The sequence below is a fragment of the Pinus tabuliformis genome, chromosome 5_1 (assembly GCF_031772625.1).
Source record: "Pinus tabuliformis cultivar Carrire ecotype Pingquan chromosome 5_1, CPIR1, whole genome shotgun sequence".
Lineage (NCBI taxonomy): Eukaryota > Viridiplantae > Streptophyta > Pinopsida > Pinales > Pinaceae > Pinus > Pinus tabuliformis.
In genome coordinates, this window is record NC_142305.1 from 37,047,871 (window position 1) to 37,192,049 (window position 144,179).

The 144,179-nt window shown below is 38.1% G+C and overlaps 1 protein-coding gene across 1 annotated transcript; it reads left to right on the top strand.

The window, feature by feature from the left end:
• Nucleotides 1-43,047: 43,047 nt before the first annotated feature.
• Nucleotides 43,048-44,639, top strand: LOC149163364 (uncharacterized). The gene is made up of 3 exons (XM_089430724.1): nt 43,048-43,346; nt 43,421-43,711; nt 44,188-44,639. Exons 1-3 carry the CDS (start codon nt 43,284-43,286, stop codon nt 44,410-44,412), a joined length of 579 nt encoding a protein of 192 aa, XP_089286850.1. The 5' UTR covers nt 43,048-43,283; the 3' UTR covers nt 44,413-44,639.
• Nucleotides 44,640-144,179: the final 99,540 nt, after the last annotated feature.

Sequence of the window (144,179 nt, forward strand, 5' to 3'; positions counted from 1 at the left end):
TTTGACACACGCTTCAGATCTTTGGACAACCTGGTTTCACTATTCTTTGTATCCTATATGGTTTTCAGACTTTGTTGTACCAACAATCAAGGTTAATCCTGTTGACTTTTATGTTCTTGGCCCAGTCTATAATCATATGCAAAGTAATGATCTCTTATATTAGAAAAGATGAATTGATCAATTTTTAGGATTATCATGTGAGGAGGAAGGTTCTCTAATTTGAGGTGCATGTAGAATCTCTCAAATTAACCCATCTTTATCTTGATAATGGAACACCTTATGCATTAACCGTTAGATTCAATCAAACACTAGCCTTAATAATTATCATCCCTCTAATTATTTTCCCACTAGTGTATTTGATGATATTTGTTGGTTTTTATTCAATTTATATCCTCATTGCTTAGATGCTTTTTAAGAAGTTCAGGAACTTTAGCGTTTGTCAATGGTTATGTCAGGTTCTCACAGTCTTGACGAAGAGTCTAAGAAATTTTGGCTTATGTTTTATTTTCCTAATCTTTCTTATAATATGGATATGATGATTGAAGACTTATCTTTGCACAAATTTCAATCTCTTTGAGCTAGTTGTTTTTATGATCCAATTGTTGACTGGTTAGAGGAATCATACCTGACGAGTTTGGTTGCTAATAATAAATTCCAACTCTATCTTGAGCCTAACACGTATGGATGTATGTTTGAGAAATTTCTTCAAGGTATTCAGGTTTATCATCTTATCTATTGTGATAAGTTTGTAGGTTGGATAGAGAAATATTTCGAAGCACACCTTTCTGCTTACAACCTTGACCTTCACCCTCGTGTGTAGGTAATTCAAGTAAATATCTGTATTTCTACACATTGTTTTATATGGCTATTAATTGTTCATATCTTTCAGATTAATGGTTGGGAATAACTTATGTGGTTTCATTGGAAATTTCACTTGACTTGGCCTTAACATTCTACCCGATTAGGTTAGGTTTAGGCTTAGGTGCATTTTAGTCTTCCTTTTGCATCGCACCGAATTATGTTTTTCATTTTAGCCTTTACATTTGTTATGTTTTATTTTTTTTTATATCTTTATTGTTATGTCCTGTCTCTTTTGTTTTTTATTTCTTTAGTAAGATTGTGCATGAAAACTGCTTTATTTGGCTCAAAGAGAACCATGTGGCGAAGCTTGGAAAGGGAAATTGTGATGATAAAAAACTATTGGCTAGCTTGTGATCCCCTTTTTTCTTGGGTTTACATATTTTAAAAATTCAATTATGTCTAGATGGAATATATGATTCATTCTGGATGGAAATCCTTTATTGGAACTATGAATCCCGTATATATTTTAGGATCTTCATTCCTAACTCTGCCTTGTAATTGAATGTTAATGAAAAAACGGATACCACAACATATAATGATTCAAGTGGATAGTGGTGGCCACCCGCCTATTCCACTTGGACCCCCACCATTGTTTCTTTTATTTTTTTAGTTTCCTTAATTGTAGCACAATTTATGATTTTTGGCAGTTTTTCGGGTCTTGAACTTCTGGAGCCGTTTTGAGGCCCTAAAGACGTTTTTTTGGAAAACCACTAGTGGCTAACATGAGTTTTCGACTTGATATTCAATGTTAGTTGTTTTAGTCCTTGAATATATCTTTCTAATGAGGTATCGTGTGCATAAAATGGAGATCATATGCCAAAATTACGACCCCGGGAAGTTGATGTACCAATTTACCCCAATGATGCCCATAGTTTGGCGTTTCATCTTCTAGGGTTATGTTTTTGGATGTTTGGGGTTTTCCATTATTTCTCAATAATAAATATGCCCACAAGCCTCATTGCAACAAAATTTTGAGGCATGTAGCCGACACATCTCTTCTCAGAGTTAAGATACCATCCCCCGAGCTAGTCTTATTTCCATTCTATTTGTAAGCATATCTCAGTATCTGATATTAATGAAATGAAGTGTTATTTCTACTACATCTCTATATTTATGGTTATATCTATAATTTGTTGCATTCCTGTTTAAATTTGGATCATATAATGAAATAGGGGTTTTTAAATTGGGAAGGTGTATTGGATTCATATTGGTAGGGGGTTAAATAATGTGATTTTTAGAGGTAATTTCCAATATGTAGTCAAATTAGGGGTATTGCTTAGTATTCCATGAACACACATGATATGTTAAAGGTTAATTGAGTGAAGACCCCATGGACGAAGCAAGAAAATTCATCGGGGTACTGAACAAGCTTGTTGGAAGCAAAGTAATGCTTGTGATTCCTTGAGTTGACTCTACCAAGGTACTAAACATGCCTACTAGCAGCGAAGAAACACCAAGGAAAATGTTTAACTCTAAACATCAAAAGCTCAACATATTCATTATATTTCTCCCCTATCGAAACAATTGGATATGACAAGTCTTGTAAATGTGTTTAAAGGCAAGGAGGGGATAGGAGAGATTATATCTTTAATCAGGATAAATGGTGAAGCCAAGGTAATTGACATGATGAATAAATAGTTACTAAAAGATTGAGACGTCATACTTAAAAATAGACCTAAAAAAGAAGTTGGATTTCTTCTAATGAATCACTAAGTTTTGCCATTGTGAAAAAAACACTCCAAAATTTTTCCTACATCCATATTTTGGAGCCTCCTTATGGTCATCCAATCTTTCAATTCAAGCCATTTTGTTCAAGTGTTCAAGTCTCCCTTTAAGAATTCTAAGTTTCGAAGTGACCTTCTTTTACATGCTTATCTTGTGACGCCTACATAGAAAATTTCTTCTAAGCAATCCTAACAGACAGTGTGTATCCTTGGAAGTCAAGCATTGTATAGTCCTTGATGACAACCATTGCGAAGTGCCTAATGAAAGTGACTATGCAGTGCGTAATGACAATGACTACAAAGTTTCCAGGTTGGTGATTGCACAATTCTTGTGGACAGTACTTGCACAGTCCATGACACTAGTGCTTGCACAATCCTTATGGACAGTGATAGTGTGAGGGCATCCTCTGCAAAGAGTGATTGCACACTCTTTTTCGAGAGTGAGAGTGTATTTATTAAATTCAGTCAATTCACTCTCTTCTCCTAGTTTTACAACATGCACTAAGCAGACTCACTAATATTAAACCTACTTGCATGTTTGTTCTCCCTATATAAAGAGACCATTCTAGAGCTCATAATTAAATTCATATTTCACTTTTGAGCTCTATGCATTGTTAGAACATAAGGATAATTCTCTCACTTGTGGTTCAAATTCCCTATCTTCTCGGTGAGTTTCCCAACTGTCACTTTTGCTTTGCAAGTGTTGATTTTTCTTTATTTTTCTCTTACATGCGTTGTTTTTGCTTGCTCTTTCTGTTACAAGTCTCTCTTTTTCTTTTTTTTCACTCTTAATGTGATGCTAGTGTTTTCTTTGTGTTTTCATGTGTCGCTTTCACTCTTACATGTGTCGCTTTCGCTTTTTTTCACACATCTTAAAGAGCACCATGGTAGACCTCCTAGAGGCAGATCCAACACACTCTCTTACACTAGTTTATGCTGTTTATTAGTATAACATATGTTGGACACATTCCCATGGTGTAGCGCACATTTGGTTACAGTCGAAACTTGTGTCGTTAGGATATATCTAAAGTGTCACACTTGGAGATAAGTTTCGCTTTACTGTCGTTTAACTATAGACATGTTGATTTTGGGTATTGTACATCTTTTGGTCATATGTTTGATTATATAAGTGTGCGTGATCATGTCATGGACTTGTGGTATGATATTAATCTTACTCTCTTGTTTCACTAATCCCACACTCAATCAATTTTGGAGTTCAACCCTGTCTTGAAATCTTGCGCAATGCATGAGCACATTTAACTTCTAGTTAACTGATGAGAACACTACACATTACTAAGACCCAATGATGAGAAACTTACCTTCTGGACCTGTGAACTGTGCCCACCTAGAGGAAAACCTCCTTCAACTGCGTAATAGGCAGATGGTCTGATAGTTTCGACCCCGGAGTTAGTGTGGAGATTGGGAGCCTTTGAAGATAAGATTGCATGCACTGTCGATCACTGGCTTGATTTTATCATAGGAGGATTTGTGATAGAGTTCGCAGTTGATACTTTGGTCAGCTACAATGAAGCAGAGCGACGCTTCTTCAAAGGATCGCGAGGTAAGTATTTAAGATCTTTGAAAACTTGGATTAAAATTCTCTTGTGTGAAAATTTGGTTATGCAATTACCTTGATGCTTGGAGCTATGTGAAGTGTAAATTTATTCATGGATACAAGGGGAACAAGACCTGAATATAACTCGCTGATTGAGCCTCCTCTGAGTGATGAGGAAGAAGTAGCATAGGATTCTCCGTAGAGTGTTGTCTAGTTAATAAGGTGAGGGTTCCCATGAATACAACATCCAACCACACCACCTCCACTGCATACACCTTCACCCACACTGCCACCACCTCCACCACCGTTTAATATGGCGAATTCAGTAAAATTTCTTGTTTTCAAGGGCTTGGGGAATGAGGACCCAAACCAATTTTGGTTCATTGTGTAGGCTGTGTGGGAAGCCCAGGTGTTGGCTTAGTGGGGCCTAAACTAGGTTCAGAAGTGCTTTAGCCAATAAAATCCCAGTACTACTGGCCCTTTCGGCAACAGTCCGTAGAGCGCGGAATGAGGTCTCACCCGAAGTAGTATGGGAGGGTGCTAGAACCAGGTTTTTGCACCCTAGGGATGTCTGATATGAGGTGATTGGAACATGGTCCAACCTCTGCACTTACTGTGCTATGCACATCTATGGGCACCCCGCGCCCTGTGATACTGTCTTTGCAGGTCTAGCCGCAACGCGACCCGTGTTATTTACCCAAGTATTCCTTAATTAGTCTTTGTTAGCTGATTACTTAGATTAAATTCACATATAAGCATTCATACGAGTATTCATCAAGTGTGCGCAGTAAATAAATAGAGTAAAATTAATGTATAACATCAAAGTAAGGATTCAAGAACAGATGCACAGGATAAACTTCTCTTTATTAACTTCCAATTCCAAGTACAGACCCAACTATGCCCTACGCACTCAGCTGTAGGGGTCTGTGCACTTAGTTGCAGACTCTACTAGGCCTCTGCACACTCAGCTACAAAGCCTCTTCCTATACTACGACCCAGTACACTTCAGATTCCACTCTAGGTTCTAACCATGCCTTCACTCTTCTATCTATTGTCTATGAAGCTTCGCTATCTTTCCACTTAGAGCCTCACTCTATTTATACAATCCCATGGTCCGCCGACCATGGGTAGGCCGACATAGCTTTACATTAATTTACAATATTTAGGGCAGACAACCTTATGACTCGATTATACAATTCGCGGTTCGCGCCTACACTTCATGGAGTTCTACACCATCTTTGACCAAAACTTAGGCTTTAAGCCCCAAAACCTACTGTGGGGGATCCCATGCCCAACAGGCCCCCAACACAATCATCGTGACTCGTCTTGAGTCACTCTGTTGGTGCAGCGATCTTTGCGTGGAGTCCCTCCAACTATGCCTATGCTGCGCGAAGGTCCGCAACGCACTATTCTACTGTCTGCTGGATCTGCTTCTAGTGCTTGTGTTTATAGTCCCATGCCCCTATCCGGTTCCTTGGGTCGCGAAGACTGTGCTTCGATCGGTTAGTCAGATAGCCAGCACACTTGTGTAGGACTTCAGGAAACTGTTGTTTACTTTTCCTAGGAAGGGTTCTCCATTAAGTTTGACTAGCTGGACCGCGCCTCCATCTGTGACCTCTTTTACCACATATGGACCAAACTAGTGCATTTTGAATTTTCCAGGAAATTTTTCGAACTTGCTGTCATACAATAGCACTAAATAATTTACCTTGAAGGTGCATAACTTGATATGGAGGTCGTGCCAGGCTTTTTCACGCTGCTTTTGTACCTGCTGGTGAAATCCGACCAGAAATCGTTCTTCCTTGAGTTCTTCTAATTGCGCAAGCCTTTCTTCTAGAGCTTCACGGTCCGTCATGCCTGTGAGCGCTGCTATTCGCAGACTTGATACGATGTATTCCATCAGCATGATTGCTTCCGTACCATAGACCAACCGAAATGGTGTCTGTCCTGTCAATTTCTTGCATGTTGTCCTGTACGCCCATAACACAGCGGGTACGCACAGGTCCTAGTCGTCTCACTGTGCGTTACATATTTTGGTCAACACAGTCTCCAGTATTTTATTGAATGCTTCTACTGTTCCATTAGCCTGTGGATGGTATGGTGTACTTTTCTGGTGATAAACCTGGAACTCTTATGTGAGTGTGCTAATGGTTTCATTCAAGAAATGTATTCCACGATCGCTTATTAAGATTTTAGGGCAGCCAAATCATGTCAACATGTTTTCGAAAAAAAACTTTGCAGTCGTGGCAGCCGTGCAGTCTTTGATTGGTTGTGATTCTAGCCATCGTGTCAGGTACTCCATCGCGGTGATGATGTAGCATGTACCCGTCTTTACCTGAGGTTTGATTGGGCCCACAACGTCAATTTCCCATTTCTCAAATGGCTGCAGTGTCATTTGGGGATTTAGTGGCATCTCGTCCCTTCATGATGGTTTTACCGTCCTTTGACATATATCGCATGCCTTACAATGTGATTTCGAATCCTGGTGCAAGGTCGGCCCCCATAACCCTACGCAAAGAATATTTTGTGCGGTCGCGCGTCCTACATAGTGTCCTCCTACAACACCCCCATCTGCTTCTATGAGGATCTGACCTCGTTCAAATTCAGGTACGTATCTTCACAATATCTCATCATTGCCCATCTTGTAGAGGTGCGCTGCGATTGCAGAAAAATCTGCCACGCCCACCACCAATTACTTCTTCTGTTAGATTGAGTACTCCTCCGGTGTAGTCCCTGTTGTTAGAAAATGGATTATATCTTCGAAGTGTCCATCCGTGACGTGTACGGCAAAGAGCTGTGCATAAGGTAGTCCCTCCTCCAAATTTGTTGGTTCCTCGCCCATCTCAATTCGTGACAAGTGGTATGGTCCTGCGTTTAAGTGTCCTGGCTTGACTATGACCTTAAAATCATATTCTTGAAATAGTAAGAGCCATCTGCATATGCGCCCCCCCAACACATGCTTGTTCACCAAGTATTTCAACACGGATTGGTTGGTATACATCTTAAAATGTCCTCCAAGTAAATAGTGTCGGTATTTCTGGAACATGTACACCATTGCCAACCTGTCGCGTTCGGTGGTAGAGTAGTTCTTTGCTGCTTTGGACAATCTTCGACTCGCAAACGTGATTAGGTGATCCACACCCTTTGTGCCCTCCTGTGTGAGTACGGCTCCCAATGCGATACGCGATGCATCAACATGTACATGAAATTCCATGTCCCATTTCAGGAAGACCAAAATTGGCGCGGAGGCCAGTTTCCCCTTTAGGACATCCAAAATCTTCATGCAATCATCATTCCAGCAATATGTCACATCTTTTTTCAATAGCTTTTCCATTGGCACGGTTATTTGGGCATAACTCTTGATAAACTTCCTATAGTAGCCGGCGTGCCCCAAAGTAGCGCGTAATCGTTTGATGCTGTGCAGTGCCTCCAGATTCAGAATAACAGAAATCTTCGCAGGGTCCACTATCAGGCCTTGTTTACAGAACACATGGCCTAACAAGTTGCCAAAGGGAATGAGGAAGGTGCAATTTTTAACGTTCAACGCAATCTGGTGTCGGCGGCAAGTATCCAACATCAAATGTAAGCTCGTTACATGGTGCTTAACTAATCCAAAGACATTCCAATCGTCCAGATAGACCTCCAAGAACTTGTGGATGTATTCTTTGAACACTGCCACCACTATGCACAAAAATATTGTTGGCGCGTTCTTCAGTCCAAAGGGCATAACAGTGTATTGAAAGCAGCCCCATTCTGTTGTGAAGGTTGTCTTGCTCCTATCTTCTGGAATGATCTTGATCTGATGGTATCCCAAGAACCCATCCATGAATGAGTATGCTTCCTGGCCACCAAAATTCTCTAGTACTTCATCTGTGAATGGTGTTGGGAATGGATCATGTACACAGGCGTCATTCAGCTTCCTTAGGTCTACGCATATTCTGATTTCACCCTTCTGTTTTTTCTCCTGCACTACCATAGGACTCACCCAATTGGATTCTTCCATTGTTTCAAGAATTCTGGCTGCGAGCATCTTCTCTAATTCGTCGCGAAACTTTTCTTTATACATTGGGTTCAAGCGGTAAGGCTACTGCTTAACTGGCTTCACGTCTAGTTTCAGAATGATCTTCATCATCCCGAAGCAGCCAATGATCCCTTTTAAGTCTGTGATTTTGGTCAGGAACAAGTCTTGGTATTCACGGAGTAACTCAGTGACCTTATCTACCGTAGCATCATCCCAATAGTCCCCAAGTGTTGCATACTTCGGCTCTGCTTCTGTGCCAATGTTTACCTGCTTTGTTTTTAGTGGCACGGTGATGTCGAGGTCTTCAAGTGGTGGTCCACGAACTTCGTGCGAGCCTTCTGTTTTGGCAATGTTAATGTTCCATGGTTCCTCATCGTCTTCCTCAACATTCACGTTATAACACTCCAGTGCGCTACTTAACTGCATCACCCATTTTGGTTGAAGCACTTCCATTGGTTCTTGTTGTATTTTAAAGATAACGGCTTTCACCGCTTGTAGCACATCATCCACAGTATCTGACCAACGATCTTCAAATGTGAATGTTAACAAGAAACCCTCACGCAACACATCCCATTCGCCTGTACCATGGCGAAGCTCTGTCTCCATATACCAATTCATGGGTATGACGTCCAAGGTATGGTAGAATAGGTGCACCCATTCAGGTTGGGGTTCTTCTCCATAGACCTTGGTCCATTTCATGAGGTGTGTGCATGGGTCATCTCATCCATCGTATTTATCTTCTAACCGTAGTTGTGGGTTCCCAAATTGTAGATGCATCATCCTTCTACGTCCGCGCTAGTCCTCAAAGTTTCCTTGATGTGTACCACTTCAACGCATCAAACCACTGCTGTTTGGGTACCGCGCTTTCGAATTTGCTCAGGAATTCATCCACCACTGTTAATCTATCATATGTTGGCAACTCTCTTGCCTATGTTGTCACGCAGCGCAATGATCTAACCATCATGTTGCAGTTCAGCGTTGTCACTTCGTGCAATCGATTCTGCCATCGCTCTACTTCTTTGTCTGAATCCGAAGTGTAGGAGCTTTCGCGTTCCCACAAGATCCTCCCATCTGTAGTCGGATTCACCCAATCCTAGTCTCACACCGTTATCTTGTAAATAGAATCAAGTTCATTGTCGCTCTCATCGTCGCGTACTGGTTCAGTGTAGCGCGCTTCTTCGGCCGGGTCCAGTGGGACTACTACGCATAGTGACTTTTTCTCGAAGATCATTTTGCACTTCTTCAGGTTGATAACTCTGTTCATATCGGTGGCTCAGTCTATTCCTAACAATGCGGGATAGGGATTGCTGTCATCGACAATCTCTATTACTTCAAAATCTGCCTGCGCGCTCGCACCTTCAATATCAACTGTTACCCCTTGTAACCTTCCCATGGGAAAAATATTCTGTTGGTTTGCCATTCATAATTGAATAGGGGACCATTGTAGCATGGGCCTGCCCATGCGTTCCCATGTCTGCCTCAGTAATACATTCGCGTCCGAACCCAGATCTAGAATTACCTGATCCATTTCATACTCACCAATCTGTGCAGTCAATTTCATTTCCCTTCCAGTGTGCAATGCATGCTTCCCCAATTTCTGGACTACGCGCAATTCTCCTAACCCTGTGCACCTGGTGATCAGCTCCTGTAGTCCTTTAACTGCCTTGTTGTCACGCAACAGTTTCATGCATGTCTCTAGAAAGGTAGTGAGCATTGAAGGATCCATTCCTGGCTCTAGTTGATCCTTACTACCTGAAGTGGAGGCCTCCACGAAGCTCTTCTTAGCTTCCATGAATGTCTCCTTTGTGCATTCTACGTCGAATTCGGGTTCTTTTGCAGGAGCCTTGCAAACCCATGTACTTTCCTCTGGCTGATTCCCCACATCAGACCTCATCATTTGTATATTCTGAGTCGGGGGAGGCTGGAATACCCCTTTTTCACGCATCTTTGTGATCAATGTAGGATAGTCTATTGTTTCATGATCAAACTGAGCATAATACATACAGGATATCCTCATCAGGTTGGTACAATCGCGGGCATAGTGCCCTGGCCCTCCGCAATTGTAACAAATAAACTGTTCATGACCTCTTCCTGGTCCCATTCCCCCTCGTCCTCGACCTCACCCCTGAAATCTAGCATGCAACATCCTTGGATCTGGGTCAAGGGCTCGCGTTTCAGTTTGCATCCTATAGGCTGGGGTTCGATCCATCATTAGCTCGTAACTATGGCAAGTGCACTCATCGTGGCCTACCGACCTGCAGAAATTACAAAACAATTGCTAGGGTGTCTGTGTATATTTCTGCAGCAAATGACAATTGTTTGTAATGTGTTTCCCTCCTATCTGACAGATTGCACACCATAAAGCGGGTACCGTGCTTGGCCCTGCCTGTGCCTCTGGTCTCAACGGCATTGGCCCTCCTCCTACCAAGTAGTTTGTGAACACTGGACAATGATCCTTGTCATGGCCCTGGCCTTTGCACTTTATGCACCATACCTCCTCGTGTGCCTCTGGCTACAGTGCCCTATCCTGTTTCAAGCTTTGCATTTCCAAACACAGATTCTATAGTTGCATGTGGATTTGTTGAACTCCCAACCCAGGGTCCTGTATCAAGGTCTCATGTAATCTCATTGCCATTTCCAATGCTTCGGCTTAGGTGGAAATTTTCTGCTGTGACAACACTATCCTCAAGTGCGGTGCTAGAGATGTTACAAACCATGCACGATGCTGTCCATCTGTCAATGTCATATTGGCTTCGTGAATTGTACTCTTTAGTCGTTGATCCAGATCCTAGGGAGTCTCACCCGAGAGCATCGTGATCTCTTTAAACCCGATGATTGATTGCATCTTTGATTTTGGCCTGCTAAATTCCCTGCTCAATGTGTTATGGATCTCTGTTATCCCTACATTTGGGTGGTCGTTAGAATGCTTGATATACTGCACATTCAAGTGGGGGCAACCAAGCGTTTTCCTCTTGCACTAGTTCTTTCCCCTTTGGAATGTCTACCAACGCAATTCCTCTAGTTCCATTAAGTTTTCCATCAACTGCCTCCATGTCTATGACTTCCATGGCAAGTGGGTCAGCTTCTTTTCAGGGTTTCCCTTTTGGGAGTGGTCATATACTACATTCTAACCCATCTTTAGGATCAATACCTTTTCCCTCCACGAGTCAAAGTTATAATCCTTTCTAAGGATGGACTAACCCTACTGTTAGCAGATTTGGAGTCGGGAATCAATTCTCTTTCGGCCAACAAGGGAATATGTTGTATTCCTTCGTGACTTCATTCCAGAGTTTTTCTCCCTATGCTCATGCATGGAACCCTTACCAAGGGCTCTCTACTTTGTTCAACACCTCTCTAGGGGGAACTTTCACTAGATATGGAAATTTTTTGACAGGAGTTGGAACAACTCTAATTTTTTCTGGGCCACAGGGTTCTCCTTATGGTTCAGGTTTTTCTACGAATTACTTCAGGCAACTTGGTGCCTTCACAAATCCAGGGTATTCTTTTCAGAACGTTGGAAATTTTGCCCAGATCAGGTGGAATCCTCAAGGTCCTCCATGCTTACCTTTCATAGCAACATTAAACTTGTCAGATCTATCTAAATTGACTAATGATCTGATTAGATATAACCTGGCCTAGCCTCCAGTTCCAACCAAACTTCGGTCGGATATACCCAAATTCGAAGGGAAGACTGGTGAATATCTGGGCGACCATATAACCAGTTTCCACTTATGGTGTTCTTCAAACTCACTGATAGATGATTCAATCAGGTTGAGATTATTCCAGTGTACCTGTTGTGCCCTACAACAACCCCCCATTTCATATCATTCCTATTTTTCAAAAATTAACATATGGAATGGGTCCCTTTTAAAATTTTGGCATCAATGCTTGCATGTTCAAAAAAGGCCGCATAATCAAATGAGCTTTCATGTACTTAAGCCTTTTTGGGACATTAATGTTTCAAATAATAAATAATCTTTTATTATTGCGATAAAGCGATCGCAAGATCGCATATCGCAACAACATGAGAGATGCATTCAAAAGGCATTTTGGTTTCCGCCGATGCGATATCGCTATCGGCGATCGGAAATGTTACATACACACCAAGTAAAGGCACATAACTCATGCCCCGACGCGACACTATATCGGCGATACCTCATGTGAAACCGCTTTGTGATTTAAATCCCGACCCGATGCGATATCGCTATCGGCCGTCGTGCACTTCGGTAAGGCACTCGGTTCCTACCCCCGATGCGATGTGATATCGCAATCGGTAACCCCAAACCATTGCATATGCGCCTACTTCTGTTTCCATGCGCTAGCCCGATGCGATATCGCTTATCGGCTGTCGGCACGATCTTTTGGTAATAATTGTGCAGCACCTATTCCCCGAAGCGATGCGATATCGCTCATCGGTGGTCGGCAGTCTTAAAAGCCATCACTTAAAAGCTTTAATTTTATATTCATATCCGGTGGACAAAGTGCGAATCCCAAAATGTCGTTAATACAAGGGATAAGGTAATGAGTGTGTATTTAAAAGATTTTGCCCCTTCGATTAATGAACACCTGCGTTTAACCGCCAGAATATCTGTTGCACGCTTAAGTGAGTCATTCACCCGGATAATGGTATAATTATCACATTTAATGGGTAGTAGGCCTCAAATCACCATTAATGCATCTGCAATATACTCTTAGCGATTGGATCCGCAACCACTTTTGAAAATTAATCTTGGCACGCTTCAAATGATATATCTATCTCACTGTGTAGCGTCATTGTTATTATGTTGTTACGATTTCTCTTGCAATTGTGTAGAATTCGTCTTTTGAGAGAAGCTTAAGCATGATGGGGAAAAGATCCAAGAGGGCTACGGGCTCTACTGTTACACCTGTAGCAGGTCAAGCTGCTGCAAATAGCAAGAAAGGCCTCGTTTCAGACACTACATGCACTGGTCTTAACAAGACTACATGGCAGGGCACATATAATTTACTAGAGGCCGAACAACCGCAAGTTTCAGTGACAGTGGCTACTGCGGACCCACTCAAAAAGTCCGACGCAACTCTCAAGGAGTTGGCCGATTCCTTTCTTCACAGAATAGCTGCTAGAGAGCAAGTCCTTCCCTACACTGATGTAGTGCGATGGGCAATTGAGGAAATTCCAATCACTGACAGAACGTTCCACACAAGAGACGGACGGATTTTCAGGTCGTTCAAGCCAGAGCACCTGAGGGAAATGTATCATTTGCCTGAGCCAGAGAAAATCTACAACAAAGACTTCGTGGAGAAGTTTGCAGCTGAAAACGATGTACCATCTGAGCCCATTCGGGATTGGAGGCAGAACCCGGCCAAACACAAGCACGAAAGCTCGGGTAAGTATTCCGTCGATTCCTTGGCTTCTCCCTATTGCTATGCGGGAATTATGATGTGTAGGCTATGGGGATTACATGATTCTGCCAATTTCGATATAGAAATGGTTCCCCTAATGGAAGCAGCTGTTAATAGTTTTATCATGGATTGGGCCACCATTCTTTCTGATAAACTAACTGTAGCTATTCGGGATTTTAGAGCTAAATCTGTAGTCACCGAAAGGAAAATCCCCCCATTTTATTATAGCGCCTACATTATGGACACATTGTGTTTTAACTCTGAGTTTCCCATCCTCGGTTGGAGATGGACCACCCAAGACCCTTCGCCCATTCATTTGTATCATCGGAAATTATGGAAGTCCTCTTACAAGGACCATTTGTATCAAATTTGCAATGGTTTTATGGTTCCCATTCATTATTCCATTTTTGATCGGCCTATTCCAAAAATCTCCTATCTCGCTTCCTTCGACTTACCAGATATCGCAGGATGGTTTGGAGAAGAGCACTTTACCTATATTAGGGTTTATGGAAGCCAAGCCAAACCGCATGTTCTCCCTCTATATGTTCCAGACAAACTGTTAGCCCGAGAGATATCCTACCAAATTATGGTCGAGACTGTAACCCAAACACTCAAGAAAGAGAAGAAGAGGGGCTGGCCCTCTTTTCCCTTAAGGATGGGTGTTTTTACTCTGCATAATCTCCAACATGCAGAAAAAGAGGCTATAAAGATGCAAGCTTTATCCCTGCCCACTATGCCAGCCAGACTCTATGATCCACATAAAACTGCTTACAATGCCCTAGAACAGGCCAAACTGACTAAGATTGACCATCAAGAGGATGAGTTTGATGACCTGTTCAGAGCTGCCGATTCAATAGGCCAAACCAAGCAGCTTGCCAAGATGAGATACAATGATGAGAGTTTAACTGAGTTCAATAAACTTAGAGAGCAGAGGTTGCAAACTCTGCCTCTAGATTTATTGTCATTAACCTCAGCGTCCTCCTCAAGCGAGCCTGGTCAGAAGCAGACAACCCAATCTCCTGTTGTAAATAAAGAACAAAATAAACAACAGGAGGAAAGACAAGAGAAGCAGCAGGCAGAGAAGCAGAAAAAGGAGCAAATGGCTAAGCAGCAGAAAGAGCAGAAGGAACAAGAGCAGAGAAAGCAGAAGAAGATAGAGGAACAGCGGAAGAAGGAAGAGGAAGAAAAACAAAGGAAAGAACTGGCAGATAGGCAGAAAAAGGAATTAGCGGATAAGCAAAGAAGAGAGCAAGAAGAGAAACAGAGAAAGGAGTTAGAAGAACAGCGGCAGAAAGATTTGGAGGAGCAAAAGAGGCTGGAACAAGAAAAGGAGAAGAGTAAATCACAGACCTCCATAGATCCTGAATTGCTGAAACAATGGAATCAATTCGATTCCATTATCAGTGGAAAGGAAGGCTCCAAAGATGCACCAGACACCACTTCTTCTCAGGTTCTAAGCGGAACCAGCGGCCCACCCATTTCAAAGGATCTCGAGGTAATCACCAAAGACCCTTCCGATCAGATTGTACTCCAGGTGGAAGATATTCCTCCCCTGGACGTTTTCTACAGCCCGAGGCTCAAAGCAGTTGTTAAGCGCTCAAGGAAGAGATGAAGGCTTGATCAACCTTCCATCTTTCCTGAGCAGACAGTCACAGGGAATGTAGTATGGAAGGAAGAATTGGACCCCTCTGATGATCTTACCAAGCTATCGCAGTATGCGGGAGCTTATTCTGCAGCAACTATTGATAAAGCATCAGAGGTAAGTCTTTTGTTAAAGACTAAGGACCACGAAATTTATGCATTGCAAGCAGAAGTAGCCGAAGCACGAAACAAGACAGCACAGGTAGAAGAGCAGTTGCTGGCGCAACAACAAGCAAACAATGTATTAACCCAGCAACTGCAGACTGAAAAACAGAGGATTGATCAGAGTGCAATCCAAAAGCAAAAAGAATTAACGGAGGCATTGGCACAATTGAAAGCAACAAACGAGCTAATGACAAAGTCAAAGGATGAGCAAATTGCTCAACTATTAGCACAGCTCGAAGATATCAAGGGCACTAAGAAAGTCGAGAATTTCAGAGCAGAGGCAGCTCAAATAAATAATGCATTAATCTCTCAGGTTAGACTCTTGTGCCAACAATTAACTGAGGCTGAGCCATTATGTGAAGTATCTACAACAGTATGTCAGCAGATTGAAAAAGCCAGAAATGAGCTAGATCAGACCGAAGAAACCATAACTTCATATCTTGATTGGCAAGATACTGATATGGGGAAAGAAGCAAAATTGCCTAGGATCTATGAGCCATTCAAAGACATACTCTTCACGGAATGGAACACTCAGATGATGAAAGCGGAAAGGGCAGCTTCAAGGTGTAAAATGATTGCCAACAATATGATTGATTTGGTCAACAATACACTCTATTGGGCCAACATGATCTCTCAGTGTACACCTGGAAGCATAACCACGGCGAACATAATTGAACAAACAAATTATCATGGACTGGAAGAAAGGAGAAAGTTAATCGCTGGAGTAAATACTTTAACCTCCAACGCATATTGGCACTTTCTAATCAAGCCGCACACTCAAAGGTCGGCTCTTAAGTGTTTAACAGATGCTCTCAAGTGCCTAATCCCCGACTTTCAAGATGCCACATATGATGCCCAGCTCACGTCGCGTCTCAACACTCCACCGGAAGTACAGCTGATGCTTACGATATGTCAGTTGAGGTTTAAAGGCAAAGAGCCCACCGAATGAAGCATTGCTGCCGACTGCCAGATCGCCAAGAAAGATGGAGAAACATTTATTGATGCCAATTTCATAGTTGTTCAGTTTTTCTTAGATATTTAGATTAGATTAGTATTTATAGACCCTTTCATTGTTTTGGAAAGGGTCGTAAAATTTTGTAATAGACTTAAAGGCTGAAGTTTGCACTACTGTGCTTCAGCCTATATTCTTTTGTGAAACTCGACCAATAGTCCTTTATTTGACGAGAAGGCTGTTTTATGCATTTGTGCACTATTGTCTCTTGTTTGGAATGCTTTCTGGTTTGAAGGAAGGACTGCGACATAGCGATTTATATAATGGATTGTTGAGCAGCTTACATGGTACTTTTATCTGCATCTGTCCTCTTTCCTTTCATATGAATTGCTGTGTTATTATCTTTTGCTATTGTTGAATACATGTATGCACTGTAACAACAAATCTTCATTTCATTCCACTATTGGATGTTTTGTGATATGCCTTTCTTTTAAATCATGCATGTAGCAATGATATGAATGACAATGTGTAGTAATTCGCTATTATCGCTCTGCATAACTAATTATGCAGAGCAATCTTAAATGGTTTAAACATCTATGCTTTAGTGTTAGAGTCATCTATATGCCTGCCTTAAAGCACAGATTATCAAACGCTACGCTTTGAAAGATTGATAAGTCCCGGGATTAGATTATAGTTAATATATATTTCGCTGATAGTTTTAGTTGTTTATTCATCACTATCATACCTCACAAGTTATTCATCCATCCCACTTTTATCTATTATTGGGAAACTGGTCCCATTATCCCCAGTCGGAGCCACTATCCCAAACGGAAAAGGAGCTGCTTTCAAGGTCCGGACCGGGTGGTTTCCCCTTTGTTGTGGCAGCGATTTTCGAGGCCTCAACAAAATTGGCGCTAGAAGGAGGGCCTCAGCTGTGAATGGAACATAAGTCCAAACCTATAAGCCATTCTAAGAGTACTTCGCCCTCCGAATCTCCTCGATCTTCCCATTTGTATACTGGTTCGCCGGTACCCGAACAAGAAGAAGAGGAATCAACTACCACTGCTCAAACCCATCATACCACAGAACAATTAAGTCTTGAATCACCTGAAGTTCAGTCTCTAATCCATAAACTTCAGAGCTTCTCGATTTCACCACAGAAATCTGAGGTATCAGAAAGCAGTGCGACTTCGCAGTTCAACCTCACTCACCCTCTCACCAGACTTCAGAGCGAAAAACTCGGTATTGAACCCACTGAGTTCCCTTTACCTAAAAGGAAAAAGGCAAAGAAAATTACTGAAGGATCTGATAGTGAAGGGCTTTCATCCACGTCCTCCATTTCATTTTCTCCACTGCAAAGTCGACCATCCATTCCCCCATTACAAATTGTTGTTCACCAGGGATCAGAAGCCTCAATATCTCAATCCACTCACTCCTCATCTTTAATCCCTTCCCATACATCCGGAATCCCAGCAGTAGTCTCAACCACTGTTGCTATCATAATGGCAGATCCATGGACTAGGCCAGGAGCAGTCAATATGCCTGCACCCTTGCATGATCTACCCGATTATCCCGAAAAATGGCTGCCTAAATTCAATCCAGATGATGGGACCCAGGCTGAAGAACACATCAACAACTTTATGTTAGCAGTTAACCTAAAAGGAGTGACATAGCAAGATGTTGTTGTAAGACTTTTCCCTTACACTTTACAAGGATCAGCAGGATCCTGGTATTTTTCCTTACCTTCTGGTTCAATTACCAGTTGGAACACATGCCAAGAGCAGTGTCTCACCAAATATGGAGATGATAGGTCTCTAGCAACTTTAATAAACGACCTCTCCAATTTGAGAATAGAGCACAGGGAACCAATAAAAGAGTTTAATGCCAGATTTAATAAACTACTGAATAAAATCCCTACTGCTTCTAAACCAAGTGAACAAATCCAAAGCGAATGGTATATCACTGCCCTACCTGCCAACATAGCCATTTTTGTAGACGGGGCTGGCAAACCTACCGTAGCTGAAAACATGAGAGAGGCACTTGCTGTTGAAAAGTGCATTAACGCTCTAGAAAAGAAAGCTGCTCTAGAGGATAGAAAAGCTAAAAAAGTCTCGTTTAAAGAATATTCCAAGAAGAAAACCCCGAAGGACCCGTATGACATGGAAGGTTTACAAAAGGTCCTTAAAAAAATGTCTAACGAAATGGTTGAGATAAAGAAGCAGGTGGCCGAAACTTCAAGCAAAAGACCATTTAGAACTTTTAAGAAAACCGAATCAAAGCCGCCCAATGTTATATCCAACGCCGATTCAGACCAAGAAGAAGAGGAAGAGGAAACATCTTCACAGACCGATGATGAAGAAGAAGTAGCTGAATGCCACGGAATGTGGGATTTTATACTCCCAAACTCTGATACGGAGAATGAAGAAGAAGCCTTCCCGGTTACTACAAGAAGTAAAAGCACTCTTGAACCCGCCCAGGCAATTTCAAAGAAGAGGAGCGCAGGCGCTACTACAGCAAAGGAAAAAGTTCCCCCAAAGAAGTCACCTGTAGTAGTTCCTCAAAACCAGCCTTCAACTTCTAGTTCTCCTTCAACATCTAAGACTCTAGTGGTATCCGATTCAATGGAATATAACATTGTTGATGACATGAAGAAAACTAAGGCAAATATAACCATGTTTGAACTTAGTAAACTGAAACATCAACAAAAGCTACTTCTCAAAGAATTAAATGCTGTTCCCTCTACTCCCCTTCCCAGTGCAAGAGCTGCCAACGATTCAGGCCAGCCTCCTGCAGGTATGGTTGAAATTACCGATTCAGTTTTAATCGGAGATAAATCAAATTCTCACACTCCACCCTTCCTGCTCACTTATGAGATTTATAATAGAAACTTGCACAACTGTTTAATTGATTCAGGGGCCTCATCTAATATAATGCCAGCTTCAGTTTGCTCTAAGCTGAACATTGAACCCCAGAAGTCTGCCATTCATATAGTGCAATTGGATAGGACTAAGGTGCAGGTTGTGGGAGAAATTAATTCTGTAACCATCAGGTTGTCAGCCGACCCCAGAATAGTTCAGAGGATTGACATCTTAATTGCCGACATACCTGAATTTTATGGTTTGATTTTAAGCAGAGATTGGTCCGAAAAACTGCATGGGTATATTTCCACAGATTGGTCACATATGTGGCTTCCCTATAAAGGAAAGCTGAATCAAATAAGGATCGATCGGGAGAAGCATATGACCCACACAGTTACTGAATTTGAGCAAGAAAACCAACCTGTGGCATTCAACAACAATATTTTGGGGAACTATTCGTCCGAATCATTCTTTGGCAACTTTGTTGCCCAACCATCTCCTTTTTCAGTTAATCATTTTACATCTCAAATTGAAAATTTTTCACAAACAGATAAGTCCAGATGTTTTAATGATGCTGAGAAAATTGTAGATATTTTTGTTAATACTCCTTTATTTTGGTCTTTATATTTTGATGGCTCTAAGTCCAGTGAAGGCTCAGGAGCAGGTTGCATTTTGGTTAGCCCGCAAGGAGAAAAGACAATGCTGTCTTGTAGGTTAGAATTTGAGTGTACTAATAACACAGCCGAATATGAAGCTTTGGTCCAGGGTTTGTATAAAGCAATCGGCCTTGAAGTGCGATATCTAAAAGTGTTCGGCGATTCGGAAATCATTGTTAAACAAGTTAGAAATGCAATTCATTGCCTTTCGACTCACCTTAAGCATTATCAATCGCTAGTACAGGATCTTACCTCACACTTTTCAGCCTTCAACATTTCTTCTATTCCTAGGTCACAAAATTCAACAGCCGACCTACTAGCCAATGTAGCCTCCAAACTGCTACCTTCCGAAGACTACAGCCTTGATAGATTTTCTGTAGAATTACTTTTTAGACCTTCAATTCCTGACAATGTCACTAATTGGAGAGTATTTAACCATGACGAAGATATCTTGCAGTTTCTAACTTCGGAACAATCCTATGACAATCAAGTCATTGAGGAAGATGATCACGATCTAAAGATGAAACAAGCGCCTCAAGAAAATTCAATTCCCAAACCCGTGGTGAAGCTTGAAGACCTTTATGATATCAAAGACAGGTTTAAACCTGTAATTAATGCAAAGCTTCAATGTTCCACCCTTAGGTTTGAATTAATAAATCTAGGCACAGAAGATGCTCCTCAAAACATCAACTTAGGAATAGGACTTTCCCAAGAAGAAAAGGAAGCATTCATTAAACTATTGAGAAAAAACAAACAGGTCTTCGCTTGGAAATATGATGACCTAAAGACATATGATACATCTATTATCCAGCATACCATCCCTATGCTTCCTGATCAGAAACCAATTCAGCAAAAATTAAGAAAAATACATCCAAATTTGGAGACCCAGATAAAGTCGGAGCTTAATAAGCTTTTGAAAGCCAAAATTATCTTTCCGGTCCGACATTCAAGTTGGGTCTCTAATATGGTGCCAGTCAGGAAGAAGAATGGTGACATTCGAATCTGTATTGATTTCAGGAACCTCAATAAAGCGAGCTTGAAAGATAATTTCCCGTTACCTACTATGGAGCAAATTCTTCAATCAGTAGCAGGTTCTGAATTGATGTCTTTTCTTGATGGATTCTCCGGATACAACCAAGTTTTGGTTCATCCTGATGACCAACTTAAAACCACATTCAGAACAAAATGGGGAACTTATGCATACCAGAAAATGCCTTTTGGACTCATAAATGCAGGAGCGACATTCCAGAGAGCCATGGATATAGCCTTCAAAGGGTTTATTAATCGATCAGTAGTCGTCTACTTAGACGATATTACTGTATATTCTAAAAGGAGATATAATCATTTGCATGACTTAAATCAAATCTTTCAGCGATGCAAAAGATATGGTATTTCTCTAAACCCAAAGAAGTCTTTCTTTGCTCTTGATCAAGGAAAGCTCTTAGGCTTTATAGTATCCAAGGATGGCATTTATATTGATCCTGATCGGATTAAGGAAATTTCCGAAATCCCTTTCCCACACAATAAAAAATCAATGCAGTCATTTTTGGGTCAGATTAATTTTGTCAAACGATTTGTTCCAGATTTCTCTCAAATTGTATTACCACTTCAGACAATGATCAAGAAGAATTCAGTCTTCAAGTGGGGAGCAGAAGAAAAGCAAGCTTTTGATCTTATCAAGCAATCAATAATCAATGCCCCAGCCTTGAATACTCCCAATTTTTCTAATCATTTTACATTGTATACCGTTGCGTCCGATGTATCCTATGCTGCAGTTCTCACGCAGCCAAATGCTCATAACTTGGAAGCACCCATTTCATTTTTTAGCTCAAATCTTCAGGGTGCCGAATTAAATTATTCCGATGTGGAGAAACAAGCCTTTGCTGTGTTTAAAGCAGTTAAACATTACAGGCCCTTTCTTTTGAAAACTCACACGAAAGTTATAGTCCCTTTCCCGGCGGTAAGGCAACTTTTAATTCAAAAAGAACTAGGTGAAAGAAGGGCCAATTGGGTCACAGCACTTCAAGAATATGACCTAGAAATAAAGCCAGCAAAGATTGTTAGGGGCCAAGGTTTTTGCAGGATATTGGCAGGAGCATCAAACATTCCTGAATCAAGCGATATGGATCAGACTCAATCAATCAATCAGATAAGTGTCACTGATTCCGAATCTCAATATGCAGATTTGATATTTTATTTGAAGAATGGTTATGCTCCTCCAAATTTATCTTACAAAAATAAAAGGGCCATTAGGTTAAAAGCGAATAATTTCACTCTCATTGATGATGTGCTCTTTAGACAAAATTATGATTCTATCCTGTTAAGATGTCTTGAGAGACCTGAAGCTCAAAAAGTTTTACAGGAGCTACATGATGGGCCAGCGGGAGGACATTTTGGGGTGGACACGACAGCCCACAAAGTTATTCATGCTGGATATTATTGGCCTACACTATTTAGAGATGCTCATGAATACGTAAGAAAATGCTTCAATTGCCAAACTGCTAGTGGAAGACAACGGAAATCAGCTTTCCCCCTGCAACCTGTCAACATTGAACAACCATTTGAACAATGGGGATTAGATATCATTGGAGAGATTACTCCACCATCTTCCAAACAACACAGGTATATCCTCACTGCTACCGATTATTTTACCAAATGGGTAGAGGCTATTCCTTTGAAGGCAGCAAATTCAGAGGCAATCATCGAGTTCATAGACCAATTCATCATTACCAGGTTTGGTGTCCCAAACGCTCTCGTTTTTTATAATGCTTCATATTTCTCAGGAAATGCTATATATGATTTTGCTATTAAGAGGGGGTTTAAACTGAAATATTCTGCTAATTATTATCCCCAGGGAAATGGTTTAGCAGAATCTACTAATAAAAATATCATCAAAATCATTAAGCGAACTATTGAACAGAATCATAGAAACTGGCACAAATCTCTAGTGTTTGCATTATGGGCTGATAGGATTACACAAAAGGCTTCTATAGGTTCCTCCCCATTTAATCTAGTATATGGAAAATAAGCAGTATTGCCTACCAATCTTGTTCTACCCTCTTTAGCCCTAGTACAGTACATCGAAGAGACTCCTTCTTCCTCTATCCAACTCAGACATGACCAAATTCTCAAATTAGAAGAAGAAAGGGAGAAAGGCAGAATCACTCACGCCAAACATCAACAAATGATCAAAGCATCCTTTGACTTAACCTCATCCGATTCCAAACACTTCCAAGTTGGTGACTTAGTTCTCAAATAGGACAAGGCCCATGAAGATAAAGGTAAGCATACCAAATTTCAGAAAATGTGGCTTGGACCATTTCAGATCTGTGACAAGATAAGCCATTCAACCTTTATATTGCAAGACTTATCAGGGGTGAGAGATTCTCTACCTGTTAATGGCCTGGTCTTGAAGAAATTCTTTAATTGAGAAGGTGATCCCTTCTCCTCTTTGTAGATTTGTGTAGTTTGTAGGATCAATAGGAAATAAAACTGTAGAGTATCTCCATTGACCTTTAGCTTGGTTTGAAAAAGCTGTCTCACAAAATAATACAAATATTTGCTTTTAGATAGTAGAACCCTCAACCAAAAGGAATAATTTCTAGGGAACTAGATATCTGTTTGTTCTGAAATCACCACCTAACGTTTTGAAGACTCTTCTCGAAAGGTTAAAGTTCTGTAAATCATTCTCGGTTTTCAAAAAACTGGTCTCCAAAGGTTATTCATTTTAAGATAAAAACTAACCCATTTTCAGCATCTTCAACTCTTCACCTGTCATCCATTTGCTCTTAAGGAGAAAATTGTTCACCCCATTCACTAAAGTTTATGGTTACTCAGAGTGTAATTCTAAAATATAGAAGATTAAAGATAAGAGGTCTTATTACAAGCCTGCTTACCATGTTCATAGGAAAGTAGTTTGACTGACATTACCAATACTGCCTATCATAACAGGGTAATGGCTTGAAATTTCAAGACAAGAGGTCTCATCACGAGCCGGCTTGTTCAGTTAAATTATTACCAGTGAATGGCATTGTCAATAGCTGGCCACCAAACCAGGACAATGGATTTTTATCTTATCAATGACAAAGAATGAAAAAACAGATAAAAAAATAAAATATGGCAACATATTTTAGTTTCATTCTGTTAACTACAATCTTAAGTGAATGGAAAAGTGAATGATACTATGGTTAAAAGGTATCCCTGTCGAGACTATAAACGTTTGCTGGCAACAGAGGCTCTACCTTTGACAGAGGGGTTAATTATAAAAGCTGATTTGGGAAAGTTTTTGTCTTATCATTATAAACCAATAAAGGCCTATTTTAAGACTAAGAATGTATTTATTTTTCTCGAAACCAAAAGGAAATAGGCTAACAGAATTCACTTGGTTAAGAACACGCGAATATCCAGTTAAATTAGAAGTTTTTCCCTTCTGATTGAGTTTCTAGTTTTGAAAAGCTTAAGTGTTTGGATTACTTTCAGAGATAACTGGTTCTTCCAGCGAATCGCCAATTGTTGTGCCCTACAACAACCCCCCATTTCATATCATTCCTATTTTTCAAAAATTAACATATGGAATGGGTCCCTTTTAAAATTTTGGCATCAATGCTTGCATGTTCAAAAAAGGCCGCATAATCAAATGAGCTTTCATGTACTTAAGCCTTTTTGGGACATTAATGTTTCAAATAATAAATAATCTTTTATTATTGCGATAAAGCGATCACAAGATCGCATATCGCAACAACATGAGAGATGCATTCAAAAGGCATTTTGGTTTTCGCCGATGCGATATCGCTATCGGCGATCGGCAATGTTACATACACACCAAGTAAAGGCACATAACTCATGCCCCGACGCGACACTATATCGGCGATAAGTTATCGGCGATACCTCATGTGAAACCACTTTGTGATTTAAATCCCGACCCGATGCGATATCGCTATCGGCCGTCGCGCACTTCGGTAAGGCACTCGGTTCCTACCCCCGATGCGATGTGATATCGCAATCGGTAACCCCAAACCATTGCATATGCGCCTACTTCTGTTTCCATGCACTAGCCCGATGCGATATCGCTTATCGGCTGTCGGCACGATCTTTTGGTAATAATTGTGCAGCACCTATTCCCCGAAGCGATGCGATATCGCTCATCGGTGGTCGGCAGTCTTAAAAGCCATCACTTAAAAGCTTTAATTTTATATTCATATCCGGTGGACAAAGCGCGAATCCCAAAATGCCGTTAATACAAGGGATAAGGTAATGAGTGTGTATTTAAAAGATTTTGCCCCTTCGATTAATGAACACCTGCGTTTAACCGCCAGAATATCTGTTGCACGCTTAAGTGAGTCATTCACCCGGATAACGGTATAATTATCACATTTAATGGGTAGTAGGCCTCAAATCACCATTAATGCATCTGCAATATACTCTTAGCGATTGGATCCGCAGCCACTTTTGAAAATTAATCTTGGCACGCTTCAAATGATATATCTATCTCACTGTGTAGCGTCATTGTTATTATGTTGTTACGATTTCTCTTGCAATTGTGTAGAATTCGTCTTTTGAGAGAAGCTTAAGCATGATGGGGAAAAGATCCAAGAGGGCTACGGGCTCTACTGTTACACCTATAGTAGGTCAAGCTGCTGCAAATAGCAAGAAAGGCCTCGTTTCAGACACTACATGCACTGGTCTTAACAAGACTACATGGCAGGGCACATATAATTTACTAGAGGCCGGACAACCGCAAGTTTCAGTGACAGTGGCTACTGCGGACCCACTCAAAAAGTCCGACGCAACTCTTAAGGAGTTGGCCGATTCCTTTCTTCACAGAATAGCTGCTAGAGAGCAAGTCCTTCCCTACACTGATGTAGTGCGATGGGCGATTGAGGAAATTCCAATCACTGACAGAACGTTCCACACAAGAGACGGACGGATTTTTGGGTCGTTCAAGCCAGAGCACCTGAGGGAAATGTATCATTTGCCTGAGCCATAGAAAATCTACAACAAAGACTTCGTGGAGAAGTTTGCAGCTGAAAACGATGTACCATCTGAGCCCATTCAGGATTGGAGGCAGAACCCGGCCAAACACAAGCATGAAAGCTCAGGTAAGTATTCCGTCGATTCCTTGGCTTCTCCCTATTGCTATGCGGGAATTATGATGTGTAGGCTATGGGGATTACATGATTCTGCCAATTTCGATATAGAAATGGTTCCCCTAATGGAAGCAGTTGTTAATAGTTTTATCATGGATTGGGCCACCATTCTTTCTGATAAATTGACTTTAGCTATTCGGGATTTTAGAGCTAAATCTGTAGTCACCGAAAGGAAAATCCCCCCATTTTATTATAGCGCCTACATTATGGACACATTGTGTTTTAACTCTGAGTTTCCCATCCTCGGTTGGAGATGGACCACCCAAGACCCTTCGCCCATTCATTTGTATCATCGGAAATTATGGAAGTCCTCTTACAAGGACCATTTGTATCAAATTTGCAATGGTTTTATGGTTCCCATTCATTATTCCACTTTTGATCGGCCTATTCCCAAAATCTCCTATCTCGCTTCCTTCGACTTACCAGCTATCGCAGGATGGTTTGGAGAAGAGCACTTTACCTATATTAGGGTTTATGGAAGCGAAGCCAAACCACATGTTCTCCCTCTATATGTTCCAGACAAACTGTTAGCCCGAGAGATATCCTACCAAATTATGGCCGAGAGTGTAACCCAAACACTCAAGAAAGAGAAGAAGAGGGGCTGGCCCTCTTTTCCCTTAAGGATGGGTGTTTTTACTCTGCATAATCTCCAACATGCAGAAAAAGAGGCTATAAAGATGCAAGCTTTATCCCTGCCCACTATGCCAGCCAGACTCTATGATCCACATAAAACTGCTTACAATGCCCTAGAACAGGCCAAACTGACTAAGATTGACCATCAAGAGGATGAGTTTGATGACCTGTTCAGAGCTGCCGATTCAATAGGCCAAACCAAGCAGCTTGCCAAGATGAGATACAATGATGAGAGTTTAACTGAGTTCAATAAACTTAGAGAGCAGAGGTTGCAAACTCTACCTCTAGATTTATTGTCATTAACCTCAGCGTCCTCCTCAAGCGAGCCTGGTCAGAAGCGGACAACCCAATCTCCTGTTGTAAATAAAGAACAAAATAAACAACAGGAGGAAAGACAAGAGAAGCAGCAGGCAGAGAAGCAGAAAAAGGAGCAAATGGCTAAGCAGCAGAAAGAGCAGAAGGAACAAGAGCAGAGAAAGCAGAAGCAGATAGAGGAACAGCGGAAGAAGGAAGAGGAAGAAAAACAAAGGAAAGAACTGGCAGATAGGCAGAAAAAGGAATTAGCGGATAAGCAAAGAAGAGAGCAAGAAGAGAAACAGAGAAAGGAGTTAGAAGAACAGCGGCAGAAAGAGTTGGAGGAGCAAAAGAGGCTGGAACAAGAAAAGGAGAAGAGTAAATCACAGACCTCCATAGATCCTGAATTGCTGAAACAATGGAATCAATTCGATTCCATTATCAGTGGAAAGGAAGGCTCCAAAGACGCACCAGACACCACTTCTTCTCAGGTTCTAAGCGGAACCAGCGGCCCACCCATTTCAAAGGATCTCGAGGTAATCACCAAAGACCCTTCCGATCAGATTTTACTCCAGGTGGAAGATATTCCTCCCCTCGACGTTTTCTACAGCCCGAGGCTCAAAGCAGTTGTTAAGCGCTCAAGAAAGAGACGAAGGCTTGATCAACCTTCCATCTTTCCTGAGCAGACAATCACAGGGAATGTAGTCTGGAAGGAAGAATTGGACCCCTCTGATGATCTTACCAAGCTATCGCAGTATGCGGGAGCTTATTCTGCAGCAACTATTGATAAAGCATCAGAGGTAAGTCTTTTGTTAAAGACTAAGGACCAGGAAATTTGTGCATTGCAAGCAGAAGTAGCCGAAGCACGAAACAAGACAGCACAGGTAGAAGAGCAGTTGCTGGCGCAACAGCAAGCAAACAATGTATTAACCCAACAACTGCAGACTGAAAAACAGAGGATTGATCAGAGTGCAATCCAAAAGCAAAAAGAATTAACAGAGGCATTGGCACAATTGAAAGCAGCAAACGAGCTAATGACAAAGTCAAAGGATGAGCAAATTGCTCAACTATTAGCACAACTCGAAGATATCAAGGGCACTAAGAAAGTCGAGAATTTCAGAGCAGAGGCAGCTCAAATAAATAATGCATTAATCTCTCAGGTTAGACTCTTGTGCCAACAATTAACTGAGGCTGAGCCATTATGTGAAGTATCTACAGCAGTATGTCAGCAGATTGAAAAAGCCAGAAATGAGCTAGATCAGACCGAAGAAACCATAACTTCATATCTTGATTGGCAAGATACTGATATGGGGAAAGAAGAAAAATTGCCTAGGATCTATGAGCCATTCAAAGACATACTCTTCACGGAATGGAACACTCAGATGATGAAAGCAGAAAGGGCAGCTTCAAGGTGTAAAATGATTGCCAACAATATGATTGATTTGGTCAACAATACACTCTATTGGGCCAACATGATCTCTCAGTGTACACCTGGAAGCATAACCACGACGAACATAATTGAACAAACAAATTATCATGGATTGGAAGAAAGGAGAAAGTTAATCGCTGGAGTAAATACTTTAACCTCCGACGCATATTGGCACTTTCTAATCAAGCCGCACACTCAAAGGTCGGCTCTTAAGTGTTTAACAGATGCTCTCAAGTGCCTAATCCCCGACTTTCAAGATGCCAGATATGATGCCCAGCTCACGTCGCGTCTCAACACTCCACCGGAAGTACATCCGATGCTTACGATATGTCAGTTGAGGTTTAAAGGCAAAGAGCCCACCGAATGAAGCATTGCTGCCGACTGCCAGATCGCCAAGAAAGATGGAGAAACATTTATTGATGCCAATTTCATAGTTGTTCAGTTTTTCTTAGATATTTAGATTAGATTAGTATTTATAGACCCTTTCATTGTTTTGGAAAGGGTCGTAAAATTTTGTAATAGACTTAAAGGCTGAAGTTTGCACTACTGTGCTTCAGCCTATATTCTTTTGTGAAACTCGACCAATAGTCCTTTATTTGACGAGAAGGCTGTTTTATGCATTTGTGCACTATTGTCTCTTGTTTGGAATGCTTTCTGGTTTGAAGGAAGGACTGCGACATAGCGATTTATATAATGGATTGTTGAGCAGCTTACATGGTACTTTTATCTGCATCTGTCCTCTTTCCTTTCATATGAATTGCTGTGTTATTATCTTTTGCTATTGTTGAATACATGTATGCGCTGTAACAGCAAATCTTCATTTCATTCCACTATTGGATGTTTTGTGATATGCCTTTCTTTTAAATCATGCATGTAGCAATGATATGAATGACAATGTGTAGCAATTCGCTATTATCGCTCTGCATAACTAATTATGCAGAGCAATCTTAAATGGTTTAAACATCTATGCTTTAGTGTTAGAGTCATCTATATGCCTGCCTTAAAGCACAGATTATCAAACGCTACGCTTTGAAAGATTGATAAGTCCCGGGATTAGATTATAGTTAATATATATTTCGCTGATAGTTTTAGTTGTTTATTCATCACTATCATACCTCACAAGTTATTAATCCATCCCACTTTTATCTATTATTGGGAAACTGGTCCCATTATCCCCAGTCGGAGCCACTATCCCAAACTGAAAAGGAGCTGCTTTCAAGGTCCAGACCGGGTGGTTTCCCCTTTGTTGTGGCAGCGATTTTCGAGGCCTCAACAGTAACCTAACTAGAAATGCATCTAAGTGGTACATTGAAATCCCAGGGGCCACCTTCACTTCATTTGGTAATTTGACTACAATATTTTTAAACCATTTTCAGTTTCCTGTTCGTTATGATACTGGAACTGAGCTATTAGCTAATTTACACCAAGACCAGGCAACCCACATTTTGGATCATATCCAAGAGGAGGAGGAAGAGGCTCATTAAAGCCGATATTCCACAAGAATTCCTTCTTGAATGGTTTCTTAAATCTTTACAACCTGAGAGCTCTAAGGATGTATTGCTCTCCAGTGTGTTCACCGAATAACAGACTATTTTTAGAACCCAACAGCTAGAAATTATATATTCTCAATTTGGGGTTCTTCAGAAATTTTTTCCTGATGCTACTAGGTCCAAGGTTGATTTATCCAAGACGAATCCAGGTCCCCACATCGACGGGCTAGTTAGATCGATTGATAGTAACATAGCCAACCTGCTAAATTAATTGCAACAGTTGTATTTACAAACTGCTTCATTTATGCAGGAATCACCATTAGTGCCTATGTCTTCTCAACCTTCATCTATAAATATCATTCAAACTTCTAATCGCAAAGGAGACTAACAATCCAATGGGAACAAGCAAGGATGTGGTAGGAAAAAGAATCAGGATGGGAAGGGTAATGCAAACAAACCTGACAATGATGCTCGAGGCGGTAAAAAAGAGTCTAAGAAGAAGGTAAAGTTTCCATGCAAGTTATGCAATGGTGATCATTTGACTCATATTTTCCCTAAGATTCAAGATGATTATCACTTGTTGGCTTAGAAAGGGTCTTCTAGCTCCCAGGATCTGCGAACTAACCCTTTTCCCCAAGGGCATCAATTGCTTTCTGGCGTGAATTCTAATACGGGTACCCGCGCTGGGAGAAACCAGGAAGGGGAAAATACATCAAATGTTTATATGATGAGTTCACATATTGATGTTGCTACATGGTCACGTGATTATGGTGAATTAGAATCGTCCAAGGCTAAGTCTACTCCTGATGTTTCAGAGCCACACCATATCGAGAGTCCCCTAGTTGAGTCTATAGCTCGGATGTCGAAAGGCTCTGCAAAATGCTCGACCATTAACCCTAATGCTAAGGCTGCCAAAAAATACTATATTGTAGAAGATCTGGCTTAGAGTCCTTGTGCTATGTCGGTGTTAGAGGTACTCTAGCCAGTCCCAATACAAAGGAGTGCATTTCTCACTGCGATTGAAGCAGCTGATCCAGAAAACTCTCTTGTGCTTACATTCGATATGTCAAACACCAAGAAGAGACTCCCACATCATATGGATTTTCAAATCAAGTCTACATATTAAAATACCAATATCTTTGGAACTGTATTTGTTGAGGGAGATTCCACATGTGTAATGTCCATATTATGTTGGAAGCCTATTGGATTGCCTCAGGCTGTTCCTTCACCTACTCTATTAACAACATTTGATGGTCATTCTCATAGACCACATGGGATTATTCCAGCCTTTCCCGTCTATGTTGGGGTCAAGGTTTTAAATATTGAAGTAGAGATAGATGATGAAAATATGGATTACAATCTCCTTTTAGGTAGAAATTGGATTTATGAGATGGATGCTATTGTATCGTCATTATTTCACATCCTTTGTTTTCCTCATGAAGGGAGAATTGTAAAGGTTAATCAGATGGATTATTCTCCGGGTGAGTCCCATGCATCTTCTAAATCTATTGTTCCATTAGTGAACAATCCCAAGTAGCCTGTAGAGAATTTAGGAGTTGGAATGTACTCTTCCTTAATGGGTACCTTTGATTTTCCTGCTCCTATAGCTAGAATAATACTATTTCATCCTCCAAGGTACCTTCTTGAAGAGAGTTCTTTAGAACTCATTATTTTTCAGATCCTTGGCCCTTACCCTCTTCTACCACCACATTAGATGAGGGGCAGGTAGGTGGAATGGCATGTCCTATGTTTGCAGCTGAAATTGCCTATCAGTCTATTGTTAACACTGCAGACTCCGATCCTACGCCTTTTTCATCGGAGGAAATGGATGGGGATGTGGCTCTGGATTGGACTCTAGATCCCACTTATGCTCTGGATTGCTTAGATAATGTCTTGCCATATGAAGAAGCAATTCTAGATGAAATGACGGGTGTTGAAAGACTGTGGAATGATTTGCATAGTTTTAAATCCTTTGTCTCTAGCATAGTTTTATGTTGAAGTAACATGTTTTTTGTTTCACAAACTGTTCTAGTGAACATCTCTAGGAATCCCAACATTATTGAAAATGTCTTCATTGGAGCTGATTGTTCCCCTAAACAAATTCAAATTTATACTGATCTCTTTAAAAAGTTTCGAGATGTGTACGCTTGGTCTTATGAAGAAATTCATGGGATAGATCCATCTATAGTCCAACATGAAATCAAGATGTATGAAAATGAAAAACCTATTCGTTAGAAACTTTGACCGTTAAACCCTAGAAAAGAAGAAGCTATCAAAGTTGAGGTTCAAAAGTTGCTCAAGGTGGGTTTCATATACCACGTCCCTTTAACTAAGTGGGTCTCTAATCCATTCCCTATAAACAAAAGGAAAGGAATGATCTATGGGTGCATTGAATTTAGGGACCTAAATAAATATTGTCCTAAGGATAATTACCCCATGCCCTTTATTGATCAGATTATCGATGAATGTGCAGGTAATGAAATTTTCTCATTTATGGACTGATTTTTTTGTTATAATCAAATTAATATCCGTCCAGAAGATCAACATAAGAGAACTTTTATTTGCCCCTGGGGTACATTTGCATATAAAAAGATGCCTTTTGGCCTTAAAAACGCTGGAGCTACTTTTCAGTGGGCCATGTCATATGCTTTTCATGATATCAAACATGTTATTAAAGCTTATCTGGACGATTTAAATGCTCCTTCTCGAAAGAGAACAAATCATCCTAAGCATCTTCCATTGATTTTTGAAAGATGTCATTTTTATAAAATCCAATTGAATCCAAATAAGTGTGTTTTTGCTGTCACATCCGGTCGGTTATTGGGATTCATCGTGTCAACTGAGGGGATTCGTGTATATCCCTTCAAGGTTGAGGCAATACTTCAGTTGCCTCCCCCATCCTCTATACGTCAACTTCAGAGTCTCCAAGGAAAAGTCAATTTCACACAACGCTGCTTTGATGCTTTGAAAAAAGAATTAAACTATGCTCCTTTATTGAGCCCACCTGATTATAGCAGAGAATTCCTTTGATATCTTACTGTAGTAGAATCAACTATTGGTATGGTTCTGGTTCAGGAGGATGATGCTTTATGTGAGCACGCAATCTACTATCTGAGTCGAGGCTTAGTAGGCCCTGAACTGCGCTATTCTCCCATTGAGAAACTAGCTTTGGCAGTTGTCCATGTTGTCCAGTGACTTAGACATTATATTCTGCTTCGAAAAACTTTCATGTTAGTAGTTGTCAATCCATTTTAGTTTTTTCTTAGCAGGCGAGTGATTGGGGGCAAATATAATAGATGGATTGTCATTTTACAAGAATTCAACCTCAAATTCATGTCGGCTAAGTGTAAGAAATATCTAGTATTTGTAGAGATGATCTTAGAGTTTTGATGTGAGGAAGAAATCATTTATGAGGAAACTTTTCCTGATGAACATCTATTTCTTATTTCCTCACAAGATCCTTGGTATGGGGATATTATTATATATCTCCAGACTTCGAAGTTTCCGCTCACTTTTTCGAAGGATGAACGTAGAAAATTATGTCACCTCGCTAAAAGCTATATTATTATAGGTGACACTTTATATCATCGTGGGGTTGATTCAATCCTTAGACGTTGTTTAACCTTAGAAGAAGTTGATTCTGTGCTTAATGATTGCCACAGTGGAGCTTGTGGTGGTCATCTATTTGGGCTTCCAACAACCAATTTTTTTTGCGTGTAGGCTAATTTTGGCCTTTGATCTTCAAAGATTGTATTGAAGCGGTCAAGATATGCCATCCCTATTAGGTTTATACTTGGAAAATGCGTGAACATCCAGATCTTCTTTTCCCTATGATCACCGTCAACCCTTTCACGAAGTGGGGTATTGATTTTACTACTTGTAATCCACCTTCGGTAGGAAATCACAAGTATATCATCGTAGTTGTAGACTACTTTACTAAGTGGGATGAGGCTATGCCTACTTTCAAGAATGATGGTGAAACAACAGCCTTGTTTCTCTTCAATCAAGTTATTTCCTGGTATAGTATTCCTAAAGGTATTGTCACTGACCATGGCAATCATTTTCATATTATCCTCAGGCCAATGGTCAGGTTGAAGTCGTGAAAAAATCCTTAAAAATCATCCTTCAAAGGATGGTTAACAAAGCTCGATCTAATTGGCACATTATGTTATATCCGAAACTTTGGGCATAACGAATGTCAGTTAAGGCTCCCACTCGTTTTACTCCCTTTCAACTAGTTTATGGGTTGGAATCCATTTTTCCTGTGGAATGTGAAATTCCTTCCCTTAAACTGGCTGTTGAACTTCTTCCCGATACTTCCAATCTCGAAGAACGCCTCATTCATTTGGAACATCTCGATGAGAAGCGTCAAGATGTGGCCATAATCAATGAAGCTCATAAGAAGAGGGTAAAAACTCAATACGATAAAGTTGTTCGTCCTAGAATTTTTTCTGAAGGCGACCTTGTCCTGGTCTACGACTAAGACAAAGATGCCTTGGGGCAGAGAAGTTTAAATCTATGTGGTACGGTCCCTTCATTGTCAAAAGCGTTTTGAAAAATGGAGCTTATGAGTTGATTGATTTCAAGGGAAACAAGTTGGCGGAGCCCAGAAATGGGCTCTATCCTAAGAAGTACTTTGCTTAGGCTTCGGCCTAGCATTTGCTTGATTGTATATATTGTATCTTTGTGCATATCTATCTATCGGTTTTTAGTGATGTCGATATTTTTGATCTACTTGGGCAGGTATTGATGGATGATTTGATATATCTAGGGTTCGCTGATGGTGCCAGTAGACACACCCGGAACCTTGCTTCAACGACTTGGGTAAAAGAGGCTAGATAGCCATTTTTTGAAATTCTGGACTGATTAGAGTAGGTTTCAGAAGCATTTGAGCATTGTAAGCAAATATTTTTACACTTTTTAACATAATAGAGAGGCCCAAGCCATTTGAAGCTAGACTAAGGAGATGTAGCCCAGGAGTGGTGAACTCCTTTATCATGTGCTTATTGTAATTTGTTTTTGAGGATGTTCTGTATATGTTTATGCTGCTATTCAATTTTCATATTTATGTTACATTTCTCATAAAATTATCATAAAAACTCTTTATTTAGCTTGCAAAAAATTCATGAATCCTTAAGCACAATGAAAGCATTTTGTTTATAATCTGAGGAAGATCTTAGCACTAAAAACTAATATTCTAAATCAGATCACTCCCTCTCTCTTTCTCTTTCCCCTTCTCTCTATCTCTCCTTCTTTGACTCTTTATCTCACATCTAAACACACACACAGTCTCTCCATCTCTCCCTTGTCACTCGCTCTCTCTCTCAACTTCTCACTCTCTATGTCTCTCTCCCTTTCCCCTCCCCTCCCTCTCTCTCTCCTCCCCCTCCCCTCCCTCTCTCTCTCTCTCTCTGCCCTCCAATCCTCTCACTATCTCCCTCCCTCTCTCCTTCTCTCTCTCCCCCCTCCAACTTTGTGTCTCCCCCCTCTCTCTCTCTTACCCTTCTCTACCTCTCTCACTCCTCTCCCCCTCTCTCTCTTCATTCCTTCTCTCCCCTCTCCTCCAATTTATGTCCATCTCTCCCTTGTCACTCCCTCTATCTCTTCACCTTTATCACTCTATGTCATTGTTTTGCCCTCCCATATATATCTAGAGTTAAATGTATCATGATATATTAATATATATTATAATAAAACAAATTTAATATTGTATTAATCCAAATTTATTAAATTTAATAATATTAATATTATAATATATTAATGTGAATATTAAATTTAATAATAATAATAATATTAATCTTTTAATATTAGGGTTAATAATATTTTTTTGCATGGTATTAATAATAATTTGGTTCATAGGCTTCACCTAAATAGAACCTCGTTTTTGAGTGTTCATAAGTATACAGAGGTTTAAGGGGTAAATATAAAAAGAGGTTTTATTTATTTACCATACCATTGGTTTATTTTTATTTTTATTTATTTATCATATCTCTTTTATTTACCATGATATGTAGCTCATAGGCTTGGTATATAATTATATGTTGATTTCTAATCCTATTTGATATTTATTTATTTATTTACCATATCTCTTTATACCTCTTTTATATTTATTTATTTACCATACATCTTTTTTAAATATGGCATTTGGCTCATGGTATTAATAATAATTTGTCCCATGGTATTTGGCCTATAGACTTCACCCAAATAAAACTTATTTTTGAGTTTTCTTAAATATAAAGAGGTTTATGAGGTAAATATAAAAAGAGGTTTTATTTGTTTACCATACCTCTAGTTTATTTATATTTCTATTTATTTACCATACGTCTGGAGTAAGTATAAAATATGTTTTATTTATTTACCATACATCTGGTTTATTTATATATTTATTTATTGACCTCTTTATATTTTAAATCTATATTGTTTTTAAATAATGAATCCATACAGGTGAGGATAGTTTTAGGTAGAGGAATGACCTGTTGTAGAGTTTTATGAACCCAACGTTTCGGACTACCAAGTGAGTCCATCATCAGGGGAGAATGCATCAATAGATATTCTTAAAATCATAATGATGTATCCAAGAGCTACAATTAGGGTATATATATAAGTTATTAAACAAAAGAAATAAGAAAATAGGTCGGCTCTTATCTTTTTATTTAATTAATTAATTAAATGATTTATTATTATTATTATTATTTTTAATTAATTAATTAATTTATTCAAGGGGATAACTTAATCGAATAATTTTATTATCTATAGAAATAATTATTATGTTTATTAATTCTATTTTAAATAGTTGGTTCAATTGATTCATTAATTTGTTTGAATAATAAATTAATTTGTTTGATTAATCAAATTAATTAATTTCATTATGTATTCATTATTAATATGTTTATTCATTTATTTACATTATTAATTTATTAATTTGATTAACTAATTCATTAATTAATAAGTTTACAGGGATAGATTAATTACTTATTTTTCTATTTCTTGAATTAATTATTAGGTTTAATAAATTTATGAAAAATTAATTTTTTTTTTTAATTTTTAATTTTTATTTTTTTATTGATTAATTGCTATGTTTTACTAATTAACTAACTTTTGATAGTTAATTAAACAAATAGATTAGTTAACAAATTTATTATATATATATATATATATAATTTTTTAATAAGTTTATTAATTTAATTTAATGTACTTGTTTCTTTGTTTAAATATTTATTTATTTGATTAATTTGTTTTATTTGCTTAATTTATTTTTTATTTTTTGGTTCTAGTGAGTTATTTATCTATAATTTCTAGAGATTATTTATTATTATTATTATTATTATTATTTGTTTGAAGAATTGAGTAATTACACCTATATGCATTCTATTAGTTATTTTTTTATGATATCAAATGATTATATGTGAAGAAATCTATTACTAAATTATGTTTATGATTGTTAATTAAATGTATTGTTTAAGGAGGATATTACATAATTGATGATTTTATTATTTGTTTATTTTTACCTTTTTAAAGTTTTTTAAGGGAATATAGTTAATTATTGGCTTTTAAGGTTTCAATTAACGGTTTCCAGGTGTTGCTTAGTTTTAATCCATCATCCCGGTTTAGGTTATTCTTCCTTTTTTCTATTTCAATGGCTTCCTTGATTTTCCTTTTGAGATAGTGGTCTTCTTTTCTAACCAGTTTGACGTCTTCTATGCAGTTGATTTTTAAATAAGATCAATATTAAATTAAAAATGATAAGCATAATAAGTTAAATGCTTACACTTAAGATCTACCTCATACTAGACTGTAAGTCTATACATAATTTGTAATTTATATAAAATGAGAAATTTATTATTTATGCATTTTCAATTTTAAATTTATTATTTATATACATTAATTTTTTTTTTTTTTAATCCTATATACATTATGTTAAATTTAATTTTTATATTTATTACTTACATATGTTATGTTTTTTTTTTAAAGTACCATAGTGTTTTTACTTCTAGTGGGATGTATTATTTTTACAATGTGTGTCATGTTCCCCAAAAAAACTAACATCACAACAACGAGAAAGTTATAGCGTACCTATTTCGAAATATGTAGAAACAAGCATGCTCTATACTTATATTATAATCTTTATTTTCTTATCATATAATACAACAAGGCGATATAGCTAGCGTTCCATGTAGCTTAGTTTAATTATTGAACTTTGAAAAGTATAAACTAATTGTCACATTTGAATAAGGGTTACATTGTAGATACTTTCCCTTAGCTTAAATATATTTAAATTAGAGTAAAAAACAATAAATACATACATTGGAATCAAAATCCTAAAATCATGCTTTCAACCTAAAAATGTATCTATTCTATTTTTAAAAATATATATTAGAAAACAGTAAAAATATATTGTTATCTTGCATTGGAAATCTGCCAATGCAAATATATATAAAGGGCATGTGAATCTTTAGGGCCTAAAGATGTGAAGAACTTTAAAGGGCATGCACACGCCCACTAACAAGACGTTGCCTTTTTCTATGGAGGATCAAGCTCAAGAGAGGGCATTTTCCCTTATGAAAGGGCTCCTTGGGCCTTACTTTCCAATTTTAAAATGAGCAACCATAGAACTTCCAAAGTGTTTGATTTGAAAACTTCAACACTTCTCGAAACAGGGAATAAATTATAACCTGACGAATTCAAAGAAACAAAGCCTAGACTTTTCAACACGAAATGCACCAGAACAATACACGGAAAAATTCGCTAAAAGAATTACTCCCTGTATTTGATTTGAAGACTTAACACTTCTCGGAACACGAAATAATGTTCGATCTTACATCCACCATTATACGTGACCAAAAAAATGTAATTGTATTAATAAAAAATTGCCATAGCAGGGCCCAAGATTGATTGATTTAGATAAGGGAATATACAAAACTATGGGTTATATCGATTGAAAATATGATAGTTCTCATGAAGGGTTCTTTATGCTCTTCATTATAAAAAATGGTTATGTTTTCTTTGCACAGGAAAAAGCATCTTTGAAATATCGTTATCACTAACAAATTTTTATCCAAAATCTGGAACGGTCACATTAAAAGGAGCTGTGTGGGGGTGGTTCATGGTTGTATGTTTCATTGTAACTACTCCATCTGTAGTCAATTCCATAAACTTGGCGATGTATAAAAATGTAGATATATTGTCACAGATACGTTCCTTAATGTTACCGTAAATACTTTGTGTGTAGTCTCTGCATTTTATTTACTTCTATACTCTAAAAATTGAAGGGTTTTATACTCTCTATAATATTATTTCTTTCGATGCATAGCAAACCACACAATTTTTTTTCTAGGGAAAAAGGTGTGGCTGGAGAGTGGATCAGCGGATGTGATAAAGTGATGACATTAATTTGCAACTATAAACTAAGTATTTAAATGAATAGAAAGTATATGTGATTTGAAATGATCATATGTTAAACTGAAGTAGAATTGATTAATGCCATCAGTGAGTTGAATGTTAACTTACAGTGCTTTAACCGTGAGAACTATTTGAAAGGAAAGACTTTACGATAGATGAGAAACATAAACAAGATGTAAACATAAGTGAAAAGAAGCAAAAACATAACGATACCAGACAACAAGATTGATTACGGAGTTCGTACCTGATGGACTACGTCTCCAAGTCCGCTTAATTAGGATTGAAATCTAAGGAGGTTGATTACACTCTGAAATAGCTTTCCAACGCCTACCACGGTTCCAAATTCTGACTTCGGATGCTCCTGTTACACTGAAAACAAAACAACCTATAACCTCCCGAATCTGCACACAAAACTTCAAAACCACTCCCCCTCCATCAATGATCGAATTGAGGATTTATAATGTTTTGGATGCATTCTAACTTCTTATGCCCCAAATTGGCATGAACTGGCTCTAATTTTGGGTTCAAGTGATCGGTCTTGTCATGAATCGCCACCTAGGGATAAGCTTGCATGGTCTTTGAATTAGTTTAATGTCAAACAACAACCCAAAAACCCAAAATAACATAGATCATCCTGGCATTCAACAAACAACGCACGTTGGCTAACTGCCCATGTGAACAGGTCACGAGCTAACCACAAATGGAAACTGATGTAGGTTTGTTCCAGAGGTTTCGGAACCGCTTACTAACTTTGCGTGTGATAGCTACCTTCAGCGGTTACGGTGAGCTGTCAACCCTCTCTGACGCAGTCACAGTCTAAGTGTTCACATGCTCATAGTTACAGTTCCCATTCGCCATGGTTAGTGCTGTAACCTCCGTCTTTGTTTAACACACTGTTCACATGTCACCAATTATGGTTTCCATATCCGCTATGGTTAAAACCTGTCATCTCTGCCCGATTAACTGTCTATTCACATGCCTGTAGTTTCGACGTGGTTTAAACTTGCAGTTAGGGTCCGTTTTATATGTGTTTTGCAATGTTTTTATGTGTTTTTTAATGTATTTCATGACCCAAGAGGGTTTAGTGTTTAGGATTAATGTATTTTAATACATGAATTGAAGGATTTAGGATTATAGACTTAGGTTAAGGTCAAAGTGTTAGGGTTTAGGTGCTAGGTGAAGTTTAATGTGTTAGGTTTTACATCATTTTGATTTAAAACCCTAGTACAACACATTGTTGCAATGTGACATAAACCCCACATGGAGATACATGTTCCATCTCTGACAACCAAACCCCTTGTGGAACTGACGACACCCACATGTTGACAACCAGGTACAAAACCATATCCTTCGAACACCATGAAAACCACATCAACCATTGACATCACCGGCGAAACTGAAACCAACACCGAACAACCTGAACACTGATGAAAAATACTGGCGAAGTTGATAAAGTTCAAGACCTCATCGACCAATGATCATTTGATGATCAATTTTATGTTGAACCACTGAAGACTCCACTTATGCTGCACTCACAAGATCCTCCTGGATCAATATGCAGCAAGGAACTTCTGGAATAATAAATATGTTGCTTATGCAATACTTGTTTGTTCATTGAAAGTTATTTCCTTTTCATTAGATTCTTATGTTCATTTTCTATGATGAAACAATTTGGCCAGTCATAGAATACGGTTATTGCATTTTTTTGGTTGAACAATGTCAGATATGAGCACATCGGATCGAGGTCATAGTGTCTTTACAACTAAATATTTGACGAGCACATTCGAGGTCACAGTGTCTTTCCAGCTCAATATTTTAGGTATAGTTAAAATTCTTAAAGGATCGTATACAATATTTGATATATATTTTTCCAATTAGACAAACTTAGTCATTTCCTTTCTTTTTCCAAATCTCGAGTATATCATTGACCTTTCTTACTAGCTTAATAATAAAGAAATCACATGTATGCTTCGATCCACATGTTACTTGATAATTCGTTTAAATGAAATGGACTTTTATTGTAAATTCTTTACAACGATTGGTAGATGCAAACTACTAGTTACTACAAAATACTTGCTTCAATAGGTTGAAAAACAAAGCAAAAGGAGCACGACATAAACGATGATAAACATGTACATACTCGACATCTAAAACACTGTGGAGGATCGCGTTTGCAGTGCTCGGTGTGGGATCTGACATGGACAACATGGGACTGAATTGCACAAACACAAAGTACTGCATCTTTGCATAAAGCTTTGGAAGCATGTACCTTGATATTTACAAAACCCATTCCAAAATCAGCGCTTTGTGTCAAAAACCCTCTGTGCCATCATTAATGCATGCCTCCTGAACATCATGCATAGGAGCTTGCTCGACTATGTTACGAACAAATTTTTTTTTCACAGCCTTATCTTGTATTCATTTGCAATCAATTATTCATATGTTATTGGGCATATTGCATAGTAAACAAAAGAGCACAAAGAAGAGAATAAAATCGAATACCTTGCGAGTGCATTTGCCACAATTGGAACTTAACATGACTGCACCCATGCTTGTTGCGGCCTCCATTCCTTCTTTTGAACATCTACTGTCAAAGAATAACATACATCTTAATTTTTTCAACAGACCCTTTACATGTCTGTAGCTTCGATGCTTTATTTTGAATGGAAAGAGAAGGGTAAGAGCATCATAATAGAGTGGTGATGGCCCATAACGAAGTACCATGTTGAGGTTTGTGTACAATGAAACCTGCAATTAGTATCTCCTCCTCCTCCCCCTTTGCAATGCTGTGGAATACAGAACCAGGAAATAGAAGTTGAAATCCGATCGGTTTTGACTCTTGATTTAGCCTAGGGTTAGGGTTTGGGAAAATCGGGGTTTTGACATCAACTACTGTGACAGGGACAACAATATAATTATTATTAATGAATGCTCTGCACAGTTTGGCGTCAGACAGGCTCAGTATTGAGGAGACTGATGCAGCCCTAATGCCAAGAGGCAAAAGCGCACAGGCACAAAGATATGCACAATACAAAATATCAACATAGTACATCATCAGCGACGCAGATAATGATAGTGGAATAAGACCCCACCCTTTCCACCAATCAAAACAACAATAAACAAAATTAAAAAATAAAAATAAATAAAAATATTTATTTTCCTAAAATCAACATTAAATATTACCGTATTAATTTTTGGTCTATCAAAAATGATTGAAAAGTCAATGCACTTCCGAATGCACTTCCCAATACATTATACCCTACGCGGCACGAATAGTAAAGTATGTTTTTTTTTAAGTCCTACGGTGTTTTTACTTCTAGTGGGATGTATTATTTTTAAAATGTGTGATGTGTTCCCCAAAAAAAACTAACATCACAACGAGAAAGTATGTGTGATGTGTTCCCCAAAAAAAACTAACATCACAACGAGAAAGTACCTATTTTGAAATATGTAGAAACAAGCATGGTCTATACTTATATTTACGCCGTAAGGCGTTTCCCTGTGATAAAGACTTTCCCAGCTGCCACTCTGGACGCTGGACGGTTTCGCACCGTTAGATGATAGAAAGGTTTTAGGCCATAGATCTCACCACTCGCCGCTGAAGGAGACACTGATTACCGCTAGTAACTGCTTCTTTGATTCACGCCGCTGAAGGAGAGACCGAACTAAGTGGTTCAATGCATCATCCCGCCTCTTTGATTTACGCAACTTGACAGAAAGACGAAAGGACGTGGTTCAATGAATCGTAAAGCAACCCTGTAATGCAAGATATGGCAACAAAGGTTCAAAGAGTTATATAGCGTGACAAGCCTCCTGCTGCTGTAAGAATTTATTGTTTATTCACAGACATCTATTCAATATTGACCAGGTCACAGAAAAAACCAGCCTTGCTTATCGCATTACAGAAACATTCCTGTTGGGATCTGGTCCTCTACCACAATTGGCCAGGGTTCGATTCTCAGCATATTCCAAGACTGGTCCTAGTCCGCGCAAGAATTGGGGTGAGAAGTTTCCAGAAGCAACAAATTGCAAATTGCAAAAATTGCAGGTTGTAAATATATTTGATCATTTGCTCGCATGGAGAACTTTTATGAGGAACATGAAATCCCGAGCTCCAAGCGTGCCAAGTTTATGGTCCAGGTAGATTTCTAGTACTTGGCTAAGAATTTATTCCATTTATGGAGTTTTAGTTAATACCCATTTCATTTTCTCAGGAGGCAAGTGCTGTATCGATTGATAATTCATTCAGTGCAACGAATGGGAATAGCCCGCTTGGGTTGAAGCTGAGAAAGAGCCCTTCCTTGCTAGATCTTGCTCAGCTGAGCTTATCATGTCTGAAAAACCAGGAAAATTTGGGATATGTGCATACAGTGAGATCCATCCAGGAAGCAGGGGAAGCAGGGGAAATAGAAAACCAGAGGTGTGCAGTGGTTCACGCCAATTTTCTTCATAAAAAGAAGGCAACTAACTTCTCTGCCTCAATTCTAAGAATTGGCTCGTGGAAGGTAAATGTTGTATACTTTTAAGAGCTGTGAAATGTTAGGGTGTTTTCAATAAACTTGACTAGTTCTAAATAGTTTTTATGAATTTAATGTTTATAAGAATTCATGGTTTTGCTGATGGTATTATGTGGAATATAGTTGTCTGGTAGAATCCCAGAATCCCAGAAGACATCCTAACACTTCGCATCCTAATACTTCTTTCTGTTTGGTGATCCTAACATGAAATGTATAGAAAACTTCTTTCTGTTAGGATCACCTACCATGAAATCTATAAAAAAAAAAATAGAATAGATCCATGTTAAAGGGAGCTAAAATATTTTAAGCAGCAAATCTTTTGATCCTTAATGGATTTGGGTTTATGACTGATCTATGTTATATCAAGGCCCTGTAACAACATCTAACTTCTATGGATGCCATTATTAGTTTTTTCTGGTCACTTATCATTCATTCAAAAAGGTTTTTTGTTTTCGTTTTGACAGTGTGTTTCGAGATATGAAGGTGACTTGGTAGTAAAATGTTACTTTGCTAAGCGGAAGCTTCTCTGGGAGGTGTTGGAAAGTGGACTGAAGAGCAAGATAGAAGTACAATGGTCAGATATTACTGGTCTGAAGGCAACATGCCCTGAAAATAAGCCTGCTACATTGATTATTGAGGTGTGGAACAAGAACGTTGATTCAATTGTAGGTGGGAACACTAAAAATTAAGATAATTATTTCAAAGTAAAGTGTTTTTCTGTTTGTCATATTGTCTAGTTATCCAGGCCTCCTGTGGATTCAGTTGTAAGTTGGAACACTAAAAATTAAGATTTTCCATTTGTTATATTGTCCAGTTATCTAGGTCTCCTGTGTTCTTCAAGGAGTCCAATCCCCTGCCAAGGAAGCACACGATATGGCAGGCTACTTCTGATTTCACAGGCGGTCAAGCAACTATCTACAGGTCAGAACAATTGCCTTTGCTATTTTCTGAACTGACAGAAAAAATTAGTTATTAACTCATATTTTAATCTAGAAGGTCAAGTATCAAGGTTCCAAAAGTTAGAAGATATGAAGCAGCTGAAAGCTCTTTCACATCTCCAATGAACATATAATCTTTGGCAACCTTGGGCTCTTTTTTGCTTCTGTAATGAACAACAAACGGTTAGCATAGACTTGGGTTTATATATATACATTTTATATTGATTCTCTGGTAATATAAAAGTTATTTTGAGAATAAGTTAGGTCAAAATATATTTATTTTCTCGTAATATCAAAGTTATTTTGAAAAACTTAATTCAGGTCCGTGAACATGATTGTACTCTTAATTTTTTTTTTTTCCCAGTTACATTGATAATTTACAAATATTCAAGCTAACTTTATTTAACAACCTATTGTTTTCTATATAGTGTAAACCTTTATTGGTTTTTGTTTTAAATTTTAAATTCTAATGCTGTAATTTGTAAAATTTAAAAGTTAGATTTTTTTTTAAATATTGAATTTATTTATATAATTAAAAAATATATTTTAAACAATAAAAAATTACAATTTCATAATTTTAATTAAATTGTAATTAACATTAATACATTAACAAATATAAACTAATAAATATATATCAATCATATAAACAACTTCATTAAGATTTTTTTTCAAATTGAGAATATCAAAATCTAACCTTGCATAAAAACAAAATTTAAAAACAAAAACATGTTAATTTCTATTACACTACTCTCAAATAAATACTCTGGAGAAGATCTAATGTTTGTAAAAGAACTAATCACTTACAACATAACGAACTTTAAAAAATTTAAGTAAAATTTAAATGAATTAATCACTTACAACATAACGAGCGTTAAAATTGGCACTGTAAATTGCATTCACCAGAGCACCTAAATCTTGCGTTGCAACCCACAGGGAGAAAAAAATTCCCGAAATAATGTCAGATTTAAAAATACAACTGCGAGACTAATACTTTGACAAAATAAAATAGTAAAAAATGACATCCAATTATCTTCTTATTTATTCAAAGTGCATGAATTATTTCTTTTAATACTTATTGCATTCTCGAGGGCTGAATTTATTTTTCTACCTATACCTCTCTCGAGTAGTAGGGCGTCTGGAAACTCAAAAGTGTGGATTAAAACGAGTCATTAGCACGTCAATTGTCTTAATACTTTTGTCCTGCACTACAACTAAGTAAATACTCTATTGCAGATTTAATGTTTGTGAAAGGACAATTCTAAATCATACCACATGCGAACTACCCTAAATTGCATCTAGCAATCCATCTGGTAAATTTTAACTCGAATAGTTTTTGAAAAAATAATTAATCATTGAACAATAACAATGGCAATGTAAAGTGCATTTGTACCCTGAACAATAACAATGGCAATATAAAGTGCATTTGTACCCCTGCATAATTTTGGGAGAGAATGAAATGTGCATTTCATTCCCTTCCACGTAAATTCACATTTTATTTCTTAATTTCATAGCTCCTCCAACTGCTCAAAGAAATTTATAAATATCACAGAAATCCCAAATAATATAACTGTCATTGGAGTCTGCTAAACTCATCCAGCTTGAAGAGTATATATATATTAAATCAAAACATACAAATACAATACAATAGCAAGATATGGCAACAAAGGTTCAAAGAGTTATATAGCGTGACAAGCCTCCTGCTGCTGTAAGAATTTATTGTTTATTCACAGACATCTATTCAATATTGACCAGGTCACAGAAAAAACCAGCCTTGCTTATCCCATTACAGAAACATTCCTGTTGGGATCTAGTCCTCTACCACAATTGGCCAGGGTTCGATTCTCAGCATATTCCAAGACTGATCCTAGCCGCACAAGAATTGGGGTGAGAAGTTTCCAGAAGCAACAAATTGCAAATTGCAAAAATTGCAGGTTGTAAATATATTTGATCATTTGCTCGCATGGAGAACTTTTATGAGGAACATGAAATCCCGAGCTCCAAGCGTGCCAAGTTTATGGTCCAGATAGATTTCTAGTAAGTTTTAGTTAATACCCATTTCATTTTCTCAGGAGGCAAGTGCTATATCGATTGATAATTCATTCAGTGCAACGAATGGGAATAGCCCGCTTGGGTTGAAGCTGAGAAAGAGCCCTTCCTTGCTAGATCTTGCTCAACTGAGCTTATCATGTCTGAAAAACCAAGAAAATTTGGGATATGTGCATACAGTGAGATCCATCCAGGAAGTAGGGGAAGCAGGGGAAATAGAAAACCGGAGGTGTGCAGTGGTTCATGCCAATTTTCTTCATAAAAAGAAGGCAACTAACTTCTCGGCCTCAATTCTAAGAATTGGCTCATGGAAGGTAAATGTTGTATACTTTTAAGAGCTGTGAAATGGTAGGGTGTTTTCAGTAAACTTGACTAGTTCTAAATAGTTTTTATGAATTTCATGTTTATAAGAATTCATGTTTTTGCTGATGGTATTGATGGGTATTTTTCAACGGGAAATATCAAAACCAAACAAACATTAACACCACAGAGCCAATGCTCTGTTTCCACTGTTCCAGGATCTTTTGTGCACAGGGAAGCTTTAAAAAAATTTACTCAGAACAGAGTATTACACAGCCATAAAATCATTTCCATTCATTAAAATATAAAGCCTGTTACATATGTCTTCCTCTTTGTTGAGAGGAATTCACCAAAATTACTTTCACCCATCAAAACTCTGTTTTCACCTGAGAAATTACTGTGCTGGGTTTACTGCAGTAAAACCCATTTTTACATTTGCTGGTGTAAAACTATTTTTACACATACTGCTGTAAAAATATTTTACACATACAGTAATCTTTACATTACATTCACAATCTCAAAAAAAATACCTGAGCGCTCTTTTCATTTGCATTTCAATGCAAATGCAATACATAAAAAAAACTTTACTCACTCTACGCACTGCTATGTAATATATTTCTTCATCTGCTCCTCCTCTTTCTCTGTTTGCACTGGTGTGTATTCATCCTTGCAAAAATCAACACATATGAAAAAAAATTCCTCGCCCCCTGTTTATCTTAGCTTGCACTGCTGTGCAAAAAACTTGACTTTCGCTGCTCCTGCTCTTTCATGCTGTTGCGCACTTACCCATTTCACAATGGTAAACACATGTCCATAAAACATTACAACTCTCACACGCTTTTCATTTTGGCTCATTATGTATGTAAAAACATTTTTACAAACGTGGTTTTATAATATATATGGTCAACGTTTTAAAAAAAAACATAACACATATAATATATGTGCCCATACCTCCGTGTAGTCAATATTCATGTTTTTACCAAACATTTACGGATCACTTAACTATGCATTTAAATATTTTGTAGACAGGAGTGGCGGTCAATCAAACTTGACTTTTACTTCACGCATGATTTTTAATTTGATGCAGGTTCGTATGCATCTTGGAGCAATCGACGGCGGAGGTTGATGAGGGCAATCAGACGGCAGTGGTGAATATCGGAGGGCAGTTTGCAGCCAAACTTTAACGCCCGAGAAAATGACGTCGGCTGATGTCAGGTCAGAAACACGTGTCTGCACCAAATCCCATCGGAGCCAAGTATACGGAAACCGCTTTTCGCTGGAAGGCGGTCCGAGAAAGTTAAGTGGGTTTCCAGTTTCGCTTTGGCGGTTTTGGGTGAGGTACGCACGGAGTTGAAATTAGATTTCAACACTCCCCTTTAATTTCAACTGCTGGGCGTTCAAACATACCCAGACACTTCCTCACATAGAGGGATTCACCTGAAACTGTGCTTAAGAGCACCTTCCTCATGACAGAGGGATTCACCTGTGACTATGCTGAAAAGCATCATCCTCTTGATAGAGGGATTTACCACACTATGCTGAAAAGCATCTTCCTCTTGACTGAGGGATTCACTAATGACAATGTGCTGAAAAGCACCTTCCTCTTTAATAGAGGGTTTCACCAAATGACTGTGCTGAAAAGCACCTTCCTCATTAACAGAGGGATTTACCAAACAGACACTGCTTTACATGCAGTTTCAAAATCAAACAATCATTGCACTGCTGTGTGTGCAAACTCATTACAATGTTCTTTTATGCTGATGCATATTCTCTGCTGCACTGTTGTGCCATCTTCTTTACTGTGTCTAACCCACACTGCTGTGTCTACACTTGTTGTTGTGTTGCTGCACTTCTCTTAAATTTCTTTGCAAACTCTGCATTGCTGCGCCTTCCCTTTCTCACATTCACACTGTTGTGTGAGAATTCTTTACTTGCGCACTTATGCGTGCTTCCCTTCTTCACAATGGGAAAACTTTTCTTCACCCTGCTGCGTGCTCCCCTTCACTCATTACAATCATACTTCTGCTGTGTCTCACTTGCATTTCAGATGCAACCAACACACTCACTGCACTTACATTTACTGCTGTAAAGAAAAAAATTCTTTTACATGTGCTGTTGTCCATTACCTTTCATTTCTTCAACAAAACTTCATGCTGCTGCATTTTCTTATTTGCATTGCTGTGTGCTTCTCCTTCTTGTCATCATGTTACTGTCCATAACTTGCTGCTGCATTGCCTCTGCAATTTGCACTGTCGCTACCTTTTGTTTCATCATATTGTTGTGCCCATACTCTTGGCACTTCATTCTCCACACAAAAAATAACACAAGCTGCTGCCTTTTCTCATGCACCCTTGCTTCACACAATCTTCAGTTTCATTTTTTTTAATTACACAATGCACCACTGTGCAATTCCTTTGGCTTTCTGCTGCCACACACATTCTTATACATCCAGTGTGCATTAAAAATCTGTTGTCCTTGTTTTTCTTTATGCATTTCTTTGCATGTTGCATTGCATAAAAAAAACATTACATTTTTTTTACTGCTGTGTGAAAGAATTTCATTGCATTCTCAGCCACTGGGCATTTACGTTCTGCTGCGTTTTGCCTTCTTCTCATTTTCTTCTCATTGCTTTGCATTTTCATTCCCAATACAAAACATTTCATCTGCTGTGCATTACACTCATTCTGCTGTGAGTATATTCTCTCACATTACATAGAAGGAAACTACCTTCCATTGCCATGCAAAACTTCAAAACTGCTGTTCATTCTAATCCATGTGCTCCAAAAAAAATTCCAAACTGCTGTTTTATGTTCTGTCTTCCCACTACTGTGAGGGTTTCCATGCTTTGCATTTTTCTCTTATCTCGCTGCTGCTCTTTACATTTCAGCGCTGCCATCTTTTCTTCTTTATGCATTTCTGTGCATATTGCATAAAAACAAAGCAAAAACATTGCTGATTTCATCACTGCTGCATATTACCTTTCAGAGGGATTAACAAAGATTTCATTTGCAACTGCTGCGCTGCAATACATCCTCCATCAACAAATGACTGTTAATACAGTTCAGCAAACAAAAAATTACAAGCTCCCCTTTAATGTGTGCTTGTCTTCTTTTGGCACACTCTTCTCAAAACAAATTTAGATACACTGGAGAGTTCAAGGGGCTTTCAGATTGCCTTTCCTTCCTTCTCCATACTTGTGTAACTTTCTTCTTTTGCATGGGTCTAGCTTGTGTAAGATCCCATGTTAAGTTACAATCTCGTGCCATATGCCCAGTGTTATGACACTTGAAACATTTAACATTGTTCATGAATAAGATTTCATGATTCCTTCTTGCAAAGTTGTTTCTTGGAGGTTGTTGGAGACTACAACATCTATTTCCATGAAATGCTCTACAGTCTTTTGCCATATGACCAAAGTTTGAGCAAGCATAACAATAACCATAAAATGAACTTTGGTACCTGGGAGATGGAGGTTTCCTTGATGTACTTCTGAAGCTTTGCTGCCTTGAGATCCTTTGATGATAACCATTACCTCTTACCTCTTTGACATCAGCTACATTTCTTCTTGGAGCTGGTTTTCTACTTGGAGCAGGATTTTTTCTAATGCAGCCTTCATTTTTCTCCTTGCCTTTGCTGGAACTAGGAGCATCACCATCTCTCTCTGGCTTCTTCACATCTCCTTTGCTTAAAGCATCCTCATCCTTGTTTGAGGGTTCAGCTACATACCCAAGTCCTGATTTATCAGATGGAGATCTGTGATAGCTGAGCATATCATCCAAAGCTTGAGAGCTCTTCATGATCTTGTTCATCCCTTCAACCTTCTTCCTGAGGAGGACAATCTCTTCTTCTAGCTTTTCACATACATCATTTCTCTTTGCTAGTTGTCCCTCGATTTCTTCCTTGCTACGAGTAGCTTCAGCTGCTGCTACTTTAAGAGAGATGATGTCTGTCTTCATTTTGGAGATTTCTGCTTGACTGCTCTCCATCTTCTTTTCAGCTTCTTGTGTCTGCTTCCTGGCTTCTTGTAGTTCGGACTTAAGGGAGGAGACCTCTTCCTTGTACTGTCCAATCTCTTCTACAAGCTTGTTCACTCTCTTGTGCCTTTGTTCAAGTTGGCTTGTCAAGGCATCTGCCTGCTTCTTTGCTTCATTCAGCTGATTTTCCATGGATATGATTTCTTCATGATGTTTCCTCTTGCATTGGTCAAGTTCCTTCTTGAGCTTGGCTAGCTCTTCATCCCTTTCTTTTACTTGAAGCTTGATGAGGTCAAGCTTTTCATTCTCAGCTTCTATGATGGGTTCTTCTTGACTCATTGTCATGGTCAGTGCTCCCTTTGCATGAAGGTCATGTAGTCTGTCCCAAATATCCTTTGCTGATGTATATTTTCCAAGATTCTTCTTCACAGAATCAGGCAATCCATCCAAGATTAGTTTTGCTGCTTGTGCATCATACTCCATGGATTCTTTATCCATCTTGCTGTCATCAATCACTGACTCCCAGACTTCAATCCCCTCAGACATTAGGAAAGCCCTCATCATTATTTCCCATACATCAAAGTTTCCATCAAACTTTGGGGTTTCAAATAAAATGTATTCTAATGGATTGCCTTCTAGTTTAGTAGAGGAGGGAGACACATTTTTAGCAGGCTTGGAGGCTTTCTTCTTTGACCTTGCCATTCTTATCTAGGCTTCAAATACTTGACTGTGTTTTCTTTTAACTCACTGAATGTTCCTTTAACAGTAACACAAAGGAAAGCTTTGAGCAATACCTTAATCCTTTTGGCTGTGGTTTCACACTGCTGGAGAACCTTTCTCTGCTGCTGCAACCACACCTTCCTTCAGCTTCTTTGAGTCTTCAAAGAGCCTGGACTAGCTCTGATACCACTGATGGGTATTTTTCAACGGGAAATACCAAAACCAAACAAACATTAACACCACAGAGCCAATGCTCTGTTTCCACTGTTCCAGGATCTTTTGTGCACAGGGAAGCTTTAAAAAAATTTACTCAGAACAGAGTATTACACAGCCATAAAATCATTTCCATTCATTAAAATATAAAGCCTGTTACATATGTCTTCCTCTTTGTTGAGAGGAATTCACCAAAATTACTTTCACCCATCAAAACTCTGTTTTCACCTGAGAAATTACTGTGCTGGGTTTACTGCAGTAAAACCCATTTTTACATTTGCTGGTGTAAAACTATTTTTACACATACTGCTGTAAAAATATTTTACACATACAGTAATCTTTACATTACATTCACAATCTCAAAAAATACCTGAGCGCTCTTTTCATTTGCATTTCAATGCAAATGCAATACATAAAAAAAACTTTACTCACTCTACGCACTGCTATGTAATATATTTCTTCATCTGCTCCTCCTCTTTCTCTGTTCGCACTGGTGTGTATTCATCCTTGCAAAAATCAACACATATAAAAAAAAATTCCTCGCCCCCTGTTTATCTTAGCTTGCACTGCTGTGCAAAAAAAACTTGACCTTCGCTGCTCCCTGCTCTTTCATGCTGCTGCGCACTTACCCATTTCACAATGGTAAACACATGTCCATAAAACATTACAACTCTCACACGCTTTTCATTTTGGCTCATTATGTATGTAAAAACTTTTTTACAAACGTGGTTTTATAATATATATGGTCAACGTTTTAAAAAAAAACATAACACATATAATATATGTGCCCATACCTCCGTGTAGTCAATATTCATGTTTTTACCAAACATTTACGGATCACTTAACTATGCATTTAAATCTTTTGCAGACAGGAGTGGCGGTCAATCAAACTTGACTTTTACTTCACGCATGATTTTTAATTTGATGCAGGTTCGTATGCATCTTGGAGCAATCGACGGCGGAGGTTGATGAGGGCAATCGGACGGCAGTGGTGAATATCGGAGGGCAGTTTGCAGCCAAACTTTAACGCCCGAGAAAATGACGTCGGCTGATGTCAGGTCAGAAACACGTGTCTGCACCAAATCCCATCGGAGCCAAGTATACGGAAACCGCTTTTCGCTGGAAGGCGGTCCGAGAAAGTTAAGTGGGTTTCCAGTTTCGCTTTGGCGGTTTTGGGTGAGGTACGCACGGAGTTGAAATTAGATTTCAACAGGTATTATGTGGAATATAGTTGTTTGGTAGAATCCCAGAAGACATCCTAACACTTCGCATCCTAACACTTCTTTCTGTTTGGTGATCCTAACATGAAATGTATAGAAAACTTCTTTCTGTTAGGATCACCTAACATGAAATATATATAAAAAATTAGAATAGATCCATGTTAAAGGGAGCTAAAATATTTTGAGTAGCAAATCTTTTGTTATATCAAGGCCCTGTAACAACATCTAACTTTTATGGATGCCATTATTAGTTTTTTCTGGTCAATTATCATTCATTCAAAAAGGTTTTTTGTTTTCGTTTTGACAGTGTGTTTCGAGATATGAAGGTGACTTGGTAGTAAAATGTTACTTTGCTAAGCGGAAGCTTCCCTGGGAGGTGTTGGAAAGTGGACTGAAGAGCAAGATAGAAGTACAATGGTCAGATATTACTGGTCTGAAGGCAACATGCCCTGAAAATAAGCCTACTACATTGATTATTGAGGTGTGGAACAATAACGTTAATTCAATTGTAGGTGGGAACACTAAAAATTAAGATAATTATTTCAAAGTAAAGTGTTTTTCTGTTTGTCATATTGTCTAGTTATCCAGGCCTCCTGTGGATTCAGTTGTAAGTTGGAACACTAAAAATTAAGATTTTCCATTTGTTATATTGTCCAGTTATCTAGGTCTCCCGTGTTCTTCAAGGAGTCCAATCCCCTGCCAAGGAAGCACACAATATGGCAGGCTACTTCTAATTTCACAGGCGGTCAAGCAACTATCTACAGGTCTCCCGTGTTCTTCAAGGAGTCCAATCCCCTGCCAAGGAAGCACACAATATGGCAGGCTACTTCTAATTTCACAGGCGGTCAAGCAACTATCTACAGGTCAGAACAATTGCCTTTGCTATTTTCTGAACTGACAGAAAAATTAGTTATTAACTCATATTTTAATCTAGAAGGTCAAGTATCAAGGTTCCAAAAGGTTAGAAGATATGAAGCAGCTGAAAGCTCTTTCACATCTCCAATGAACATATAATCTTTGCCAACCTTGGGCTCTTTTTTGCTTCTGTAATGAATAGCTAACGGTTACCATAGACTTGGGTTTATATATATACATTTTATATTGATTCTCTGGTAATATAAAAGTTATTTTGAGAATAATTTAGGTCAAAATATATTTATTTTCTCGTAATATCAAAGTTATTTTGAAAAACTTAATTCAGGTCCGTGAACATGATTGTACTCTTAATTTCTTTTTTCCCAGTTACATTTCTAATTAACAAATATTCAAGCTAACTTTATTTTAACAACCTATTGTTTTTTATATTGTGTAAACCTTTATTGGTTTTTGTTTTGATTAATTACGCCGTAAGACGTTTCCCTTTAAAATCAACTTTCCTCTTGGGTTATGTGTACATTTCTGAGCCTTTGATTTAAGTGTTAGACGATGAAAATAATCTTACCCATCCAATATTTACAATTCAAATTACACCAACAACCAATTCATCCAAACTGGTTTGGAAGTTATATAGTTTCCCAGCTTCTTGATGAGCATTTTGGTATGAGAATCCGTGATCTGAAAATGTTTTGATGAAACAGGTGATGTACTGGAATTCGCTCCTTGGTTAATTTGTCACCTTCTTTTTGTTTGGAATTCGCTCCTTGGTTAATCTGTCACTTTCTTTTTGTTTGTCATTTTAAGCGCAATGGAGTTTATTGGTTTTTTTGAGAATAAGATCAAAGTAATATGTATTATGGAGTGGCCTTTACCATTGTTCCTTTTGAATTGTTCCTTTTGAATAGGTTCAAAACTGATACAAGATATGGCAACAAAAACTCATATTCCAGAAATTTATAATCCATTGGCCATACAATCTAAATGTTAAGAACCCAGAAATCTAAAAAAGTGGATATGTTGAGAGATTTGAAAAAAGGAAACTTACGCCAAGATCCAGATGATTGCACACAAAACTGCAAAGATGAGGGACAATAATGCAAAGGGAAGACCCAATGAAAACCTCTGCAATCTCCCATTTTTCTGAGTACCTGAATCTCAGAAATTTTACTGCACGATGTTTTTAACCGAGATCTCTGTGTATGATTTGACACTATGAGTGTAGTAATTCTCCAATTCAAATGTAACTCGGATCAATGGAGGGTTGTTTATACATAATTTGCATTATCAGATGATGTTTGTCAACGAGGTCAGCTTCATTGCAAGTTCCTTCCAACCTAGAAGATTGCAATGTATTTTCAGCGGAGGCAAAGCTTTATCTGTAAAAAGCAAAGTACAATAAGTTATTATCTGCAAAAATAGTAAGGAAAAAGAAGCTTCAGAACCGTGAACTTCTTGTTTTTTCATTAATAATGTAAAATTTTTAATGATTGGGATTCATAATTTTGTTTGTATTCGAATTGAATAATCTTAACCATTAATTTGTACATGTTTAACAGGTATTAAATTTTTAACAGATCTGCACTTCTTCAATTTAGTTAAATTTTACACTCAGCTAAAGAAATTGTATAGAAAAATGCTTTTCCTGAATCCTGGTTTCTGCAAGAGAATTGGTTATTGATACTCTTTCAACAACTTGGAGTTTACAAAAAATTGCAGTAATGTTGGTGTTGAGTTTTATACATTGTAATTTGTGCTAACACCTCTATTGAGGAGGTCTCATTAGTGATTCTGATACAAAGAGGAATCCCATTTGCTTCTCGGCCAGGAATTGTTGCTGCCTTCACCAAGGAATCCCATTTGCTTCTCGGCCAAGAAATGTTGCTGCCTTCACCATCCCTGTCTCCAGGGTTGATGAGTCACCCAGATCTACACCAAAATGCTACTATTTTAGTCATTTCTGAGTGTAGCTTCAACCTTGATGCAAGAATCATTTACCTCTTTTTTGCTTCAATTCCAGCCCATGAATATGAATACACATATAAATCACTCACTTACCTCATAATAACCATTAGCTCTATCACTTCATAACTGATCTTCCAGGTAGATTTACCACAGTAGGCTCTCATTTTGATACGAAATAAAAAAAGTAAATACGTAACAATCTTACATCTTCCCAGTAGCTTTACCACAGTAGGCTCATTTTGATACGAAATACATTTACAATTCAACCTTTTATCTTTTAAATGTTTAGCTATTTTAAAAATACATTTACAGTAGAATTTTTATCTTTTAAATATTTAACTATTTAAAAAATACATTTACAATGCAACCTGCACCCCATATTACATTTTTAGTTATTATCAAACATGTTAATTAGTATCCCATATATTTTAAGCCAGAAATGTTCTTTTGGGTCCAATTTAATCCTAGAGTAGATTTGTTTATGCACAACCTATTGAAAAATTCGATAACGAAGATGATTGTTAAACAAATATTTTCTCTGATATTCACCTGAGCTCTAAGTTGTGCACATTTCAGATTTCCACTAGAGAAATCCTAGAAGAAGGTAGACTTGATTGTTATGTAGAAGCCTAAGTTTACTAAAATAATCGGTTCTGCATTGTTTGAACGTCTATACTAAGAGTGTCAAGAATTGTTCGATCCAACATGTAGACCATTCCTTTTTCAAATTTTCTTGAATGTTATTTTGTGTCCAATTTAATCCTAGAGTAGATTTGTTTATGCACAACCTATTGAAAAATTCGATAATGAAGATGATTGTTAAACGAATATTATATTTTCTCTGATATTCACCTGAGCTCTAAGTTGTGCACATTTCAGATTTCCACTAGAGAAATCCCAGAAGAAGGGAGACTTGATTGTTATTTAGAAGCCTAAGTTTACTAAAATAATCAGTTCCACGTTGTTTGAACCTCTGTACTAAGAATGTCGAGAATTGTTCGATCCACCATGTAGACCATTCCTTTTTCAAATTTTCTTGAATGTTATTTTGGGTCCAATTTAATCCTAGAGTAGATTTGTTTATGCACAACCTATTGAAAAATTTCATAACGAAGACGATTGTTAAACAAATATTTTCTCTGATATTCACCTAAGCTCTAAGTTGTGCACATTTCAGATTTCCACTAGAGAAATCCCAGAAGAAGGGAGACTTGATTGTTATGTAGAAGCCTAAGTTTACTAAAATAATTAGTTCTGCGTTGTTTGAATGTTTGTACTAAGAGTGTCGAGAATTGTTGGATCCAAGATGTAGACCATTCCTTTTTCAATTTTTCTTGCAACTTGCTTTCAATTTTTAGCGCTTCCATCGTAATTCTTTCTTTAGGCTCCAAATCAATTTTTTATTTATCTTGTATTTAATTTACTAAAGCAACAATAAAAATAAAATATAAGCCAATTTTTAGAAGAGATCAACAACATTTCTCCTCACGAGTCATTTTTCCCATTTGATCTCTTTATTGGTTCACTCCAAACTTGCTTAACATATAAATGGTGCGCAAATAAATGATTTGCAACAATGTGCAATTAACTGATCCAAATTTTCCTTGTTGCTTTTGCCAATTACACATATTCCAGGTCCATGCCAAATTTCTCATCAATCTAGAGATTTAGAATGTTTAACAAATCAACAATTTTTTAGAGATTTAGAATGTTTAACAAATCAACCATTTTCTTAGCATTAGACTCTAGTAGAAAATATTGTAACAGTCAAATGGAAATTTAGTACCTACTTTCTAGTATATACTTTGTTTCTTGGAATGTTTTGCAAAAGGTTTATTGTTGTTGGGAAAAGTATCCATTCGGAATGCCCCTATCCCACTCTAAGGTGTGATAGTGCCTTAGCAACAAACAAGGAAACTTATTTGAGTATTTCTTCTTTATGAAATGTAAATGAGGAGGAAGGATGTAACTAACCTGTGTCTTCCGCTAGTTTGTTGATCCAATCGCTCCTCTCTTCAATGGCTCCCAGCTCCCTGCTCCCTCACCGGCCCAACTTCACCGAATTCCTGCAAGATCACAAGAAAGAGAGACTACATGAAGATATAGATATACATTCATAAAAAGCTCAAGATCAGATTAAGCTAAACATGTAAGTATAACAAAACATCATTGATACACAACATGTAGGAGAAACTCAAATAGTTTATTGATAGAATAAGAAAGTCCAAGAGGAGATACAACCAAGTGAGTTCCGATCCAGCAGCTACCTCCCAGCAAAGGAATCCCTTCCTCTCCTCTAACAAAGAATAAATCACCCAATGTACTAATCTCAATCTCAAACCAACAGCAATTCTCTGCAAAGTACAAAATTCCAGCCCCTGGATCTCTGGGATGAGGGATCCATATATAGATGTAAGAAGAGAGGATGAGTCAGCTTATGCTTTGACTTGTGGCTTCTCTCTGTCAGTTCTTGCTTCCACTTGGAGGTTGAGAGCCTCTTACTCATCACTAGTCGAATTCATTGAGGCAAGTGTCATTGGAGAAGATTTTGGAAGCTTCCATGGTCTTTCCACCTCGTTGAATGAGCTTGCCATTTGTCATTTCCCGCTCAGCGCACCTGGGTAGTGTATCCAAGTGCATTGCAACGCACCTAGCCAGTGCATTTGGGTGCTTTGCAACGCAGGCAGCTAGTGGAGCTTCTGAATTGATCCTGAATTGACTGTTTCTGAGTGGTTTTTGGTGGAGAACTTCTGGGAGAAGCTGTCATTGGTTGACCTTGTTCCTTTAGGAGCCGTAACAACATCTTTAGGGACTTTGGATCCCTTGGATTATGGGAATTTCATGCTTATAGCTGTAAGGCACAAAAATGTCTATAACAGTTGCCCCCTAAAGTATGAGGCCGTTTATCAGGTGAAATGCTTTATTAGGAGGATCCGAAGTTCATTCAATGCTGGGAGGAGACCTGTAATAAGATACAATACAATACATTATTCTTCATACTGCTTTCATGGTCTAGCTGAGGCGGGCATTCCCATGCTCAGCTTTATAAATTCATTTTTATGTACATAGGACAGACAATCGTCTGATGGTAGACTGATGATTCTGATGAAATCATCATCCTTTTGGTAGGATGATTATCTGTTCTGCAATGCTGTACATGTCAATGTCTTTATTTTTCCTGAATATATATCGCAGCCTGGATGGATGAAACTAGATCTGGGGTCTTCAATCTCGTCCGATCTTCACTCTAAGTACAAGTGGATCCATGTGAGAAATGTTTTGAAGTCGAACATGGAAAGACATCGCTTGATTACCAGTCAATGATGTAAACTGTTAACAAGCGCGAGAGGAATCACCGATAATGATAATGACCCTCAAGGTACTGCAACACAATTCACATGGTGTGAATAAAGGACTTGGCGTCGAACACCACACAAAATCTTTCGGTCGAAGGTCATTAATGTATACCTGTCGCCGGAAGTGAGAAACTTGCCATTGAGGCATGCAAGCTTCAAAGTACTGAAGGGGGTGTTCCTAGATCAACTTCTTGGATAATGAGCTGATGTCGACAAGAAGCGATTCGTCAAAGGAGGGCCTTGATGTATCCCACATCAGTGACACGGAACGGAGCAAATGAATTTGATGGAGGTGAAAACGATCTGATGATATATGGTTCAGGGTGGCGGTCATGAAAGAATGAAGGATAATGCATGGTAGTGGATGGGACACGGTTGACTTCTCTGGATGACTTCTCTTGAACATATCGGCGACACTTATGTGATGGATTGGTAGCATTTACCCCAAAGGTGGATGGTATGGCGAGACCATGGTGATGTGACCGGTGAATGAAACAACCCAACCCGACTCAGGCATGGAGCGGAAGTGTCATGTTCAAGAGCGACTTGCTACCAATAAAAGTTCTTTGAGTTTCTTCCCAATTTTTCCCCAGTCATTGCTGACCAGTACCTCTTTATTTTTGTCAAGCTTGAGGATGATAACATATGCTTGTTCTATAATTTTCCCTTCGGGCAAACCCATCGCTATGTTTTAACGAGCCTAGCGATAGTGAAACTCGTTCTCGTCTAAGGACAAGTTTGTCGCTATTTAATGTTTTTAACGAGTCTAATGACAAAGATAACTCGGTCCTTTTCATTTTTAGAGAGTTTGAAAAGGTACATAAAGTTAACTCTGAAAGTCGGTTTTTTTCATCTAATCCCTTAAGTCCGAAAAAGTATAAAATAATACAGAAGGGATGAATTTTCGATAGTTTTAACGAGCCGAACAAAACAAGCGCTCGATCTTTTTGTGCAATAATCCCTCAGGTCCAAAAAGATTAAAATCTAGAGGAGGGATAGCTCTTCCGGTCGCTTTAACGAGCTGGAAGGCCAAAACTCGGCAATCTTTTCATATTTTACGAGTCAAATGAAAAGAGCTTAAAGAAGACTCGTCTTTTGAGGAACGAGTGATAAAACGGGTAGCAACTGATTCCAGGTAAGGGTTGGAATTTTCCAAGCACGGTAGTGTCACAAGGATGGCTAGTGAAATCACTCTTCGCAGCTGTTCCTCAAAATGGGTAAACAATCAAATGGAGGTGAATGATCGGCCAATGGAAAAGTGGAGGTGACGGTGCAAACACGACCAAGGCTTTAATGGCTGATAATGTTACATTCACGGTGGTTATTTACCGGTGGATAGTTCATTTTTTAACGAGCTTAAACACGGGTTGAAACACTTGCTCAATCTTATGTTTATTTTTTAACGAGCATGAACTATGTGCTAAAACTGCTCGATTATCCAGTCATATGATAAGAATGTCTCATGTAAGATTCCATTTTTTATGGAGCTTGCGCCTTACAAAGCTTTGCTCCGCATCCTTTCTTTATGCAAGTTAGGAAACGACTAACCCAAAAAACAGATAAATAATCGCTCTTTGCTTGCACTCCAAAAGGTTTGCATGCCCCCAGGTATAAAACAGAGTTTCAAAGTTACCCCTACTTTAGTCCGATAAAACATTTGTTTTAGCGAGAGAGGCCTACCTCTTTCAGGTCACCCAAAGATTGTTCTGTTAATCTTTCAAACGAAACACTTCTTCGGCGATGTCTACCGAGATAAACAAAGGTGAGCGACGATGCCCGCCAACTCACATAACTTTGACAAAAGAATCTTATTCTTGAACAACCCCTCTTCCAATCACGGACGGGGTACAGACTAGTCATATTCTCCCGCGGAAACCTACCCTATACCCAAAGTTTTCCTGCCGAAGCAGACCAGGACGCATGCCCCCTGGGTTCCAGTCATATCCCTCCGAATTACTCGCGCTCATTGGGAGGACAGACCATGGGTTGAGACATTTCTTGCGTGAAGAGACCATTTAGGGATGGTATATGACTATTTGCGATGCATGATCCGGGAAATGAAAGCTGGTCCACGAGCTTGAACACTCTTCCTTTGTGCGGAAAACACATTACTCTAAAGAGTGAGGAGACGATGGCTCCCATGCAATATATATAGTCTCGTCCAAGGAGTAGGTTATAATCCAAGGGTCCTTGAACGACCATCACGTTCATTTGAATGGTCTTCCCTTTCAATGTGATAGGCACATTGGGGAGGATCCCTAAAGGTCGACTAGTTCCTTTATCAAAACCTGTCAGATTTCTCATTTCAGGCAAAAGCGCTGGCGAACCAAGTGCTTTCCAAGAAATAGAGGAAAGGATACTCACAGATGCCCCCTCATCAATGATGGTGCCAGCCATGACCATTCTGTATATTTGGACGATAATTCTGAATGGTATGCTTGCTGGCAAACGGGGTCTGCCTAGTTGGTTCCAGTCAAAGGAAACAACTAGGTTGCTTGGTGGTGGGACTGAGTAAATGGCCGGGTATCGCTCTGACGAACTTCCTTCCTGCGATAAAGGAATGGGGGAATTGCCCCCGTGCTCATTGGAGTCTGTGTTGATGAAGAGAATTTGGATGGTGTCATTTTTATCCTCTTCAGTGACTGTATCATTGGAAGATAAAACCTTTGAAGGCAAGACCGAGTCAACTGCCCCCTCGACCTTTTGACTTTCGTCGGGTATGGATTCAGCTGGTTCATCTTCAATGACTGGCCCTTCAGCTGACCACTTGAGCGGGCCAGCTGGATTTTCAACTAACGAAGAATCGGCAAGAGTTTTTTATATCCAGGAGGAAGTCGTAACGGTGAAACCGGACGATCATCCAAAACTCTTTTCGCTTCATCTAAGAAGGGACAACGGTGGATGGCGTGGTTGCCTTCGCACAGTCTACAGGGAGATCTAGCTCTCCCTTTTTGTCCAGGGACTTCACTTTCGCTAGTTGACGGTGTGCATTCAACATGGCTATCAGAGGTTGATGCCATCGGATTGTGCAAACGGGGAGACCAGTCCCTTAGTATCCGAGGGATGCAAGGACAATCTCTGTGAAAGTGGTCTCCCTTGCATATGACACATGGCGATTTAGGCCTAGTCAGTGCTGTGTGTGGATTTTCGTTAGACGCCACTCATTTGCCCCCAGTCGCTTTTGGCTCCTTCTTCTTCTCTTTCTTATTCTTTTCCTTCTTCTCCTTAGGAACCTGGTTTTTATCTTTACCAGTCCCGTCAAGCGAAGAGGAAGGAGGAGAGGAAGAATTAGAGGAAGTAGAAAGCTGGTGGGTAACTCTGGACTGGTCTAACTGCTGATTCGACTGTTCAAGAATAGTGGTGTTCTGACCGACATTGGTTGAGAAGAGCCAGACCGGCAAGCCAATTGTCAGTCCTGGAAGCGACAATGTGGCCATATGGGGCGCACCAACATCTCCCCAAGAGGAGAAGGGACTAGGATTTCCACCAAGGGGAATTCCTTGGTTGGTGGGCTCCATTTTTCTCAACCTAAAGATCAACGCAGGAAAAAGGTATGAATATTCCGTTTAAAATAAATTTTAACGACGCTTAGACACAACTTTCTTTTTCAATTTTAAAGAGTCGAGAAAAAGCAAAAGATGACTCTAGTCTCCTTCGATGTTTTAACGAGCCCGAAGTGACAAATGCTCGGATGGACTTTTTCCGTTATAGAGTCTGAAAAAGGCCAAAAGGAACTGCTCTGGAGTTCTAGGTAGAGGGTGTGCCAAACTTTTCGCAAAACCGCAGAATACTTTTTAAGGTACGGGCGGTCAATCTTCCCGAATGCTGTGTTCAGTGCATTGCGATCAGTAGGGCGGCCGACACGGCTTCCTATGGATAAAGGTTTTATGCCTATAGGGGTCTCCCAATATATACTCGACAGTACGTGGGAGCACAATCCGTACTGGCGCTTATCGTCTCTCAGGAGGAATCACCCAACCATCAGCGAGATCGACAGTCACCAAGTTTTACGACGCCGGAACACGTCTCTAGCCTAGACCTCTATGTTGTGTGTTAAGTTCCAATGCGTTGTTAAGTTCATTCAATTTATTTTAGGTTGATCTTTCTTAGAAGTTTGCCTTTTTGGATCACCACGAGATGTATGATACAATCCCTAAATACAGTCTAAAGATGATAAGCAAGCATTTATCTCTTTTCAACAATGAAAATCCTAGCTACAAGGGGAAAAGAAAGACACAATCTTTTCTCAAAGAGCAAAGAGCACACTGTAAATGCACTTTTCCTAAATCAAAGCATGCAAACTATCAATATGCAAATGCACAAATGCATGTATTTGTTTTCACTTTCTTAATATTGATGCCTAAAAAGAAAGCTATTGTACAAATTTGATTTCGATTTCAAGTGAAAACACAAACAAGTTTCTTTTTGAACTCAAAAAGACGATTACGACACTTTATGATTTTGAAGTAAACACTTGTTTCGACACTAGAAATTCACAAATTCAAACCAAAAGACAAAAGTAAAAGCGCAATCAACTGTCAACAGCAAACAAACTTACTCCTAAGATCAAAACGACACTTATGACAGGTCTAGATCTAAGGGCGACAATATGACTAGTTTACTTTTGTAATGGGAAACTGCAAATGATGTAACAAATACACAAAGAACAAATACAGTTTCTTTATACAACTGAGGTGGAATTGAGGCAAAGAAAAGGGGTTTCAGATAGGTACACACACTGATAACAGGCTGCAAAAAAAAAGAGATAAAACTGAGCAAAAGGAAGCAGGGAACCACAGCTGCACAAGGCAAAGGCTGATCAGCGCACCCCCAGCACAGAGAAACTGAACTTCAGCGCAGGTAGCCTTCTCGGGACCTGCGTTGAAATGCAGAACCTCTTCATAGAGCTTGCGCTGAAGCAGAAACGAGAATTGTCTCTGGGTTCTGGGTCACCGTTTGCAGTTTAATCTACAGTTTTTGGCCAGATAAAAGCCATCAATTAGGTACAATTAGGAGGATGATTTAAAGGAGGACTAAGATCTATCACAAAGGGCTGTTAGAGCACTTGTGGATCAGCTGTTTAGATCATAAAAACAGGCCCAGTGAATGGACTAGAGTAGCAGATCTCTACTTTGCATTTGTAAATGGCAAATGCAGTTCGATTCAGCACTCCTGAGTTTATGAGAAGAACAACAATAGAAACACAAATAAACTAACTAGATACGCTCCCCAGTGGAGTCGCCAATTTGTTGTTGGGAAAAGTATCCATTCGGAATGCCCCTATCCCACTCTAAGGTGTGATAGTGCCTTAGCAACAAACAAGGAAACTTATTTGAGTATTTCTTCTTTATGAAATGTAAATGAGGAGGAAGGATGTAACTAACCTGTGTCTTCCACTAGTTTGTTGATCCAATCGCTCCTCTCTTCAGTGGCTCCCAGCTCCCTGCTCCCTCACCGGCCCAGCTTCACCGAATTCCTACAAGATCACAAGAAAGAGAGACTACACGAAGATATAGATATACATTCATAAAAAGCTCAAGATCATATTAAGCTAAACATGTAAGTATAAGAAAACATCATTGATACACAGCATGTAGGAGAAACTCAAATAGTTTATTGATAGAATAAGAAAGTCCAAGAGGAGATACAACCAAGTGAGTTCTGATCCAGCATCTACCTCCCAGCAAAGGAATCCCTTCCTCTCCTCCAACAAAGCATAAATCACCCAATGTACTAATCTCAATCTCAAACCAACAACAATTCTCTGCAAAGTACAAAATTCCAGCCCCTGGATCTCTGGGATGAGGGATCCATATATAGATGTAAGAAGAGAGGATGAGTCAGCTTATGCTTTGACTTGTGGCTTCTCTCTGTCAGTTCTTGCTTCCACTTGGAGGTTGAGAGCCTCTTACTCATCACTAGTCGAATTCATTGAGGCAAGTGTCATTGGAGAAGATTCTGGAAGCTTCCATGGTATTTCCACCTTGTTGAATGAGCTTGCCATTTGTCATTTCCTGCTCAGCGCACCTGGGTAGTGTATCCAAGTGCGTTTCAACGCACCTAGCCAGTGCATTTTGGTGCTTTGCAACGCAGGCAGCTAGTGGAGCTTCTGAATTGATCCTGAATTGACTGTTTTTGAGTGGTTTTTGGTGGAGAACTTCTGGGAAAAGCTGTCATTGGTTGACCTTGTTCCTTTAGGAGCTGTAACAACATCTTTAGGGACTTTGGATCCCTTGGATTATGGACATTTCATGCTTATAGTTGTAAGGCACAAAAATGTCTATAACACTTATGATGAAAAGCATGCTGAGAAAGAAATCGGAACATAAACAAAGTGTGAAGTGATAAAATTTTCGAAAGAACTAATAGTAAACTAATAGTAGAAGTAAATGCGTATATTAACGACCTTCAATCAGATTTGGATTGCGATGAGATGTATTAATATAAAAACTAATAAAAAACATAAAACATTATTTAAAAAGTATGAAAGTAAGTTGATCATCATTCTTGGATTGCGATGAGATGTATTAATATAAAAACTAATAAAAAACATAAAACATATTTAAAAAGTATGAAAGTAAGTTGATCATGTGTAACCCATAAAATCAAATTACTTACATGACATATAAATTTCTTCCCTTAGATGGAGAACGAATATACTAAGTGTTTTATCTTGCGCAGACACATAATGGATGGAGAATGAATATACTAGGTGTTTTATCCTACGCAGACACATAATGCCTATCGAAGACTCGCGGATAAGGTGGGAACCACCAAGCTTACGACAAAAAGACGTGACAAAAATACGTGAATCAATTAATTAAAAATAAGACAGTATTTAGAAACATGAAATTTTGTACTTTGTAACCCATAAAAATATAACTTATGTTAAACCATGCAACAAGGTCATGAATGTGATTCACCACATTCTAAAAATGACTTAACTCATGGGGAAAGCTTTACAGATCATGATTCTAGAAATGAAGCGAGTTGTGGAGGCAGCTCAACAGAACTTGATATATAACTAACTATATAGATATTCAGTGTAAATTAATCTTTATTCTCAATATATAATAAACATGAAAAAAAGTCAAAACTTAAATATAATTGCTTTTCAATATGAAATTTCATCTTTATAATACTAGGTTATTATAACAGTAATAATAGCATAATTTTATTCACTGTAATGACAACATAATTCATGGAAAATAACTCACCACAGGAATAAGATGATACAGGCGTAAAGTATCTGTCAAAGCGGCATGAAGATAGTAATTTTATTCACTGTAATGACAACATAATTCATGGAAAATAACTCACCACAGGAATAAGATGATATAGGCGCAAAGTATCTGTCAAAGCCGCATGAAGATAGTGCATCTTGTCCAGCACTATATGTGTCAGGCTTTCAGCGAACATACATATAGATTCTCCAGGGACGCACATTCATTCTCTTTGACCACATCATTGATTTTTTTTGGAGAAGCCTTTCTTCGAAGTCTGGATTATGGCAAAGCAAATGAAAAAACCAGAAAAGAGTAATCGCACTAGTGTCCCGCCGGGCTATTATAAAATTCATAACAATGTCTACGAGATATTTGTCAGAGTATTTCTCTGAATGTCTCTTTCTGGCTTAATTGTAGCCGTCAGATCTTTTGTTAGACGATTGAACAAAAATCAGCGGTTTAATTTAATAATAAAACATTAAAAAACCCTTAAAACTAACCACATTAACAAACCGTCGTACGCGCAGATATCAACATTTGATGCAGAGGGGGCGGGGGTATTCAAGAGGGCGTAGGCGGGGTCACTCCAGAGGAGGGTTGGGACTTGCAGAGAAGGGTTTGTGCAGAGCACGACGTAAAAATGATGACGAGGGCGGCAGAGGAGGCTGCATGAGGGCCGCGTAAGCCGTTTTTTCAGCAACATGGTTTTTCTCTCTATCAGAATATGGCACCCTCTTTGAGGTTATTCTGTTATTCTGTGCCAAGCATATTCAACGCTGCAAAAGCACCCCAGCTAATATCGATTTTCTCACGCAAGCTATTGGGTTCCTGTGAAAACCTGACTCATGGCAATACCGCTGCATGACCACTTGCAGAATGGTTTATGAGATGTAGGCTTTGTTTTTGGGTGATTCAACTTTCAAGGACATTTCTGGACGTTTCTGGACTACATCTCTGGTAACAGTCTTAATCTCCTTCTTCTATTGTTTCTTAATGCACAAAGTCATTGTATTTATTCTTCATAAGCATAGCCAAGAGTGAAATGAACATTCAAACCAGTGATAGAACCTGTCGTTTAGCAGCAAGGATAAGTAACAAGACTGATTTAGTCAAATCTTTGTTCAATTTCTCAGTCAGTAAAAATGATCGAACCATCTTTGTTTCTTGCTGTAATATTTGAAATTGTCCAGCATCCTCCCTTTTTGGTACTAAGAAATTTACACTTCTAGGTACATGCTTCAACTCAGAGAGGAATTTAATCCTCAGCCTAAGAGCCAACTCTGGTTCCATTAATGTATTCAAGCCTTCCTTATTCATAAAAACATCAAAAACCCCTTCTAATAACTATGTAGAAAAGGCTTTTACCAACAACATCACTGGCAGTCAATTCCCTTATATAGACCAATGTATTCTTATTCAGCTGAGGCCTCATTTGTGTTTGAAGAGGACTGCACAGTGCTTATAAAGATGCTCCATGTTCAGGGTTTTCTAATGTGAACACTTCAGATGAAATTTTGTTTGGCACTAATATTTTAAATGCTGCAGAGACGAGAGGCTGGATATATATAGTCCAAAAGAGGCAAATATCCCTAATAGAGTAAAAGACAATCAAAATAACAAGAGGACTTTAGTTATTGTTTTGCAAGTAAATTTAATGCTTGCATGTCAAATGTATTCTTTCACAACCAAAACAAGCAGACCGTACATTCTAGAATCTGTATTCATTCCAAGGTATCTAGATTTTGCTGGATTGAAAAATGTAGACATGCCAATTAAGGCTTAGGAAATGCCCGAGCAGGCACAAACAGATTGATTTAGGCCTTCGTAAGTATGGAATTTTTTAATAAACAGATACATAAGCATTCTCATTTGATGCTGGCTAAGGTGGATTGTATTTATTTCCTTTTAGAAATGCTACAACTTGGTTCCATGCTCTAGCTATCAGCTATAGAATGAGGATTTTCATTCATTTTTATGGGTTCTGAATAACATGCCCATGGAGTTACTGTTACAAGGTTTGTATGCTACAATAAACAGGCAATACTGGTCATTTTGACTTCGTTAGCTCAAGCTGTTACAAGATTTTAGGAATAAAATCCTAACAGTGAACTAAAAATAAAATAAATTTTAAGTTGCTACAAGGAATACGAAAATGATAGAAAATCCTCTGCCATCAAATTGGAAATTGATTCTTTGACTATTGATATCCTACCTGCAAATTTGAATCTATTGTAAATATTCCTGAAAATCTATCAACCTCCCTTTAAACAGGGTCAACTATGCCACCTGTTATCCAATGGTCCTTTTATCCAATTTTGAAAGAGAAATTTTTGTCATCTGTTGATGTATGGTTTACAAAACCTTTTGTTTCATATAAATTATTTGAGAAATATACTCTACTTTATCCATGGGTTAATTCCTCATGTAAAAATATAACTAGTGGTAAAATTCGTAGGATAAATTAATTACTCTTTTCGTAGACATCTGGCAAAACTACAAAAAAAAAAGTGTCTAGCTATAAAGACCATGGTTTTCATCTCTTTGATATCCTAATGCCATAAAACAATGATATAGGAGTACCTAAATAATTGGAAATCCATTGTGGTTGGCGTAACAGCTCCTTGGATTGGCAGGAACAAAAATCCAGATCAGCATCAAGATGATACCAAACCAAAGCATGCTCTTTAGCTTCTATGGAAAAACCATCAGTAGTCTCAGTACATAATTTCATAACAGGCTTTGTTGTTTTCTTCCAGTAAATGAGATGTAGGCTTTGTTTTTGGGCGATTCAACTTTCAGGGACATTTCTGGACTACTTCATCTCTAGTAATAGTCTTAATCTCCTTCTTCTGTTGTTTCTTAATGCACAAAGTCATTGTAACTAAATAAATGTATTTAATGTTAGACGATAGAAAGGTATTAGGCCATAGATCTCACCACTTACCACTAGTAACTGCTTCCTTGATTCGCGCCGCTGAAGGAGAGACTGATTACCGCTAGTAACTGCTTCTTTGATTTGCGCCACTGAAGGAGAGACTGATTACCGCTAGTAACTGCTTCTTTGATTTGCGCCGCTGAAGGAGAGACCGAACTAAGTGGTTCAATGCATCATCCTGCCTCCTTGATTTACGCAGCTTGACGGAAAGACGAAAGGAAGTGGTTCAATGAATCGTAACTAAAATTACACCAACAACCAATTCATGCAAACTGGTTTGGAAGTTATATAGTTTCCCAACTTCTTGATGACCATTTTGGTATGAGAATTCGTGATCTGAAAAGGTTTTGATGAAATGGGTGATGTACTGGAATTCGCTCCTTGGTTAATCTGTCACCTTCTTTTTGTTTGGAATTCGCTCCTTGGTTAATCTGTCACTTTCTTTTTGTTTGTCATTTTAAGCGCAATGGAGTGTATTGGTTGTTTTGAGAATAAGATCAAAGTAATTTGGAGTGGCCTTTACAATTGTTCTATGGCTCTCCCTGTTAGAATTTTAGACATAACTTCAGCTGTTTTTTTCAAAGTAGAATTTGTCCAAAAAATCTTCGTTATTATTTTTCTATAAATATTTAGTTCTTTAAAAACTTTATGGGCACATACAAGCTGGAATACAACTGCTAAATATTGTTCTTTATAACCTTTATGCGCACATACAAACTCGAATACAACAGCTAAATATTGCATGGTGCCACAGGCGGGTCTTACAGTGAAGCTAAATATTGCACGGTGCCACAGGGGAGTCTTACAGTAAAGAATAATACCAGAAATCACTTTACTATGTTGTTCTATTAGTTGTCTCGAGTATAATTTAAGCATTTACTATGTTCTTTTATTAGTTGTCTTGAGTATAATTGAAGCATTTTGCAGAGTTGAATGATAGCCTACAGAGTTACAGCAATTTGATTACTTTTACTTAAATCGAAGTTCATGGAGGAGATGAATTTCCTGCGGTTTTCTATATTATAAATCTAAAAATCGATCGAAATTAGAATGTGTCTCTAAGTTCTAAATTCAGAAGTAAGAAGTTTGTAATTTAAACCTTCCCTAATTGATGTTCTTTAGACTTTATGCAGATTTTCAAAGCTCATTCCAAAATAGCTAAAAATTCTAATTATTATTTAACGCATGAATGACTTTTATAAATTCAGACGGTTGATTTTTTTTTTTCTAAATTTCAATTCAATAATCCATAAACTAGAGGGAGTTTTCTAAATTCAAAGATCAACTTTAAAACTCGGAACAAAGTTTATTGTGAAGGAAAAAAAGTTATCTACTTAAATTTCGGATATCTATTGGAATTTGAGTCTGAGAACTCTTATGTTTTTGAAATAATTAATAATGATTTTTTCAAGTTTTTTTTATAAAAGATAGTGTACATTTATTGTCATATATAAATTTTATTCAATTTTATTTTTTAGATGTGCATAAAATTGAAATATTTAATATAGAACATTTTTCTGAATCATGAATTTAATAATATTTTTTAATATAAAACATAATTTCTTGTTTTTAGTATAAGAAGTGAAAAACACATTTATTTTGTAGCGTAGCACAAAGTTTAGGCTTCAAAAAACAATTTTTTCAATTTAAAAAATCAAAATACTATACACAACTAAGAGGAATATTAAAAAAGGCTTTGCATAGAAGCTTGAAACAAAAAAAGGTAATTACAAAAGGAATATTAGTGAATAGGGTAATTACAAGGAATATTAGTGAGTAGGAAGACAATGGTTGTAAAATTGCACAAATATGTCATTTATGCATGCAAATCAAAGATATATAGGGTATATTTATTTATTTATTAAATGAAAATTATTTATGTTCATGAGACTTTATGTAGATTTTCATAGCTTGTTTGAAGGTAGCTAAAAGCAAAAAAGTTATTTACTAAAAATTCTGATATCTATTGCTCTGGAATTTCAGCGTTAGAATTTTGAAGTTTTTGAAATAATTAGTAATATTTTCTTTTTCTTTTTTTTCTTAAATAATAAATAGTATACATTTGTTGTGACATAAATTTTATTATTTTTTAGATATGTGTAAAATCAAATTGAAGTATTTAATATAGAACCAAAAACTCTTTAAAATAGTAAATTTAAGTATTTAATATAGAACCAAAAACTCTTTAAAATAGTAAATTTATTAATATTTATTTACCTTTCTCTTAATTTAGTTTCTTCAGTACTCACATTAATGGAAGCAGATATCAATTTACCTTCAATTTAGTCCCTTTAATACCCACAATACCAACATTATTGGGAGAAGAGATCAATTTGCTTTCAATTTAGTCCCTTCAATATCCACGTGGGGCAAAGATAAATTTATTTTCCCTCAATTTAGTCCCTTCAATACCCACGTTATTGGGGTCATAGATAAATTTATTTCCCCTCAGTTTAGTCCCTTCAATACCCACGTTATTGGGGTCATAGATGAATTTATTTTCCCTCAATTTAGTTCTTTCAATAACCATATTATTAGGGTCATAAATCAATTTACTTGCTATCAATTTAGTTGCTTCAATACCCATATTCAGGGAGTATGTAAAAGATATTTTTTTTTGCCAGGGTTAATGAAATGGGTGAAAACAAAAACAATTATGAATTAGTTTGAAATTAAAAAAAAATAAAAATTATTAACTTATAAATTTATCTTCCCTCAATTTAGTTCCTTCAATACCCACGTTATTGGGGTCATAAATAAATTTACTTTCTATCAGTTGAGTTGCTTCAATACCCACATCACATTAGGGGAGTATGGAAAATAAATTTCTTTTGCCAGGGTTAACGAAATGGGTGAAAAAAAAAATAGTTATGAATTAGTTTGAATATATATATATAAACTTACGAAGCATGTTCATTATGAAAAAAACGTAGTCCAAGAAAAACAACCCTTAACCTTACTTCACTACAATCTTTTATTACCCTAATGCATAAAACAATAGGATAGCAATGTAACGAGAGGTGATTTTTCCAAGCCTGAGGGAGTGTTGAGAATTGGGTTTCATTCCAAGCTCCATTCATTCTGAATCGACCAATGGAAAATGTTATTAATTTGGTTTCATTCCAAGCTCCATTTATGTAGAATGGACAAATGGTTGGAATCTTCATTAATTTTTGGTTGGTTTTAAGGAAAGTTGGTTGAATAAAAACCACGTAGTGGATGAATAGGCTCACCATTTTTTCAGTGGATGAACTCATGGATCAAAGACCTCTGGTTAAATCTTCGAGAGCTGATAGCGTATTTTTGTAAGATTTTTTTTATTCTCTCCTATGAAATCTACTTTAATGTTGGATATGAGGTTGTTTGTTGAATTTAGTTTAATTGTAAATCTTTTTGTTAAATTTAATTTAATTGTAAATCTCAGTGTACATACAAGATTTTTTGCCCTCTTTTTGTGATGGGTTGCTTGGTGAGTTAGTGTAGTTGTAAACCTTTCTTGAGAGTTAATTAGCTATTTTTAGCCATTGTGTATGTATAGGGTTAATTAGCTACGTTCAACCATTGTGTATGTACATTGTCATTGATTTTAACCTGATTTCTATATATAATATATATATATTGTTTTTTTAGAGTTGTTTGGGATTTATATGGGTTTTTTGAAAAATTCCAAGTTAGTCTTTCATCCATTCATTCATGATGTTTAATATAATTTTGCTTTCCAAGTCTTACTGGAAATTTTACTCGTTTTTTAGAGTTGTTTGGGATGTATATGGGTTTTTTGAAAAATTCCAAGTTAGTCTCTCATTCATTCATTCATGATGTTTAATATAGTTACTCTTTTTTTTAGAGTTGTTTGGGATGTATATGGGTTTTTGGAAAAATTCCAAGTTAGTCTCTCATCCATTCATTCATGATGTTTAATATAATTTGGCTTTCCAAGTTTTACTGTAAATTTCTCTCTCCTAAAGACGTTGGTGAAGATAGTAAGTATTGAATGATTAAAGAGGGTTACAATAACCCAATCCACCTGTTGGGGATCATCGATATGAATTCACTACGAATTCACTACTCTTTATCTGCTGGATGATTTCATAAATATTGGAAATAAGGTTGGTACTCAAAACTTGGTCTCAATATAATGAATTAGACTATAAGTTGTCATGTGACTATTCATGCCTATAAATTCATGTGGTACTCAAAACTTGGTCTCAATATAATGAATTAGACTACAGCTATCACATGACTATTCATGCTTATACAATCATGAGGGACAACTGCAACAAAATATATCCAAGGCTTGAAAGGCCTATAAAATATTAAACTAAATTAATATCTGCAATGAAAATACATTGCAGATGACAAAGGAAAAGATTCTCAAAGTAATGGAAGGACACATATTGGGAGTTGCTGAGCTGGTATGACATTATAGCAAGGAAAATTTTACAAAGTTCTCTATTGGGTATGCTATGGATATTGTGGAAAAAATGCCCACTTTGGATCCTAGTCAAATATATTGTCACTTCCATTTAACTACTCATTCTTTTCCTAAATCATCAATAAACACGCCATTACTACTTTCGTTGAACTTCATTCCATATTTGATGGTATCTTTTCCATTTTGCACAATGTAGAAGTTTTAATTCAAGCATGAAGAAATCTTTGTGGAGTGTGAATATTTTATTTTGTCTTTATTCTGGTTTATGAAAGATGCATCCATGGAACTTTTGATCATATGTTTTTTTTTTGTGTTTTTTTCCCTAAAAAATCATTGTTTGGTGTTGGAATGTTCTAATTGGTCTTCTAATTCATAGAGAATAAGTGCAAAGGATCTACTTGATGTTAAATAATTTTGGATAGATCTTGTCCCTTGCATCTAGCAGGTTGGTTTTATTTAAGTATATATGCATTAATTGTTGTTCTGTTAGAATTAAATTTCCATTCAAGTTTAATTCTAGTTTTGGAGGGCTAAATATTTCGCCCCATAATATAGAAAGCAAATATTGATTTTTTGATGCCTTATTTTTTATGTTGCAACTTGCCGAGGTATGATCCATCACATGATTTTCGAACAAAGAGGAAATGAAAACAACTGAGGAAACATGTTGAAATTACCAAGAGACAGAAAATTCACAACATCCTCCACAATAAGATGTTAGACTACCTCCTATATAAATTGGTAGACAATTCCATCTTCCACTAAGGCCAGATCTAAATCGACCTCCTTAGTATACAGTGACACCTAGTAATTAGGTGGGAAGACATGGGGGGGTGAATAGAATCCTACCGACCTCGTATTTTGCCCAAGATTTTAGAAAAGATAAACATTGAAGATGTCCTTATGAGTGTGGGCTCTGGTATGCCTATCTCTACATCAATTCCCGCTATAATTGAATGCACAGTTTGATGCATGTATGGATGTACATTAAGTTGGTAGTTTATTTTAGTAAACATGAATTTTGATGGTTGTGATGCAGGAGGTGGTGGTGCTTCTACATTTTTGTAGTTGGTCCTTCTAGTGGTGGTGGTACTCCTACCACTACCACTCTTGCCCTTGAAGTTGAAGAGAAAGAGGTCAATATTTTGTTATAAAATATATAATTATAATTTTCCTTGATACTTGGCCTTGGCACTACTTTGACTACTTTGAACTTTCCATTTATTCTTGCTTACAAAATTTGGGTAGTGTTGTTGGTACTTGATTAGGTTAATGTGTTTTTGGTACCATTTGTTTGTTCAACAAGAGGAACCAAAAGAGGAGAGTGATTAAATCTTACTGTAACAAAGCCTTTCATTACATTAAGAATCTCCATGGTAAAATGGTGATGAATTTTCATGACTAAAAATTTTGTTACTTTTTATATATGTGTGTGTGTGTATGTTTCTTTTTATAATTAATAATAATAAGTTAAAATAAAGTTATCATTGAACTTCTCTTCTAATCAAACATAGTCAATTTAATTCATCTTCTAAGCGAGAATAAATGCGGTTGCTAATTTTTTAGATTTTATTATGCAACTTGCTAAATTGCAGATTATTAGCATATCGTTGTGGATATTTTTGTGACATTTGTATTATATCATGTATCATTTGTGACATTTGTACTATATCCTATATCAGCATTTTGTTTGTTCTTCATGATGCAAAAAATCCTGCCAATGCTTTTTGTGACATTTGTATTATATCTCGTATTATCATTTTGTTCTTCATGAAATCTGTACAATGCTAAACGTACTCATCTTCAACTGAAAAATTAATGAATAATCATATTCAAATTGTCAAACACTTTGAATTGTTGTTCTAGTTAAAGCTCAAACAAAAAATTACGAGAAGTCAAATGAAAGGTTTTGAGTTTCAATCCCATGGCGAGCCACTAATGAAAGGTTTTGAGTTTCAATCACATGGCATTGATTTGATGTTATGTTGCTTGCATTTTTAAAGAAAGAAATGGAAATAATAGACAATGGTAATGTTAATCACCTTTTAGTGTAAATAAATATACATAATAGATGAGTATATCCTTTAATTTAATGATTATATTTTTTCAACAACGTTACTCAAAACAACATAGTAAATAAGTATACATAATAGAGGAATATATGTTTTTTTTATGAGTATTATGTATTATGAGTATTGACTGGCCTATATTGGTCAATTTTAATGGACTACTCTTCCTAGAACTCACCATATACAGAATGCTCACATGAACTCATGGGATATAGATGCAAGTGCCCAATCTATGTATAAAGAATAATTCATAAAGTTGTGATCAATTTCAAATGTGGAAATATCACCATCATATTTTTCACATCTTAGAAGATCAAGAGCCAATCTTTGTTACAAGCATTATATTATCTATAAACTTCACATAATGTAAATAATTTAGCTTTATCTTCCATTTTTGCATGCAATTTTCTTTACTAATTCTTATTTTAAATGATCATTTACATGTCAAGATTGTTCCTCAATTTATGCCTTATGGTGTTTTCTTTGCAACATCTGGTGCAAATGCTAGTATAATCTTTATTTTCTTATCATATAATACAATGGTAGATTTGATTTGATGTGATAATCCAAAAATATAAGTCTTATTTTTATTTTCTTATGGTATAATGATAATATTTATTTTATTATACTTATTATAAAGTGCAATTTTACTTTTCAATAATAATTCCACTTGATATAGATTTTAAACCTTATACTCACAAGCATTACTTATATTTAAAATTTTATGTGACTGTCAATTTATACTTATTTCATAATATTAAAATAATGTAAATTTAATAGAATAGAATAATTAAAAATACAAATATATTTAATAAGTAATAATTTTATTTAATTTAATTAAAAAAAATTAATTATTTTATAACTTTTTATAATTAAATATAATTTTAATTATATCTTTTTAAAATTATATATTTTATTCTCACATATAAATTATTATAATTTTAAAATTAGTTTAAACAAATTATAAATATTCATCTTTCTAAAATATTTTCACAATCATATAATAAGTAATAATCTAGATTAAACACATCAAATTACCAGCTCATTAGAATGTAAGAAAGGTAATCTTTTCCTTGTCTTAAATTTATACAAAACATTCAATTGTATTCTATTTAGAAATTCTCTTTTATTATTTATTTTCAAAAAATGAGGGAGATTGATAGAACAAATCTAAAAGCAATTCATAATGTAAATTTTTAAAATTAAAAGAGATACTCCTTATCCTATTCTCCATATTCAAGCAAGTATTTTCCTATTAAAAGCATGGTTACGATTAAGTATATTATATATAAGAAGAAATTAGACAACATAACCTTGGGCCTCAGTTTTGCGTCATTTTTCAATCAAAACCTCTCATGCTACTGTTTGATTAAATGATTATTGTCGTAAGTATTTGTTACTTCTTTTGTTTTAACAGGATTAAAATATCATTAATGAAAGTTTAATAAAGGTTTATAGGTTGCAGGTTAAAGTTGATTTGATCATGTTTTGAACCTACACTTACCTGCTTGCACTGTGCAACAGATTCCTGCACCAATTCAGTTCTTACAACGTGCCTGCACTAGTGCAGTTAGCATGCCTGCACCAGTGCAAGTTTTACAACATGCCTCCACCAATTTGGGACTTTCATACATTGACACATTTCTGGGAGAATCTGAAAGAGGTTTATGATCAAATTGTCATTTGAACACTTTCACATAAGCCAAGACACACCCAGGTCATATCGATGAGAATAATTAATGCTACAACCCCGAATTTGTAGCAGTTTCCAGACTGCCTATTTACACCTCGATTTCCGCTTCGATCATAGTGAATCTCATAATTCGGAAACATAGATTTTTCTCCCAACATAGGAAATTGAGTAAGCCTCGGCCGTTTTCCAAAATTCATAATGGTTAAGGAGATATGAAGGGGGCTTTGGAGGAAGTTTGTTAAAAATACCAACTTTTCCCGAACTCTAGAAAATGCCCAGATTTGGGAAATTCGTGGTAAATATCCATTATTTGAGTATGGAAACGGTTGTACTGATAATAAGGGTCCTCTCAATCTCTGCTGTGGCTGATTCTATGTCTCTTTTGTGACACCTGTGTCAAGGAAGACCATCAGGTCTCATTGGTCCAACATCTGTATCATGATCAATAATTTTTTAAGAATTTTGTCTCATCAAAAAGATTTTTTGTTCATTTATACTTAAAATCCAAAAAAAAAACTTAAAATTTTTAAATTAAAAAACATTTGTACCTATGGTGCCCCATGTTGCATCTGGTGGCAACACTAGATCTAGATCTCCTCTAAATTCCATTCCAGAATAAGGGTAGTCTTCAACCGAAATGACCTGTTTTTCCCACCAAAGGAAAAACTCGTCATCATATGTATTCCTAGGGACCTCACCGCCCCCTAGTCATTTCATTAAGTTAGCCCACCTACCCATCCGTGGATCTCTTGGGTTGCTGATGGTGGATAATACCTTGGGACAAAGCCCAGGTAATCTCTCAAAGAAGAAGGAACACAATATGGTTCCATATCCACAGTTCTTTGTCTGACCCTTCTGGATAGAAGTAATTTGTTTTTTCATATTGGCTAGTAGAGGTGTGCACTAATCGAAAACTATAGTGAGACAATCCACTACAAGACTCATTGAAAAATGAGAGCCCTGATGTAGAGAAGAAGAACCATTTACCTTGGCAATGGTAAAAAGAAGGATTCTCAGTGATAGACTCTCTACATGCTTGATTAGAATCTGGGTTCTAATCTTCTTGGTGTTTCCAGGACAATAAATGCGTACGTAGCCTTCCACACTAAGACTACCTCTTGTTCTTCCTATTGAGTGGACCCTCTCTCCCCTCTAGGAAATACCTATGATGCATAGAAAATTTTAGGGGCGAATGTTCGCCCTTTGGCGAAATTAAGGGGTTTTAAATTTTTAGTGGGCGAATATTTTGTATCATAGTACATTTTTACAAATCACCTCAAATAGCCCACCTTATTTTAAGGGAGAGGGTAGAAAAGGTAAATTTAGCCCTTGAAATTAGGAGTTACAACCTTCCATTCGCCCATTTTCAAGAATAGGTTTTATTTAAGTGAACCCATTCGCCCATTTTCAAGAATAGGTTTTATTTAAGTGAATCCTATGGGCCAAAGGCCCAAATACCATATTTATAAAAGAGGTATGGTAAATTAATAAAAATATAAATAAATGAGAGGTATGGTAAATAAATAAAACATTTTTTATATTTACTCCATAAGTCACCTTATATACATGCAAGGGTGTAAACAAATAAAAATATAAGTAAAGTGGAGTTATGGTAAATAAATAAAACGTCTTTTTATACTTACTCAAAAGGTATGGTAAATAATAAAAATATAAATAAACTACATGCATGGTAAATAAATAAAACCTCTTTTTATATTTAGTCCACAACCCTCGTTCTATTTATGAAGGCTCAAGAAAGAGGTTTTATTTAAGTGAATCCTATGGGCCAAATACCATATTTGTAAAAGAGGTATGGTAAATTAATAAAAATATAAATAAATGAGAGGTATGGTAAAAAATAAAACATTTTTTTATATTTACTCCATAAGTCACCTTATATTTACGAACACTTAAAAAATGCGTTATATTTAGGTGAAACCTATGGGCAAAATACTATGGGACAAATACCATGGACTAGATTGTTATTAATACCACGCAAAAAAACATTATTAACCCTAATATTAGTATTAATAAAAATAAAAATGGCACATGGTATTGACCCATGGTATTCACCAAAATGGAACATGGTATTGACCCATGGTATTCACCTGGAATGTAGCCTATTTAAATGGGGGAATTAAACCAGCATAGATCCATCTTTACTCTGGATCTACGAGAGGTATCAACTATCGTGATATGCAAACTAGCATAGAGTGAAAAAATATTTGATCCGATCAAGAGTAAAAATGGATGTTGTAATTTAATGTATTAATTTTTATAAATTACTAATAGTAATTTTTAAGCTCCAGGTTTATGATAACCCATGGTATTGACCCATGGTAATACCATGGTATTCATGTGAGAATAGACTATTTAAAGGGGAAATTCTATCATTTTAGATCCATCTTAATTCTGGGTCTACCAAGTGCTCTGAGCGATAAATAGATTTCATCCCCCCTAAGAGTGGTAGATGTGGAGTTAAGATGGATATAGGTTGGTTTTTATGATAATGAAGATATTAAATAGACTTAGGAAATTATATTGTAAAAACATCTTAAGGTGAATGGTTAAAGCATAGACATTGGACAAGTATATTTGTATACTTCTATTTTAAACCAAAACAAATCCAGGGCTAAAAGGAATGGATTGATTGCACTAGTCATCCTTCTATAACTTTCCAACATATGCTGGAGTAAACAGATTGTAATTTGGGTAATTTTTCTAATTGCAAACAGGAACATACTTGTGTATTGGCAGGGTGGTTACGAGGTCCTTAGAAGTGATGAATTTGAATTTTTCTTGGTTTTATATATAGTATTAGGTTTTTTCTCATGCTTTTTGTGAATGGCATGGGTGAATTTTATCCTACACCCACTAGGTTATCGATATGTAATTTCGGTAATTTTGATTTCAAAAGATATTTTAAAGAAATGCAATGATTTCATTTGTGTATTCAATAAACACAAGATTTTATAATTGAGTAAAATATTCGCCATGCCTGGTGAGAGATTCGCCAAAAAATTATATATACATATCATATTATTGATAAAATCGCCTTCCATTTTTCCTATATACCATGGAGATTCGCCCATTTATTATACATGTAAATTTAGGGGGGGTTCTTAAAATTTTCTCTGCTATGATGAAATAGATATCCTCTATTTCAATCCTCAGGGGCATCTGATCAATAACAAAAGCATCTTCTTCTGGACTCCAGTAGTGGATTAACATCTCAAGAAACCTGGTATTTGCCTTCATATTTGGCATTTTGAAAATTTTTAACAATCCGCATCCTCATAAGGCATCTAATGCATTTTGATCCTCCATTACTTCATTATCAATCACACTATGCTCTCTTTCACGCCAAGTAATCGACATCCTGCAAAAAATGATGTTTTGAATCATTAAAACCGTGTTTTTAAATTTTGAATTTCACACACGTGGGTTCGTTACTAACACAATGGCGTATAGGGCTTTCCTACACACAGTTCACATGTATCCAACCCGCATGTACGCAGAGAGAAATTTTTAAAAATAAATTCTCACTATCAAATTCGTGACAAAACATTTAAAAAGCATTAAAACTTGTTTAAATCTCAGTTAGAAGGTTACCTAGAAAATTGGAGGTTGTTTGAACGAATGATTTGATGGAGGAAGCATCCTTGGGTTTTTCTCCACAGCTCCTTCACCCAATTTCTCAAAACACAAATGAGAAATTGTGAGTCAAAAAGTCTTTATATAAGTTGACATGTGAAAATTTCTTTTTCTAAAGTTTATTTTTCTTTTTGTGGGCTTTTTGACCTTTTTGGCTTGGAGTGTTGGGATAGGTTGTTTTTACAAGATACTTTGGATATTTTTTGAGATATTTCTTCGGTTCCATGACTGCAGACCCGCCATGGCAAGTATCATTTTCTTACTGGCATATAGGTTAGGGAATATCATTTTCCACTGGATTTTGCATACTAGCTTCCATACTGCGATATTTTTGCCATAGGGTCGACCCCATCATGTCTTGGTTCTAAAACCATTTTCACTCGCCAACTTGTAAAATCATGATATGATGGTAGAGCCAACCTTTACATGGGAATCTTAGTTAGATCCTCGCTAGCATATGTTGCCCATGCTGCTATATTGTGTAGGCTCGGGAGTCCTCTTTAGTCTAGCCATCACTTGTGCGTTGAAGACTCATTTTCTTTCTTCTTCGCTATTTTTTTGTTTTTATACCCTAGAGGCGCCTTTGTGTTGAGTTGTACTGTTGCATTGCATGTTGACCATTTTTACCTTTTGGCCTTAATCTGATTTCACTTGGACTTGTGTTTAAACCACCTTTTGACCATGTCTTTTTCGAAATCAACCTTGCAATGACTTAGCCTCTGCAACTTGACACCCTCTTACCCGTGGAAAGAACATTCTTTTGAGTGGCATTGACCGGTTCCGTCACCTTGCATTTGAGCATAGGAATGTTTCCCTCCCAGGAACTAGCGCATCTGTATTTGGACACTCATTCTTTCCACTGTACTATAGCATTCTTTTATTCTTTTTTCATGCTTCATAAATATGAAAAAGACAAAAAAATTATATATTAAAAAAAAGAGTGGGAACGGGACATTATTTCCATAATTGATGGAAACTAGAATTAGTTGTGTCACCCTTGAACAAAGCACTCAAAAATAAGTCTTTCCTCCAACATGATGGGCTTTAGTTTGACTTAGGAGAGCCTTAACCTTGTTATTGAGTCAATACTCCTCCAATTGGTTATCTCTTCCGACCATATGGAGAGTTTGCTTATGCCTCCTGCATGACAAACTTATACAAGGGTATCATATGCTGCCATGTAGTCACATTTGAGTCATGATGTTGTTCAAGGGAAGTAAACCTGAGTCAACCTTTTTGCATTGACCTATTTTTCAGTCGGCCAACCCGAGTTGTGAGATTCATCTTCATTATCACATAAGCTATTTTATCCTTTTCTGATGTTGGTTTGAGAGGGTCTCCATTGACTTCTTGTTGGCGTGTCTTGCTCTTATCGACTATGAAAAATTGCTCTAAGAGCAAATCAAGAGCTGCACCTTGGCCCTATTTTCATTATCAATAGGTCACCTTGTGCTCATCATCGATCATTATCATGGGTCTTTGGCTGAGTGTTTTCCCTTATGTTCGACATCAACTTTCATTATCACACATTGGGATTCGTGCAATACATTGGTTTCCATTTGACCCTATTGGTGTATTCCTCGCCTCTGTGCCATCTTTCACTATTGGTTGGTTCAGAAGGTTTCTGTCGTGCGGTAGCTACATCTTGTGTAAGCCGGAAACGTGCTTCGGTTGGGTTACTACATCTTTCTTCGTCTGATTCCTTCCACACTATTGGCCTATGGGTTACACTCGCGCTAGATTGATGGAGGATGCCTTCCTTTTAGAGAATATTTTCCCATCGACTTCAACACGTTTCTCTGGGAACAAGATTGAGAGTCCATTTGGTAGTACCTTAGGGTTTGCAGTCATCAGTGGAAGACTCCTTTGCTATCGACAGTGGGAAAACATCATTGTCTCCTAATTGATAGATTCTTCCAAGTGTTTGACTACAACTCATTTATTCACACTTGTTAGATTGTACGGGGTAGCTTGAATCTCATCATCATTATCGGTGAGTAGTCTCGTGTTTTTTAACGGTATACATTAATGACCGGTAATCAAATGATTTCTCACATGGTAAACTTCAAATCATTTATTCCCATGGTGCAGAAATGTACCACGACGATCGGTGAAGACCTCAGGTTTGCATCAACATTTCTTGGTTCACTTGTCAGTTTCTCTTGTTTCTGCTAGTTGACACCATCCACCTTATATGTTGCAGTTCATTACAGTGACATCCTATATGTTGGCACCCAAGTTGCGTGTAGTACCATTTATTCCACCATTTGACTTGGTACTTTTTGGATCAACTTTATGACTTCAGTGATCAGCTTTCTACTTCAACATCATTGATCAGTTCTTTATATGTGATATTGAGACATGTACTTATATGGATATGATCGAATGATCCACTATGTATTTTTAGTTCCTTTATACTTGTATGCATATTGGATCCACTTTTTTACTTGACATGCAAACATGCTTTATTATCTCTGAGCATGGGTATGCCCGCCTCAGACAGTAACTTTCTTTCTGATCTCTTTCACTGGCTTGGCAGGCTGAATTCTAGTGAACTCCTCTCAGGTCTCGGCATGATTCCTTCTATACACTTAATACATTTTGGCCATCATGTACCCCTTCTGACCTCATATATTAGGGGGCATCTATTATAGCACCATTTACCACTCTTGGTAGATTTGATGCTCTGGTTATGGCCTAGGGCAACCCTTCCTTTCTAGACTTGGTCCAAATTCTAAAAAATAATGTTTTACTTCCCATACGCTATTTTTCCCTGTATAAAAAGCGTGTACATGTGGGTCAGTCTATACCCAACTCGCGTATATGTGTTAAAACACTAAAAAATAAATAATCTCCTTAAATTCGGGTGTATTTTACGGGTTTTACCTGTTACTCACCTACTATAGCCTGTGGCCCAACTATTTCCCAACTGGAAAAAAACTAATTTGGAGAAGTATAAATAAACCTCCATGGGAAGGCCTAAGGGGATAAGAGATGAGATATTGATATTATGGTTGATTACATCCCTAATCGAGTATGAATAAATCCATATGCCTCCTACATTGCCAAGTTATAGGAAACCTTTGTTTCCTCCTTTGAGATGTCCTTCATCCCTTTTATGACATCCTTGTGTGTATCGATGGAGGAATATTGTTGAGGCCTAGGCAGGACGAATCTGGAGGACGGTTCCGCTTGGAGATGGAGGAAGACTCAGATTGTAGTTTTCCACATTTCATTTAGCTTACATCAATAAAGAAATATTGTTCTGTTCTTGATATTTGTTGTGTTTATGCATTAATCTGTGTTATGATTTGCTTATAAATCTTATGTTAGTGCTCATTTGCTCACTTGCTTATATGATTTAACACCTATATCATGAAAATGCTTTCTATTATTGTTGTATATACTTTTCTTGAATAAGTTACAGATTCTAAAGGCATTGGAAGGAGCAGAGGGTTTGGACCCTGTGGGATCGGCCTCGAACGTGAGACCTCCAGGTAATACCACTTCTTCCTACTTCAGTAGTTTAAGCATTTAGATTGTTTGTCTGCGTATTTATTTATGTTGTATTCCCTCCACTCTGTTGGGGTTTTCAACCGAGGACCCTAGGGTGTCTCCACCCGCAACAGTTTATGTCCTCAGATTATGATTGAGCCCTTTGAAAAATGGGCTATCGATTTCCTAGGACCAATAAATCCAACATCTATGAATAAAAAGCATATATTGGTTTGCACTAATTTTGTTACAAAATCAGTAGAGGCTAAAGTTGTTTATTTTTCTACAGAAAAAGTTGTTGTTGAATTTTTGTTTAGTGAAATTTTTACTAGGTTTGGTGTTCCTAGAGAGATTGTTACTGACAATGGACCACATTTTATTTCTAATCTGGTACAGGAAGTCATGGATTAATAAAAAAATTCGGCATAGAAAGTTCACTTCATATCATCCACAAGAAAATGGCCAGGTGGAGTCTATCTGTTGAGCCTCCATCTTGTCCAGATTTCCATGACTTTACTGAATAATTGTATGCATGTACTAAGTGTCTATAATCATTATTATTCTTTTTACACATTATTAAATTATTATTTAGAGGCATTTAGAGCTGACAATTATTGATCTATGAACTCTTCATGTTTTTTTAATTTTAAGAGTATTTAATGTGAAAATGTCATTAATGATAGGCTCTTTTGTGGCAGGTGCTAACATTCCTGTACCAATTGTGCCTACACTAGCTATGACTGCACCAACATTCCTACACTAGTTGTGCATGCACCATCTATTCTTGTACCAGTAGTATAGATATACTATGTTGCTGGCTTTTATTATTGAGGGTGTTGACTCTCTGGTTGTTTAGAAAAGAAAGGATGCATGTTCCTATAGATTTGTAGTAGCAGGGAAAGAGGAGAGCACACTTACTACCACCACCATCCTTCTCATCATAACTATCACATTCAGCCAATTGCGTTGAAGGATTTTCATCCTTGTGTAGAAGGAGTAATGTACTACAACTGTCCTGTTTGTTTTAAGTTATGTGGATGAAAGTGAACATATCTTAATGCATAAGAATGGGCTCTAGACAACATAATGGAATTATGAAAAGCTTCTGGAATAGAGAAGAAGTATTCAAGAGATCACAAAGGAAATGAAGATGGTTCATCATCAAAGTTATGGGAAATACAAAAAAAATGTTCGCTATATGATGATTACGTCACGATACTTGAAACACATCAAGTACTGCACACACGCATTGTGTGGGCACTGGACTAAAAACCTGCCTTGCCTGGTGTTTGTTGCATGATGAGAAAAGAGTGTAAACATATGCTACATTATCATGTTGCCATCATTTTCTTCTCGCCTGAAGAATCTGTCCCACTGTAGAAGAGTTGCTATCATTTTCATGGTCCTATATAAATGTTGCATAAGGAATCCACACCACTCGAGGATTATGGCAACCATTCATTGCATTGATTAGCGATGTTCCTAGGATTAGAGTGAATTAGAACATAATCAGATTACAAATATTGTTGCGTGAATGGTATCTCAACATGATACATCGTAATGGGCATAGCTGTCAGTAGTTATAACGCTTATGGTTTTATTATATCCCGAACTTATCCAAGTGAGATTTTCTTGTTTCAGGATGCAATTTGTTTTAAAAAATCATGCTAAAATCGTAAGCATGGATCCGATTAACGAGGGGCAGCACTTTTGCTATAAAAGAGAAGATTGTGCACTCGAAAGGAGAGTAATCGAACTCATCAGAGACCTCAAATTCGGATCGGGCATTTTATTTTGTAGATTACAGAACAGGGAATTCAATCTTGTTGTCCAGGAAGGAAGGAGCTGCACTCCAAGTGGGATGATCCATGCAGGAGACCAATGGAGCCAGCACTACATTATTTAATGAATCTGTAGCAGGACTTCTGAGTAATTTGGCAACTGCTTTTCCATAATTTTGTCTCACCATAATGTTCTAAGACTGTGATTTAAATTGATGCAAGGGCAACAAGCTAGATGGTTGGGCCCACCAGCTTGTCTGTTGCCCCAAACCTCTTAATTTTCTTTTACTGCATTTTAGTTTGCATGGTGTGAGCGCGATCTTGGATAATTCTACAATTTCATTTCATAGCTCCTTTTCTTTTTTAGTCATTTAATTTTCAATTTCATTCCACAAGTTTTATTTTATTACTCTGGTTATTTAAGTCTAATATCAATACTTTTGGATGTATTTTCATAAAGGTTGAACTAAAGTAAACATTGAATGTTTTAACTGCGTCTCTTATTTATTATTACAAAGATTTTCCTTGATCTCATTGTTGCATAACAAAGTTTATTTCCAGGACACAATGGTGAAATAACTGCTAAGCAAGAATTCTGGTTAATTTAACTTAACATGTATTCATGATTTCCTTTGAATTATTATATGAGATTGTTGTAGTGGCTACAACCACCATCCAAAATTTTGGCTTGAATCAATTTCAGAGCCTCCCTTGAGAGTTTCACTTGATGATTGCACTCACTCGGGTTCACTCTGTGAGCTCGTGTGAGTCTTTGCATCCACCTTGCTTGCTCTTTTTATTCAATTTTCTACATGCTATGGTCTAAGTCATGCTTGCGACCATGTTCTGGTTATGCTCAAAGTCTTTGCTTCATATGTGCTTGTTGTGTTCTCTATGAAAGCATCTATTGCACTCACACATGGAGTCACATTCACTGTCGTGCAAGCATCGTCTCGATCAATGAACGGTCAATCACGAGTGTCACGCTTGTCACTTGCACCGTCAGTCATTCATGTTGAGCATGTGTGTCTGGATGGTTTGGGTCATTTCATCGTCGAGTCATGTGAGTGTGTGTTCATATGATCACCTATGTATCTTTCGATCGTTCACACACTTAGTCATTTTGCTGAAGTTTTGACAACCAGACTCCCCTTTGATAGCCAGACCATCACCCCAATTTCAACTCGATTGACTGGCAACTAGAACAACGTAGAAGCACCAAGCTAGTATTTTCAGGTTGCGTTGCTCGCAAGCATTTCAATCAACCCTCATGTTGGCCACTTGGATAGTTAGACCCGATAGTCACCTCGGGACTAACTCACCTCAAAATTTGCATAAAGGCCACTGGCCTTGCTCACTTAGCAAACTGAGAAAATTGCGTAGACAAGCCAGACAGACACCAAGTGCCCGTCCCTGTCTCCCTCATAAAATTGCTCAGTTTTCCCAGTGAGTCATCCCGACAGTCTACTGACTGTTCATCTCAAAAATTGTGCATGTTCATGAGCAAGCCTTCCACTGCCCATCAGTTAGCTTAGCTCAGAAATTGCGTAGAGATGATCAGCAGGCCAGCCTCCCGGCCTCAGTGAAGTCTCCCTTGCCAGCATCCCCTAGCAGCAGATTGCCAGTTACCTCTAGGAATTGCGCATTTTCTGCTGCTAGTGTCTCTAGTAGCCAACTGGCAGTTCCCTATTAGAATTGCGCAGTTTTGTCTGCCACTGACCCCAGTAGCTAATTGGCAATTCCCACGGGAATTGCGCAGTTTTGGTTGCCAGTCTCCCGGGCAGTTCCCCAAAAAAACTGCGCAATTCCTGCCTACTAACCCTTCATGCAACCCGACCTCCTCTGGAAAATTGCGCAAATCTAACTATCCAACCCCCGCTGCCCGTTCGTTCTGAAAAATACGCAGATCATGCCTACCTTGTCTTCCAGTAGCCTAAACTGTCCCTCCCAAAATTTGCGCAATTTTGCCTCCCGGCCGGGCCAGACCTTGCAAATAGTCACTGTTGAGTAAGAATTCCGATATCCATCACTCAGTGACCCTTGCGTAGTTTTCATCAGAAATGCCCGGAGCCATCATCTTGCTTTGCAACCCTACTGCCTATCCTGGTCACCTACATCTGGAATGATCATGTGTCATGGTAGACTAGGAGGTTTTGGATTTAATGTAGTCTCGTCATGAGTGACTGTAGGTACAGGTACACCAACAAACATGGCAAGATGACGAATTGGATGAACGAAGGGAGCACATGTAGAAAGACAGGTTCACCAATGGATGAACGAGTGTCAGCCAGATAAATCTTTCTTGTGGACAAGACCGATCTCCCTAGTATCAACAGATATCTAGCAACAAGCAGAACAAGCAAATCTACCTTTCTCTAAATATATTGCGATTTATAAATAAAAACCAAGAGGTGTTTTAGACCCTACCTTAAGTCCAACGCTAGTTTTTGGCAGCCACGCTTCGACTGTCCGAATGAGTTTCCTTTTGAGAACCTGCAAACACAAACAAGCACACATCAAATAACACCTGCATAGCTAATATAATAAATCATATTCATCATGGTGATCAAGGAATCCATGAAATAAACGATTAAACGCAGCTTATTGAGAAAAATAAACTTGATTGTATTAACTTTGAAAATAAGAAGAACTTTACAACCTTTGGTGCCTTGATGTCGTACAAGCTCCTCCCAGGGTCCAAGCAAGAATCTCCTCTACTTTGACAAGCCTCACACTCTTCCCAATGAGATCAAAAAAGGTATGTAATCTCTCCTCTTAAGCTCAATTAGGAAGACTAAATTCCAACAGCATTTACCCTAAAAAATATTCAGCTTTCCACCTCTCAAGTAACCAGCCCAATGCCTCATTTTATAGTGCAGAGGAAGGAAGTTAGAGGTCCAACTATGAAGGGATAAAGTCATCCTTCAAAAGGATAAGCTCCTCACATCAAGGGGTTAGCTCCTTAAGGTATGGGATGCATGAACCTTAAAGGATCAAACTTGCCACCTCAAGATTCCCTCTAGAAGCTTCTAAAAATAACCCAAAGTGAGTTTTTAAGAATGTACTTGCGCCTTTTTGACTTTTACAGCGGTTCGCACCCATTACACAGAGACAGACCGGTCAGGTACGCAGGGGACATGACCAGTAGATGCGGGACCGTAGGTAATGCTAAGAGAAAGTATGAAACCAGAGTTTTAGAGACTTTTAAGGGCTTTCTCTTATTTTTCAAGGCTTGACATGAAGAATTGAGGTTTAAGACTTGCAAAGGAGGAAAGTATGAGTGGTGATAGACTCACACTGATTGCAGAATGTCATGGTGACAATATTTTGTGCAACAACGAGCGATGCATGCGAAACGGATGAACACGATAAAGATGCACCTTCGCGAAGAGATGAGCCTGTCAAGCCTTCCAACGTGCAAGCAAGGAACAACATGTTAAAGCTTCATCAAGCAAACCAAGGACCATCGAAGAGTCCACGCACTTCGCCATGCAGAGGTGAAGCTATGATACACCATGAAGACATCCATCACCCAACAACATTGTAGCTTGACATGCAGTCCAGCAGCAGCACAAATGTACCACCACTGTCATGTCAAGTCATGTCGACACGTCATGAGGCATGTCACCCACATCTCCACTATGGGCTTGTTTTCAATCAATGTGATGTAACGTGGAAGTCCAAGAGACCCACTTGTTGAACAAAGTATCATGTAATTCAAAAATTCATGGAAGTCAAACGGTCATGAGGGTAGTTGAACAACCACAAGGGTCAGTTTCACCCTTGACTATAAATACCCCCTCATTTGTACATGTAAAAGACTTTTCACCTCATCTCCTCCCACTAATAGGCGAGAGAGTCTGTAATAATTTCTTTGAGGAGTAAGTAGTGGCTCCAATGCCCCGCACTTGGGGTTAGTGATGTATGGTGTAACGATGTGTCTTGAAACTTTCACTTAATTTAGAAGCTTGCTAATAGGCCAACACGTTTCACACATGCATTGTATCTGTTGTAAGACTGATCTTTAACACTTGTAATGCATGTTGCTTTAACCTATGTTCTACATCTAAACTGTTTTATTTGTTGTAATTCATAATCGATTAATGGAAATGTGTTGTATATGCTATTAACGATGTCTAGCTTGTGTAGATTGCTCTCCTGAACATCAGACAAACCTTTCACATGAAGCTTGTTGTAACAACCTTTTCACTCGTTTGGACTAATCCGTTGAGTGTTGTACGTGCTATCTTACCTTGTATGTTGTGATTGTTACATCTGTGTGGGCTTCTCCTCCAGAAGTTGTGCATATTCTGTCATGTTGTGTGTTCCTAACAGTGTTGGGACTGCTCCCAGTCAACCTAGAATTCACTCTCACCTTCTCCCTTGACAGTGAAAGAACCATTGACACAAGTGACACTTAAACTCATCTGGCACGTGAAACTCACTTCTCAAAGACAAAGCAAACCACTCTCCTGTGCTGACAAGCAAGAGTTGAGGCAGATATTTAAGATAATGGAAACTAGGCAATCACACTGGATGGGACTCCTACACCAAACGGTGTGAGGTCTAGTTGGGACTTCATACGGGGAGATACCCTGAATGTTGGCAGGTCCAACACCATAAATATTTTTGGCACTAGAAGAAGGGCAACCAGTTGTATATGGCTGAAATTCCCCTCACACTCATTAATCAATCGTCTGGTCAAGGTAGTAACTCACACTCCCCCTCACCTACACGTGACTATGCGATTGGTTACTCCTCACCTCCCAATGCTGAACACAAGACTCCATATCAACGCCTTTGCTCTGTTTGTCCCATCGCATGCCATCTCACGAAAGCAATCGGATTGATCCCAGACAGAAAACATCTTCCACGCGCAGCGAGGAAGCCCAAAGCCACTCCCATGGGAGTTGTTGTATCATTGGTGGAAGAAGCATCCTTTGCCACACTTGAAGGTCTAGGAGAAGCTATCGAAGATGGAAAGGAACCTCCAATCTTCTGGCAAGGTGAACAAGACACTCTTGTGATCTTGGGATCAAACTCCGATGTAGGAGGTGGAGGGGAAGGCAGCGGAGGAGGTGGAGGCAGAGACGAACCAACAGACTTAGAGTTAGAACCATTAGAATCCAAAGGAGAGGAAGAAGATGAAGAGATGGCTGACCCAAATCTCGAATGGATGACTCAGGGACCATTGGCTCTCCCAGCCATTTTCCACAAGATGTCGAGGTGAGCAGAGAAAATGAACGTCAAGTTCAACCTTGACATCACCGTAAAGGAAGAAGACCACTTAGACAACTTCTACCTACAGCTACAGAGCCTTGAGGTACGTTATGATGATGTAGCATGTATATTGTTCCCATGTACCTTGGATGGGTGCACAGATACTTGCTATCACAACCTTCCACCCAACTCCATACAGAACTGGGTTTCTTTCAAAGGAATGTTTCTTGAAACGTTTGTTGATGACAAGACCCCAGCGATGCTGCTCAAAGAATTGGGAAGCCTGAAGATGGAGGGAAAAGAGAAAGTAAAAAATTTCAATCAAAGGTTTACATGTATGTTTAATACGTTTGCAGCGGGCACTAAGCCTCATGACACTATCACCATTGAGTACTACACGTCCACGCTGCCAACTAGCATTGCGCAGTTTGTCAAGCGAGCTGTGAAACCAACACTATTGGAAAACTGTGAAGAGGTTATCACTGTTGAAAAAGACCTGCGTGCAGTCAGAGTCATCAAGGATGATGAATTGGTGAAAGACTCCAAGGATGCAAGCAGAAAGTCCCAAGCAAAGGTGAGCAAGGGTAGAGACAAGGAAGCAACCGACATTGAGACCCTCACTTGTCTTGTCAAGAGCTTGTACACTGAAATTTCTAAACTCAAACAACGTAAGACAAACACATTTGCAAGAAGTCACCTGCCTAGGCAGAGACAAGCAAGCAACACATCAAGAAATGATCAGTTCGTTTCAAAAATTATGTAGAGGCTTGTGTTCCAACTCGAAAAGTGTGCCGATCCGAAATTATGTTCTTTCCACAAAAGAACATCATCTCGAGAACTCTTGTTCGAGCTGGAAGAAAGTCGCAAATGCTTTTTATAGTCGTACACTCGATGCGGAAAGCAATATGCAAGAGCAACCAAAAGACGCAGGTAATGATGAAGAGGTTGCACTTGATGATCCATCAAGCTCTGAGCATGTGGTGAACGCGTATTAATGCTTGAAAATGATGGCAAACATGAACACTGAGAGACAACCCCTACAACAAACTAACCATTACAATATTAGGAGTAAAGGGTCTCCCCCCACACTTGGGGAAATGCAAGAAAAGGTTGGACTACTGATAAGGAAGACTGATCCACCGGCCGGCCCAAAGCAGAAAACACAAAGCAAGTATGGGAGGACAGCGGTGGACAAAAACACACCCATGAGCAACAAGTTGCACAACACTCCGCCGGATGACACGAACACTCATTTTACCCCAGACACCTCAATGAGTCTACCACCTCTGGATTACAACATTGTTGATGATATGAAGAAAACTTGGGCAAACATTAGTTTGTTTGAGTTGGCTAAGATCCAGAGTGAGCAAGATATCCTATTGCGCACATTGGGACAGAAAGCGACAGACAACAAAGCCTCTACCGACAGGGGAGCAAGCACACCTCTCAGATCACTTTCCACTATGCTCAATACACTCCAGATGGAAGAAGCACACTCAGGTTGCCCCCTATTCCTGCTATCTTTTGAAAAACTGCAATGTTCACAACTGTTTGGTTGGTTTTGGCACGACAGCCAATGTTACGCCGCTCTCCATTACTAAGAAGATCAATGCACAATGGAGCGAAACATCCACAAGAATCATCCAACTTGATAGAACATCAATACCAGCCATTGGTGAACTACAAGCCGTGAAAATCTGACTATCCCATGACAGTCGAGTCCACCAATGTGTCAACATAGTTGTTGTGGACATACCGGAAGAATATGGTCTGCTACTCAGCAGAGACTGGTCCAGCAAGCTAGATGGATATTTTGCTACAGACTAGTCTCACATGTGGCTTCCATACAAGGGCAAGTGCAACCAAATCTGGGTAGAATCTGAGAGGTACATGAAGCATAATGTCACTCCCATCAATGGTGAGAATGAACCGTTGGCTTTCACAGAACTCATGTTCGGCAACTGCCTCCTTGAGACAACATTGGGGTGTTATCTTGCACAACCAGCTCCAACCCCACCAGATGCACAGTTGGGACTCCTTCCTTGCCCAACTGATGGTAATGAAACCTGTACAACACATTGTACCAATACTAGCAGTAGTAGTAGCAATAGTAGAAGCAACAATACTAGCACATCAAGTGGTCCGTGTATAGATGAGTTTTGGACTATGTACTTCAACGAGTCAAAGGCACGAGACAACTGAGGAGTCGAGTGTGTTCAGATCGATCCTTGCAATAGGAAGCATCTTGTGTCAAGCTGCTTGTATTTTTAGTGCACGAACAATGTAGCAGAATATGAAGCACTCGTGTTGGGCTTGCAGAAAATCATCAGCCTCAATGTGGTCATGCTCAAAGTGGTAGGTGATTCAGAGATAGTGGTATGGCAGGTACGTAACACCATTCACTATTTATCACTGCATCTCAAAGGTTACCAAGAAGAGGTATGGCGACTAACCTCAAATTTCCAAGCATTTAATATCATTGATGTACCACGTGCACGTAATGCAGCTGCCAATGCAATGAAAAATGCAGCCTCGAGAATGTCACCGATTAAGGATAGATTTACTATTGAAATTTTGTATAAACCATCTATCCCGGACAACATAACTAACTTACATGTGTTTAATGATGATCAATAGATACTACATTTTATGGCCAACAATGACGGTTTTAAAGATGCAGCAATAGACAATGGCGAGCACGAGCACTCTCTGCAAGTAGAAGATATTAACATGAAATGTTAGATTATCACAAAAGGTGTGCCATCATTGGAAAAGCTATATGAATTGCAAGAACAACTCCAAGGGCCAAGGAACAACAAGACCCACAGTTCAACCATGAGGCACGAACTAATAAACTTGGGAACAGAACAGGATCTAAAGTTTGTCAATATTGGTACATGTTGTACACAACAAGAGAGGTAAGCCTTTATCCACTTGTTTAAGTAGTACTGAGATGTGTTCGAGTGGATGTACGATGTCCTGAAAACTTATGACACACAGATCATCCAACACATCATTCCAATCAAGGAAGGGGTCAAGCCATATCAATAGAAGATGAGAAAAGTACATCCGTTGCTTGAATGCCTCATACAGAAGGAGCTTACTAAACTGTTGGATGCATGGATCATATACAAAGTTCAAAATTCCACTTGGGTCTCCAACCTTGTGCCTGTATGAAAAAAGTTAGGGGAAATCCGCTGGTGTGTCGATTTCTGGAACGTAAACTGTGCCTCGGAAAAAGACAACTACCCCGTGTCGTCTATGGACCATATTTTAAAAACAGTATCCAGGGCACATATGTTCTCTCTCCTTGATGGTTTATTAGAATCCAATCAGGTTCTAGTAGCAGAATTTGACAAACTCAAAACTACTTTCCGTACCAAGTGGGGTACATTCGCTTATAGACGAATTCCGTTTGGACTTGTAAATGCAGGTGCAACATTTTAGTGTGCTATGGACATCGCCTTTCACGGACTCATTGGGAAGAGCATGGTGGTATACCTCGATGATGCGATTGTGTTCTCAAGAAGATGAGAAGACCACGTATGCCATATTAAGAAATTTTTTGAGCGATGCCGAAGATAAGGGATTTCCTTGAATCCCAAGAAGAGCGTATTCGCCGTGTCAAAAGGAAACCTCCTTGGACACATCGTTGCCAAGAGCGGGATCAAGGTGGATCCAGATCAGGTCCAAGCCATCACACAGATTCCTCACCCAGTCCACAAGAAAGCCATGCAGTCCTTCTTGGGAAAGATAAACTTCCTCCTAAAGTTCATCTCGGATTATGCGCAGATAGTCAAGCCCATGCAGGACATGATGAAGAAATATGTAGTGTACAGCTAGGGTAAGACAAAAAAGTATGCATTCACCCAGATCAAGAAGGCCATTGTAGAAGTGCCTATACTTTACAACCTAGATTTCAAGAAAGATTTCCTGCTATACACCTTCGCTTCCGATAACTCACTAGCTGTAGTACTCACTCAGAAAGACAAAGCTAATGATGAACGTCCCATCTCTTTCATGAGTGCAAGCATGCAGGGACTAGATCTCAACTATCCCACCATTGACAAGCAAGCTTATGCAGTTTACAAGGTGGTGAAACACTTCAAGCCCTACTTGCTGAAGAACCATTGCATAGTCTTTGTTCCCCACCCAGCAGTCCACACATTGCTAGTACAAAAAGAGCTAGGAGAATGGCGTGCGAACTGGATGATAGGCTTGCAAGAATATGATCTTGAAATCAACCTAGTGCACACGATCAAAGGAAATGGGCTCTGCAGACTTGTAACTAAAGTAGTACATGCTCCAGAGAATGAAGAAGAGCTCGCTAGTTGGGAGTAGGAGGTTGAGATGTATGACATAAGGCGAGCAACACCCACAGAAAACGAAACCTCTTGGTACACAAATGTATGAAAGTACCTTGAGCAAGAAACCATACCCTCTCACTTTTCTATCAGCCAGAAGAGGGCATTGCGCCTAAAAGCCTTAGAATATCAGTCGGCACACGGAGTGCTTTACAGAAAGCACAGTAATGGAGTTTTGCTTAGGTTACTGGAAGCACATGAATCATAGAAGGTACTTCAAGATATATATGATGGACCCATCGGAGGTCACTTTGCTGGAAATACCACTTCACACAAGGTTATGTGAGATAGTTTTTACTAGCCCACATTATTCAAGGATGCACATGCCTATGCTCGTAAATGCCTGGTCTGTCAGCGATGCGCCGACATAACACGAAGTTTAGTAGCCCCACTGCACCCTGTTGCAGTGATTGAACCATTCCAACAATGGGGCCTCGACATCATTGGGGAAATTTTCCCTCATTCATCAAAACAATACCACTATATCCTAATAGCAACTGACTACTTTACGTAATGGACAGAAGAAGTTCCGCTCAAATAGGTGAACAACCAGGAGGTCATCAGCTTCCTCCAATAGAATATCATCTCACGCTTCGACGTTCCAGTATCACTTATTTTTTATAATGCAAATTATTTTCATATTTAAAACTATATGAATTTGCATTACAAAATGGTATTGTGCTAAATCATTCATCGAATTATTATCCACAAGGAAACGGTCTAGCAAAGTCTACGAATAAAAACCTCATCCATATAATCAAGAAGATTGTTTTCTCTAAGCAGTGTAACTGGCATACCACCTTGATGAATGCACTATGGGATGACTGTGTAACACCTAAACCCTCTCTGAATACCTCACCGTACTTCCTGGTTTATGGTAAAGAAGCCATCCTCCCACCAAATATCTACTTGCCTGCACTTCAGCTCTCCCAAGAATCCCAAGGCAAGCATTCTAGCTAGTCCGACATAGGATGGATGCTCTCCATAAGCTTCTAGAAGAAAGGATGAAAGAAAAAGAAAAATTCACACTCTACCAGAACCGTATCAAGAGGTGGTTCGATAAGAAGTATGTAGGGAAAGTTAGCTTCGATGTGGGTGACTTAGTTCTGAAATGGGATAATCCCCATGAAGACAAAGGAAAACATACGAAGTTCCAGGCCTTGTGGATTGGCCCATACACAGTCCATGAGAAGCTTGGCCCACACACATATCGTTTGTGATCACTTGACGGGAGGATTGACAACCTTCCTGTCAATGGCCAAGATCTCAAGCAGTATTTTCAGTGGGTCGAGCCACACCCATGCCATGTACATAGTCTGCTTGCTACTTGTTGTTTTTGTTATGTTTGCTTATCTTATTATCTTTGTTTTTACTTTGTTTGATTCTGCTTACTATTTTTTGTTCACGTTCGTGTTGTTTGTTTGATATATTACTATTTTTGTTTCCCGAAATAAGTGATGCAAACTACTACATTCTGGATTTTGAATAGACTGTGTGGCTGAAATTGGAAGAAACTTGTGACACTCCAGCACCTAGCCAGTCTTGTGTCTGCCTTCTCATTGCTTTGTTGTAACCTTCGGCCAATGAAGTCTTGACGGAAAATTAGAACCGTCTGCAAGGGAAGTTTTTGTCCAACCATGAACTTGTGTCCACACTGGGAAGCCCCATGCCTGTACTCAACCTTCTGCTCTGTGTGTTCAAGCTCATCCAACTAGTAGAAACAGAGAAGGGGAAAATATAAACGAGAAAACCTATGTCAGAGGTCTTACATGCTTCTCTGAAGGAATAACCTCTTCTGCTTTCAATAAGTTGGGATCCCTCTTCTGCCCCAAAAATAAATAAGTGCCTATGCACATTCCTCTTGAAAAATACAAAGGTGAAAGAAGAGAAAGGCTTCTTGTGCAGAGAGGTGAAGCATGCAACTTGGGTACTGACCAGGGTCGCTGGTAGTTGAGCAATGTGTGTGTTCCTTCATGACTCCTTCGGGGTACTTTCCAGGCCTGCTGGCAGAGGAGCAACACCAGAGATGAAAACTTATACTCTAAAAATCTTCAACTCGGGAGCTAAACTACCCTTCCCGAATTCAAAACACTGATATCTAAGCTGAACTTTTGATTGTGTGTGACTGAGCTGGCAAAGGGTGAACTACTTATGTCCATGGGGTAAGTGGCTAAATTAAAGTAACCCACACAACAATTCAATACTCCCTGAAAAACCAAGACCCTATGCTAGATATGAACTAAAACAGAGAAGCTAGAGTTCTACTAGTGCATTGCCAAGTGTTGTAGCGGCTACAACCACCCTCCAAAATTTTGGCCTGGATCAATTTCGAAGCCTCCCTTGAGAGTTTCACTTGATGGTTGCACTCACTCGGGTTCACTCCATGAGCTCGTGTGAGTCTTTCATCCACCTTGCTTGCTCTTTTTATTTAATTATCGGCATGCTAGTGTCTAAGTCATGCTTGCGACTATGTTTTAGTTATGCTCAAAGTCTTCGCTTCGTATGTGCTTGTTGTGTACGCTATGAAAGCATTTGTCACACTCACACATGGAGTCACATTCACTATCGTGCAAGCATTGTCTCAATCAATGAACAGTCAATCACGAGTGTCGTGCTTGTCACTTGCACCATCAATCATTCATGTTGAGCATGTGTGTTTGGATGGTTTGGGTCATTTCGTCATCGAGTCATGTGAGTGTGTGTTCGTATGATCACCTATGTGTCTTTAGATAATTCACACACTTAGTCATTTTGCTGAATTTTTGATGACCAGACTCCCCTCTGACAACCGGACCATCACCTCGCTTTCGAATCGATCGACTGTTAACCAGAACAGTGCAGAAGCACCAAGCTAGTATTTTCAAGCTGCACTACCCGCAAGCATTTCAATCTACCCTCCTGCTGGACACTTGAATAGTCGAACCCGACGGTCACCCCGAGACTTACTCCCCTCAAAATTTGTACAGAGGCCACTGGCCTTGCTTGCTCAACTGACTGAGAAAATTGCGTAGACAGGCAGGACAGACACCAAGTGCCCATCCCTGTCTCCCTTCGAAAATTGCGTAGTTTTCCTAGTGAGTCATCCCGACAGTTGACCGACCATTCACCTTAAAAATTGTGCAGTGTTCATGAGTAGGCCTTCCACTGCCTATCAGTTAGCTCAGCTTAGAAATTGCGTGGAGATGATCAATAGGTTGGCCTCTCAGCCTCAGTGAAGTCTCCCTTGCCAGCATCCCCTAGCAGCAGACTACCAGTTCCCTCCAGGAATTGCGTAGTTTCTACTTCCAGTGTCTCCAGCAACCAACTGGTAGTTCCCTCTTGGAATTGTGCAGTTTTTGCTGCTAGTGACCCTAGCAGCCAACTCGCAGTTCCCTCTGGGAATTGTGCAGTTTTGGTCGCCAGTCTCCTGGGTAGTTCCCTAAAAAAACCGCACAATCCCTGCTTGTTGGCCCTTCATGTAGCCCGGCCCATTCCTCTAGAAAATTCTGAAAATATGGCTGTCTAGCCCCCACTGCTTGTTCGTTCTGAAAAACATGCAGAGCATGCCTGACTTGCCTTGCAGTAGCCCGGACTGTCCCTCCCAAAATTTTCACAATTTTTCCTCCCAACCGGCCATACCTCATAGATAGTCATTGTCGACTCAGATTTCCTGTCTCCATCACTCAGTGAACCTTGTGCAGTTTTCATCAAGAGTGTCTGGAGCCATCATCCAAGTTCGCAACCTTGCTGCCTCTCCCGATCATGTGCATCTGAAATAATCATGTGTCATGGTAGACTCAGAGGTTTTTGATTTGATGTCATCTCGTCTTGAGTAACTGCAGATACAGGTACACCAAAAAACATGGCAAGACAATGAATGGGATGAAAAAAGGGAGCACATGTAGAAAGACAGGTTCACCATTGGACGGGCATGCATCTTCGCGAACAGTTGAGCCTGTCAAGCATTCCAACGTGCAAGAAAGGAACAACATGTTAAAGCTTCATCAAGCTAACCAAGGACCATCGAAGACTCCATGCACTTCGCCATGCGGAGGTGAAGCTATGACACACCATGAAGACATCCATCACCTAGCAACATTGTAGCTTGACATGCACTCTGGAAGTAGCACGAATGTACCAACACTGTCATGTCAAGTCATGTCAAGTCACACCATGAGTCACGTCGCCCACATATCCACTATGGGCTTGTTGTTAATCATTGTGATGTAACGTGGAAGTCCAAGAGACCCACTTGTTGAACAAAGTCTCATGTAAGTCAAAATTCATGGAAGTCAAACGGTCATGAGGGTAGTTGAACAACCACAAGGGTCAGTTTCACCCTTGGCTATAAATACCCCCTCATTTGTACATGTAAAGGACTTTTCACCTCGGCTCCTCCCATCGATAGCCGAGAGAGTCTGTAATCTTTTCTTTGAGGAGTAAGAAGTGGCTCCAACGCCCCACATTGGGGGTTAGTGATGTATGGTGTAACGATGTGTCTTGGAACTTTCACTTAATTCAGAAGCTTGCTAACAGGACAACACGTTTTCACACATGTATTGTATTTGTTGTAAGACTGATCTTTAACACTTGTAATGCATGTTTCTTTAACCTGTGTTCTACATCTAAACTATTTCATTTGTTGTAATGCATAATCTATTAATGGAAATGTGTTGTACATGTTTCTAACTTTGTCTAGCCCATGTAGACTGCTCTCCCAGACATCAGACAGACCTTTCACATGAAGCTTGTTGTAACAACCGTTGCACTCATTTGGACTAATCCATTGAGTGTTGTATGTGTTATATTACCTTGTATGTTGTGACTGTCGCATCTGTGTGGACTGCTCCTGCGAAATTTGTGCATGTCATCTTGTGTTGTGTGTTCCTAGCAATGTTGGGACTTCTCCCAATCGACCTGGAACTCACTCTCACTTTCTCCCTCGACAGTGAAAGAACCATTGACACAAGTGACACTTACACTCACCAGGCACATGAACCTTACTTCTCGAAGACAAAGAAAACCACTCTCGTGTGCTGACAAGCAAGAGTTGAGGTTGATCTTTAAGATAATGGCAACCGGCCATCGTACTGGATGAGACTCCTACACCAAACGATGTGAGGTCTAGTTGGGACTTCATACCGGGAATATCCCCTAAATGTTGGCAGGTCCAGCACCGTCAACGGAGACTAATTCCTGTACTTTTGCAGAAAAACGTTTATTCCTGCACTCTTAATAAGCAAATTCCAGGATCAGCATAAGGAAAGATTGTGAATCTTGTTGACGAAACACACAAAATTCTTCATTATAATTAAATGTTGCATATATTATACAAAAAAAATTGAGGAAGTATTTAATAAGATTAGGGTAAACAACATGAATTATATATTTATTTCATTGGTTTTTATTGCATATTTTCCTTACAGCTAATGTACAGAATCATGTTTAAGAGAAGCAGTATGTTATTATCTTGATTATTTTTAAAGTATTTGATCATTTTCTTAGATTAGTTGGAATGAAGTTGTCGTGTGCTTTCTAGTTTAATTTCATGTTTTTCATCCTTGCAACATAGAAGTAATTTTAAAAGGTTTTGCATCCTTTATTTCTTGAATTGATTTCTTCTGAATGGGGCCTACATTCCCTTGTCCCTTGGACAACTGAGGAAGACTTACTGCAGGAGTCAACTCAACCTAGAAGAGGAGCCAGAAGTAGATTCCCGGAGTCTGTTCACTTTGCTTTGAAGAGTCTTGTTCCTTTTTCCTGAATGATGCTTCTTTAGAATTTCTTGCAAAATCTTGGTTTTTATTTTACAGATCCCTTAGGTCATATTCTGGCATATATTGTGCTACGCCTCTAAGTCTTACGACCCCCGATTGAAAAATTAAATGTTGGTGCAAATCTTGCATTTATACCACCCAACATTTTGGCACCATTGCTAGGGAGGCATTGTAGGATAAGGCCTCAACGATTTTTCATGCTTTTCCCTTTCCTACGCAATTGAATTTCTATATTAACGAGATTCCCCTTTTTTTTTAAGCATACTAGATGGCATTCCCAAAGAGCTCACAAGCCAGGTTTTCCTTTTTGCAAATGAGTGATTTCCTTTATTGCAAAGTGTGACACCCTATTTGTTTCTTTTACTGCAATTTTGTTTTTATGAGTAATTTTTCTTTCTGCAAATTGCGATGCTTGATTTACTGTAATTGATTTTTTATGAGAAACTTCCTTTACTACAAAGTGTGTTACTTTTTTTTTTCTAATATAGAGGATATTTAATTTCTGCAAGTGTGATTTCCTTAGTTTACAATCTTGGTTTGTTCTTTTTACTGCAATTGACCTTTTGAGTTTTTTCAGGTGCTAAAAGAACCCCCTGCTCTCAATCCAGGTGCTAATAAGATGTTGGCATTATGAGACAAGTATTGTCCTTGATGGAAAATCACACTGATAACAAATCATAGTGCAGAAGGATAGCAGCAAGGAATTGATGATCAGTCTACAAGTATGAAGAAAAATATATACACGTTGGTTCGCTATATACCAAGTCGCATGTACACGCTGGTTGGCTTCAGTAAAAGCGCGTGTATGTGGAAAACTTATCTTTGGTCCACGGCGGTTATTCCTTGGAAGTTGTGCCTATGGTTTCAGACCTTGGTGTCTCGACGGACGTGTTGATCCCTAGTTTTGAAGCTGATGGTATTGGATTTCTATGGTTTTGGCTCTTGGTATTGAACAAGGCCTAAGGCTATATAAGGAGAAGGAAATCATTAGGCAAGAGTATCTGAAAAGTCTTGAATATCTGATGAAGTATTAGATCCAGTATGCAGGTTATTGGTTGATGATGTATTGCTTGATTTGAAGCTAAGGAGAGATCTCATCGGTTGATGGAGAACAAGATCTAAGGAGAGATCGGGATCAAATTGTTTGAAATGAACTATATTTATATGGTTGATTATGTGTATTTCTAGATCTGCATACTGACGCAATGCTATGTTCTGGGTATAACTGATGTCTGGTACAGCTGCAAGTTATGAAAAAGAAAATATTTTTAGATCTGTACGCAGGTTGTCTTCGGTAAAACCGCGTGTATACGCGGGTTGCTCTCATTGAAGTAGCGTATATCTTTTGAAGCTTGATTTTTGGGTTTGCAGTTGGGTCTGGCTGTTATTGCAGAGTTCTGTAGTCTACTCTGTGTTCTGGTGACTGGGTTTGACAGGGTTTCAGTGGTTCAGTAATTCAAAGATTGATGATGCTAATATTGGTTGTTTTATGCTTCAATGATTTGTGAATGAATCATGGTCTTCAGATTGTAATGTTGTGCTTCAGGAGTATCCAGTTTGAAAATTGATGAAAAGTGGTACCTGAAGGAAAGAAGATTGTAGGCCAGCACCTACGTACTAGTATCTTAGCTAGTACAAGAGCAAAGGGGGTTGGAGCTCCCTTCCAAGGAAGTTTGGAGAACGAGAGAAGGTTGAAGCCTTCTGCAGGTTGTAGCCTGCGTACTGGTATAAGGCTGCACCAGTACAAAAGATTGTAAACTGAAGTTCTTATTAAAGAAAGATAGAGACGACTTGCAGCAGGTGGTTTTCACCCACATTGGGTTTCCACCTTATATCATGGTGTTCATGTGTGTGGCTTTTGTGTGATGATCTGTTCTGCTATACTGCATCTGTTTACTCTTAATATGATCAATAATGTCCTGATGCATTTAACTGAAGATAAACTAACTGAATTATAAGATTTATGGTTATACGTTGGTTTCTTTAGACACAGTAGCGTGTACACGCTGGTTCACTTAACTGAAGTAGCGTATATGTTTCTGAGCATTGAAAAAGTTTTATTGATCTGATAATACTGATTCACCCCCCCTCTCAGTATTATTTCCAACATAAGACTTTCCAGCTAGCAGGAAAATGCCAGGAAGTGTGATGTTATACAAAGAATTATCTCAAATTTTGGCAAAAGTTGGGGGCTCTGCTTCACAAAAAGAACACATTTTGGCACCAATCAGAGATAGCTCTATTCCTTTGGAAGAAAATACTCATGAAGAACCAAAAGATATTACTAGGGGGACTGAGAAGTTATGGATCATGCTTGATAAGGAGAAGCCATCATAAGAATATATTGAAGAACACCAACCTGATCCAGCCTGCACTTTAGTGGATGAACAAAGAAAATTGGAGGATTTGCCTGATGCACCAGATGTTGACTATGAATCAAATGACTAAGAGTATATGGATCCCATAGAGTCTTGGTTTCAAATGGCTGTCACTATTCATCCCTCCCTTATCATTCAAAAATTTGTAGCATCACATCAGTTAATGCAGCTGGTACCTCATGTTCTGGTATTTTCTCAAATATACTTTCTAAATTTGAACATGAATATGATTATCCTCTTGTTGCGCACTTGGTTGCACTGGAAGTCCTTCTATACTTAAAAGGGAGTCTTCCGCTTCTTAGGGTAGAGTAGGGTAGAAGAATAAAGAAATTCCATGAATAAAATTGTTACAACAATGCAATTGGGGTTTTGAATTTCAAAGCATAGCCACTGAAACTGTTGACACCTAATCATCAGGATTGGGTGAATAACTAAAATTGATGTAAATAAATAATAAAGAATATGAATAGTCACCAGGAGATGAAATGAATAGTCTCTCCCTCATGTATATAATAAAGACCAACCTGAATGAAAATAAACAAATTGTTTTTGAGGAGTTACTGCCTTGTCTGAGATGGTATCAGAGCTAGTGCCATTTTTGGCTTCTATCTGCCATTGTAACTCCCTTATGTGATTTCTTCAGAAGTTTGTCAGTTTGTCCTGCATTTTTCTACCAATTTTGTAACCTCCCATGCTCCTCTGACTAGTCCAATAACGCTGCTCGAATTGTGTTGAGACTGTGAATTTGGAGCATTGGCTGCATTGTAATGAATGTGAGACTGTGCGTTGTGTGCTCAGAGGTCTGCGTGTAAATGTCCTAGAATGTGTTGAGGGTAGCTATTTAAAGCTTGAAGATGTTGAAGCCATAGAAACTTGCATTAAATTTGGAAACCGTTGAATGGTATGCTGGCACTGTCCCACTGTCCCATTATACTGTGAGTTGTTCTTTTTAATGGTGGTGCGTTGAAGTGAAAACTGTTCAAGCTGATTTATTAAGGAATTAACTTGGTATGTTGAAGTGAATACTATTCAAGAATTCATATAACGTTGTTGGTCTCCCAATACACTGCTGGCCTCCATATCATATCACCCTCCCTCCATACGCTGCTCTCTCCACGCTGCTGGCCTCCATATCATATCACTCTCCCTCTTAATACGCTGTGTTTGGCGTTCTGGTATTACACTACTGCCAACGTTCCATTTCCAAACCTCCACTAGCCAACTTGCTATTGTATAACAACACTTTCACATAAGTTCGCTAGCCTATCTATGCTCCATCTTTCTGTCAAAATTATGTTATGCATTCGCCTGTCTAAAAAATAGATATTATATAACAGCGCTTTCAGATAATTCCGCTATCCAACTTGCTACTATATAATAGTGCTTTCACATAAGCACGCTAGCTAGTCTGACATGGCTGTCAGTGTTCCATTACCAGAACCGAGACCTCCGTTGCTAAATCTCATTTGAAATATGCTTGTCAAAATATTTGATGAAGCAGGAAAGAATGGTGTGGCGTTGAAGTTTATGGAGAATGCTTCTTCCTGGAAACCATCCTTGGTATAACATTTATTTGTGCACTCTCAATAGTTATATAACATTTATATACTGGTAATACCATGCTGCCATATGCCATAGGTTGTTCATTTTAATACATACCGCTGCCTATTCTATCCATATGTGTTGGCATATTTAAGACTGTTGGTTTTAATATACACTGTTGTTTTAATACATTGGTGTTTGAATACTCCCTCCACCAGTTAAAACAAAGTTTTCCACCAGAAGTACAATTTTTTTTTACAGTGTATTGCCATAAGTATTTTTTTTACAGTACACAGATTTTACAATGCATTCAATCATATCCATTGTGGGAATAGTTCTCATTGGAAAGGAGAACTATCTTGAGTGGTCCCGAATGATAAAACACACCCTCATTTTCAATGAGTTGTGGAAAGGAGTGTGTATTGGAGACATAGACAAAGAGCCAGAACAACCTACCTCAGACAAAGAGTTCGCCATTTGGGAAATAAGAACAACAAAGCCTATGCATTAATTGCAGCATCTGTAAGTGAAGAGGTGATTCGCCATATTTCGCCATTTTCAACTGCTTTCGAAGCCTTACAAAATCTGAAAGAACTCTATGACTCACATTCTGCACTTGAGGTTGTTCAACTCATGATTAAACTCTTCACTCTTGAATTACAAAATAATGATCCTCTTGCTCTTGCATCCGAAGTAAAATCTATAATGCATGATATCAAAGCAACTAAGGTTGAATTGGATATTCCTCTTATCGTTTTTCTCAAGCCATTTTATCCTACTTACTCCAATTAGCTTTAGTCATTGCAAGAAAATGGAAATCTCAAAGATATTACCTTTGACTCTCTTGTGAAAAAATTTGCTGAAAGAGAGAAAGCTTTTGGAAAGAAGACAACCCCTGAATCTTCTGAAGAGGCAGTGTGCCTTGCTCATAAAGAAAAGAATCTTGCCCAAGATTCTTCTAGAGGAAGAGGTGGTCGAAGAGGAAGATATTTCAGAGGCAAGGGGGGTAGACACTCTCAAGGAGAAAAGTCAGATTTGCACTGCATACGTTGCAAAAGAAATGGATTACATGATGCCTCCACATGCAAGTTGCCTTGGGACAAAATTGAGCAACAAAGAAACCAACAAAAAGGTAAAACTAATGACACAGACAAAGGTAAAGCACTTGAATTGGCTCATTATGTTGTGGAACAATGTAATATCAGAATAAATGAAGACTTATTTAATGCTTCACTTGCTTCTTGGAAAAATGATTGGTTTCTTGATTCAGGAGCAACTTGCCACATGACTCATAGAAAATATTTTTTTGAAGAATTTAATGAAAATGTTGATGGAGCAGTATACTTTGCAGGCCAATAAAAAATCAAGCCATCAGGGCTTGGCACAATCAGGCTTAAATTGCCTGGTCTTCCAGACTTTCTTCTGCATCATGTTCTATATCTCCCACAGCTGAAGAGAAACTTGTTGTCCTTGGTCCATGTCCACCAGCAAGGTCACTCCATTCATATGTTTGATGGCAAGCTTGAGGTGAGAAAAGCATCTGACCACTCACTTGTCATGAGGGGGATAGAAGAAGAAAGGCTTCTCAAGCTGCAGGGTACCTCTGCTCATGCACAACATTTCTCATACAACTCTCATTATGAAGAAGGTACACTTCCATCAAGTTTATTATGGCATGCTAGATTTGGACATTTGAACTATGATAGCCTTCACTTGTTGAAGAAAAATGGTGTTGCTGGTTTGCCTACAATTCCTAGGAAACTTAAGCAATGTGATGCTTGTATTCTAGGAAAGCATAGCAAACAGTCTTTTCATGATTCACATTCAAGAGCACATAGAAAACTTGAACTCATTCATTCAGATTTATGTGTTCCAATGCCTATTCCTTCTGCAAATGGAAATAAATATATGATGACATTTATTGATGACTACACCAGAATGTGTTGGGTTTATTTATTGAAGAACAAATCTGATGCTTTTCAAACATTCAAGAAATTTCATACATGGATTGAAAATGATGCACAATATCATATTGGCTTTATTCACACTAATAATGGAAAAGAATACACTTCAAATGAATTTGAAAATTATCTTCGCCCACATGGGATCAAACATCAAACAACTATGCCTTATAATCCCCAATAGAATGGTGTAGCTGAAAGAATGAATAGGACAATCTTAAATATGGTACACTCCATGATGTTTTAAAAAAATGTAAAGTTGATGTTTTGGGCTGATGCAGTTCTATGTGTTGTATATATAAAGAATATATGTCCATCTAATGCTATTAGAAACAAGACTCCATATGAAATGTGGTATGGGCACATTCCTTTCGTAAAGCATCTCAGGGTCTTTGGTTCTACCTATTATGCCTTGATACCAAAGGTACATAAAAACAAACTTGGTGCAAGAAGTCATAAGTATATCTTCCTGGGGTATTCAAACACCTTCAAAGAATACCGTCTCTATGATGAAGTTAATAAAAAGTTTGTTGTATCTAGATATGTAATCTTTCTTGAATCATCCAAAACTGACAATGTTGTTGAGTGGCAACTTCATCACTTAGATACATTCGCAAATGCAAAATCATTTCAATAATTTGATAATCAGATTCCACATCTTGAAGGGGGGATTCCTATACTAGATCAACCTGTGGAATCTTCTTCTGAAGCACTCTCTCCCCTACATGAAACTACAACAACAGATGATGCTTTAAGTGATGTGACTGATAGAATTGGGAGACTCAATCTTGATTAAGTCCCAAATCAATCAATAGAGCAGCCTGAACCATCTAAGAAAGGTCCCCCAAAGTGGCTGACAAAGACACTTGAAAGTGTTCATCTTGGTGAGGTTGGAAAGACAGGAACTAGAAATTCAAACTGGTAAAATGGAGGTGATGTAGATGACTTTGATTCACCTGTTGATATGGATGTTTCTTATGATTGTGAATTGAATTTGTCTACAGATTTCGAACCAACTTCCTTGAAAGAAGCTGCTTCTCATGATGAATGGAAAGAAGCGATGCAAAAGGAGTATGATGCCCGGATAAAGAATGGAACTTGGAAGCTAGTTGATCCTCCATTAGGAACCAAACCAATTGGCTGCAAGTGGGTCTACAAGAACAAGTATAAAGCAGATGTTTCACTTGACAAGCACAAAGCTAGGCTTGTGGCAAAAGGTTTTGCACAAAAGGAAGGGGTCGATTATGAGGAGACTTTTGTCCCCATAGCAAAATGGGCTACCATCCGGACACTCTTTGCCCTAGCATCTCAGAACGGTTGGAAAGTCCATCAAATGGATGTAAAAACTAATTTCTTGAATGGATATCTAAAAGAGAATGTTTTTATGTCCCAACCTAAAGGATTAGCTGTGAAAGGGCATGAACATAAAGTATGCAAACTTTTGAAATCCTTGTATGGCCTCAAACAAGCACCACGAGCCTGGTATGAAAAACTAACTAAGCATCTTCTAAAACTCAATTTCAAACATTATGATCTTGATGATGCAACTTTATTTGTCAAGAAAGTTGGCAAAACAGTTGTATATCTTGTGGTATATGTGGATGATCTTTTAATGACAAGGAAAAATGAAAGCTACATTGCATCCATAAAGAAGGAATTGAAGAAAGGTTTTGAAATGACTGATTTGGGCTATGTTCATTACTATCTTGGTATTGAAGTAACTCAACATCCGAAGTCCATATTCCTTTCCCAATAGAAGTACATTGGAGCTCTGTTGAATAGGTCTGGCATGATAGAATCCAATCCTCTTACTACTCCAATGGAACAAAACTTAAAGCTCACATCCATTGAAGGAAAATAATTTGAGGATACAACAAAGTATAGACAACTTGTAGGAAGTCTCAACTACCTAACTACTACCAGACCAGACATTTCGTTTGCTGTTGGAATCCTCTCCAGGTTTATGCAAAATCCTTGTGAGGGACATTGGTCTGCTGCAAAAAGAGTTCTAAGGTACTTGAAGGGAACTCAAGACTTTGGAATCAAGTATACACAGGTGGACGACTTTAGCTTGATTGGATACTCTGATTCAGACTTCAATGGAGACAAAGAAACTGGGGTATCTACTTCAGGTTATGCTATGAGTCTTGGATCAGGAGATGTCTCCTGGAGATCACGTAAACAATCAGTTCCAACAGATTCCACAACAGAGGCAGAATATGTGGCAGCAGCTAAGGCAACAAAATAAATTGTGTGGCTTAGGAAAATTCTTGAAAATTTGCAGGTAAAACAAGTACAATCGACTCCACTCATGATTGACAATACCTCGGCAATAAAATTGACCAAGAACCCAAAGTTCCATGATCAAACGAAGCACATCAATACTAAATATCATCTAATTTGACATCATGTTGAGGCCAAAACAATCCATCTCCACCATTGTTCCATTAATGAGCAAATTGCGAACATCTTCACCAAAGCGCTTGGAAGAGAAAAGCTTGAAAGGTTCAAAACGATGTTTGGACTCACCAACATCCCTTCAGATTAAGGGGGGGAATGTTGACACCTAATCATCAGGATTGGGTGAATAACTAAAATTGATGTAAATAAATAATAAATAATATTAATAGTCACCGGGAGATGAAATGAACAGTCTCTCCCTCATGTATATAATAAAGACCAACCTGAATGAAAATAAACGAATTGTTTTTGAGGAGTTATTGCCTGGTCTGATAGAAACTACTTTTGATTCACATCGGTTGTTAACACACACATTTGTGACAAATCTTGTTGGGTATGATTCACTCTAATACCTCATGATTTTGCAAAAGTAACCATGATTAACCACTCTAATGAAGTTGCCATCTGAGATATATATTTTCAGTTTCCCTTAGAAGGTACTATTGGAGAGCCCCCTATGGTGGACCACTCTTGTAAAGATCATAATAATTTATTCATGAGAACACTAACATTATTAACTTAAAGAATCTTTCAGTCATTATCTGGGATATTTCTAATAAGTCTTTAGGGTAGAGGAACTAGCTAGTAAAGATTAGTCATTAAAAAAATTTCACACCATCCCGTACTCTTAAGGAGTAGATCTGCCTCCCAACTTATTAAGTAACCTTTGAAGTTAACTACAATCATAATTTATAAAATATTTATGGGAGGATATGAGGTCTTGTGATGAGCTGACCTACCACGATCATGAGACCTAACATGCATGACATTATTGTGGCTGGTCACCAAGCCACAGTAATGGCTTTCAAATGAAATATTTAAAGATAGGAGATCTCATCACGAGCCGACCTATTCATCCGTGTTACTTCTTGTGAGTGGCACTGCCATCAGCTGGTTACGAAGCTAAGACAGTGGCCTTCATGTAATTTTTAAAATTAAATAAGATAACTCTAAATCTTTATCTAGTAAGTGGGACACAGGCATTTCACTGGGTTAAAAGACATCCCTGCCAAGGTTATAGACACCTGAGGTTAGTAGGGCCATGTATGTGGTATTAAAGTTAATTGCATGCTAAGATTTACTCAGTTATCCTTCTCTTTCCCTAAAAATCATCATTTTATTTCTTGGACAATGGTTTTAAGATGATTTGAGCATGATGCTTTGAGTTCTATCTTTCAAACATTAGGAATATTTAATGATGTGGTACCCTTAGTGAAGGTAATTCTTTTTACTGATTAAAGAGAAATTCAGTTTTGCATCTAGATGACAAAAAAATTTAGAGTGTTTGTTGATTGGTCCAGGAAGGTGTCATCTTGCTCTATTTTTATTTCCATTTTTTGGTATCATAACTCTAATTCTTTATGGTATTTAGAGTGATGAATTTCTCAGCGATGATTACTCACTAGGTTTTGATGGAAAGAAGTGTCTATTGATTGTGGTTGCCTCTAAAAAAGCACTATGTGACCTAGGTACATGGTTGTTGTATTAGGTGCAGGAATCTTATGGTAATTTTCTTGAACTTGCACCTTTTCAACAAAGATTTGTTTTTTTTTATCATAAGCGTTAATAAAACTCTGGAGAGAAATAAGAGCTATGAAATATATGACAAGTAGGAAATTCATTTAAAACGGGACATCAGGTATGTGATGTCTATCATAAAGGTGCAGTACTCTTTTTCCATAATGTATGGTACAAAGCATTGCTTTCTTGTGCCTGATATTGTTGCAATTTCATCATTCCTGAACTCGATACTTTCATAAGGGTTGTAACACGGTTTTAGTTGGCACTCTAATAGTGATGTTGAAGACTTAATGAATGCATAAAAAATGATGACATACCAGGTATCTTAATATTTCCTTGCTAAGATTTTTGCTGACACTTTTTGTTGGGGAGAATAGTACAATCACTAATCTTTAAACATTCCCCTGCCTTCTTCCATGATATTATAATCTTATGGTTTAGATTCCATGAGGACATGCAAGAAGGTCAGTGTGGGGGAGTGTTGAGCCTCCATTTTGTCCAGATTTTCATGATTTGATGAATAATTGTATGCATGTACTAAGTGTCTATAATCATTATTATTCTTTTTACACATTACTAAATTATTATTTAGAGGCATTTAGAGTTGACAGTCATTGATCTATGAACACTTCCTGTTTTGATAATTGAAGAGTATTTAATGTGAAAATGTCATTAATGATAGGCTCTTTTGTGGCAGATGCTAGCATTCCTGTACTAACAATTCTTGTACCAATTGTGCCTGCACCACCTGTGCCTGCACGAACATTCCTGCACTAGCCATTCCTACACCAGTTGTTCCTATACCAGAAGTACAAATATATTATGTTGCTGGCTTTGATTATTGAGGGTGTTAAATGCCTTGTTGTTTAGCAAAGAAATGATGCATGTTCCTATAGAGTTGTAGTAGCAGGGAAAGAGGAGTGCACACTTACTACCACCACCATCCTGCTCAGCATAACTATCACATTCAACCAATTGCGTTGAAGGATTTTCATCCTTGTGTAGAAGGAGTAGTGTACTACAACTGTCCCATTTGTTTTAAGTTCTGTGGATGAAAGTGAACAGAGCTTAATGCATAAGAATAGGCTCTAGACAACATAATTGTGTTGTGCGAGGCTTCTTGAATAGAGAAGATCTGTTCAAATGATCACAAAAACAATGAAGATGGTTCATCATCAAAGTTATAGGCAATACAAACAAAATGTTTTCTCTATGATGATTATGTCGTGATACTTGAAATACATCAGGTACTGCACACACGCATCATGTGGGCGCTCGACTTAAAACTTACCTCGCCTAGTGTTTGTCGCGTGATGAGAAAAGAGTGTAAATGTATGCTACATTGTCGCGTTGCCATCATTTTCTTCCCACCTGAAGAATTTGTCCCACCGTAGAAGTGTTGCTATCATTTTCATGGTTCTATATAAATGTTGCATAAGGAATCCGTACCACTCAAGGATTATGGAAACCATTCATTGCATTTATTAGCGATGTTCCTGGGATTAGATTGAAGAAGAACGCGAGTAGATTACAAAGACTGTTGCGTGAATGGTATCTCAACATCATACATCATAATGGGCATAGTTGTCAACAGTTATAATGCTTATGGTTGTATTATCTCCCGAACTTAGCCAAGTGAGATTTTCTTGTTTCTGGATGCAATTTGTTTTAACAAATCATGCTAAAATCATAAGCATGGATCTGATTGAGGGGCAGTGCTTCTTATAGAAAAGAGAAGATTGCGCACTCAGCAGGAGAGAAATCGATCTCACCAGAGACGTCAGATTTAGATCAGGAATTGTACTTTGCAGATTGCAGAACAAGGAATTAGATCTTGTTGTTCAGGAAGGAAGGCACTACACTCCCAGTGGGATGATCCCTAGAGGAGACCTCTGGATCGAGTGCTGCATTATTTCATGAATATGTAACAGGACTTCTGCAATGAATTTCTTTGGAATTTAATTTTGAATTCTGGTTTCTACTCTGAAATGAGTTTATATGGCAACCACTCTCGAGTAATTTTGTTTCTCCATAATTTTCTAAGATTGTGATTTAAATTGCTGCAAGGGCAATAAGATGGGTCGTAAGGCCCACCAGCCAATTTGTTGCCCCAAACCTCTTAATTTTATTTCACTGCATTTTAGTTTCTATGGTGTGAGTGTGATCTTAAATAATTCCACAATTTCATTTCATGGCTCCTTTTCTTTTTCAGTCATTTAATTTTCAATTTCATTCCACAAGTTTTATTTTATTACTCTGGTAATTTATGTCTAATATCAATTCTTTTGGATGTATTTTCATAAAGGTTGTACTAAATTAAATGGTGAATGTTTTAAATATGTCTCTTATTTATTATTACAAATATTTTCCCTGATCTCATTGCTGCATAACAAAGTTTATTTCTAAGACGCAATGGTGAAATAATTGTTGAGCAAGAATTCCGGTTAAATTAACTTAGCATGTATTCATGATTTCCTTTGAATTATTATATGAGACTGATTCCTATACTTTTGTAGAAAAACATTTATTCCTGCACTCTTAATAAGCCAATGCCAGGATCAGCGTAAGGAAAGATTGTGAATCTAGTTGACAAAACACTCACAGAATTCTTCATTATAATTAAATGTTTCATATATTATACAAAACATTTTGAGGAACTATTTAATAAGATGAGGGTAAACAACATGAATTATATATTTATTTCATTGGTTCTTATTGCATATTTTCCTTATATCTAAAGTATTGAATCGTCTTTAAGAGAAACAATCCATTATTATCTTGATTATTTTTAAAACATTCCATCATTTCCTTATATTAGTTGGAATGAATTTGCCGCATGATTTCTAGTTTAATTTCACGTTTTTCATCCTTCCAACATAGCAGTAATTTTAAGAGGTTTCTCATCCTTTATTTCTTGAATCACTTTCTTTTGAATGGGGCCTACATTCCCTTGTCCCCTAGACAACTGAGGAAGACTTACTGCAGGAGTCAACTCAACCTAGAAGAGGAGCCAAAAGTAGATTCCCGGAGTGTGTTTACTCTGCTTTGAAGAGTTTTGTTCCTTTTTCTTGAATGATGCTTCTATTGAATTTCTTGCAAAAGCTTGGTTTTTATTTGAAAGATCCCTGAGGTCATATTCTGACATATATTGTGCTATGCCTCTAAGTCTTACTACCCTGGATTGACAAATTAAACGTTGGTGTAATTCTTGCATTTATACTGCCCGACACTATCAACAAAGTGATCGAATCCATCCTCACAAAAACAGTAAATCTTCATAGGAAGGATTATATCAGCAGGTTACCTGAAGGCTTATGGGCTTATCGAACCACTTGGTGGAATAACATAGGAAATACACCATGTGAGCTAGTATACGGGAAATATGTTCTTTTGACGATAGAGTTCTAAATAAAAACCTTTCGAACAACAGTTCAATTGGGATTAGATCTCTTAGAAGCACAACAACAACGTCTATTATAGTTAAATGAGTTAGATGAATTTCGAAGAGATGTTGTTCAACAGAATGTGTTAGTACAACAACAACGCAAAAAGTGGCATAACAAGTCTATCAGGAAGAAGCAATTCCAACTAGGTGATTGGGTACTTCTTTATGACTCTAGATTTAAAAATTTCAAAGGAAAATTCCATACATGTTGGATGGGAACTTATGAAGTAGTCATAATTTTTGAGAATGGAGCTGTAGAGATCAAAACTATTGATGGGAAAAATTCAATATTCCTTGTGAATGGGCATAGACTCAAGGTATATTTTCAACCCCTCACAAAGGAGGACTTCATGCAACAAGTGCAACAACAACCTGAGTTATAGATGGTAGGTGGCCATGCCAACCTATTACAGATCTGATTTTCTCTTTTAAAAAAAACATGAAAAAAAATAAAACAATAAAAAGAAAGAAAAAATGACAAAAACTAAAAATAAAACAAAAAAATCCTTTTGCTATGATTGTAAAAATCATTTTGCTGACATGGTCACAGAAGGATCAACCTGAAAACTAACATGTTGGCAGGAAGATCGTAATTTTAATAAGATGAGAATGTTGCTTGATCTCTATATGTGTTAAATATGACCAAGAAGAAGCAAGTTTTTAAGTGCAGGAACCGAGCCCTTATTTAAGTTTGGGACAGCTGACACGAAATTTTTCATGAAAGAAACACTTAATTCCCATTGCATTTACCTTTGGTTCAACACTATCCAGGCAAATTTTTGAGGTGAAAATTTTCCCTTCTTCTATTTCCTTTTTTGTAAATTTCCCTCTATTTTTCTTCTTTTTATCCCATAAAGTTTACCACCCCTTTTTTCACATGGAAACTGTCTCTATCCGATTTCGTTCTTCCCTCTTTTTCCCCTGATTTTTTTTTTCTCAGATCCCTTTTTGGATATGTCCCTCTTGGTAGTCTCACTCTTGAATTCCCTGTCATAATTTTCTTCCCATTTTGAAAATTCACCCCCTTTCCCACTTCTTTTCTCCCTCATGGATCACATTGCAGAATCTGACTCAAGCGTATGAAGTAGATCAAAAGGCATGTATTGATATAGAAAAGATGGCGAATAAAACCTACTTTATGATTCATCAAATCCTTCAAAATCCAGCTTATGAATTTTATCAGAAAGTTTTGGCTACACTATCCCTGGTGCAGGTATATGTGTTTAGTGCAGGAATGTTCAGTGCAAGAATTTTCAGTACAGGAATGTCCAGTTCAGAATGTTCATTGCAAGAATGTTCAGTGCATGAATGTTAGGTGTAGGAATGTCTAGTGCAGAAATGTTCAGTGCACGAATGTTCGGTGCAGCACTGTTCGAGTGTAGAAATGTTCAGTGCAGGAATCCACACTGTTGAGCACTCTCGAGTACAAAACTACATGTCCTGGTGTAGGAACAATGGTCTTTAGTGCAAAAATTTATAGTATGGTGTAGGAATACTTGGTGCAAGAATGCGCATCTAGAAATTTTATTCTTGTTTCATGAAAATCGCGTTTCCAGAAAGATAGCATTCCATAATTTTTTTATTATGATTAAGCTTTATTTTATCATTTTCTAAAATAGGAAGGAAATCTTTTAAGTACAGGGATATTTAAGTTATGAAATCTTATTTTTTTAAAGTACCATGTACACCTTGTATGAAATAATGAAGTGATTGCGGGATGTGTAGGAAAATGACGCCAACACCTAGTGCAAGTGCAGATAAAGGCCTGACAGAGGATCCAATGGATGTTGAAGTCCACGGTACTGAAACCCTTCATGATATTGAAATGTAGGAGGATAATAACCAGGGTGATATTGATCTCGATGATGCAGGCACTGGTCTAGAATCTACAGTTGAGAAAACTCCTGCACAAGAAGAATTCGTTAAGAAATACCCCACTCTCCACCTAAACAGTCAGATAGAAGATCTCAAGCAACATATATATGGGCCAGAGGTACTGAACCAGACTTTGAAAGTACAAGGGATAGTGTAGAAATAGAAGAACACGGAGATGGAAGGAGAAGTGAAAGAGAAAAAACACCAAGTGAAGATATGGAAATTACGAGCATCAAGGTTCTACGGTCGTCTTAAAAAGGTGACCAAACAACTCAAGGAGAGAAAAGGAAGACAGTGAAAGCAAGAATTAGCATACACATACAGGATTGAAAGAAGGCTCCCTTACTTTGGTTTTTTTACAACAGGTAAAGGTTGTGTGAGGACACACAACAAAATAGGGATGGGAGGATGTTGGTAGGCTAAATTTTCCTATTTTTTAACCTCTATCCTATTCTAGACACATGACCTAAACCTGTGTTTTAAACTAAGAACCTATTCATTCCTGTACTTTTCTCTAAAATCATGCACATTCTTGCACTCTCTTTGTATTTTCGTATTTAAAGGTTTTTCATGGACTTAATTACTTATTGATGGATTTTATACGTGTAATTCTCCTTGCAACTAATATTTCTCTTTCCTAGAGAATTTGATAAAAAAATGTATTAATCATTGTGATAGAATGGTCAAGTGCAAGTAGGATTCCTACACCAGCTAGCAGATTCCTACACTCCCATGACATCTCACCAATCGACGCATATCTTTGGTAAAGGATAAGTTTACCTCAAGTTGGGCTCGGAGCAAGAGAGAAATCAACGGATGAAGATCATGACCTTGGCCATATATCTTAGATTAGCATTTTGTAATCAGCCGAAAGGATTAGTTAAGCTATTGTTGTGATTTTTTTACGGCCATAGGCCTGAAGGCTTGTATATAATGTAAAACTATGATAAGAATTAGGGAGCGATGCTATGGTAAAATTTTGTTAAGAGACTGTAATTATTTTGGAGTATTGCCTCTCTAGGCTGGATCGCAGATCCAAATGTATTTTTCCTTCTGAAACTAATATAAAGGAATGTGCCAATACACAATTTCATTTTCCATTTGAATTGTGATGAATCTTTGACCAACTGTGTTTCTCAATTTCTTAATAGGGAAACGATTTGGTTGGCCAAGGCCCGACCAACCCAGATCGTTCTCCCTTTCTTTAAAGTTGTGTTAATTTAATTTAAAGTGCAACCGTGAATTTGTTAGTTTCTTTGATTCTTCTCACAAGTTACAGATTGGATTTTATTTACGATTATTGTGTTACGGTTCCGTGGTGTGCAGGCTTAGACGTGATTGATTTCAATTTACATAAGCTTTCCTTTTAATGTATGATTTCATTTCTGCAAGATCGGTACAAGCATGCTGCCTATAATCGTGCATTTCTGGTTCTACAAGTTGATTTCATTGTTTCAGTTTTGCAAGTATTTTATTCCTTTCTTTTCACAAGAGTTATTTATTCCTTCCTGCAAGATTGATGTTTGTTTTTAAAACTAAGGGCATTATTAATATCTGAGGTTTCACTTAATATTTAATTGTGCTTTAAAGAGTATGGAATAAACGCTATAGTAACTTACAGGTCTGCGCTTGCACTAAACACTTTCGAAGAAAGGATTGAATTTCATGATTAATTATTGAAAGAACCATATGAGTTAAAGCAATAAAAGGCATATATAAATTACATGCACAACTATCTCGGGAAAATCCTGATTCATAGAACCAGATGATTTCCATAATTATATAGAAGAGTTTTCAATTTTAAAGAAAGATTTACTTTAACTTTTGAAAATCATTTCCTATCTAGAATCTAAGTTTGGTTGAAGAATATTTCTTCTTGTGAGAATTTACTTTCAAAATTCTATTTTATTTCCACTCCATATCACTTAACACACTTTTTAGTAATCTACGAACCAAGTGCAGAAATATTGATTTTCTGGTGCAGGAACCTAAAATCCAATATAGGATCAGAGTGTTCTAGCCCAGAGACTTAGAACTCCTACATGAAGGTCAGAACTTTAGTACAAGTACAAAACATTCTTCCGGTATCTAAACCTCATTCCAATGCAGGAACAACATTCTGGTACATGAATGTTTTTGTAATAAAGGAATAATAATTTAGTGCAAGAAAGAATATCTTTAAAGAAGACAGATACATTGAATAACTTATTTATCACACTGTCTCACTGAAGGTAAATATAAAAGGTCATTTCAGTGGTTAAGATTGTTCACAATGAATTAAGAATCCATTTTATTTTCTACAAAGGTACTTTTCATTTATTCCAACACCAGACTTTCTTTGAGTATCAATTGTCACTTGATCATAATTTTTCTTTGGATTCTGTAAATTGTGATTTAAGAAGTAGGAATACAATTAGAGAAGATTCATATTATTTCTTGGCATTTCCTGTGCTACACCTCGAAGTGTATGAAACCTCGGGTTGACAAATTAAGTGTTGAAAGGATCTTGCTTAACTGCAATTCTTGTGCCCAACAACACTCCTCAGTGTCCCAAGGCTGAGAAAGGAGACTGACGGAGGTAACCTCAAACCAACTTTGGATTTGGTAGCTATCCCTACCAAATTAGAGAGGGCTCTCTCTATAATCTCACAACCAATAAAATGACTAGGAGGGAAAATAGATCTTAGGCTAGACATTCAACTCAATAGGGTTTGAATCTAGGGTTTGTTGGACCACGGTCATAGGCCTCGAAACTAGGTCAGGGTTTCAAATGATCAATGACATATTGGAGTTGTCATTGTGGTATAAGGTTGAAATAAGGAAGGATCAAAATGAGCATAAATTTATGAATTCATTTATCAGAAGAAAGAACACGTAACATGAAAATCTCATCAAAACCGAGCAAAGACTTATGAATTCTGTTAAACACATATGAGATGATCACAAGAAAGCATAGATATGGTAGTAAGTAGAAATATATATTCAGTATGATGATAAAATAGAGGAAAAACATTGTCACAAAAGAATACCAATCGAATCCCAAGATAATAGTTGCAATTGCCTGTATTATTCCTGTAAAGTGTACACTAGCTCCAAGCTTCTCACTATCAAATGTCCAACCCTTGATTTGACTTATATTAGGCTACATATAGATGAAAAATGACATTCCCCCTCTCCGGTTTCGAATCCAACATCACAGGAACTATTTACATGAAAATTTCTAACCATACCTAAAACTAGGGAGGTTAGAAACCAACTCCCTATTTAGCCTAAAACTAACTTAGTTGACTTTACAAGCATTAATAACCATAAAATTTACATGAGATAACTTTAACCATCACTATGACACTTAGTTACATCATTTAAACTCTTTGGAGGAAAAATTACATCAAGTGGAATTGACTTTGACTCAGAAAAATTCGAAAATTGGCCTCTTTCATAGAAGCACAACACCCTTATCAGAAACGCAATGCCTATTATCAGAAGCGCATTGCCCTTGTTGTAGAGCCATTTTGGATGACTTTTCTTGATATTTAAGTTGAACTGAAACTTGGTGGTGATAGCCCTAGATGGCCTCTAGACCTTAAAACCTTTATAGCAACAAAAATTCACCTCCAAGCCACCTTAAACTTCATTCTCCCAAAAGTACTCCCAGAAGCGTAGTGCCTGCTTGAGAATAGTAGCAGAAGTGTGAAAAACAACATGTTTTTTTAGTTTTCCTCCAAAATTGAGAGCTGACATGGAAAACCAAGTACATATCTTTGTTGTAGGGGTCAAAATCCATCCAAACATGTAAGCCACTTGTCATTTGGATGCCCTAAGGAAAAGCGCAGCGCCAGGGCATTGCGTTTTTGTACAACTGAAATTGCCAGAATTGACCAAAATTCAAAATCGACCAAAATTTCTTAAAATTTGTTGAAACTTCATTATTATCTCTCAGTGATGGCATAAACAACTAGAGATTCATTTGAAAGCAAATCCAAGTTATCACTCTTCTTTAGCTTGATTAGGGTTTTCTTAAGTTGCCTTTTCATACTTTTAACCCTAATTTTGTAAATCCAGTTCCTGATGTAATAATGTATAGCCATGTGTCTCTGAAGTTTTGTAGCTTTGTTTTCCTTTCTTAGGAGCTTCTCCAAGTGCTCATTGATTGACCTAAGCTAAAATTCCTTGTCTTTCTCCAACTCTGCTACTATCATGTCATCTAGGTCTTGGTGGATTTCAGGAGGAGGTGATTGATAGAATGATGACTCAAAGGTGAATCCTAGACCATGAGCTATATGATGATACATTAACTATTTTGATGACCTAGGAAACCTAAATGTTGACATGACCATGATGAGTGATGATGACCTTGAGCAAGTGGAGGGAGTAGCAATGACCTAGAACTGACCAATGATCATTTTTTATTTGAAAATATAGAAATTTGACCTAATAACCCTATCAACCACATGGAAAGAGTACATTTTATCACTGGCGACTCATAGACACTAAAAGTATCTTCACTCATATTTATGATATATGAAATATAGATAGTGGGGTTTTGAGCAGTGGCTTTCTCGAGATACTTCTTGTGTTATGTGCCATTCATTTATATTCTTCTCGTTCATATTGTTTTCATCGATCTATTGGCTTTCGCTGGTTGAAAGTAGAAGTAGATTCTTGTACTGTCCTTTAGTACATTGCATTAGCTTATGAATCTATAGGATTTTCTACATGGTATCAGAGCTGAGAACAATATACTAGAGGAGATTTCGAAGTTTTGAGTTTTGGGTTACAGGGGAAATTCGAATTTGCAATACATACTTCAAGATCGAAAGATGGCGTTCTACAGTTTACGGCTTGAGTATGCCTTGGAAGGCAACTCAAATTTTATAGCTTGGAGGGACAGAATGGAGGTTGTGCTAGAGGATAATGGCTTGAAGGAATTCGTTGATTAAGAAATTCCTAAGCCAACAACATCAGATGCATAGAATTTGGCTGAATGGAATAAGTGTGTGGCGAAGGCGAGGTGGATAATCCTTGAGGGAGTTTGAGATCACATTGTCTCAAGTCTCCATGGCAAGGAAAATTCGTATGTTATGTGGAAAGCATTGACGAACTTGTATTAGAACAACAATGACCAAAGGAAATTGGCACTGAAGGACAAACCTCGAAAAATCAAAATGGAGAAAGGTGACATGATTCCAAAATACTTGACTAAGTTCACTCAGTGTCGTGATGAACTTGCAAGTGTTGGAATCATGGTTTTTGAGGATGATATGGTGATTAATTCTCTTATAATACTCCCAAAGATTTCGCATAGTTATCAAGACTCTGTCAATGGTCGAGAGAAGCTACCGTATTGGGAACGAATGTCGTCATATTTGATGTAGGAGAGATCAGGAGGAACACCAAGGATGGCTCTTCGTCAAAGACTGATGATGAAGAGAATTGTACCTTAGTGATTAAGGAAAAGAAGGGTTAAGGGAAAGGTTCCCATTCCAAATTGGATTCTTATCATGGAGATAAGAAGAAAGGAAGACGAAAGTTAAGTGCTTTCATTGTCATGAGCTGGGCCATTTTGCTACAAATTTTCCACTCAAGAAGTCCAAGAAGAAGTCCTTGGGAGGAGCAGCAGGTGAGGCTTTTTCTTCTCAATTCAAATTGGAATTTTCCCTCATTTCATGCATGGTGTCATTAATGATGGGAAGTGTATGGTACTTAGACAATGGAGCTTCATTCCACATGACTGGTGACAAAGAGTTATTCACTTACCCAGAGGAGAAAGATATCTAGATGCATATCGAGATGGGTGACAATGGGAAGTATAGTCTTGTTGGATTAGGTACAATTACTTTTCAGAGGGAGCATGGAGCTCCACTCACCTTAAATAATGATATGTATGACCCCGGGCTGAAGAAGAACTTAGTATCTATTGCCATGCTTGAGGATAGAGGCTATGATGTGATCTTCTCGAAAGGAAAGGCGTTCCTTCGACACATAGCCACAGGTCAAGTAAATAGGATAGGGATTCAGGTGAAGAATCTCTATAAGCTGGAGGTAGAGGAGTGTGTTCCTTTGAGAAAAAAAGTAGAAAGGGTGCAGAGTTGAGGCATTGGCAAGTTGTGGCACAGGTGATTGGGCCACTTGCATCATGGAGTTTTGAAGATATTGCAACATATCTCTACCAATATTCCCAAAGGTACACTTGAGCAAGTTGATACATGCAAGGGGTATACTTTGGAAAAATACACCAAGTCTTCCTTTCACGACAGAGACAGTCAAGCAAAGGATATTCTAGAGTGAGTCTATTTAGATGTGTGTGGACCATTCTCAACAATATCCATGGCCAAACATAGGTATTATGTTATATTTTTTGATGACTATTCTCATAAATGTTGGTTATTTTTCATGTAGAAAAAGGATCAAACCTTCACAAAGTTTTGTCAGTTTAAAGCATTGGTGGAGAAAGAGTCGGGAAAGAAGGTTAAATATCTATGGAGTGATAACAATGGTGAGTATGTATCAAATTAGTTTAAGAAATTTTGTGCAGCAAAAGGGATTAAACGAAAGTTGATGGCACCCCATAACCCTCACCAGAATGGGGTGGCTGAGAGGAAGAACAAAAGCATAGTAGGGGCAACGAGGGAGATGTTGCATGATCAGGGCCTACCACTACACTTGTGCACTTAGGCATGCAACACAGTGGTTTATATTCAGAACAATAGCCCACATTAAATACTTGAGATGAAGACAACAGAGGAGGCTTATTCCGATAAGAGGTGAGATGTTGGTCACTTCAGTATTTTTGGGTCATCGGTATATTGCCATGTGACAAAAGATGCACTGACAAAGCTTTAGATGATCAGAGTTGGGGATATTTGTGGGGTACATTGATACTCCTCACAATTATCAGGTGTACTTGCTGACCAATTGTTAGAAAAATCATATATTACAGAGCAATGGAACACATAGAATATTGCATAAATATAAACACAGAAAACACATAAAACCAAAGAGACACAGATATACGTGGTTCACCCAATTTGGGCTACGTCCACCCCGAACAACCAACCCTTCCTTTCTATTATCCAACAAAATGAAGAGACACAACCTACAGTAGATTCGCTGTAATATCCTCTGTTTTCTCTCACAGTCTCACCTCTCTGTTTCTCGCTCAAAGAATACACATCTATTACACAGCCTCAATACAATGCCATCATACATAGAGAGGGGGTTTCCTTCTAGGGAAAAAAACCCTAAACTAATCATAAGTTCTACCATCAGATCATCTGCCTATTGAATGGCCCAGATTGACTGGAAATTACTATACTTTTGCAAGGAAATTTTACATCTATTTTTAGCTTCGGGGGCATTGCCCCCGAAACCCCCGCCAGGGGACCGCTAGCCCTTGGACCCCCCCCGAACCCCTGTGGGGGGGACAAGTCCCCCCCGCACCCCCCCACGTGGAGGGGTGTACAAACTTCCTGGGGTATACATCCGGCTGAAACAAAGACCTATAAATAATCATGCTCCACACCCAACAATCTCCCACTTGGAGAATGATTGTAGCAAATCCACTGCTGCTTCATTTGCTGGACAATGACTTCTCTTTGGACCTGGTTGTTTCTTATCTTCATCATCATCCTTGAATACCAATTGAAACTGAGCACATTCTCAGTTTCTCCTTGGTTACAACTTTTGTTAGCATATCTGCAGGATTCTGGCTAGTGTGTATCTTTTCTAGCTTCAACTCTCCATCTTCCAACAATGATCGTATGAAATGGTACTTGAGATGTATGTGTTTAGTCCTGGAATGAACTGCTGAGTTCTTTGCAAGATGAATGGCACTTTGGCTATCACTGTATAACATGCCCATATCATGCTCCTTACCTAATTCACCCATAAACCTTTGTAACCAAATCATTTCTTTACTAGCCTCTGTAGCAGCAACATACTATGCTTCTATTGTTGAAAGTGCAACAACACTTTGGATTTTTGAAACCCAACTGACAGCTATTCCACCTACAGTAAATACATATCCTGTAGTGCTCCTCCTGTTATCTCTGTCACCTGCCATATCTGCATCAACATATCCCTGTAGAGAAATGTTTGAACCACCAAAGCATAATTCTTGATTTGTGGTACCTTTCAAATATCTGAGAATCCGTTTCATTGCCATCCAATGTTCCTTTCTTGGATTGTTCATGTACCTGCTTACAACTCCCACTGCATGTGCAATATCAGGCCTTGTGCAAACCATTGCATACATTAAGCTTCCAACTACTGATGCATATGGAACTTTAGACATATAATCCATGTCTTCTTGGGTCTTTGGGCACATTTCCTTACAAAGTTTGAAATGGCTAACAAAAGGTGTACTAACTGGTTTTGCATTGTGCATGTTAAATCTTTTCAACACCTTTTGTATGTACTCATTATGAGACAATGTTAATTTGTGATTTTTCATGTCTCTCGTTATTCTCATACCAAGGATTTGTTTTGCAGCTACCAAATCCTTCATTGCAAATGAATTTGCTAATTTTATTTTGAGCACATTTATTTCCTGCATGTTAGACCCTGCAACAAGCATGTCATCTACATACAATAACAATATAATATAGCTGCCATCATTTTGCTTTTTCAGATAAACACAATGATCAGAGTGACATCTAGTATAACCTTATTTAGACATAAACTTGTCAAATTTTAGATACCACTGCCTTGGAGCCTATTTTAAGCCACACAAGCTCTTCTTCAACCTGCACACTAGTTTCTCCTTCCCTTTTACCTCATATCCTCGTGGCTGCTGCATATATATCTCTTCCTCCAAATCCCCATGCAGAAAGGTTGTCTTTACATCTAACTGCTCAAGATGAAAATCTTTAACTGCTACTAGATTTAAAATAGTTCTGATTGAAGTCATTTTAACAACAGGAGAAAATATTTCATCAAAATCAATACCTTTCTTCTATGAAAACCCCTTCACCACAAGTCTAGCTTTGTACCTTTGTTTTCCTCCATTTTCTTCCTTCAGCCTGTAAACCCATTTATTCTTCAGTATAGTTTTTCCTGCAGGCAACTTGACTAAGTCCCAAGTTTGGTTATGCATTAAGGAGTCCATCTCCTCTTCCATGGATACCTCCCACTTCTTCTTTCTTTCAACCTGCATTGCTTCTTCATAACATTCGGGTTCACCAGAATCAGTCAACAATAAATAATATAATGAAGGAGAGTATCATTCAAGGGGTATACTTATGCGGGTAGATCTTCTAACACCACTTTCAGGTGTTTGGGGTGCCTGTTGCTGTTGTGGTGGTCGTTGTTGTTGTGGTTGTTGATTATTATTATTTTCAAGCACCTTTACTTTTTCAGTGATCTCATCAAGAACTGTGTATTCCTTGTTTTCTTTTTCCTGTTTCTTTTCCTGCAATTGATTCTTATACAAGACCTTTTAATTGAATATTACATCTCTGCTCCTAATGATTTTGTGATTTTCATAATTATATAAGCGATAACCAAAATCATTAACACCATATCCAATAAAGGTACATTTCTTTGATTTTGCTTCAAGCTTTGTTCTATTTTCTTTATTAATATGGACAAAGGCATCACAACCAAAAGGCTTTAAAAAAGAGTAGTTTACCTTTTTACCTGTCCATGCTTCCTCTGGAACACCACCATGCAAGGAACTTGAAGGCCCTCTGTATATTAGATAAACAGTAGTATCTACAGCATCTACCCAAAATTGTAAAGGCAATCCTGCATGCAATCTCATGCGCCTTGCACGCTCCATGATTGTTCTGTTCATCCTTTCTGACACACCATTTTCTTGTGGTGTTCTTGGAACTGTCTTCTCTCTGCGAATTCCATGCTCTGAACAGTACCTATCAAACTCTTTGCTGTAATGTTCACCTTCATTGTCTGATCTGAGACACTTCAATTCTTTCCTGTCTCAATCTCAACCAAAGCTTTCCATTTCTTGAAAGTATCAAATACATCAGATTTATTCTTAATACAATAAATCCAAGTTTTTCTAGTTGCATCATCAATAAAAGTAACATAATAACGAGAGCCACCAAGAGATAATACCTGAGCAGGTCCCCATACATCTGTATGCACAAGCTCTAATTTTTCGCTCTTCTTTTCTTTCCTAACTCTAAGAAATCTGACTCTCTTGTGTTTTCCATAAATGCAATTCTTACAGAAGTCCAAATCAACATTCTTCAAACCCGACAACAAATTCCTTGAGTGAAGAATCTTCATCCCCTTCTCACTCACATGTTCGAGCCTATGATGCCATAATGTTGCATCTGCTCCTTTGGAAGTTAAAGCATTAATAGAGTTAGAAATATCATTGCATAAATACAATGTACCAACCTTTTCACCTTTTGCTATTACCAGGGCTCCTTTGGTGACCTTCCAAGCTTTACCTATGGAAGTTTTCACACAACCTTCACCGCCTAACTTCCCTGTTGAAATCATATTTTTCTTCAAATCTGGAACACGCCTTACCTCCTTTAGTAGCCATTGGTTTCCATTCTGTTGTTTTACAAGAACCTTACCGATTCCAAGGATTTTATAGGGTTTATCATCACCCAAACGCACTTGTCCAAAATCTCCTTGAACATAGTCATGAAAATATTTCTTATTAGGTGTGGCATGGAATGAGGCCCCTGAATCTACCACCCAGGAATCAGTGATATTTTCGAAAGAAAGAATCAAAGCATCTTGTAGCACCTCACCTGTCACATTTGCTTCCTTAGTTTTCTTGCTATGCATCTCCTCCTTTTCCCTTCTGAGATCTACAATCTTTCTTTAGGTGTCCTTTCTTTCCACATTTCTAGCACACTATCCCCGATCTGGACTTGGATCTGCCTTTCCTTGATTTACTGCGATATCTTGAGCTCTTTCCTCTTTCCATTTTTCTTCCCCTATACTTTGCACTTAAAGCATTACCCAATGTCTCATTGGGGCTTTTCCGTCGCATTTCCTCGCTAAGGATCGCACCGACAACATCATCAAACTTTAAAGTACTAGATCTAGAAACAGAGTTACTAATGGCCATTACTAAACCATTCCAACTTTCTAGTAATGAGCACAAGAATAACAGAGCTCTAACTTCACCATCAAAGTTTACCCCTACAGAACTTAACCGACTTGTAACAGTATTAAAATCATTTAAATGGTCTGCAACAGATCCACCTTCCGACATCTTCATACTAAATAACCGTTTCATAAGAAATAGAAGATGCGGGGAAGACTATGCATCATGTTTGTATAGAAGATGCTCAAGTCATTGCCAAAGTTGTGCAGTTTCACCATCGCAAATTTAGAGAGGCCCTGGAGATTGAGAAAAGGCCGAACAATCTTAATAGGGATGATGGCTGGAAGATTAGCAGTTGCTGGGTCCCAGCCTTGGCTTCCTAAGCCTCCTCATCCCCCTTGTGTAAGGTCTTAGGGTTTCTGTCGTCCCTATCCTCAAGTTCTGTTTTTGGCGGGTTTGTCATGGGGTGCAGGAGGAGTAATATGTTATTAGTAATTTCGGGCTAATTATGGTATTAACCTTTTCCCAGGGGGTAGATTAAAATTAGATTTTGCATCGATTTTTAATTCTTCTACCCCTTGTTTTTCCTTTAACTGATTTCCTTTATATTGAATTAATAAAGATCCCCTTTTTAAACCTTATAAGTAATAACATAGTTAATTTTAATAAAAAATTTAATAATAAATATTGATTGTTTAATGGACATAAATTACTAAATTAATTATAAGAGGTTTAAATGATAAACAATAAATTATTAGAAATATATGATATACTATTAAGTTAATGGATATACTATTTTTAATAAACATGTACTTTAATTTACATAATAAAGATTTATAATATTAGAATTATAAATTATTAAGTAAATATAGATTATTAATAAGCTAAACTATTAACTTAGTATTTTAGTTTAGAATAGGCCATTTAGATAATTAATAAAAATGATTTATTTGACCCTTAATTTTAATAATTATTATTAAATAAATACATAGTTACCTATTGTAACTATATTATAATATTTTACTATTTATTGTATTTAAATTATTTGGGAATAATAATAAATATAGGTTATATGAAGTTATAATTTTATTAATGACCAATTTATTTAGTTTACCATTATTTAGTTACCATTGGACCCTTTAATTTAAACAATTATTATTAAATAAATACCAAGTTACCTATTGTAACTAAATTCTAAGAATAATAAGTAATTTAATACCATTCATTTATATTTAAATAATTTAGGGTTAATAATAAATATAGGTTATTTAATAAATTCGAAGATATAATGACCATTATATTTAAAACAATAAATTTATTATATTATTCAATTAACTTCTATTAATAATAAAATCAGTGGTTTGACTTTGATCCTCAGGTCAAAATTAGCCGTTGCAATATAACCGTTGGAGTCTCTACGCACTCTATTTAATCAGCTAAGCCAGATCAGTTCTTCAACTTGTCCTGACGATGAACCACACTGGTTGGTTCGAAACGCGTCGACAAAAGATTCATCATGTGATTTTGCCGAAGATTATCTAGACAATGTTATGGATCATAGAAGTCTAAATTCCTTAATAATTTCCCTGCACGGAGAAGCCGCTGCTAAGAAGGTTCATCAATTCGAGCGGTCACGCATGCAGGTCTCTAAGTTGAAATCTGATCTGGTGTTTCTTAAACGTTGCAGAGATTCCTCGGTTATTCCTAGCTTTGCCCGGATTAAGCATAACCTCAATGTTCCAGAGAATCGTGGCGTTTTTCTGAAGGCTAGCTTAGGGTTGATCAGATCTGAGATTAGCAGAGTAAGGAGGGATCTGGATCATCGTTCCAGACTTCTTCTGGCGACTCATTTGGAACTGGCGTATATTTTCCCTGCTTCTCTTTGGTCCAGGATTGATGCCTGTTCGGCGTTGAAGTCCCTGAGATTGGAAGAGGCCCTTAAGATCAGACAGTCCGCGAAGTATAATAAACTATCGGGCTGTTCGAATCTGGAGTCTGGTTTTTTCCTTGATCGGGGTTCTGGCAGTAGGGTCTCCTCTAACCAGGTCTCCTCCCTGAGGGCTTGGGTTTTAAGCGGCTCTTCCTCCGTTGATCCGCCTTCCGCTGGCTCTGGTTTGATGGAAGGAAGTGGCGGTATGAGCATCGACAGGGTAGCGGGTTCTGGTGATCGCTCTCTGGTCGTGTCGCAGCTGTCAGTGGCCGGTTCTTCGGCTGGCTCGTCAGGGATTATAGAACCTCGAATAAGCTCCGATGAGTTAGTTTGCTCGCGTGACATTGCTGCTGTTAAGTCAGCGGATCCGGATTTGCGCGCAGGCTCTGATGGATTCTGCTCGGACGTGTTTGGGCTGAGGATTAAAGGTGTGAGTCTTCAGAATAACGATTCGTTGAATATTGAGACCGATAATAACCTGGTGAGTAATGGAGACCCCCAGCCGGTTATTGATTCTGGTGTTAACGGTAATTGGAATTTTGATAATAAGCATTACGATAGTTTTAAAGATGGCAGTTGCGTTAATATTGCTGCAATGTGCAATTGTAATAATATAAATAATAGCCTGATAAGTTATGGAGACCCCAATCTAGTTAATGATTTGGGTGGTAGCGCTAATTCGAATTTCAAAAATAAACATTATGGTATCATTAACGATGGAGAGTATGATAATAAAGCTGCAATACATAATTGTAATGATATAAATAATAAAGTCGAGAATCCGAGGTGTGAATTTAATAAAGCATTTAATAATAATAGTGGTCAATTTAATAAAGTGTTGGGTGGTATTGATAGCATTAGTCGTAAAGGTGATATTAAGGGTTTGTCGGTGGGTAGTTCGAGTTCCTTCCCTCAGGACAATAAGGTGGTGAATCTGTCGAGCTTTTCTTTTCCGCCCGCGGTTTTTAGTCTCTTAAGGAAGGGTCTTAATTTTGCCTTAGCTCCCAGAAAAATCCCGGTTGAAGACATCATTTGTGATGTGGAATATGGCATTAAGAACCTTCCTGATAAGATTAAAGACACAATTAGGCAGGATTGCGCCGTTGTCCTGAGGAGGGTTAAGCCTCCCCGTAGCAATATTAGCAAGGCTGAGTTTGAGGCTCTGAAGAGCTTGAACGAAAATCGGGACGTTGTGGTCTTAAAAGCGGATAAAGGTGGGGCTGCTGTTATCATGGATAGAAAGGATTACAGAATTAAGATGCTTGACCATCTCTGTAATAGTGGGAGTTATAAGAAGCTTTCGAAAAATCCCCTCAAAAAGGTTTCCAGAGCGGTCGCTCTTGCGATCAAGTCGTGCAATTCCACGATTCCACTAACCCAGAAACTTATTGAGGGTAACCCCATCACTCCTAGGATTTATGGTCTTCCTAAAATCCATAAGGATGGGGTCCCCCTGAGACCCATTGTCAATACCATTGGTGGTCCGACTTACCTCCTGGCCAAGTTCCTCGCTGCGAAGTTGAGACCCTTGGTTGGGCAGACTGCGTCCTTTGTCAAAGACTCAGCTTCTTTTATTGAGGATCTTAAGAGAATTAAACTTGAGCCCGAGGACATTCTGGTAAGTTTCGACGTGGTCTCTCTTTATACTTGTATTCCTATCAATGAGGCCATGAAGGTAATCAATAAGCTAACTGACCCTGATACGGCTAAGTTAGTTGAGCTTTGCCTTACCTCCACCTTTTTCAGCTTCGAGGGAGAATTCTATGAGCAGACTTGCGGAGTTGCCATGGGCTCCCCCTTGTCCCCTGTCGTCGCCAATCTCTTCATGGAGGAGTTTGAGTCTAAGGCCTTGGCCTCCTCTCGTCTCTTACCGAAGCTTTGGAAAAGATTCGTTGATGACACTGGTGTTGTCTGGTCTCATGGTCCTGACGAGCTGGATCGTTTCTTCAGTCACCTCAATAACCAGTCCGCCGCCATTAAATTCACGATGGAAAAAGAAGATAATGGTTGTCTTCCGTTCTTGGATGTTCTCATCTCTAAGAAGGTGGATGGTTCCTTTTCTCATCAGGTGTTTAGAAAGAAGACGCATACTGAACAATACTTGCATGCGTCTTCGCATCATTTCCCCGCTCAGAAGTTAGGGGTTCTTAGCACGCTTGCCACACGTGCTGTAAGAATTTCGGATGAAGAGAGCCTGGAAGCGGAAAAGGCTCATCTCCTAGATGTCTTTGAGAAGAATGGTTACAATAGGCACCTAGGTCAAAAAGCCTTCTTCAGGGCCAAGAAGGAGCCTTCAATCCGAAGAGTCCCTAAAGACCATATCATGGGTGTGAACCTTCCTTACATCCAAGGGACCACAGATAGGATTGCGAGGGTTCTGAGGAAGTATGATGTGCCCGCAGCTTTTAGACCTCTCCGCACTATCCAGAGCTCCCTCAGGTCTGTGAAAGACCCGATTGACCCTAAGGACATGAAGGGCGTCTATGTCATTCCCTGTTCCTGTGGGACCCCTTATATTGGTGAGACTGGTCGCTCTATCAATCAAAGGATTAGCGAGCATTCGGCTGACTTAAGACATGGTAGGACCAAGTCCTCAGCCCTAGCTGAGCATGCGGGGAAGACTATGCATCATGTTTGTATAGAAGATGCTCAAGTCATTGCCAAAGTTGCGCAGTTTCACCATCGCAAATTTAGAGAGGCCCTGGAGATTGAGAAAAGGCCGAACAATCTTAATAGGGATGATGGCTGGAAGATTAGCAGTTGCTGGGTCCCAGCCTTGGCTTCCTAAGCCTCCTCATCCCCCTTGTGTTAGGTCTTAGGGTTTCTGTCGTCCCTATCCTCAAGTTCTGTTTTTGGCGGGTTTGTCATGGGGTGCAGGAGGAGTAATATGTTATTAGTAATTTCGGGCTAATTATGGTATTAACCTTTTCCCAGGGGGTAGATTAAAATTAGATTTTGCATCGATTTTTAATTCTTCTACCCCTTGTTTTTCCTTTAACTGATTTCCTTTATATTGAATTAATAAAGATCCCCTTTTTAAACCTTATAAGTAATAACATAGTTAATTTTAATAAAAAATTTAATAATAAATATTGATTGTTTAATGGACATAAATTACTAAATTAATTATAAGAGGTTTAAATGATAAACAATAAATTATTAGAAATATATGATATAATATTAAGTTAATGGATATACTATTTTTAATAAACATGTACTTTAATTTACATAATAAAGATTTATAATATTAGAATTATAAATTATTAAGTAAATATAGATTATTAATAAACTAAACTATTAACTTAGTATTTTAGTTTCGAATAGGCCATTTAGATAATTAATAAAAATGATTTATTTGACCCTTAATTTTAATAATTATTATTAAATAAATACATAGTTACCTATTGTAACTATATTATAATATTTTACTATTTATTGTATTTAAATTATTTGGGAATAATAATAAATATAGGTTATATGAAGTTATAATTTTATTAATGACCAATTTATTTAGTTTACCATTATTTAGTTACCATTGGACCCTTTAATTTAAACAATTATTATTAAATAAATACCAAGTTACCTATTGTAACTAAATTCTAAGAATAATAAGTAATTTAATACCATTCATTTATATTTAAATAATTTAGTGTTAATAATAAATATAGGTTATTTAATAAATTCGAAGATATAATGACCATTATATTTAAAACAATAAATTTATTATATTATTCAATTAACTTCTATTAATAATAGAATCAGTGGTTTGACTTTGATCCTCAGGTCAAAATTAGCCGTTGCAATATAACCGTTGGAGTCTCTGCGCACTCTATTTAATCAGCTAAGCCAGATCAGTTCTTCAACTTGTCCTGACGATGAACCACACTGGTTGGTTCGAAACGCGTCGACAAAAGATTCATCATGTGATTTTGCCGAAGATTATCTAGACAAGAAATACCTTGTTTGAGGCCGAGGGTTTTTCATATAGTTTCGTCAACGCCTTAATCAAACCCTGTGTCGTTGTTTCCTTCGAAATTTTGAAGGCAACCGATGCTATGAGGCACAACCATACTATTCTGAGTGCCTTTCTATTGAGAAGGTTCCATTCTTCATCTGTCATACCCGTCGGCATCTTTGTTTTTCCGCGCAATGGTAGGTAGAGATCTTTTTGATACAGATAATCTTCCATCTACATCTTCCACAGCGAGAAGTTTTGGCCATTAAATTTGTCGACCCTAAACTTACCATCTTCCGCCATTGTTCCCACTCGAACGAGGAACCCTTCTTTCCTACGCGTTTATCAGCGAAATAGACCTTTGGCTCTGATACCAGTTGTTAGAAAAATTATATATTACAGAGCAATGGAACACATAGAATATTGCATAAATATAAACACAGAAAATGCATAAAACCAGAGAGACACAGATATACGTGGTTCACCCAGTTTGGGCTACGTCCACCCCGAACATCCAGTCCTTCCTTTCAATTATCCAGCAAAATGAAGAGACACAACCTACAACAGATCCGTTGTAATATCCTATGTTTTCTCTCACAGTCTCACCTCTCTGTTTCTCGCTCAAAGAATACACATCTATTACACAGCCTCAATACAATGCCCTCATAAAAAGAGAGGGGGTTGCCGTCTAGGGAAAAAAAACCCTAAACTAAACATAAGTTCTACCGTCAGATCATCCACCTAATGAACGACCCAGATTGACTACAAATTACTATATTTTTACAAGGCAATTTTACATCTGTTTTTAGCTTCGGGGGCGCTGCCACCGAAACCCTCACCGGGGGACCGCTGGCCCCCAGCCCCCCCGCCCCGAACCCCCATGGGGGGGACAAGTCCCCCCCCACACCCCCCGCGTGGAGGGGTGTACAAACTTCCTGGGGTATACATCCAGCTAAAACAAAGACCTCTAAATAATCATGCTCCACACCCAACACCAGCAGGATGAGAATGGTTTGCAGGGATTTCAGATTCGATGAGGAGAAGGTCATGCGAGTTTCCCTTTAGAGGGAACTTGAGCTACATGCAGATGAGGATCTTTTAGCTCTAAGGTTGAGGAGCCTCATATATATGTGAAACAATCACATGTAGAGGATCCGAGAGTGGAGACATCCACTCAGACAGAGTCTTCCAAAGATCGAAGAATGTGCGCTAGAGAGGCTGACAAAGCCATCTTCCTTTAAAGAAGTAGTGCATGAGCTGGTTTGGGATGATGCCATGGTGGAAAAGTATGACTCCATACTTTGTAACAATGTTTGGGATGTGGCCTCGAGACTAGAGGACAAGTCAGTGGTGAACTCCTGTTGGCTTTACAAGGTAAAGAAAGCTGCAGATGGTAGTGTGGAGAAGCATAAGGCTATATTTGTGCCCCATGTATTTTCATAGGTAGAGGGGATTGACTATGATGAGACCTTTGCGCCTGTTGCAAGGTACTCTTCAATCAGATCTATATTGGCACTATTAGCATAGATGGGTTGGAAGATACATCAGATGGATGTGAAGACAACCTTCCTTAATGGCATGATTGAGTAAGAGGTGTACATAGAGAAGCTTGAAGTTTTTGAGGCCTTTGATCGTGATTTGCATGTGTGCCGGCTCAAGAGAGCATTATATGGGCTGAAGCAAGCATCATGTGCTTGGTACACAAGGATAGATAGCTACTTCACCAGGTTGGGATTCACGAAGAGTGAAGTGGATGCGAACCTGTACCACATAATGGTGGAGGGTAAACTGTTGATCATTGTACTTTATTTTGATGATCTCATATTGACAGGTGATGATTAGTTGATCAAGTCTTGCAAGGAGGACCTTGCAAGAGAGTTTGAGATGAAGGACATGGGGTTCATGCATTAATTTCTTGGCATGGAAGTATGGTAGGGAGATGGGGAGTTGTTTGGGTTTGAGGGAAAGTATGCCAACGAGATACTCAAGAGATTCTACATGGAGAGCAACAAACCCATGGAGACTCCTCTAGAAGCTAACTCGAAGAAGGAGGATGCTACTTCAGGGGAAGTAGTGGAAGCTAATATTTACAAGCAGCTTGTGGGTTCACTCATTTACTTGGTGAAAAAACGACTAGATATGTGCTATGCAATTAACCAGCTTAGTCAAGCGATGGTTAGGCCTACCAAGTTATATTGGAAGGCGGAAAAGCATGTATTGAGATGCCTCAGGGACACTTCTCAATATGGATTAAGGTATAAAGAGAGAGAGAGAGAGAGAGAGAGAGAGAGAGAGAGAGAGGGAGTGAAGCTTCAAGGCTTCATCGATGCAGATTGCACAGGGAGTCCATCCAATAGGAAGGGCACATCAAGAGGGATCTTTAGTATTATGCCAACATAGTTTCTTGGTACAGCAGGAAACAAAGATTGATTGCACTCAGTTCAGCAGAGGCAAAGTACATGGTTTCGAGTCAAGCAGCATGTGAGGCCATCTAGATGAGGAATATCGTGGTAGGTTTGTTTGGTCAGCAGATGGATCCAACTCTGATTTACTGTTATAATCAGAGTTGTATCAAACTCTCTGACAATCTAGTTTTTCATGATCGGTCCAAGTATATTGATATCTGATATCATCATCTCATACATTGTGTATTAAGGCAGAACATGTCGTTAGAGTACATTCCCACATAGGAGCAATATGTTGACATTTTGACAAAGGCATTGTCAAGATGTAAATTCGAGTTTCACAGAGACAGAATCTGGGTAGTTGATAATCCATTTCTTGTTGAGAGGGAGTGTTGAGAAATGGCAACAAGAAATTCCAGTTTAATTTGTCCTTGAATTAAACTTAGAATTAAAATCGAATTATATTCTCATAGAAACTTGTAAATAGTTAATTAAGTTTAATTAACTTAATTAGCTTAGGAATTTCGAGTTGGAAGTCTTTCTGTAGTCATGTATATGTTCTCCCTGAGTTTTAGGGGTCCAGTATGAGTTTAAATTAACTTGGAAATTAAATCACTCAGTTTATTTAATTAAGTTCAGTTAAATTAGTTCTAAATTGTTTTTAGAACTAATCGAGGACTAACAGCCAGTTGGTGCACTAATGCATCCACTAGTTCAACTCCAGTTAACTGAAGATTCCCTCATGAGAAACTCATTCATGTCGATTTTGGAAAAGACCCAGTTGAGACTAGAGTACAGGGATAGTGTACTATCAGTGGTATTATTTACTGGAGTGTAAATATCATGCATGCATAAGAGATTGATCCTATGTTTGGATTGCGCAGTTTTGGAAGCATGATTTCCCTTTAAATATGGGCTATTTATCATAGGAATTATGTAAGAGATTAGGGGCTTCGAGAGCTGTAGAATTGGCTAAGTGCTGGCTAAGAGCTAGCTTGTGAGCTGTGAGAGTTGATCATACTTGTGCGGAATTTTTCTAGTGAGATCATGATTTGTATCTTCACTCATATTTCTGATATATGTAATGCCGATAGCAGGGTTTTGAGGAGTGGGTTTCCCTAGATACATCTTGTGTTATGTGCCATTGATTCATCTTCTTGTTCATATTGTTTTCATCGATCTATTGGCTTCCGCTAGTTGAATGTAGAAGTAGATTCTTGTCATGTGCTTTAGAACATTACATGAGCTTGTGAATCTACACGATTTTATACATGGATGAAATTTTATTTTCCAGGTCCAATTTTATAATCTTGATAGGAAAGACCTTAATCAACTTGTTCATCTCTTCCAACTTTTGTTCTTGAGTTTCCTTCCCTTGACCTAAAGAGATAACTTCCCCTTTTACTCTCCGCCTGTAAACATAATTAGGCTTTCCTCTTGATTTCCAAGTGGAGATGAGGTTAGATTTTACCTCAAGTGCATCAATCTAAATTTGATCAAAGGTGGGGAATTTTCTCTCCTTGAGAGTAAAACCAAATTTGGACCCAAAATCCCTATCAAAAACCACCTTGGCAGTAGTTTGTGGTGGTTTTATTTTAGCAGGTAAGCTATTATATATTTTGTTAAACCTATTGATGAATTCAGAAACATCCTCATTATGCTTCTTCTTCATTGCATTAAAATATGTGAGGATGTACCCATAATCTTGTCTCTCACCCAATTTTTGAATGAACACATTTTCCATTTCCTCCCATGTAGTAATTGAAGCATTGGGTAAGGAATTGAACCACTTTCTAGCCTCCCCATCTAAATATTGGATAAAGAGCCTCAAAACCACATCTAGATGCTCACATTCTGATTCTCTGCAAAGGGGAAGAAAGTGTCTATGTGTTTTTGGGCAGTGATTTCATATTCTCTAGTAAATCTTGGCAGGTTTTTGAGATAATCTTGAGGCATGGAATTCATGGGTTGAGGTAGGTTAAGAGGAGAATATCTATTAAGTAGAAAACCAGGGAAAACCATATTTTGTAAAGGGGGAGTTAACAAAAGGTTTATCGCAGGTCTTTGTTGAAGGATTGGTTGAGTTGTGGTTGTCTGAGGCCAAAATGGGGATCTATTAACACTGAGTGTATGGCTATCTTCAAGTATTTCTTTAACTTCCTTAGGCTTTGGAAAAATGAGAGATGTATATGAGGGAGGCCTAACAGGGATTCCTTAGTTTTGAAATCTTGAGAAAAATGGGCCAAACAATGAGCAATGCTCTTCTATGTACTTGAGGATTTTAGAAGAAGATTCACGATGGTTTATTATGGCCTTCTGTGAGTTGGTAGACACTGTATCTGGAGCAAATATCCTAGTACTTGGAGTGACTGGTGTTTTCGCTTTCCAGGCCCTCCTTGATATTATTCTTTCAGGTTAAAACACCGGAGGGGTCTCTTGTTGGCTTGTATTTGAGCGGGTGTGAGGCCTCTTGAAATCCAGTGTAACTAAATGATGGATCCCCAATGGATTTAATCAACAATTTTACTTATGTGGAGTCGCAAATGTGATAGAAATCCAACCTTGCACTTCCTTTCTCACCTATAAAAGGAATGCCAAAAGTATCATTATCCAAGGAAAAATATTTTTCAAATTTGTTCCCCAGCAATGACGACAGAATATGTTGTGGCTAGAATCAGTCTCCTAGAGAAAACCCTCGGGTTGGAGGAAATATCAATGCCTAGGACAACTTAGATGGGTGCTTGCATATTTGCAAGAGTTGTCACATACACTCAGTATTTAATATGTCACAAAGAAGAAGTGATTCAAAATCCTACTCTAGAGGAAATGTATAACCATCAAATGAAAAATTAACTCATAGAAACATCAATGCAAACATACGACAGCCTTCATCCCCTAGGTCTATAGTTTAATAAATCATTATAGTATATGGAATAGAAGAATTAAACTAGAAGGAGATTCAATGCACATGGCTTATCTTTAGGAATTCTATGTAGTAAAAATCAGAGTGAAACAGATGAAGCTGAGGTGGAGAATGGGATGCAAAGATACATAGTAAGCACTCTAAGGGTTAATTTCCATGTCCATAAAGGAATTTTTACATCAATATTTGGCTTCAATGAATCCATACATTCATGAGGAAAAAACCCATCATTACTTATGATATAATCTGAGAATAAAATGAAACACATATGAAAATAACATAGCCATAACACACACTATAAACTCAGATGAGAAGGAATCATAAAAAAGACTTGTATTAATCTTCAACAGACCAATAATAAATCAGCAGTGCACATCGCTTCTCTATTAGAAAGAAAAATTTCACAAAAGTTTTGAACCTTTTTAGAATATCTTCTCATTGTTTTTATAGGGTTTCTTAAGGAGAACTCGTTACAAAAAAAATTCCTTATTGATTTTGTTTCAGAGAGTCATCATGTCAAAACTAAGTGTGCTTCATAGCACAACTGTTTGGAACATAAAATATAACTGACCGGGGAAATAAAATATTTACATAGAAGTAAAAGTATAAGTGTCGTGATTGACACAATCTGCAATATGTTCAATGTTGCTGGGAAGGAGGTGGAGGCCGCATCGTGGGGTTGATAATCTGGAGCGTGGGTGGATCGATGAACTATTGACACCTCTGCCATAGTACCGAATTTTAGAGAGGAGACTGGAAGGACATCTCATGTGATAACTTCAACTTGGATAGGTCTGCATAGTCCAACCTAGCCTTGAATAGCATTTTTATCAATCCAAGTAATTGGAAGTCTTTCTTGAGATAATTTACCACTATTATACCCTTTAGAGTGGTAGTCTTCTCGTGGGAGGATTCTTCTATGCTTTTGGCCTCTACCAGTCGCTATTTGTATTGATCCCAAGGGTTTAACTCACCCAATTCCCAATAATTGGGCAACCCTGCCCTTATCAGTGCTTCAAACTCTTGATTGAAAGCATCTACCTTCCTTGCCACTTCCCCCAAACATTCTTCATCTCTCACTCTGTCTTCCTCCTTTCAGATCATCTTAGTAATCTCCATGATGACCCCCACTATGTCTACCACGTCAATAGGCCTCAACTCACTGAGTGGCCTCTCATTCACGAACTTGATGAAATTTTGGGCAATATAGGAATTCTTTACCCCATCCTCCTTAGTTGTTATGATGGAGTATTCAAAATCTTTAACTGTTATTTTCTACTCATGCATCATGGTTATGAATTCCTAGTTCTTCTCCATTTCTTCAATAATCTCATCCCACACCAGTTGTTTAGCCTGCAATAGTGACATGTTCCCTTTTAACTTACTCTTAAGCTTTGAGATCTATTTTTATCTTCTTGTAAGTCCTTGATGAGGATCTCAACATTAGTCTTGTTGACCTCTACTATTTCTCCTTCTGGGCTAAGTTTTTATGGGCAACTTCTAAATCTCTTTGTACCTTTCTAAATTCCCCTTCTCAAATTTGAAGTTTAGTAAGGGTCTTGGTTAGCTTCTCAGTAGGTTTTTGGGGATCCTCAGGGATAAGTATTGTGCATATATGTGAGTCAATATTTGTTGCAACTCGCTATCTATTGCTTGAGGGATATCGCCTCATTGTTTCTATCAATGATCTCACTGGGAAAGATCTCATTTTCTACTTATACCTATGCTAGCTCCTTGGACTTGACATGTTCACTAACTGACATCTTGAGCTTATGCCTTAGCTCTTGAATCTTTGTTTGAGAACCCTTGAGCAGAGTCTCTACAACTGACCTATCTTCAGGATTCACCCCAAGATTCACCACTAGCTCCTTGAAGTTTTCATTTTGTATGTGGAGAGCACGAGAGTTGGATTTCTCTTGCCTCAACCTCTATGCAACTTTATCTAGTAGGGTTTATTCCTTGCTAATGGTCAATGCATTCTTATTCAGTTCTTTGTATAACATTTCCCCAACCTGCCTATGGAAATTGATTTTGTCTAGGAGGGGAATACTTGCCATATCCAAAGACACATCCAAAGTTTTTAATTGTGAACCCGAGGGCAAAGACTGGGATTGAGGATGTTGCAAGGATAATTTCATTTTGTTCCTCTCCAAATCCACTGTAGCCAGTAGCCGGTGTGATAGGGGTTGAATGAGACGCCACCTACTATTGCATCTCCTATCTCACTTTCTTATTGCTTTCTTAAATGGCTTGGAATGTAGATCAACTTGATCCTATGACTAATGTGTTAGAAGTTTCACCTAAAACAGTTACCTGTGAAGAATATTATGCAGTGGAATATTATAGATCTTCCAGTGAGACATGAAAACCTATATGGTTTGGACCTTTATCCCTATCCTTGTTTCCAACTCTTCTCCCTTTTCCTCCTGAGTCTTAGACTTTTTAGATGAGGATGATTTCACCATCTTAGTATATGTAATTTTACCCACGGGCCTCTTTTGTGATTTTCCTTTATCATTCAGGATGTTAATCTCCTTCTCTGTATCAAGAGGGCACGATTCAATGTTAGCTTTCTATTCTACCTCAGATTTAGACTCATGCAAATAAGTCGAAGCCTTTATCTTTTCTCTCCTTTGAGCAATGGCACCATGAGGGTCATAATGCCAAAGCTCTCCTAGGCCAAATTTCATCTCCTTGAGCAAGGCCTCAATTGTCTCGAATTCCTTCCTGGAATTAAAAACAAAAGGTCCCATAGTCATTCCCAATTTGAACAGATGGCCCTTCTTTGCAGGGACAAAGTGGAGTTGGTTTGTAGCTAGACTCTGCCTAATGAATTCTAGAGAAAATATCCTCATATGCATGAAAAAAGGTAGGTGGTAGGGGGAAGTTCACACCCATAGATTCTGATCTTCGTTTGGTCTTCACACAAATACCAGTCCCCTGCCCTGGTGTTATTGCTAAGTTGAAGGAGTTATTTTTGGTGGGGGAGAACTCTGGGAGGAGATATACCATGAATTATCCTATAAGAAATAGCCATAAAGGTGGATATGAATTGTGAATAACTCTGAGAGTTCAGCCTTCTTCTGACAGACACATCCCAATAAAAAACTAAGTTCATCTTCTTGTCCCTCGAGACTAGGTTTAGGCCCAAACATTCAAATTCTTTAACATGAGAGTATATAAAAAGATAAAACAATAGGGAATAGCATCTAAAGTATGAATTGGTAGAGAAGTGATGCATCTGGAACCTAATGGCTTCAGCCAAGTAAGATGAAATGTGTAACACACAACCAAGCAACAACATTTTCTTGAGGAAGCCCAAGGTTGCTTTATTGGCTATGTTGGAATCTTCTTCTCCCAATAGATGAATAATAATGAACAAGATAGGTTGAACATAATTTGCATAGAGGGTAGGGGGGAACTTTCAGCAATAGGCAAGGTAGTAAAACCCCGAGTCTACCTCATAGAAAGTGTCCCCCCCCCCGACATACTAGTCAAATAGGTCGGCTCGGAGGTTGGCTAGGTCGTAGGAGTAGGATGGGTTAATGATATGTGTTTCCATGTCCATGACGGGGTCAAGGCTTGATGAGGGCTTGGGATCGCCAATTTTTGGAGCCTTTGGGGCTTTAGAGGACCTTGAGGCTGTCATTTCTCGATTTTTAAACTGTTGTCCTGTGGAAAACATGGAGTATAGGTGAGCAGGTTACCTGGTCACCGCATAGGAGGAAAAATACGACACTGAGACAAGTTTTCAGGACAACGGGGTGTAAAAAATACGTTCTTAGCAGGTTACAAGTGGGTGGAGCACCAGTAAATAGTGAAGAAAAATTAAAAATTTGAAAGGGGGGAGTCCTTTTTATAAGCAGTGGGGGCCAATGGTTAGGTGATGTCATGGAGGATAGACACACATCACGATAGGATTCGGAAATGGCGTGTGAGGTGGCAGACAAGAGTAGTGGGGGGAACATGGGTTACCATTACAAACTTTGAATTTTACATTTTATAGTGTTGATGGGAGAAACACATCAGCTGGTGTGGCCCCCACCTAATTCCAAAGGTCGAACATTTGGGATCGGATGCAGGCGAAATTCCCGCCAATGGCTGAGATGCTCAGTCGACTCTCTCCCCCTTTGTCAATGGCAAGACGGATATCTCTTCAACCCCCCTAGAATTAATCTCCACCATTGGATCAGAGGTTGACTATTCAACTCCGAGGGGTAGAGAGATTTATTTTCCAAGCATGTGGCCCCTCAGAACTACTTCCGTAAAGCGGCAATGTGGAGATGAGCAATGATCCTCCCAAAAGTTGCACACCTTTTAACTGTGAATTTATTTTCAAGGTCCCAAGGTTCGATGAGATATTTAGAAGCCTATCCCTTGCTGTCATGTTTCATATGAGGGAAAATAAAGAGAAGGATGACTTCCGAGTCTCTAAGGGCTCATCTCTTGCCTTTGATTTGCAGTCCACTTCCTTGCACTCTGGTGTTTAAGCTCTTCTTAGGTCCCTATTTTCAAACATGAAACATGTTTCCTTGCCTTTGTAAAAATAGGATTTATTAAGCATGAACGCAAAGAAATGTAGAGTATATGACAACAGGAGGGATAAAAGTTCAATTTTTATTTTTATTTTTCCATCACTCCGATTCATCTCATTTTAGAATATTCCTTGAATAAACAATAGAATTAAATTCAAACACACAAATAACATCTATGCTTTAGGAATAATGAGTACAGATTCAATCAACTTTTTCTTTTTGTCTTTTTAAATTTTGTATTTTACATCTAGCCAAATAATCCCC

What these genes read in the sequence shown, in the direction of transcription:
- LOC149163364 (XM_089430724.1), top strand. Translation starts at nt 43,284, where the DNA reads ATGGAGAACTTTTATGAGGAACATGAAATCCCGAGCTCCAAGCGTGCC. An exon ending in GTGCCAAGTTTATGGTCCAG is followed by an intron (nt 43,347 to 43,420) that starts GTAGATTTCTAG and finishes TCATTTTCTCAG; the next exon opens with GAGGCAAGTGCTGTATCGAT. An exon ending in TAAGAATTGGCTCGTGGAAG is followed by an intron (nt 43,712 to 44,187) that starts GTAAATGTTGTA and finishes TCGTTTTGACAG; the next exon opens with TGTGTTTCGAGATATGAAGG.